At 34.0% G+C, this 124,152-nt stretch overlaps 6 protein-coding genes and 1 long non-coding RNA gene across 7 annotated transcripts; 4 read left to right on the top strand and 3 right to left on the bottom strand.

The window, feature by feature from the left end:
- The first annotated feature begins 19,020 nt into the window (after positions 1-19,020).
- On the top strand, positions 19,021-21,159 carry LOC135132083 (actin-5C). Its single transcript, XM_064060014.1, has 2 exons — positions 19,021-19,129; positions 19,902-21,159. The coding sequence occupies exon 2, from the start codon at positions 19,916-19,918 to the stop codon at positions 21,044-21,046; it is 1,131 nt and encodes a 376-aa protein (XP_063916084.1). The 5' UTR covers positions 19,021-19,129; positions 19,902-19,915; the 3' UTR covers positions 21,047-21,159.
- LOC135132084 (actin-3-like) lies at positions 21,153-22,535 on the top strand. Its single transcript, XM_064060015.1, has one exon. It carries the CDS (start codon positions 21,477-21,479, stop codon positions 22,509-22,511), a length of 1,035 nt encoding a protein of 344 aa, XP_063916085.1. The 5' UTR covers positions 21,153-21,476; the 3' UTR covers positions 22,512-22,535.
- LOC135132085 (cytosolic Fe-S cluster assembly factor Nubp2 homolog) lies at positions 22,503-23,520 on the bottom strand. Its single transcript, XM_064060016.1, has 4 exons — positions 23,332-23,520; positions 23,199-23,287; positions 22,970-23,151; positions 22,503-22,921 (listed from the first exon to the last, which is right to left on the bottom strand). Exons 1-4 carry the CDS (start codon positions 23,440-23,442, stop codon positions 22,536-22,538), a joined length of 768 nt encoding a protein of 255 aa, XP_063916086.1. The 5' UTR covers positions 23,443-23,520; the 3' UTR covers positions 22,503-22,535.
- Positions 23,521-23,589: 69 nt separating this feature from the next.
- LOC135132082 (intraflagellar transport protein 56) lies at positions 23,590-26,055 on the top strand. Its single transcript, XM_064060013.1, has 6 exons — positions 23,590-23,939; positions 23,985-24,125; positions 24,172-24,699; positions 24,756-25,082; positions 25,133-25,301; positions 25,546-26,055. The coding sequence occupies exons 1-6, from the start codon at positions 23,937-23,939 to the stop codon at positions 26,037-26,039; spliced, it is 1,662 nt and encodes a 553-aa protein (XP_063916083.1). The 5' UTR covers positions 23,590-23,936; the 3' UTR covers positions 26,040-26,055.
- A 10,147-nt stretch (positions 26,056-36,202) lies between these two features.
- LOC135131969 (suppressor of cytokine signaling 2-like) lies at positions 36,203-48,187 on the bottom strand. Its single transcript, XM_064059851.1, has 2 exons — positions 47,915-48,187; positions 36,203-37,657 (listed from the first exon to the last, which is right to left on the bottom strand). Exon 2 carries the CDS (start codon positions 37,630-37,632, stop codon positions 36,871-36,873), a length of 762 nt encoding a protein of 253 aa, XP_063915921.1. The 5' UTR covers positions 37,633-37,657; positions 47,915-48,187; the 3' UTR covers positions 36,203-36,870.
- A 65,123-nt stretch (positions 48,188-113,310) lies between these two features.
- LOC135131838 (death-associated protein kinase dapk-1-like) lies at positions 113,311-115,020 on the top strand. Its single transcript, XM_064059687.1, has 5 exons — positions 113,311-113,331; positions 113,380-113,766; positions 113,815-114,433; positions 114,480-114,713; positions 114,763-115,020. Exons 1-5 carry the CDS (start codon positions 113,311-113,313, stop codon positions 114,864-114,866), a joined length of 1,365 nt encoding a protein of 454 aa, XP_063915757.1. The 3' UTR covers positions 114,867-115,020.
- An 8,238-nt stretch (positions 115,021-123,258) lies between these two features.
- LOC135132943 (uncharacterized) lies at positions 123,259-124,134 on the bottom strand. The gene is made up of 4 exons (XR_010281115.1): positions 123,975-124,134; positions 123,745-123,926; positions 123,465-123,698; positions 123,259-123,415 (listed from the first exon to the last, which is right to left on the bottom strand). It is a non-coding gene; the product is annotated as an uncharacterized LOC135132943 (long non-coding RNA).
- Positions 124,135-124,152: the final 18 nt, after the last annotated feature.

Raw genomic sequence — 124,152 nt, forward strand, 5'->3', positions numbered from 1 at the left:
GGGCACGGAAAAATTAGACAAGAAAAATGTAAAGAAAAAAGAAAAAACCTCAAAAACCCACCCTGAAAAAAAGGGGAAGACAATAAAAAAAGCAACAAGAAAAATTAAAAAGAACTACAAAATTGAAAGGCGGCAAAAAATGCAATATTAAAAAGGAGGAAAAAAGGCAAAAAACAGGGAAAAAAGTCAAAAAAGGCGCCAAAAAACAATAAAAATAGTCAAGCAAAAATTCACAAAAAACCGTCCACAAAATGCAAGAAAAAAAACACCAACAAAAAAAGGACGAAAAAATGAAAATAATGTGATACAACAAAGAACAAAAACGGACAAAAACTCGACAAAAAAAGTTAAGAAATAGGTGCAAAAAACAATGAAAAAAGGAGATAAGAGCAAAAAAGATCCCCACAAAATCGGCCACGAAAATGTGACAAAAAAAGGGAAAAAATGCCAAAAAAGGGGACAAAAAACTACAAGAAAAAAGACGAAAAAAAAGCGACAAAAGAAACGAAATAAGGTACAACAAAATCCGATAAAAGAGCGAAAAAAGCCGCAAAAAAGCAACAAAGGACAAAGATGACAAAAAAAAGAGAAAATAAAGACCTAAAAAACGACAAAAAAGGTGAAAATAAATGCTAAAAAAGACTGAAAAGCAAAAAAAAGAACAAAGAATCAGTCCACAAAAAAATTATTACAACAAAAATGCAACAGAAAAAAATGGACAAAAAAGGCCACATAAAAGGGGCACTAAAAAGGGGACAAAATGGGGGAAAAAAGTGGCATAAAAGGCAAAAAATCGTCCTAGAAAAAGATGACAAAAAACGACGTGAAGGAGAGACAAATGGAGATATAAATAGGGGCAAAATAGGCACAGAAAATGTTCACAAGAGACGATAAAAAAGTGGCCGAGAGTTTCAGACATTAACTGTCTAATAATAATCAACACAGACAGATGGAAACGGGGCACCTATTTTTTCATAGCCTAGGAGCCATGAAACGCCGAGAAAACATGAAAGTATCCGATCGCCGGATGAACTTTATTATAATAGATAAGTAATTGTATATAAAATAAGTAAGGAAAGTCCTAGCTTAACCACAGGAAGTAAATTTTGCAATATATTTTCAAACAAACGGGGGGACAGACTTTTTCATGTCCTAAACCTCCGTTTCAACAAGTTTTTATTTTCTCGATCAGATAAAACCGCGCTCCATCACTACAAGTGGAATATCTGCCACAGCACACTTAACATTAAGTGGCAGTCTGAATTCCGAAAAACCACCTTGAACGATAAAAAATAATTGCCACGAAACAATAAATCCGCTCAAAAAATTAATGCCATTCCCAAGACTACCGGTTTTGTGTAACCAAAAACCCATTTAGCGAAGCCTACTTTCCTCCCACACCACACCAACCGAAAAATGTCATCGTTATCGCGACGAATTCCCCGCATTTCTGTACCATTACGCCTCAAACCCATCACCCAGAAAATCCTTACGTAACCCGAACCCGAAATGTGGGTGCCAATTTTTCGGAAAACGAATGGTGTCATTTCCGCCTCGCCACCAACAAACAACTCGAGTGCAATCACACCATCGAAAAGTTCAATCCTTTCTCTATTTCCATTTCCCAAGTGATAAGAATCGCTCAAAGTGGAACGCGATCCGAAAGCTGAAGATCAAGCGAGAACAATGCATGGTCGCTTCGTTTATGTAATTTGGGAGAAAGCGCCTGAGGCGCTGGATTTGGGAAAATTTTCGGCACACTTCGGAAGTGGATGTGTTGGTCAGACATCGGTTAGATACGGGCGAAAACGGCTATTTTTAACCAAGGTTTGTTATCTTTTCCGGTCGGTGGACGCGATAAGGGAACCATGGGGAAAAACGCACTCGAGTTCCCGAAACTTTGGGTTTATCAGAAGCACCGTGTGACAAATCAAAAATCTATTTCTCCTCAATGAACCGGAATTACTCATCGTTTCCATTGCTCACGGTCTGAATTCCTTCCTTCTCCCACGTTACTATCATATTTACAATCACACTCAGCTCTGCCGGGAATCTAATTACCGAAACAGACGTGAATCACCAAGAAGCAGAAAAGCCCTAGGGTGGACACGTCAGGACTGAGTCATTCCCGCAAGGATTGGGGTAGGACCTTTAATAGCAGGCGGTGCACTTAATATGCAAGCGTGCACTTCATTATCGTAATGAGTCACCTGATAAGCTGGAATGTCACGCTGCGGAATTATAAACTTGAAGAGATTCGGCCGGACCTTGACAGATGTGATGTTCACGGTCGACGTAAACAAAATAAATATTCGCGGATTAGAGAGTTGGCTGTTTACGCTGCGGAGTAAGGCTGAGGCGAGGGTCGAGCGTGCCGACATGACGAATAGAAATTTTGCGAAGGGCTGTTGGAATAAATGAAAGCGAGAGAGTTTCTGGTGGATTTCTTGCTGGAGTGTGTCGTGGTGTAGTGTTTACGGTTTAATTAATGACTGCGAAAATGAGGGTCTTCGATGTGTCGGTGCAGCGTAGCCTTGGGCTGGATCGACCGTGAAACCGTGTAAAAACCTTGTGTTAAAAACTAGAGTCACGTATAAAACATACTCCAAAGAAAACTAAGCGTCATTTCAGATAAGGATACCAGATTTTTTTTACATCAACACGATTAACATTTGTAAATAATTTTCGATATACTTTGAAACTCGAATTTTGTGAAAATCAACATATCGAAAATTTAGATTTTGAAACTACGTTCGCGAAATAAAAAGATTTTTTTTTCAAAATTTTGTATGTTTGAGGACTAAAAAATAAAAATTAAATTGAACTATATTTACACGAAATACAGTTAAATTACCAACAATTTTTAAAACCTTCGATGTTTTTTCAAACCTTTTGTATCAGGGTGGTCTCGAAAATGGTCAACAAATTCAATATTTGAGATTTTTGAAAAGTTGGACAAAAATCTTCAAAGAATTTTGGAACAAGTTAGACATTTTTTTGTCTCGAAAATTGTCACTATTTCTCAAAGGATTTTGAAAAAAATTGTAGAATTTTCGTCAAAAATCTTAAAAAATTCTTGAATACATATCTCGACGAGCTGATTACCGAAGTCCCGGACCAAGTTTTTGAACAATAATTCGCTTTGATAATAAAAATTTTTGGTCTCATTTTATTTATTTATCCATTAATGAATTCTGAAAATATTTTCTGAATTTTCGAAAAACTGCAGCCAAAATAACTTCTACAAGTTGAAATCTACAGGAAAAGGTCTTCGGGTAATTTTCGAAGGGAACTAGAAAAACGGCCAAAAAATTCAATTTCAAATTTCAAAATTATTGAAGAATTGAGATTTTTGAAAAGTTGTGTGAAAATCTTCAAAAAATTCTGGTATATAAATCTCAACGAGCCGCTGCGAAAAATATAAGAATTTAAAAAAAAATCATTATATAGATTCAAAAATATTTTTTATCTTTCTAGAAAACATAAAGGACCAAGATGTTCGAAAAATTAGGTTTGATAATGAGATTTTGTCTGGAAAAATAACATTTATCATTTCATCGATTCTAAAAAATTTTGAAAAATTGCCTAAAAATCTTCAAAAAATTCTGTGATATGTATAGAATATTCATGATTCCGGACCAAGGTTTTCGAACAATTCGATTTGATGATGAAATTTTGTTTCGAAAATTATTGTCATTTATCAGTTAATTGATTTTATTTTTTTTTTGAGTTTTCGAAAAACAGTCGAACATAACTTCTATAGCCAAAAATCCACAGGAAAAGGTCCTTGGATAATTTTCAATGGGACTCGAAAACCGATCAAAAAATTCAAATTCAAATTTCAAAAATATTCAAAAGATAAGATTTTTGAAAAATTGACTAAAAATTTTCAAAAAATTTATGTAGATATCGACGAACCGAATCCTGAACCAAGACTCTCGAATAATTTTTTGACCTGAAAATTTTCATTTTCTACAGTCGAAATCTACAGGAAAAAGTCTTTAAGTAATTTTCGAAAGGGACTGGAAAAACTCAAAAAAATTCAAATTCAAATTTCAAAATACGTATTGAAAAATTGAGATTTTTGAAAACTTTCCCCAAAATCTTCAAGAAATTCTGGGATATAGATCTCGACGAGCTAATTCGAAAAAACATAATTTTAATAATTCCGAATCAAGGTTTTCGAATAACTTTTCGCCCTGAAAGTTTTCATTTTCCATTTTGATTTAATTAAAAAAAAAAAATTTGAATTTTAAGAGAAATGAAGCCGCAAATAACTTCTAAAAGTCAAAAAAAGTCTTTGGGTATTTTTCGCAGGGTGCTGAAAAACGGTCCAAAAATTAAATCAAGGGGATACTGAAAAATTGAGATTTTCGAAAAATTGACTAACAATATAAAAAAAATCCTGGGATATAAATCTTGACTAGCTAATTCGATAAACATCCTTTCAAAGATATTTAAAAAAATCGGCTTGGTAATGAGATTTTTTTTGTCTCAAAAATTGTCCTTTTTCATGTTAGTGCTTCTGAAAAAAAAATGAAATTTTCGCTAAAAGTGTTCAAAAAATTCTGAGATATAGATCTAGATGAGGTGATTCCAAAAACATAAAATATTAATGGTCCCGGACAAAATTTTTCCAAAAATTGGGTTCAATAATCAAATTTTTGTATTCAAAATTGTCATTTATCAATTAATCGATTTTGAAAAATGTTTTTGAATTCTCGAAGAAATGCAGCCGAAAATAACTTCTACAGTCGAAATCTATAGGAAAAAGTCTTTGACTAATTTTCGAAAGGGACTGGAAAAACTCAAAAAATTCAAATTCAAATTTCAAAATATTGAAAAATTGAGTTTTTTGAAAACTTTCCCCAAAATCTTCAAAAAATTCTGGGATATAACTAGATCTCGACGAGCTAATTCGAAAAAACATAATTTTAATAATTCCGAATCAAGGTTTTCGAATAATTTTTCGCCTTGAAAGTTTTCATTTTCCATTTTGATTAAATTAAAAAAAAAAATTAATTTTAGGAGAAATGAAGCCGTAAATAACTTCTAAAAGTCGAAAAAAGTCTTTGGGTATTTTTCGCAGGGTGCTTGAAAAACGGACAAAAAATTAAATCAAGGGGATACTGAAAAATTGAGATTTTCGAAAAATTGACTAACAATATAAAAAAAAATCCTGGGATATAAATCTTGACTAGCTAATTCGATAAACATCCTTGCAAAGATGTTTAAAAAAATCGGCTTGGTAATGAGAATTTTTTTTGTCTCCAAAATTGTCAATATTTATCAATTAAAGGATTTTGAAAAAATTGTTAGAATTTTCGAAGAAATGAAGACGAAAATATCTTTGACAAGTTGCCATCTACAAGAAAATGTTTTTGGTTAATTTTCGAACGGTATTGAAAAATTGTAATTTTTGGAAAGTAATCAAAAAAATCTTCAAAAAATTCTTGAATACATATCTCGACGAGCTGATTACTGAAGTCCCGGACCAAGTCATTTATCCATTGATGAATTCTGAAAATATTTACTGAATTTTCGAAAAACTGCAGCCAAAATAACTTCTACAAGTTGAAATCTACAGGAAAAGGTCTTTGGGTAATTTTCGAAGGGAACTAGAAAAACGGCCAAAAAATTCAATTTCAAATTTCAAAATTATTGAAAAATTGTGATTTTTGAAAAGTTGTGTGAAAATCTTCAAAAAATTCTGGTATATAAATCTCAACGAACCGCTGCGAAAAATATAAGAATTAAAAAAAAAATCATTATACAGATTCAAAAACATTCTTTTGAATTTTCGTAGGAACAAGTTGAGATCTTCAAAAAATGTCTTTCGAAAAAAAAATTTAAATCTTTATCGGGTATCGAAAAATTGAGATTTTTTAAAGTTACCTAGAAAACATAAAGGACCAAGATGTTCGAAAAATTGGGTTTGATAATGAGATTTTGTCTGGAAAAACGACATTTCTCATTTCATCGATTCTAAAAAATTTTGAAAAATTGCCTAAAAATCTACAAAAAATTCTGTGATATGTATAGAATATTAATGATTCCGGACCAAGGTTTTCGAACAATTCGATTTGATGATGAAATTTTGTTTCGGAAATTATTGTCATTTATCAGTTAATTGATTTTTTTTTTTTTTTTGAGTTTTCGAAAAACAGTCGAACATAACTTCTATAGCCAAAAATCCACAGGAAAAGGTCCTTGGATAATTTTCAATGGGACTCGAAAACCGATAAAAAATTCAAATTCAAATTTCAAAAATATTTAAAAGATTAGATTTCTGAAAAATTGTCTAAAAATCTTCAAAAAATTTATGTAGATATCGACGAGCTAATTCGAAAAACATAATATTAATAATCCTGAACCAAGGCTCTCGAATAATTTTTTGACCTGAAAATTTTCATTTTCTACAGTCGAAATCTACAGGAAAAAGTCTTTAAGTAATTTTCGAAAGGGACTGGAAAGACTCAAAAAATTCAAATTCAAATTTCAAAATATTGAAAAATTGAGATTTTTGAAAACTTTCCCCAAAATCTTCAAGAAATTCTGGAATATAGATCTCGACGAACTAATTCGAAAAAACATAATTTTAATAATTCCGAAAGGTTTTCGAATAATTTTTTGCCCTGAAAGTTTTTATTTTTCATTTTGATTAAATTAAAAAAAAAAATAATTTTAGGAGAATAATAATAATAATAATAATAATAATAATAGGACTTTATTAAATAATAATAGGCGAAGTCTAGCCATAGGCTATTCCACTTAACCTTAGATTTACAAGAAAATAAAACTAACCAAACAGTTTGTACAAAAAAACGGATTAAATATCTAGACAGGAGTCAGCTAGGTAATGATCAAATTAAACAAATTAAACTAATTAAATCTAAATTAAATAATCCATAATTAGAAACTAAATTTATACAAATAATAATAATAATAATAACAAAAAATTAAGAATGAAGCCGCAAATAACTTCTAAAAGTCAAAAAAAGTCTTTGTGTATTTTTCGCAGGGTGCTTGAAAAACGGACAAAAAATTAAATCAAGGGGATACTGAAAAATTGAGATTTTCGAAAAATTGCCTAACAATATAAAAAAAATCCTGGGATATAAATCTTGAGTAGGTAATTCGATAAACATCCTTTGAAAGATATTTAAAAAAATCGGCTTGGTAATGAGATTTTTTTTTCTCAAAAATTGTCCTTTTTCATTTTATTGATTCTGAAAAAAAATATGAAATTTTCGCTAAAAGTGTTCAAAAAATTCTGAGATATAGATCTAGATGAAGTGATTCCAAAAACATAAAATATTAATGGTCCCGGACAAAATTTTTCCAAAAATTGGGTTCAATATTCAAATTTTTGTATTCAAAATTGTCATTTATCAATTCATCGATTTTGAAAAATGTTTTTGAATTCTCGAAGAAATGCAGCCGAAAATAACTTCTACAGTCGAAATCTATAGGAAAAAGTCTTTGGCTAATTTTCGAAAGGGACTGGAAAAACTCAAAAAATTCAAATTCAAATTTCAAAATATTGAAAAATTGAGATTTTTGAAAACTTTTCCCAAAATCTTCAAAAAATTCTGGGATATAACTAGATCTCGACGAGCTAATTCAAAAAAACATAATTTTAATAATTCCGAATCAAGGTTTTCGAATAATTTTTCGCCTTGAAAGTTTTCATTTTCCATTTTGATTAAATTAAAAAAAAAATTAATTTTAGGAGAAATGAAGCCGTAAATAACTTCTAAAAGTCGAAAAAAGTCTTTGGGTATTTTTCGCAGGGTGCTTGAAAAACGGACAAAAAGTTAAATCAAGGGGATACTGAAAAATTGAGATTTTCGAAAAATTGACTAACAATATAAAAAAAATCCTGGGATATAAATCTTGAGTAGGTAATTCGATAAACATCCTTGCAAAGATATTTAAAAAAATCGGCTTGGTAATGAAATTTTTTTTGTCTCAAAAATTGTCCTTTTTCATTTTATTGATTCTGAAAAAAATATATGAAATTTTCGCTAAAAGTGTTCAAAAAATTCTGAGATATAGATCTAGATGAGGTGATTCCAAAAACATAAAATATTAATGGTCCCGGACAAAATTTTTCCAAAAATTGGGTTCAATAATCAAATTTTTGTATTCAAATTTGTCATGTATCAATTAATCGATTTTGAAAAATGTTTTTGAATTCCCGAAGAAATGCAGCCGAAAATAACTTCTACAGTCGAAATCTATAGGAAAAAGTCTTTGACTAATTTTCGAAAGGGACTGGAAAAACTCAAAAAATTCAAATTCAAATTTCAAAATATATAAAAATTGAGATTTTTGAAAACTTTCCCCAAAATCTTCAAAAAATTCTGGAATATAATTAGATCTCGACGAGCTAATTCGAAAAAACATAATTTTAATAATTCCGAATCAAGGTTTTCGAATAATTTTTCACCCTGAAAGTTTTCATTTTCCATTTTGATTAAATTAAAAAAAAAAATTTTGAATTTTAGGAGAAATGAAGCCGTAAATAACTTCTAAAAGTCGAAAAAAGTCTTTGGGTATTTTTCGCAGGGTGCTTGAAAAACGGTCAAAAAATTAAACCAAGGGGGTACTGAAAAATTGAGATTTTTGAAAAATTGCCTAACAATATAAAAAAATCCTGGGATATAAATCTTGACTAGCTAATTCGATAAACATCCGGGCAAAGATATTTAAAAAAATCGGCTTGGTAATGAAATTTTTTTTGTCTCAAAAATTGTCCTTTTTCATTTTATTGATTCTGAAAAAAAAAAATGAAATGTTCGCTAAAAGTGTTCAAAAAATTCTGAGATATAGATCTAGATGAGGTGATTCCAAAAACATAAAATATTAATGGTCCCGGACAAAATTTTTCCAAAAATTGGGTTCAATAATCAAATGTTTGTATCCAAAATTGTCATTTATCAATTTATCGATTTTGAAAATGTTGTTGAATTCTCGAAGAAATGCAGCCGAAAATAACTTCTACAGTCGAAATCTATAGGAAAAAGTCTTTGGATAATTTTCGAAAGGGACTGGAAAAACTCAAAAAATTCAAATTCAAATTTCAAAATATTGAAAAATTGAGATTTTTGAAAACTTTCCCCAAAATCTTCAAAAAATTCTGGGATATAACTAGATCTCGACGAGCTAATTCGAAAAAACATAATTTTAATAATTCCGAATCAAGGTTTTCGAATAATTTTTCGCCCTGAAAGTTTTCATTTTCCATTTTGATTAAATTAAAAAAAAAAAATTTGAATTTTAGGAGAAATGAAACCGCAAATAACTTCTAAAAGTCGAAAAAAATCTTTGGGTATTTTTCGAAGGGTGCTTGAAAAACGGTAAAAAAATTAAACCCAGGGGGATACTGAAAAGTTGAGATTTTCGAAAAATTGCCTAACAATATAAAAAAAATCCTGGGATATAAATCTTGACTAGCTAATTCGATAAACATCCTTGCAAAGATATTTAAAAAAATCGGCTTGGTAATGAGATTTTTTTTGTCTCAAAAATTGTACTTTTTCATTTTATTGATTCTGAAAAAAAATGAAATTTTCGCTAAAAGTGTTCAAAAAATTCTGACATAGATGTAGATGAAGTGATTCCAAAAACATAAAATATTAATGGTCCCGGTCAAAATTTTTCCAAAAATTGGTTTCAATAATCAAATTTTTGTATTCAAAATTGTCATTTATCAATTAATCGATTTTGAAAAATGTTTTTGAATTCTCGAAGAAATGCAGCCGAAAATAACTTCTACAGTCGAAATCTATAGGAAAAAGTCTTTGGCTAATTTTCGAAAGGGACTGGAAAAACTCAAAAAATTCAAATTCAAATTTCAAAATTATTGAAAAATTGAGATTTCTGAAATCTTCAAAAAATTCTGGGATATACAGGGTCGTCAAAATTGATTGAGAGAGTTGGTACCCCCTGTTTTTGTCGTGAAGTTTGTCAACCTTATGACAGATTTTTTTAAGGTTATATGGCAATGAATTCAGTGGCGTGACAAAAATTAGAAACTTCAAATCTGACAACTAATGTTTTTACCAAAAAAAAAGTGGAAAAAAGACGCCACTGAGTTTTGAAATTTGAAACTTGAAACTTCAAATCTGACAGCTAATATTTTTATACAACTTAATAAACCAAATTATTCAAGTTCAGGTTTACCAACTCTCTCAATCAATTTTGATGACTCTGTATATCTCGACGAGCTAATTCGAAAAAACATAATTTTAATAATTCCGAATCAAGGTTTTCGAATATTTTTTTTTCCTAAAAATTTTCATTTTCCATTTTGATTTTGAAAAAATGTCTTGAATTTTTATAAAAAAGAAGCCGCAAAAGACTTCTAGAAGTCCAAGTCTACAAGAAAATTTCTTTGGGTAATTTTCGAATAGTGCTTGAAAAACGGCCCAAAAATTAAACCGAGGGAATTCTGAAACATTGACATTTTCGAAAAATTCCCTAAAAATGTAAAAAAAATTCTGGGATATAAATCTTGACGAACTAATTCAATAAACCTCCGGACCAAGATGGTCGAAAAATTCAGTTTGATAATGAGATTTTTTTTGTCTCAAAAATTGTTCTTTTTCATTTTCTCGATTTTGAAAAAAATTTGGAATTTTCGCTAAAATCTTAAAAAAATTCTCGGATTTTGAAAAATGTTTTTGAACTCTCGAAGAAATGCAACCGAAAATAACTTCTATAAGTCGAAATCAACAGGAAAAAGTCTTTGAGTAATTTTCGAATGTGATTGGAAATACTGTCAAAAAATTCAAATTCAAATTTCAAAATTATTGAAAAATTTACATTTTTTAAAAGTTGCCTAAAAATCTTCAAAAAATTCTAGGATATAGATCTCGACGAACTAATTCTAAAAACATAATATTAATCCCGAACCAAGGTTTTCGAATAATTGTTTGTCCTGAAAATTTTCATTTTCCATTTTATTGATTTTGAAAAAAGTTTTTGAATTTTTGGAGAAATGAAGCGGCAAATAACTTCTAGAAGTCGAAATCTACAAGACAATGTCTTTGAGTAATGTTCGAAGGATGCTTAAAAAACGGTAAAAAAATTAAACCGAGGGGGTTTGGAAAAATTGAGATTTTCGAAAAGTTGCCTAGAAATGTTCAAAAAGTTCTGGGATATAAATCTCGACGAGCTAATTCAATAAACATCCGGATAAAGATATTCGGAAAATTCGGCTTGGTAAGGAGATTTTTTTATTAAAAATTGTCCGTTTTCATTTTGTCGTTTCTCAAAAAAATTTTGGAATTTTCGCTAAAAATCTTCAAAAAATTATGAGATATAGATCTAGATGAGCTGATTCGAAAAGCATAATATTATTAATCCCAAACCACGGTTTCTAATCACTTTCTGTCTTGAAAATTTTCATTTTCCATTTTAATTTTGAAAAACTTTTTCGGATTTTTGGAGAAATGAGGCCGCAAATAACTTCTACAAGTCGAAATCTAAAAGAAAATGTCTTTGGGTTATTTTCGAAGGGTGCTTGAAAAACGGTCAAAAGTTATACTTTCGAAAAATTCATTTTTCATTTTGTCGATTCTGAAAAAAATGTTGACCATCTTTGGAAATGCGTTTGAAAACTCAAAATCATGACAATTTTTTTGACACTTTTCGAAACTCCAAAAATATAGTAAAAATGCAGATTTTGTTAACTACATAAAGTATCAAACAATCTGGAAATTTCGAAACACAGATCACTTTTCTTATGAGATTACGTCAGCTGTTTTCCGAACAAGTTGGAATTTTTAGATAACTCTCGGATTTTTTGATGAAAACACTAGTTTGTATTGGTGAAAACATAGTTACTATATATTCTGCGAACTGGATAAGCTCTTTATGATTAATCGATAACATAAATCGCTTTATCTATTTTTTTTAACTCAATTTTAGCAATTCTAAAAATATATACCACATTTATTTCCAAATTTCGAGCAAAACCGTAACTCACGACGCCGACGTCATAATGTCTCCTTAAATTTAGGTATAATTCTTTGACAAAACTTCGTCTATGTTTTCCATTATGTATTTTATTTACGCATAAAATGACGTCAGTACCGAGTTATGGAGAAAATGCTCTTGAAACAATTTGCTTGTTCTATCGTACGATAATGAATCACAGACATTAATACAACTGTTATTATTATTTTAAAATTCCTGAGATAACGACGCCGATAAAAACCAATTTTTCGACCATTCATTTCCAACTTGTTCAAACCCAGCTACAAAATACACCCCAAAGCATAAAGAAACAGTGATTCCATGAATGCTCAGCGAAACAGTTCAGACACAAAGTGGAACCGATAAAGACATGAAAGGAGGGTTTCACTCTGAATCATCCCTTTTGTGAACACAGACTTGTTTGCCTTTCCATTCCACCCCACAATAATAACACTCCATCCACGACCCATTCATCAATAACACTCCCAACCCAACACGAATCAATTTTTATTCCGCTTTAAAACGACCCATAAACTCCCAAAATCATGTATCATTGCATACAATTCCGATTTCATAAACATAATTGCTAATTATAAGAGAAAAGTACGGTTACTCATCCGAAATTAATGACGGGCTTAAAGTAAGTATAACGGAAATACGCATCCACTTTGAATGATGCAATCCGAATTTTATCGCCCGAGGAGTGTCCAGAGTAAAGAATTTTCCGTTGTAGCACTCCCGAAAAATAAAAATATTTGCCCAGATAAACTACGTCAACAATCGAGTGGAGTTCCTCAAGGAGCGCACTATTCGTCGTTTTCGCCAACGACTTCCCTTGTTCATTAGAGATAATTTCCGAAAGGGACGCCATCCCGCCCGCGATGGTCGCTCACACCCATGAGCGAGATGGGCGGCCGTGCGAGCGAGAAAGCCAGCGGCACGAAATTTTGGCCTTATATGGAAATATCTATGCGCTCGGAGACCATGTGGCGATATGGGTGGTGTCTGCATAGGAATTAGCTTTATCTGGAGAAGACTATCATTGTTATTCGTTCCGGCGATGACGGGCCGTTTATCTTTCGTCGTAAACATCCGACGACGATTTTTCCAGGGCCGGATGGTGCGTTCGAACGGACGCTAGACGTCTGGACGCTGATCAATACCCGGGTCTAAATTTAAAGCGTGTCTAGCGTGCGTCTGCATTGTGGGTTCAAAGTACGCTTCGAGAGATTAGTGAAAGTTTGGTTGGTTGGTTTGTGGGTTAGCGGTGGGCCGCGGCCCTTTCCAATAGTGTGGGCCGGAAAAAAATAATAATAAGAGTACGAAGCAAGTAGTCGGTTCGATAGTTGCTATTTTTGTAACGTCAACATAAACTAGCCAAAATCTAGTATCGTGTGAGGTCACAGCTATCGCTTTAAAGTCTACTTAACTCGGTGCTTTATTTTTACAACTTTGTTGACCATGTGCGTCAATTAATTCGTGGCTGTTAAAACTAACAACAATGACTAAGAGTAGATAAGTGTTGTCAAGGCATTTTCCTAGTGACTAAAATTCGGAAAAGAGCGGTGTTTACAATTGTTTAAAAACTGAATAAGGAATTAAATATGGGTTTTTCGTTACATAATCACTAGATACCACGATCTATTAGCTACAGGAAGGAAACTCATCTGGAAATTTCCCGAAACGACAATAAAAACAGCAAAAATGCGTCACTGTTTTCCCCTATGAAACTATGAAACGCGAATCACTATCACTATTATTTCGAGGAAAGTGATAACTGATTTTATCTCCGTTTTGTGACAATCACGACAACCACTCAAAATTATGCTGCATAACACTCCAGTTACAATAATAGGCATTTCGTAACCTGAAAACCGATATCTGACTGATTGATCAGTCATTGTGATCGTAATTATGTAAAAATACTCGAGTTCCAATTAAAAGTATCTGAAAAATTCGCTTTCTGGCGTTTTTCTGGCAATTAAGCCGACATTCCTCATTACTCCACTTTGCCATAAAACTTTCATACTTTCCACAAAACATCGCACACTTTTCCGCGGCTGTTTTTCGCGGTGAAAATCGGCGAAATCCGGCTTTCGCTTTTCTTTGCGACGCTAAAAACAAGCATCTTACAAGCGGAAAAAGGGTTGTTGGATATGTGAACGAGGCGATGTTAGCGTTTGTGTAATAGAAACTAGGTTTATCAACAAATTGAACGACATTAAAATGGCGCCGAAAATTCCTGAGATTTTAAATTATTGTGTACTAATACAATAATCTCACGTTGATGTGATAATTAAAAAAAATATACTGAGTGTGTCATGCTCCTATAACATGTGATAGTAGGGGAAAGGTGCCTAAAATGATCCCCCTAAGGGAGAAATTCTTTAAAAAATACAAATTATTATTATTCATGTAAAACTGTAGCATTATTTGTAAGAACATTGATTTATCTAGGTAACAGTATAAGCCAATTGGTGATTCGATAATTATAAAAAAAGTTATTAACGTTTTTCCAGGACCTTACAAAAGGATCATTTTAGGCATCCCCATACGTAAAATGATCCCCCGGCATGGGGCTAATGATCCCTTTGAATTTTGACCATAAGGGGACAGCATCAACAAGAAAAATTAAATCATGACGTAACTGATAAATGTTTTATTTCAAAAATTAACAAAAAAATAAATTCTTAAAAAAAAAATAAACAAAAAAAGTTTGAAAAGCACCGAAAATACGGGGTGTATAATTTCTGGAAGAGTTTGAGACAATACTTTAGTCATCAGTACGTGCTAAGATAAGACTAATTTTGCCAAATGGGATACCCTCCAAGAAAAGAGAGGGCGGGTGGGCGGGCCTACTACCTGCTAAGATAAAACTGAATTTAGCAAATGATATACCCTCTAAGCAAAGAGAGGGTGGGTGGGTGGGGCTAATACTTGCTAATATAAAACTGATTTTGGCAAATGAGATACCCTTTAAGAAAAGTGACGGCGGGTGACTGGGATTAGTACCTCTTAAGACTGAGAATTTCCCAAAAATAGAACACGAAAATCCCTAAAATTCTTTTAAATTATTTAAATTTCCCCGTCTTAAGAGGTACTAGCTCCACCCACTCTCCCTCTCCTCTCTTAGAGGGTATTTCATTTGCGAAAATCAGTTTTATTTTAGCAGGTAGTAGATGGGTGGGGCTAGTAACTGCTAAGATAAAACTGGTATTGGCAAATGGTATTCCCTCGAAGATCGAAAAATTGAACTGAAAACTCAAAAAACCTCAAAGTTTAAAAATTGAAAAGTTAAAAATATCGAAATGTTGAAAAATTGAAAAATCTAAAGTTTAAAAAACGAAAAATTGAAAATCGAAAACGTAAAAAGTCGAAAAATCGAAAAGTTGAAATGCAAAAAAATCCCGAAACTGAAATATCGAAAAATTGAAAAATAGAAGAAAAATTAAAGAATCAAAAAACTGAAAAATCACAAAATTGAACGATATATCCAAATATTGGGAAATTCAAAAATTCAAAAATTGGGAATGGAAAAGTCAAAAATGCAAAGTCGAAAAATCGCAAACTTAAAAACCCGAAAAATTGAATAATCCAAAACTTGAATAACTGAAGAACTGAAAAATCGAAACTTTGGGAAGTCGAGAAATGGGAAAATCAAAAATTAGATTAATTGAGAAATTGGAAAACTGAAAATTGAGAAACGTCAAAATTTCAAAAATTAAAAAATATGGAAGAACTGAAAAATCTAAAAGTCTAAAATTTAAAACACTGGAAAATTAAAATATCCTAAAATTGAAAAATGAGGAATCGAATCATCAAAAATCAAAAAAATAAAAATTCGAAAATCTAAAATTTAAAAATCGAAAAACTGAAAAATCCAATAATTTAAAAATCGAAACATGGAAAACTTGAAAAACCGAAAAGCAAAAAATCGAAAAGCGACAAATCGAAAAATTAAAAGATCGAGAAATCGAGGGGTCCAAAAGTCAAGAAGTCGAAAAATTGAAAAATTGAGAAGTTGGAAAATCGAAAAGTTAAAGAATCAAATTACTGAAAAATCCCAAAACTGAAAGAAATATCAAAAAATGGAGAAATTAATAAATTGGAAAATTGAGAAATCGAAAAACCAAAAAAGCAAAGTCTAAAAAATCGGAGAATTGAAGACCTGAAAAATCGGAAGTTCGAGAAGTTGAGAAATAGAAAAATCAAAAATAATTAATTGGGAAATCGGAAGATGGAAAACTTAGCAACGTCAAAATTTGAAAAATCTCGCAGAATTGAAAAATCGAGAAATCCAAACATTAAAAAATCAAAATAAAAATTCTAAAATCTGAAATTAAAAAATCGAAGAACTGAAAAATCGACAATTCGAATCCAGAATTTAAAAATTGAAAAATCGTATAACTGAAAAATTGAAAAGCTCAAAACTAAAAAATCGAAAAACCGAGAAATCCGAAAATCGAAACATTGAAAAATTCAAAAAGTGAGACATCGAGAAATCGAAAAATCGGAGAGAAAAATTGAAAAATTGATAAATCGACAAATCAAAAAATTGTAAAATCGAAAAATTTTAAGAACGAAAAATTGGAAAAATCGAAAATTTAAAACTTCGGAAAATTGAAAAATTGAAATATCGAAAACTCGAAAAATTGAAAAATCTAAAGTTTAACGAAAAATTGAAGATCCAAAAAGTAAAAAATCCAGGTGTCCAAAAATCGAAAAGTCGAAAATCGAGATTTTAAAAAATCGAAAAATTGAAAAATCAGAAAACCTGAAAAATCGAAAAATTAAAGAATTAAAAAAAAATTTAGGAAGTCGAGAAACAGGTAAATAAAAAAAAAGATTAGTTCAGAAATCGGAAAAGCAAGTACTAGCCCCGTCCACCCGCCCTTTACTTTTTTAGAGGGTGTCATTTGACAAAATCAGTTTTATCTTAGCAAGTACTCACCCCGCCCACCCACCTTCTATTTTCTTAGAGAGTATGTATATCATTTGCCAAAATCACTCTTACCTTTGCAAGTACTAGCCCCGCCCACCCATCCTCTATTTTTTTAGAGGGTGTCATTTCTTAAAATCGGTCTTATCTTATTAAATACTTACTCGGTAAAAAGATCATAACTAACCTACGACTGAAATGTATCTAATTCTGTCAAAACAACTACCACCGCTATAAGACCTTTCAAATGGAAGTAACTTTTAAAATATATCTTACCTTAGATCAGAAGTGCTTATTTTACATATTTTGGCACAAAACTGTGCAGAAAACACAGAACGCCATCAAACTTTCAGGAGGTACTAATTACAGAGGGCTTAATCAAATGACAGTTATGTTTGGTAGATGGAGCCACAAATTTTCTTACAATTGATGGGGATCATTTGACCTGAGGGGATCATTTTAGGCACTTTTCCCCTACACTTTGGTGTGAAAAATTTGTGACGTTTAAAACTGTATATATATATATTTTTAATCTCCAAATTAGACACCCGGTATGATGAATATGATTAACAACTGTGTCTTTTCATTTTCTTCTAATAAATGAACAAAAATTGGAACAGTGGTCAAACTGAAAATCGTCAAAAACCGAGTAAGGTTTTGTCAAGTTGGACATTCTGATTCTAAATCTGCAATCAGTTGTTTTTTGGCACGTCACTTAATCAACGTGACAGACATGACTTAAGTAACTTTGTTTAAGTATATTATACACTTCACAACGATAATAATTTCCATGATTTGCAAATATTCGAATCAGTTGAAAGCGATAACAATTTATTTGTGTAAATACCTCATTTTATTGATTTCCTGATCATAAATATTTTGAAAAACTGTATGTGCTTGAAAAAATTTAAAAGTAATTATTAATTTGCAGTATTTTGTCAAAATTGTGCCATTTTGGTTGCACCCCCATGAAACGGAAAATCTTGACTATGGGTTTCAATGAATCCGGAATACGACTCCTGTTGTTGGTCTGGAACAAAAAATGGGAAAGTCAGTGTTCATTTTACCTTAGTTTGGACCCTTTGTGTGTTCAAAATAAATCATCCATGTCTTTGTTCTTGCACCTCTGGGTTTAGCAAAATATTCAATGAATGCGCCACCCCCGGCTTGTGGCGGCCGCGACCCCGTCCGTGCCCTTCACCGCCGCCATCAATGGGCCCATCCTAACTGTACCAGCACCCGCCGCCGCCCCAGGTCCATCACCCCCATGACATAAGCGTTCAAGGTCGGCGATCGAGGCCACAGCCCGCTACGATGAATCGGAACGCCGGCCGGCTACACCATCTCGAGTTAGGTTAGGCCAAAGCTCTCCGCCAATCAGCGCTCAGCGTACGCTTTATGCCCATATATGGTAACAACGTCGTGAATGAGCCTGGTGGGGCGGGCGAGTCCATTCCGAGGGGGGTCGTCGCCGTCTCCAACGACCGTATCAACAAACCCCCTTCAACTGTTTCGATTTTGACGTTTCGAGCCCCGAAGTCGCCCCTGTCTCGCCCTCTGCCGCCGCCCCATCGCCTCGCCGCGCCGCTTTCCCCCAGAGAAAATTCGAATTTCCACCCGGACTCACCCCGGCCGGAGCCACTTGTCGTGCGCCGGCTTCCTCGAAATCGCAACCGGCATTTGTTGCTCGAACGTTGTGCCTGTGTGACGTGTTCGCTACGGTAAGTGACATTTTCCCAATTTTTCTGCTTTTTGCGAGGGGATCGCGCCTCCACCTGCGGATTCGGCTATTTTTGCCCCCGCAGGTGGTTGTTTGGCTTTAAAAATAGCTGACGTTTGGAGCGCTGCCAACTTCGGCGCGGCACCTTAGCCACCGCCGGGATCCCACTGTCGGCACGCCGGGCCATTTATCACAATTTATCGTTTTGAGCGTTATTGTGGCGAATTGTGTCACGATGATGCCCCCGCGGGGGCAGGGGGGACCGGTGCAATGCTATTCCTTATATGGTAATGTTTGGCAGCGATTGGCTCGCGCCGCCACTGTAATCCTGCGCGTAGAACCTGGGAGGGGCTGCTGCGAGCTTCGTATATAGCCGGAGAAATTTTACTATTTCACACAGTTCGAGCTGGTTTGTGATATTGTGTGCAGGCGTCGACGGCGTTACTGTGCTTAGATTTATTTTATTAGAATTAAATAACCCCAATGTAAGTTGAAAGTAGTTTGTACTTTGTGGAATTACAGTGCGATCTCGGGGTGTGGCCGTGAAACGTGAACTTGGAAAACTTTCAATCGAAACCGGTTTCGACTTCAACCCTTTTCGTGCATTTATTCGTTAATTTTTTTGAATTTTTTGTCGAGTGGTTCGTTGGAAATTTTTGAATTTTTTTCATCCGGTTGGTAACGGTTCAGTAAACGTCAACCGCCAGGAGGTTACAACGAGTGCCTTTTTTTTGTCTCGAATTGAGTGAATTTAAACCGAATTGTCGACGCGAAGCGTAAGAAACCAATTTTTTTCGATTCGAACGCTTTTTCTGGCGGAGTCGTTGAAAGGGCAGAAAATGGGTGTGCCACCCCCACCACCTGCCGGCGGCGGTTAAAGTTCGTTCAAGTTTCAAACTGAAATACCAATTGAAGTTCGTAAGTTTTTCGTACTTAAAGCAATAAAAACCGACCGCGTTTTTACGTATCTAATATACAGTGTGTTTTTTGAAAAAACTGAGAATTGTGTAGTAGTTGAAATTTGAACATGATTAATTTAAATTTTCGTCATTAGAGCCTCCGCTGCGCTCCATTGTGTGTAAATTTCATAACAGTTCGTTCACACAGCCTCCCGGCATAAATATGCATCGCGCGTCGCCGCATTCATACCGGTTCCATCTCCGGCGTCCGCCCTAACGGAGTCCATTGTATGCCACCGGTTCATCCATTTCCATTCATTATCCGCATCAATCGAGCTCACCGTCTCTCTCTTTGCAGTACTACTAATCAACATGTGTGACGAAGAAGTAGCCGCTTTGGTCGTCGACAACGGCTCCGGCATGTGCAAGGCCGGTTTCGCCGGAGACGACGCCCCCCGCGCCGTGTTCCCATCCATCGTCGGCCGCCCCCGCCACCAGGGCGTCATGGTCGGCATGGGCCAGAAGGACTCGTACGTCGGCGACGAGGCCCAAAGCAAAAGAGGTATCCTCACCTTGAAATACCCCATCGAGCACGGCATCGTGACGAACTGGGACGACATGGAGAAGATCTGGCATCACACCTTCTACAACGAGCTGCGTGTCGCCCCCGAGGAACACCCCGTCCTCCTGACTGAAGCCCCCCTCAATCCCAAAGCTAACCGCGAGAAGATGACCCAAATCATGTTCGAGACGTTCAACACCCCCGCGATGTACGTCGCCATCCAAGCAGTATTGTCGCTGTACGCCTCCGGTCGTACCACCGGTATCGTCCTGGATTCCGGGGACGGCGTGTCGCACACCGTGCCCATCTACGAAGGGTACGCTCTCCCGCACGCCATCCTCCGTCTGGACTTGGCCGGTCGCGACTTGACCGACTACCTCATGAAGATCCTGACCGAGAGAGGCTACTCGTTCACGACCACCGCCGAGAGGGAAATCGTCCGCGACATCAAAGAGAAGCTCTGCTACGTGGCGTTGGACTTCGAGCAGGAGATGGCCACGGCGGCCAGCTCCAGCTCGCTGGAGAAGAGCTACGAGCTTCCCGACGGGCAGGTCATCACCATCGGAAACGAGAGGTTCCGTTGCCCGGAGGCGCTCTTCCAGCCGTCGTTCTTGGGTATGGAAGCGTGCGGCATCCACGAGACCACCTACAACTCGATCATGAAGTGCGACGTGGACATCCGTAAGGACCTGTACGCCAACACGGTGCTGTCGGGCGGTACCACGATGTACCCCGGCATCGCCGACCGCATGCAGAAGGAAATCACGGCTCTGGCGCCTTCCACGATGAAGATCAAGATCATCGCGCCCCCAGAAAGGAAGTACTCCGTCTGGATCGGAGGCTCCATCCTAGCTTCACTCTCTACATTCCAACAGATGTGGATCTCCAAACAAGAGTACGACGAATCTGGACCATCCATCGTCCACAGGAAATGCTTCTAATCATTCACATCTGCAACATTCCAATATTAGTCCAGTTCAGTTTCTTTGTATATTGTAAAGCGATAGAAGCCGTTCGGACGGCTAAGGAACTGCCATGTTTTGTATGTTAACAACCACTATGGTTTCGCGTAACATATGCACTAGGCCAAAGTATTACAATCTTTTTTTATAATTTATTCCCTGTGCAGATTGAAGACTATTATTATTATGATGTACGTTATTATTACTTTAGGCTAACACTTATGGGATAATAAAATAGTTAAAAATTTGTAAAATATCTTTGTCCTTTTATTTATAATTTATTCAGTTTTCTACAATAAAACGAAAATACCAACGCATGTTTCAATCGGAAGTCCCAGGTGATTAGACGACCGCAGACCGAACGGAAAAACCCGCCACCTAGCAACAAAGTTTCACGAATTCAGTTTCCATGGATACCACGCGACGTGCGGTTGTTTTTGACGTGGGGTCCTCCTCGACGAGGGTGGGTCTCTCGTCCGACCAAACCCCCACAATCTTCCCGACTCTTGTCACCAAGTCAGACGGCCAAGTCCGCGTAGGAGGTCCAGGTGAAACAATCCGGGTCCAAGACATGATGATTGCGAACTTCGACCACGTGACAAAAATTTGGGAACATGGGTTCGAGCTACTAAAAGTGGACCCGAAAGAGCACCCCGTGTTCCTAAACAAACCCAGCTATCCTTCCCCCACCGCCCAAACCGAGAAAATGGCGCAGATCATGTTTGAGGAGTTTGGTGTCCCAGCCTTGCATCTGAATTACCCGGCGGTGATGGCCCTGCATGGGCATGGGTCCGATTGTGGCTTGGTGGTGGATTCTGGGTTCAGCGAAACCCAGTTCTATCCCGTGTACCAAGGACACATTCTAAAGTGGCCCGTTACAAGAGGACTACAAGTAGCCGGGGATTACCTAACCTCTTTATTGTTGGACGTTTTACAAAAAAAGGGGGCCTGCACGTACACGACCGCGGAACAAATTAAAGAAAAGTCCTTCTACGTGTCTGGTGATCCAGAAAATGAAAAACCGACTCCCGAAACTTGTGTTCTGGAAGATGCCAACGTTACTCTACTGGAAGAAAAATTTAAAATACCGGAGGAACTGTACACGTCTAGACTTGAGTACTGCGGTATTCACGAGTATGTTTTGAAGACTTTGTATAAGTGTGACCCCGAATTGAGGCCAACCCTATTCAAAAATATCGTTCTTACTGGGGGTAACTCGCAAATGCCGGGTTTCGCCCCACGTTTGGAAAAGGAACTCATTAAATCCCTCCCTTATTACAAAACTTTGCACAACGAACGCCCTAGAATCACAGTATCAGCACCTAATGTAGCCTGGATTGGTGGAACCAAGCTGGCCTCCCTTCCCACTTTTCTGGACACGTGTATGACCATGGCGGACTACGACGAGTACGGACCGACGCTAGTCAATACCAAATTTTTCTAATAAAATATACAAAGTTTTAATCCACTATGTACATGTTATTTTTTCTGCTATTTCATTAAAAGTTTTTGCAGACGGCGACTCCGGCAGTTCTTTGACGCACGCTTTCCCTAATAAAGCCCCCACTCGAGGGTCGATTGGCAGGACCCCCAGAAACGGCACTTCCGCCAAGTTTGCTAGAGCTTCGCCCCCACCTTTACTGAATATGTTTGTACATTCAGTGCACGAAGGACACACAAAGCCGCTCATATTTTCCACAATACCCAGAATCGGGATTTTCGTTCGTTTACAAAACGTGACTTCTTTGCGGACGTCTTCTATCGACACTTGTTGCGGGGTTGTCACCAAAATAGCGCCGTCACACTTCACCCCTTTCAAAGATTCCATAACACTGATGTGCTCATCGGACGTCCCTGCGTTTACAATGACAATCAATTTTGCTACCTAAAGCGCGACTTTACCTGGTGGCGTGTCTATTAAAAGATAGTCCAACTCCCCCCAGGACACATCCGTCAAAAACTGCTTCACCATGGCGGTTTTTTTCGGGCCGCGCCACACCACCGCGTCGTTGCGGCTATTCAACAAAAACCCGATCGACATAACCGCTAATTTTTGCTCCTGGTCCGTATAAACCGGCACCCATCTGAAAACGACAGTCATAACCTAGAAATTGGCGGACAATTTACAAACCCTTCGTCGGACTGGTGTACCCCTTTGTCTTCCAGTTGCAGTAAATAGGGGATGCTGGGGCCACATAAATCGATATCGAGCAGCCCCACCTACAAATTCGCTTTAGTTTGTAAATTTCGAAGAGAAACCTAACCTTAAAATTTTTTTCTTTCAAAGTCAGAGCCAACTGCGTGCTGACGGTCGACTTGCCGACGCCCCCTTTGCCCGAAAGGACCAAAATTACGTGCTTTACGTTCTCCAACATGTTCGAATTTGGATAAAATCACATTGGGACAAATTGCGGTTTTCGATGATTCGTATTTTTCGATCGGTTTAGGGTTTTTTGGGTCGTGAGGTTTGACATTTTCGGCGATGATTTATTAAAAAAGTCTTATTATGGAGTCACAGGTCATTAAAATTGCCTCAATTGATACGAATTTGATTATAATCTGATTTGTTTTTTTTTTAATCCAGTTTTTATTCAAAGTGTGTCTTATTTTCTGGTTGTTTTTGCGTTTGTAGTGGCAACGATTGACGTTTGTGCAATGTCAATATTTATGTTTTGTTTGGATTTGCGGTTCGATTTTTGTACAAAAAACACTCATTGGGCCCCCTTGTGACCCGAAGTAACATGTTTTGCAGCCAAAGAGCGCATTTCGTGCGAATACATGCGGTGGCGGTTTCAACTGTCATATCTGGTCACCATGGCAACCCTCATCGTGGTATACAAACAATCCAAGAGCACCAGTTTCTGCAGTCATGGTACTTTCCAACTCTACTATTTCCATAATTACCACCTTGTTGTAGATTCTCAGCAGGGTGAAGCCCGCAATCAGTGCTACCAATGACTCGGCAGCTTCAGTTGGGGACGCCGGCTCCGACAACGCCCCCAAGTTCGAAGACTACTTGAAAAAACGGGATTACACAGGAGCCATGACCCTCCTAGAGGTATCAGACGCCTTTGCCGTAACTTTGACCCATTTTGCTCTTCTAGTTCATGCAAATGCAAGAACCTGACATGAACATTGATTTATGGATGAGTTACTGCGCCTTCCATCAAGGCAACTACAAAAAAGCGCTATCAATCTATGAAATGCTAAAAAACAAACCTGAAGTGGACAACGTCGTCGTAAATTTAGCCTGTTGCTATTTTTATTTAGGGATGTATGAAGAATCAAAAGATTTGTTACAAAAAGCGCCCAATAGTGGTCTCAAAACCAGACTTAATTTTCATTTATCGCACAAATTGAGAGACGAGGGGGCTCTGATGGAGCACCACGAGCAACTGCAAGACGTGCTTGAAGACCAGCTGAGTTTGGCCGCGATTCATTATTTGAGGGCTCATTACCAAGAAGCGATCGACATTTATAAGAGATTGTTGCTCCAAAATCGAAATAATCTTGCGCTGAACGTCTACGTAGCTCTGTGTTACTATAAACTGGACTACTACGACGTGTCTCAGGAGGTTCTCACGCTTTATTTAAACCAGTATCCGGACTCGGTGATTGCTACTAATTTAAAAGTAATTTTATATAAATATAAAAAAAAAATGTAATTCAATTGACATAATTTCGACAGGCCTGCAACCACTTTCGACTGTACAAGGGTTCAGTCGCCGAAAACGAGCTCCGCTCCATCGTCGAACAAAGCGCCAACGTCGGTTTCGGCTATGACCTAGTTAAACACAATTTAGTCGTTTTTCGGGATGGTGAAGGCGCCATGCAAGTTTTCCCGTCTCTGGTGGACGTCATCCCCGAAGCTCGACTAAATCTGGTCATTCATTACCTGCGAAACGACGATATAAAGGAAGCTTACGATTTATTGCAAGATCTGCAACCAGCAGTACCCCAGGAGTACATTCTCAAGGGGGTCGTGAATGCCGCCTTAGGCCAAGAACTCAACTCTGTAATTATTTAAAAATCGTACTCTTGTTACACACTAATTTGGAATTCCAGCCTGATCATATTAAGACAGCTGAAGAATGCTTCCAACTGGTGGGAAGTTCGGCTAGTGAATGCGACACCATAGACGGGAGACAGTGCATGGCGGCATTTTTTTTCCTAGCGGGACAATTTGAAGAGGTCTTGGTGTATTTGTCGTCAATCAAGAGTTTTCTCCACTCAGGTACGTGGCGTCAGTTTCAAGCACTGTGGGTAAACGGCACATCGCCTGAAGTGTTATGCACACACACCAGTAAATGAATGTATTTAACGGTATTAAAACCGGATATTAGATAACCTTAATTACGCACAAATACAGCAAACCAATTAACATGATTAACTGTCATTGTTTTCCCGAGCATGCAGAAAATGATTAATTACACCACTTACCCATAATAACTGTTTTCCCCTTGACGCTACAATTTCAGACGACACCTTCAACTTCAACTTCGCTCAAGCGAAAACCGCGTCCAACCAGTTCAAGGAAGCCGAAGAAATTTTTCTTCTCATCCAGAACGCGAAGATCAAAGAGAGCCCGATTTACATCTCGAACCTGGCGCGCTGCTACGTCATGAACGGGAAGCCGGAGCTGGCCTGGGAGTTGTACTTGAAGATGGAGAGCAGCGCCGAGAGTTTCAATTTGTTGCTTTTAATCGCGAACGACTGCTACAAGATGGGGCAGTTCTGGTACGCGGCGAAGGCCTTCGACATGTTGGATCGGTTGGACCCCAATCCCGAGTTCTGGGAGGGCAAGCGGGGGGCCATCGCGGGGGTGTTCCAAGGGGTGGTGGCGCAGAAGTTCCCGGTGGACATGCTGGGGGATGTGCTGCAGCTGCTGAGGAGCAGCACGTCGACGCAGGCCGACCAGATGGCGAAGGTGATCAGGCAGTGGGTGAAGGAGACGAGGGTGGCGGGGTCGTAAATAAAGAGTGTTTGGAGGAGAGTGTTTTATTTGGGGGTTGAGACCTGTTTGTCCAGGGGGTGGTTGCAGGTAGGTACAGAGATGTAGCGTATTTCTCAGGATGTAAGTGATTCCGTTTACCGAACAGATGGAGTTAAGGTGCGTGATTTTTTAAAATTAAGACACATTTAGATTCAGATGTGAACGCCGCCCCTTTTCTCTGGACCAATGAAATGATTTATGTAGGTGGAGCTTGTGCGAGTAGGAGGAGCATCGGTAATATTGCTTTTTAAATCTGATTCTGACGTTTGGTTGCTTATTTAACACCAGATTAATAGGGTCTAGATACATACCTTGTTTACAATTTATCTATTTTTTTCACCAACAATTTAAGAAATTTATCTAAAATTTTAATAAGATAATGTTGTCATTAAGTGACAATATTACGAGTGATCATTAGAATCAAGAGGGGGGTGGGTGGGCGGGGCTATTACCTTCTTATAAGATTTTGTAAAAAAAAGCTGAATTTAGCTCCACCCACCTCTTTTTTCAATTTCACTAACTTATTTAACTTATTGTAAATGAGAATTGAATTCTGATTCGACAAGCGATACAATCTATTAAAATTTAAAAGAAAGTCAAAAGTGGCCCCGCCCACCCACCCCTATTCCGTTGTGATCACTCATTTTATTGGCTCCAAGACGTAAATTAGATTTTATAATGACAAATAATATGTAGAATCTAGGATTACATTTTTTTTTAGATAAAATTTTATTTTTTTACTAAATTTTACTTTTCATTCGAGAGACGACTTTGCCGCCAGTGTTTACATTGACATAATTAAAAATCATGAAGTAGACCCATTCAGGTAAAGTTGTATACGCCGCCCCTTTTCCGTCCACCAATGAAATGATTTATGTAGGTGGAGCTTGTGTGAGTGGGAGGCCCATTGGTAATATCCCTTTTAAATCTCATTCTCACGTCTAATGTGATGATTTAATATCAGCATAATATTTTCTCGTCAACGATTTAAGAGATTTTTTTTAGAGTGGTCGTTGGACTAAAGAGAGGGCGGGTGGGCGGGGCTATCGCCTTCTTATAAGACTTTGTAAAAAAAAGGCAAACTTAACTCCACCCACATCCCTTCTTTATTTCACTAACTTACTTTACTTACTGTAAAATGAGAATTGAATTCTGATTTGACGAGCGGTACAATTTAATGAGATTTGAGAGAAAGTCAAAAGTGGCCCCGCCCACCCACCCTTAGTCCGTTATGATCACTCATTTTATTGATTCGAAGATGGAAATTGGATATTATATTGACAAACAATGGAATCTAGAATTACATGTTTTTTATATAAAATTTTATTTTTTACTAGATTTTAATTTTAATTGGAAAAACGACTGCCGTCAGAGTTTACACTTCAATAATAGAAAAGTAATGTAAAATGAACTTTGTGAGGTACATTTATAAACCCCTCCCCTTTTCTCTGGACCAATGAAATGATTTATTGAGGTGGAGCTTCACCAAGTGGGAGGAGCATCGGTAATACTGCTTTTTATAACTGATTGTCACGTCTGGTATGCGTAATTCAGACCAGTTTAATTCGTTTTATATCTCTTTTTTTAACAATCTATATATTTTCTCACCAACAGTTTAATAAATTTGCTTAAGATTGTAATAACAAAATAATGTAATTAATTAACAATATCGAGTGATCGTTAGAAGCAAGAGGGGGTGGGTGGGCGGGTTGTTGCTTAGTTATAGGACTAGAAAAAAGTAAACCAAGTTCCACCCACCTCTTTTTCCATTTCACTGGCTCATTTTATTTACTATAAAATAGGAATTGAATTCTAATTTGACAAGATCTAAAACAAAGTCAAAAGTGCCTCCGCCCACCCACCCCTATTGCGTTGGGACTCATTTTATTTGTTCGAAGACGGAAGTTGGAAGAATCTAGAATTACACTTTTTTTTATAAAATTTATTTTTTTACTAGATTTTAATTTTCATTCGAAAAACGAGTGCCTTCAGAGTTTACACTTAAATAATAGAAAAGTAATGTGAGTTAACATTGTGAGGTACATTCGTAAACTCCGCCTTTTTTCTCCGGACCAATGAAATGATTTATTAAGGTGGAGCTTGTCCAAGTGGGAGGAGCATCGATAATATTGCTTTTTAAATCTGATTCTGAAGTCTGGTATGCTTATTTAACACCAGATTAATGGGCTCTAGATACATACTTTGTTTACAATTTATCTATTTATTTCACCAACAATTTAAGAAATTTGTCTGAAATACTTATAAGATAATGTTGCCATTAAATGACAATATTAAAAGTGGTCACTAAAATAAAGAGGGGGTGGGTGGGCGGGGCTATTGCCTTCTTTTTAGACTTTGTTAAAAAAAACTAAACTTAGCCCCACCCATTTCTTTTTTCAATTCCACTGATGTACTTAACTTATTGTAAATGAGATGTAATTCTGATTTGACAAGCGATACAATCTATTAAAATTTAAAAGAAAGTCAAAAGTGACGTAAATTAGATTTTATAATGACAAATAATAGAATCCAGGATTACATTTTTTTTTATATCAATTTTATTTTTTACTAAATTTTACTTTTCATTCGAGAGACGACTTTGCCGCCTGTATTTACATTGACATAATGAAAAATCATGAAGTAGACCCATTCAGGTAAAGTTGTATACGCCGCCCCTTTTCCGTGGACCAATGAAATGATTTATGCCCATTGGTAATATCCCTTTTAAATCTCATTCTCATGTCTAATATGATGATTTAATATCAGCATAATATTTTATCGCCAACGATTTAAGAGATTCTTTTTAGAGTGGTCGTTGGACTAAAGAGAGGGCGAGTGGGCGGGGCTATCGCCTTCTTATAAGACTTTGTAAAAAAACGGCAAACTTAGCTCCACCCACATCTCTTCTTTATTTCACTAACTTACTTTACTTACTGTAAAATGAGAATTGAATTCTGATTTGACGAGCGGTACAATCTATTCAGATTTGAGAGAAAGTCAAAAGTGGCCCCGCTCACCCACTCCTAATAAGTGGGAGGAGCATCGATAATATTGCTATTTAAAACTGATTCTCACATCTGGTATGCGTATTTAGCACCAGCTTAATTCTTTTTGTATATCTTTTTTAACAATTCGTCTATTTTCTCACCTACAGTTAATCAAATTTGCTTAAGATTGTAATAAGAAAATAATTCTATTATTAATTAACAATATTAAGAGTGATCACTAGAATCAACACAGGGTGGGTGGGCGGGTTTATTGCTTGTTGATAAGACTGTACAAACAACTAAATTTAGCTCCACCCATCTCTTTTTCTATTTCACTGGCTTAATTTATTTATATTTAATTGGGAATTGAATTTTAATTTGACAAGATTTAAAACAAAGCAAAAAGTGGCCCCGCCCACCCACCCCTTATCCATTGTGATAACTCATTTTACTGGTTCGAAGACGGGAGTTGGATTTTATATTGAGAAATAACAGAATCTAGAATCACATTTTTTTAATAAAATTTTATTTTTTACTAGATTTTAATTTTTATTCGAAAAACGACTGCCGTCAGAGTTTACACTTAAATAATAGAAAAGTAATGTAAAGTTAACTTTGTGAAGTGCATTTATAAATCCCGCCCCTCTTCTCTGGACCAATGAAATGATTTATTAAGGTGGAGCTTCACCAAGTGGGAGGAGCATCGGTCATACTGCTTTTTAAAACTGATTCTCACGTCTGGGTATGCGTATTTAACCCTAGCTTAATTCTTTCTATATCCCTTTTTTAACAATCTGTCTATTTTCTCACCAACGGTTTAAGAAATTGGCTTAAGATTGCAATAAAAAATAATGTTATTAATTAACAATATTAAGAGTGATGATTACAATCAAGACAGGGTGGGTGGGCGGGGTTATTGCTTGTTGATAAAACCGTAGAAACAACTAAATTTAGCTCCACCCATCTCTTTTTCCATTTCACTGGCGTAATTTATTTACATTTAATTGGGAATTGAATTTTAATTTGACAAGATTTAAAACAAAGTAAAAAGTGGCCCCGCCCACCCACCCCTATTCCGTTTTGATCACTCATTTTATTGGTTCGAAGACGGAAATTGGATTTTATATTGACAAATAATAGTTGGAATGTAGAATTACATAAAATTTTATTTTTTACTAGATTTTAATTTTTATTCAAAAAACGACTACCGTCAGAGTTTACAGTTAAATAGTAAAAAGTAATGTAAAGTTAACATTGTGAGGTACATTACTAAACCCTGCTTCTTTTCTCCGGACAAATGATTCAAAATGTCAAAAGTGCCAAAATCCGTCTTATCTTAACAAATACTAGCCCCGCCCTCCCACCCACTACTTTCTTACAAAATATCTCATTTGCCAAAATCAATCTAATCTTAGCAAATACTAGCCCCGCCCACCCACCCTCTTCTTATTCTAGCGACTAATTTTATTTCTGTTCAGTTTAAGACCATTCATTTTATTCACATCGAATAAAATCAATCTCTGAAAAGGAGGCAGGGTGGGTGGGCGGGGCTAATCATGTCCTTCTGTCGAGAGGTAGTGGAAACTAATAGACTCTTGGATGTGAAAAAAAAAAAAAAATAGCCAAACATAATTTTTACTTCCCGAGCGTAAGCAAAGGAAGTATTGTAATCGAGTCCGTCGGCCGACTCTCTACTTTTACGTTTTCTCGATCTTTCATGACCCCTAGAAGACGAAGAAATAGGTCTCCCATTTCCGTCTGTCTGTCCGTCTGTCCGTCTGTCCGTCTGTCCGTCTGTCCGTCTGTCCGTCCGTCTGTCCGTCTGTCCGTCTGTCCGTCCGTCTGTCCGTCTGTCCGTCTGTCCGTCTGTTGTCCCGGATTTTTATTAGACAGATAATCTCCGAAAGTACTCGACCGATTGTTATGAAATTTTGTACTTATATTAAGAATATCATGTAGATGGTAAAACGCTAACCAAAATTTGTCTAATCATCCCCACCACTAATGCGATGACGTCACTTCAAAATTGTACATAGTAAATGGGTTTTCAATTGTATAAAATAACATAGTCCTACACATGTAGTTTACAACTCTGAATCGACTTTTCACCCGAAACGTCCAGATTTTTGGAAAAAAAATCAAAATTATAAAACATTTTGAAATTTAATTTTTAATCTGCTAACCAGAATGCTTTGAAATGTTGCAGATGTTTTAAGGCTATAAAGAGCATCATAAATCTTTAGTCAAAAAATATTTGCTTATCCCCTCCAAAAACTTGATGACGTCAGCTCAAAAGTTTGTGGAATAAATCATATCTAAAATGTACAAAATATGATGAGTCTGTACTTGTGATCTATCACTCCATTAATATTTTTTGGATTTGCATATACAGGGTGACTCAAAAAAATTAATGAATGCGTAAATATATTTTACTGATTTACTCAGAAACTACAAAACTGAATGCTTTGAAATCTTGCAGATGTTTTAAGGTTATAAAGAGCATAATAAATGTTTAGTCAAAATATATTTGCTTATCCCCTCCAAAAAATTGATGACGTCAGCTCGAAAGTTTGCCGAATAAATCCTATCTAAACTGTAAAAATATGATGAGTCTGTACTTGTAATTTATCACTCCATTCATATTTTTTGGATTTGCATATACAGGGTGACTCAAAAAAATTAATGAATGCGTAAATATATTTTATTGATTTAATCAGGAACTACAAAACCGAATGCTCTGAAATCTTGCAGATGTTTTAAGGTCATAAAGAGCATAATAAATGTTTAGTCAAAATATATTTGCTTATCCCCTCCTAAAACTTGATGACGTCAGCTCGAAAGTTTGCCGAATAAATCATATCTAAAATGTACAAAATATGATCAGTCTGTACTTGTGATCTATCACTCCATCCATATTTTTTGGATTTGCATATACAGGGTGATTCAAAAAAATTAATGAAAGCGTAAATTTATTTTACTGATTTACTCAGGAACTACAAAACCGAATGCTTTGAAATCTTGAAGATGTTTTAAGGTTATAAAGAGCATAATAAGTGTTTAGTCAAAATACATTTGCTTATCCCCTCCAAAAAATTGATGACGTCAGCTCAAAAGTTTGCCGAATAAATCCTATCTAAACTGTACAAAATATGATGAGTCTGTACTTGTAATTTATCACTCCATTCATATTTTTAGGATTTGCATATACAGGGTGACTCAAAAAAATTAATGAATGCGTAAATTAATTTTATTGATTTACTCAGGAACTATAAAACCGAATTCTTTGAAATCCACTGCGAAAAAAAAACATAATAGGCATTCAGTCGTCACGTTTCCGACAGCGAGGGAAGTACTGTCTAAACTCTTTAGACCAATTTTTTTATATTATACTATTTGCTACAAAATTTATTTTTTATTTCTTGCACCTGACCAGACTCTGGATAATTAACGAAAATAATCGAAAAATGATTGAAAATGTCAAAAGTGCCAAAATCCGTCTTATCTTAACAAATACTAGCCCCGCCCTCCCACCCACTACTTTCTTACAAAATATCTCATTTGCCAAAATCAATCTAATCTTAGCAAATACTAGCCCCGCCCCCCACCCTCTTCTTATTCTAGCGACTAATTTTATTTCTGTTCAGTTTAAGACCATTCATTTTATTCACATCGGATAAAATCAATCTCTGAAAAGGAGGCAGGGTGGGTGGGCGGGGCTAATCATGTTCTTCTGTCGAGAGGTAATGGAAACTAATAGACTCTTGGATGTGAAAAAAATTAAAAAAAAAAATAGCAAATCATAATTTTTTTATATTATACTATTTGCTACAAAATTTATTTTTTATTTCATGCACCTGACCAGGCTCTGGATAATTTACGAAAATAATCGAAAAATGATTGAAAATGGCAAAAGTGCCAAAATCTGTCTTATCGTATCAAATACTAGCCTCGCCCACCCACCCTCTTATTCTAACGACTAATTTTATTTCTGTTCAGTTTAAGACCATTCATTTTATCCACATTGGATTAAATCAGTCTCTGAAAAGGAGGCAGGGTGGGTGGGCGGGGCTAATTATGTTCATTTGTCGAGTGGGATTGGAAACTAATAGAATCTAGGATGTGAAAAAAATAATATGTAATAAAAAAAGCGCTAAACGTATTTTTTTATTATACAACTTACTATAAAATTTATTTATTATTTCATGCACCTGACCAGACTCCGGATAATTTTCGAAAATAGTTGAAAAATGTCAAAAGTGCCAAGTTTTTAGAGGATCTGTCATTTGCCAAAATCAGTCTTATCTTATCAAACACTAGCCCCACCCACCCTATTCTTATTCTAGCGACTAATTTTATTTCTGTTCAGTTTAAGACTATTCATTTTATTCACATCGAATAAAATCAATCTCTGAAAAGGAGGCAGGGTGGGTGGGCGGGGCTAATCATGTTCTTCTGTCGAGAGGTAATGGAAACTAATAGACTCTTGGATGTGAAAAAAATTAAAAAAAAAAATAGCAAATCATAATTTTTTTATATTATACTATTTGCTACAAAATTTATTTTTTATTTCATGCACCTGACCAGTCTCTGGATAATTTACGAAAATAATCGAAAAATGATTGAAAATGGCAAAAGTGCCAAAATCTGTCTTATCGTATCAAATACTAGCCCCGCCCACCCACCCTCTTATTCTAACGACTAATTTTATTTCTGTTCAGTTTAAGACCATTCATTTTATCCACATTGGATAAAATCAGTCTCTGAAAAGGAGGCAGGGTGGGTGGGCGGGGCTAATTATGTTCATTTGTCGAGTGGGATTGGAAACTAATAGAATCTAGGATGTGAAAAAAATTATATGTAATAAAAAATGCGCTAAACGTATTTTTTTTATTATACTATTTACTATAAAATTCATTTATTATTTCATGCACCTGACCAGACTCTGGACAATTTTCGAAAATCGAAATGATTTAAGGTGGAGCTTCACCAAGTGGGAAGAGCATCGGTAATAATGCTTTTTAAAACTGGTTTTCACGTCTGGTATGCGTATTTAACACCTGGTTAATTATTTCTATACATCTTTTTTAACAATTTGTCTATTTTCTCACCAACAGTTGAACAAATTTGCTTAAGATTGTAAGGAGAAAATAAATTTGTTATAATTAACAATATTAAGAGTGATCATTAGAATCAAGGGAGGGTGGGTGGGCGGGGTTATTGCTTGTTGATAAGACTGTAGAAACAACTAAATTTAGCTCCACCCATCTCTTTTTCCATTTTACTAGCTTATTTTATTTACTATAAAATGGGAACTGAATTCTAATTTGACAAGACTTAAAACAAAGTCAAAAGTGGACCCGCCCACCCACCCCTATTCCGTTGTGATAACTCATTTTACTGGCTCGAAGACGGGAGTTGGATTTTATATTGAGAAATAACAGAATCTAGAATCACATTTTTTTAATAAAATTTTATTTTTTACTAGATTTTAATTTTTATTCGAAAAACGACTGCCGTCAGAGTTTACACTTTAATAATAGAAAAGTAATGTAAAGTTAACTTTGTGAAGTGCATTTATAAACCCCGCCCCTCTTCTCTGGACCAATGAAATGATTTATTAAGGCGGAGCTTCACCAAGTGGGAGGAGCATCGGTCATACTGCTTTTTAAAACGGATTCTCACGTCTGGGTATGCGTATTTAACCCTAGCTTAATCCTTTCTATATACCTTTTTTAACAATCTGTCTATTTTCTCACCAACGGTTTAAGAAATTGGCTTAAGATTGCAATAAAAAATAATGTTAATAATTAACAATATTAAGAGTGATCATTAGAATTAAGAAGGGGTGGGTGGGCGGGGTTATTGCTTGCTTATAAGACTGTAGAAACAACTAAACTTAGCTCCACCCCTCTCTTTTTCCATTTCACTGACTTAATTTATTTACATTTAAATGGGAATTGAATTCTAATTGGACAAGATTTAAAACAAAATAAAAAGTGGCCCCGCCCACCCACCCCTATTCCGTTTTGATCACTCATTTTATTGGTTCGAAGACGGAAATTGGATTTTATATTGACAAATAATAGTTGGAATGTAGAATTACATAAAATTTTATTTTTTACTAGATTTTAATTTTTATTCAAAAAACGACTACCGTCAGAGTTTACGGTTAAATAGTAAAAAGTAATGTAAAGTTAACATTGTGAGGTACGTTACTAAACCCTGCTTCTTTTCTCCGGACCAATGAAATGATTTAAGGTGGAGCTTCACCAAGTGGAAGGAGCATCGGTAATAACGCTTTTTAAAACTGGTTTTCACGTCTGGTATGCGTATTTAACACCAGCTTAATTATTTCTATACATCTTTTTTAACAATTTGTCTATTTTCTCACCAACAGTTGAACAAATTTGCTTAAGATTGTAAGGAGAAAATAAATTTGTTATAATTAACAATATTAAGAGTGATCATTAGAATCAAGGGAGGGTGGGTGGGCGGGGTTATTGCTTGTTGATGAGACTGTAGAAACAACTAAATTTAGCTCCACCCGTCTCTTTTTCCATTTTACTAGCTTATTTTATTTACTATAAAATGGGAACTGAATTTTAATTTGACAAGACTTAAAACAAAGTCAAAAGTAGGCGGAACATCGGTAATACTGATTTTTAAAAATTATTCTCACGTCTGGTATGTGTATTTAACCCTAGGTTAATTCTTTCCATATACCTTTTTTAACAATTTGTCCATTTTCTCACCAACAGTTTAAAAAATTTGTTTAAAATTGCAACAAAAAATTATGTTATTAATTAACAATATTAAGAGTGATTATTGGAATTAAGAATGGGTGGGTGGGCGGGGTTATAGCTTGTTTATAAGGCTATAGAATTTCACTGGCTTATTTTATTTACTATAAAATGGGAATTGACTTAAAACAAAATCAAATGTGGCCCCGCCCACCCACCCCCATTCTGGAATTTGTATTTTGTAGCAGCATTTACATTGAAATAATTAAAAATTATCTAAAATTGTATTTAATGAGCCTTGGATGTGCGGCAACCCACAATACACGTCTAAAATTCACCCAGTTATGTTACGTATTGACATTTAGAGCAAACAGTTCTTCGTAGACTTGGTGCGGTGTGAAATAAAAACCACAAATTTAATAATAAATAATTTAATAATTTCCTAGAGAAATAAATACAATCTTTCAATTAACTAAAACACATACAAACACTCGAGTCATTCTTTTCATGTTTACATCAAAATATAAATACATTCAGAATTCAGAGTACAACGTTATCATCCTGCTTGTTAATCTCAAACTTGCATGTTAAAAAAACTAAAACAATGACTGCTTTGTTGTGTGACGCGAAACGATCAAGACTAGTTTCACTATTCTAAACGGATGATCGTCCAGGGTCGGCGTTAGGCCACCGATTGTTCATATATACGATTCGTCCGACCCCAGGTCTCGTACAAAACATATTTAGATTACAAAGAAAGTACAATAGAAATTGTGGATAATGTGACGATGCTTAGAGCTATAGGAAATAAATAGGATTACATATAGTTTTTTTTTGGCGCGGCTTGCCACTTTTCAGTTTTTTTTTTTTACAAAAATATATAACAAAATATTCTTATATAACAATTCCGCTACGCAGCCAATATGGCTTACACGCATCCGTCGAGTCGCTTCGATTAACAAACAGAACCTGCCAGTATCGATCAGAGATACTAATTAGTTACCCTATCTACGCGTTTAGAATACTTGAATGGTGTTCCCTGAACGTCGGTATGTAGAAGGTACCGACCAGTCTTTGGTGCCACTAGAGGGAGTACGGGTACTCCGTCAAGTACGCCGAGAGCGACGTCGGCAGTTCCAGCCTCACGATCCGCACTTTGGACGCGTCCCCCAGGTGCCTGTTGATGGCCAGCCGCGCCAGGTGCTTGAGCGAGGGCGGCCGCCCCGCCTTGCGCAGCGGCCGGTCCAGCAGCATCGAGCTCATGCACTTGCCCTGCGGGTCCACCCACACCTGCGCGTCCTTCTTCCGGCGCGCGTAGTGCTGCACCAGCTCCAGCACCCCGGGGAACAGCGGCATCGCGGCCTGCAGGTGCGGCTGCGCGTGCAGCCGGAAGCACCCGTTGGCGAACAACAGTCTGACGGACTTGGGGCCCCCGTCCGTCTGCACACTCAACGTGAACGTGTAGCGCGGGTCGGCCGAGTTACGCACCAGGAACGTCCCCACTTTAGTGTCTTTTAGCAGCTCGTCGCTGCGGTCGTGCGTGAGGGCCTCGTAGTACCAGCCGGATAGGTCCAGAGCCCTGACGGTGGCCGCGAGCCGAGCCAGCTCCGTCTCGGGGCCGGCAGCGGGCGGCGGCGGGGCAACAGCGAGCGGCGGCAGGACGAAGGCGAGCGGCTCGCTGGGCGACACCTGCGGGGACGGACATGGCGGCAGCGCGGCCATGATGCCGCCGCCGGACAGGGCCACGGACCTCCGGGAGGCGCAGCATGGCGGCACCGGGGCGCAGCACGTGAACTGGTGCTTGCAATTGGGGCATGCGGTGCTACAGCCTAACATTGCAGGCATATGCCATGCCCGGTCAGTCTTCGGTCTAAAACAACAAAAAAAAACGTCAGTTCATCGGAAAAACACCTTCAAATAATATCATACATATTTGGAAAATACCGCTCGGGCACCAATTTTTCAATTTCATACTTTATCAACAAGATTTCGTTCCCTCCACGGGCGATTAACTCCGGTCCAGAGTCATATCTCGTTACACTGGTACCTGGAGTGCCTTAATCCCTCGCTTTAACTCATAAGAGAATTTTTTTATAAACTCAACTTTTGCCATATTGAAAGGGGTTGTAGAAAAAAAAGTGGAGGATTTAAGTTGATTACTATAAACATTTACAATTTTACACATGTTTTAAGTTTCTTGTTGTCGAAATAAGTCTACACATATTTAGAAAAAAACAGCAAAATTTAAGCCCCGCCCACCCACCCATTTCAAATGTGATGATTTTTTTTATTCGTCGTCAGCCAAGAGGGTGGAGCTTAACTGCAAAATCGTTATTTCTTTACAAGAAATTAAAAATATGTTTTAAGTATCGAGTATATTTGAGTATAAGAAATAAATAAAGCCAAAGATTCAGATCCGCCCCTATCTCAATTCTCAATTGTGACGAATTTTTCATTCGTTGTCAAATCGAGGGGCGGGGCTTAATTGAAAGATCCATATTTATCTACACGAATTTATCATTTTGAGCAAGTTTTAAATTTCCGAAAATAAAAAATCATCACAATTGAGATGGGGTGGGCGGGGTTAATATTTTGCCTTTTTTTTCTAAATGTCCATAGTATTCTTTGAACACGTTACTCAAGAACATGTTTTTAATTTCTTTTGAAGAAATAAGTAATCTGCAGTTAATCTCCGCCCTCTTGGTTCACGGCCAATTAAAAATCATCACAATTGAGATAGGGCGGGTGGGTGGGCTTTCATTTTGCCTTTTCGTTTTAATATTTGTAGACTTCTTTTCACAACATGAAACTTAAAACATGTTACCTTGCAAAAATGTACCATTTTAACCATGTTTTAAGTTTCTTGTTGTGAAAAGATGGCTATGTATATTAAGAAAAAAAACGGGCAAAATATAAGCCCCACCCACCCACCCCGTCTCAATTGTGATAATTTTTATTTTATTCGTCGTAAGCCGAGGGGCGAAAGTGAAATGCAAAATCCTTATTTGTCTACAAGAATTAAAAAACATGTTGAGTACCGTGTTGTTCAAAGAATACTATGTATATTAAGAAAAAAACAAGCCAAAAATTAAGCCCCACCCATATACATTCAAAGTTCAATTGTGATTCGTTGTCAAATCGAGGGGCGGGGCTTAATTGAAAGGTCCATATATATCTACAAGACTTTACCATTTCAAGCAAGTTTTAAATTTCTGAGAATAAAAAAATCATCAAAATTGAGATGGGGTGGGTGGGCAGGGTTAATATTTTGCCTTTTTTTCTTAATATACATAGTATTCTTTGAACACGATACTCAAAAACATGATTTTAATTTCTCTTAAAGAAATAATTATTTTGCAGTTAAGCTTCACCTCCTTGATTCACGGCGAATAAAAAAAATCATCACAATTGAGATAGGGCGGGTGGGCGGGCTTATATTTTGCCTTTTTGTTTTAGTGTGTGTAGATTTCTTTTCACAACATGAAATTTAAAACATGTTTAAAATGGAAAATTTGTATAAGGAAATATGGATTTTGCAATTAAGCTCCGCCCCATTTGTTTGCAAAAATTTACTATTTTGGATATGTTTTAAGTTTCTTGTTGTCGAAATAAGTCTACACATATTAAGAAAAAAAAAAGGAAAATTTAAGCCCCGCCCACCCACCCATCTCAAATGTGACGATTTTTTTTATATTCGTCGTCAGCCAAGGGGGAGGAGCTTAACTGCAAAATTCGTATTTCTCATCGAGAAATTAAAAACATGTTCTTGGATATCGTATTGTTCAAGGCATACTATGTATATTAAGAAAAAATTAAAGCCAAATATGAAGCCCCACCCATACCTGGCCTGACCTAAATAATAATGAAGGTTTCATTGGTTGACAAACCTAGGAACGGAGTGTAATTGCAAAATCCATATTTCCTTATATATAAAAAAAATACCATTTTAAACGTGTTTTAAGTTTCTAAGAAAAAAGAAATCATCACAAATGAGATGGGGTGGGTGGGCGGGGTTTTTATTCTGCCTGTTTTTCTTAATCTACATGGTATTCTTTGAACAACACAATATTCAAAAACATAGTTTTAATTTCTTGTAAAGAAATAAGTATTTTGCAGTTAAGCTCCGTCCTCTTGGTTCACGGCGAATTAAAAAAATCATCACAATTGAGATGGGGTGGGTGGGCGGGGTTTATATTTTGGCATTTTTTCTTAATAACATAGTATTCTTTAAACAACACGATACTCAAAAACATGTTTTTAATTTCTCGTAGAGAAACAAGGATTTTGCAGTTAAGCTCCGCCCTCTTGGTTCACAGCGAATTAAAAAAATCATCACAATTGAGATAGGGCGGGTGGGCGGGCTGACATTTTGTCTTTTCGTTTTAATATGTGTAGACGTCTTTGCACAACATGAAACTTAAAACATGTTTAAAATGGAAAATTTGTATAAGGAAATATGGATTTGGTAATTCGGCTCCGCCCCATAATTGCAAAATTCATATTTCCTTGCAAAAATTTACCATTTTAGACATGTTTTATGTTTCTTGTTGTAGAAATAAGTGCACATATTAAGAAAAAAAAAGGCAAAATGTCAGCCCGCCCACCCGCCCTATCTCAATTGTGATGATTTTTTTTTATATTCGTCGTCAGTCAACGGGGAGGAGCTTACTGCAAAATTCGTATTTCTCAGCGAAAAATTAAAAACATGTTCTTGGGTATCGTATTGTTCAAAGCATACTATGTATATTAAGGAAAAATCAAAGCCAAATATTAAGCCCCACCCAGACCTGCCCTGATCTAAATAATAATGAAGGTTTCATTGGTTGGCAAACCTAGGGACGGAGTCTAATTGCAAAATCCATATTTCCTTACAAAAAAAGGCCATTGAATAAAAAAATCATCACAATTGAGATGGGGTGGGTGGGCGGGGTTTATATTTTGCCCTTTTTTCTTAATATACATGGTATTTTTTGAACAACACGATATCCAAAAACATGTTTTTAATTTTTTATAAAGAAATATGTGTTTTGCAGTTAAACTCCGCCCTCTTGGTTCACGGCAAATTAAAAAAATCATCACAAGACAGGGTGGGCTTACATTTTGCCTTTTCGTTTTAATATTTGTAGATTTATTTTCACAACATGAAACTTAAAACATGGTAATGGAAAATTTGTATAAGGAAACATGGATTTTGCAATTAGGCTCTGCCCCATAATTGCAAAATCCATATTTCCTTGCAAAAATGTACCATTTTAACCATGTTTTAAGTTTCTTGTTGTGAAAAGATGGCTATGTACATCAAGAAAAAAAGGCAAAATATAAGCCCCGCCCACCCACCCCATCTCAGTTGTGATGATTTTTATTTTATTCGTCGTAAGCCGAGGGGCGGAAGTGAATTGCAAAATCCTTATTTGTCTACAAGAATTAAAAAACATGTTCTTGAGTATCGTGTTGTTCAAAGAATACTATGTATATTAAGAAAAAAACAAGCCGAAAATTAAGCCCCACCCATATACATCCAAAGTTCAATTGTGATTCGTTGTCAGACCGAGGGGCGGAGCCTAATTGCAAAATCGATACTGTCCAACCAAAATTTACCATTTTAAATACGTTTTACCTTTCTTGTTATGAAAAAAAAAAATACGACATATTAAAAAAAACAGCAAAATGTAAGTCCTGGTAGTTATAATATAATTTGTTGATTTAAACGTCGAGAACTATCTTTAACAACGCGTAAGTACTGAGAGAAAACTACAGTGGGGAAAATGATGGCAGCTATTTAAAATATGAGGGTTTCGGTGAACAGGTCATTAAATGGCTAAACATTAGTGGACCTCATTATCTTTATCAAAATTGATTTCGTGGAATTAGTGCTGTCAACCAGAACAATGTCGGGATTTTCCTTCAAGTTGGCAGCACTGCAGACTACCGCAATTTGATTGGTTGAAAACCCAACGTCAGCGACAAGTTTATATACGACCTTTACGGTGTCGTATTAGTGAACGCCCGACCTGGATCAGAGTTGAAGTTCCCGCGCTCTGTTGTCGAGCACCATCTGCCTGTAAATAAACGGCGCGCTGAAGACAGAAAAGCTCAACACAGCATCTTAATTTGTTTTTTCCAGCGTCGACTGGGAGTAAACAGTTTCAGGAAGTGTTCGAATAACGTCGACGTATAAAAACTGGGTAAATCTACAGATGTTTAAATCATTAATACGTAATATGAATCAACACGTGTCTAATTTGCTCTAAATGCTGTTTACCGGAAAAAAGCCTTCAGTTAACACGTTTGTGCTAAACGGCTAACAATTAACAGATAACAGTGCATGAGCTACTCCGAATGCATTTTTTGCTTACTGTGGGAGATATCGAAAGTAAAAAAAGAAAATCTTATCGCATTCCTTAATTCTCACGCACAATTCTTGATAAAATATTTGCGCGATTTGTTATCAATTAAATTGCGTGACGTCACAAAAGCGCAATCCTGCGGACGAGTTCCGGGGCAAGTCATGCTCGTAAATAACACTGTTGGAATTAATTGAAGCCTTACCGTACGATTTTCACGTGTATCAAAAGCACAGCCGTAAATGTCAGCATCGCTAGAGGGCGTCACTCCTTTTATAGGTAGATCACGAAGATTACCTTCTATAAATAAGCGCCCTCAATTTGACATCTCGCTATAAAACTGTCTCGTTTGGCCTTTAAAAGGTCACCGTACACTTTCCCATCTTTGAACAACCCGAAAGTCGCCTCAATTAACAATAAATTAGTAGTTTTATAATGCCTTGACTGCGATTTTCCTAGAATCGCTGTGTCGCCAGCAACTCTAATTATCAACCATATCCTCTTGATTATTTCGTGGAAACTGAGATACCTGTTTCTTAAAAGTTTCGCAACGTAACGTAAATAATCTTGCTTGTTCAAGTCTCATTATCTAATCCGCCGCAATTTATTGTGAATTGTATTGTTGCGGTTAATGGGACAAGGAAAGCGGGGGGGCTGGGGAAGGCCACGACGACCAAACGGCCCAAAATCGACAAAACTGAAGCTTCTAAAACCCACTACAGTTCTCGAACTTTCTACTTTCAGGAAACGACGAATTCCGGGAACTCGGATTTTGGCGGACCCGAGTTGAAAGTACCCTCCGCGGGTGGTACCTTAACAAGTTTAGTACGACACACGTGCATCGCCAAGCTTATGCTAAGACGGTGCCAAGTACTTTGTAAGCTAATGTGAATTGTAAAGCGTCTCATGAATGCTTTAGTCGTGTGAATCTACCAATCCCGGAACAATGGCGGTACTTAAACCAAATCCCATTGATTCCAAGTTCACGCCAGCGTAAAACAAAGACATGTTCCACACGAATGCTGCATCCGGACGTCGAAAAAACCCATATACACCGTGAACCGGTACTCGAAATTCTTGCGGTCGAATAATCTCTCGAACTTTATCTAAAAAAGTGAATCAGGACCTAATAAAGATAAACAAACGCAAGTAGCTTTTCCGGCAACCCGTGAGTAATCCTCACGATTTTCCTTATCGCACGAAGGCTACCAACGATTCCCTAGGTGTGTGCGCTCCGTTAAATCGATAATTACAAATCGGCGATTCTTGATCGCACGTCTAAATTTAGAAACCCACTAACCTCCCATCACCTCTTCCCCAGAAAAGCCACCGCAAGCGCAAATTCGCACAGCAAACACCGGTGATCTCACGGCTTCACCTGTTGAATACCCCTGCACCAAACATAAATCTGCCCAGCCATTCGGACCATTTCCTGTGGATGGATTCGGCGGCATGGGCGAGTTCCCGGTAAGACGTCTGCAGGTGTGCGCTTTTTCGACCCATAGGTGCGACAGAGACGCAAGAGCAGATGCCTGCCGGTTCCCAGAAGTCTGATCGGACCGCGTTCGCGGAATATGCAACAAAGCTGTTGCCCAGAAACTTTGTTGCTCTCAAGAGGCTTTGTCTGAGGAAGGTCAAGCGCTCGCAGGATCCAATTTCGCGGAAGGTCGAGCGGGGAGGGGCGGCGACGAAAGTGCGGATGGCAACAAAAAATCGGGGCCCAAGAGTACCATTGTTTAGACGAATCAGGTACCTCGGACTACACATTACACGAAATCGTCAAAAAGGCAAATATAGGCCAAGGCCCGAGTCTGAATTTTGACGCACGTCGATTCTCGGTACCGAAGTACTACTTTGCAAACAATGCCGTCGCACAAATCCGGCGGTTTAGATTGTCGTAATGTGACGAAAATATCACTCAAATTGAGTTATAGGGGTATTTTGGAGCTTCTACCAATGTCAAAATTCAAGACAGGCGAGGAACAAAAAATGGGGCTCCCACTTTGGGTACTAAAAATAGCAGCAAACGTTTCGTTTTAACTTTGGTGGTACTCCACGACGCCCTCTTTCATTTGGTGTAAAAAATATTCATGCAGCGTAACCACAAAAAAAGTTACGTTCTAATAACCAAACTTGCACAATAAAATTAATTTTGGCGCAATGGCACACCCAACTTTGAAGTGCTATATTTTGCAAACTGAATATCGTACGAATTTGGTTTTCGCGTTGTTGTTTTCGTAAAATCGTCTACTCTAAGTCTCTCATTTACAGTTTCTTCGTTGGAAGTACACGAATCGGGCTATAGGGGATAGTTGCAGCTGACGCCGAAGTCAAAATTCAAGGCAAGCGAAAATGAAAAAATTGGGGCCCCCATTTGGGGTACTGCAAATAGCAGCAAACGTTTCGTTTTAACTCAAGGCGTACTCTACAATGTCCTCTTTCATTTAGTGTAAACATTTTTAACGTAGCTTAACCACAACCAAAGTTACGTTCCAATAAACAAACTGGCGACAAGATTAATTTTGACGCAGTTGCACACCCACTTTGACGCGCTGTATTTTGGAAACTAAGCATCGTAGGAATTTGGTTTGAGCGTCATTGTTTTGCTCAAATTGTCTACTTTGAATGGTGCTAAATAAGTTTTTGTGTCAGATGTACAGGAACGGAGTTAGAGTACAAAATTTGTTTCAAAAAGTCCGAATTTCCAAAAATTTGTTCGTAGGAGTTTGAGGGTCACGTCTATTGTGTCATTTTGAACAAATCGGTGTCTCTTGACTCACTTTCATATCCTCGTGTTTTTTTGTGGCCTTCAATTAAAAAAACACATATAAGCTGATACTTTAAAAGTACAGTGGAAACAAAGTTTATGCAACAGTCCTGATTACACCGTAATTGCTTCAGACCTATCACGCACATCTATATGGCCAACGCACAGTACAAAATACAGTCGAGATAATGGACCTCTGTGGGTGGGAGTGCTCTACGCGGAGGCCCAACGAATACAGATACGAGGCGTGGCAGGCATTAGCGACCAACCCTGCTTAGAGCGCCACCCGCACAACTCCATTCCTGCCACTATACTAAAAATTGGCATCTTTTGATTCGCGTTCGAGGCAAAATTAGCATTAAAATGTTTCGGACGCGCTAATTGATACTTTTAACTCGCGCGATTCCCGAAATCGCATTCTGTGTGTTTTACTCTTTATCGCCGCTTTTTTATTTTCCTCCAAGTCGTTGACCTTGCACCATCTGCACGCCAGAATCGACGTTTCCCATTTTCCGGAGAAAGCGAACTAGGATGGCGCGCACGAAAATAGCCATCGATTTCCCGTCTCTCGGATCAAACTTGTTGAACCAGCCCATGCTAATGGAGTTTTTTCGGCGGACGCCAAAATTTCCAAGTTTTTCAGCAAATTTCTTAGCGCAAATATTTGTCCGCGAACAAGTTGTTTATCGAAGCACCGACCTCGGCAATTTTGATTACCCCCGCCAAGGTTGCGCTGTTAAATAACAGAAACCGCAAATAGATCCGATTGTTGCTGCTTTCTAGGCTCTTTCTAATTAACAGTCTTAATTGTTGCAGCCTTGCAACGTGAAAATCACTTCGGAGGAACGATTATCCACGGCCGAGTTGATCATTCTCGGAACGAACCTGTTCCTTTCGACGGATAACCTCCGTCGCTTTCTACGCCCACTCGGAATCTCGCGCTTTCACGGGCGCTTTCCGCGCGGAAAACAGCGGTCCCGAAGCGGACCCTTGCGGGACGCCGATGAAGTCCGGACCCCGGAGAAGACGAATTTTTCCGTTGTTTCAAACCAATTACCGAGGAGAAAAACCCAAACTAATGTCCCAAGTCGGCTTTAACGAGCCTGAGTTCCACGGAACTATTTTCTACAACGATTATCCGGAAATACCTGCAACTGTGCATACTTTTGGCGTTACAAAAGCTTTTCCGACTGAATTGGACGCTTCCACGAAGCGATTCATTAGGCGGTTATCAGTGCGCGTTCCGACAACGGTGTTGTATTTCTGGTATTTGTAAAACATGAGTTTTATGGGGTTATTTTTGTAGTGCGGCTATTAAGCGATCTCAAATTATAAACAAAAAAGCAGGAACGAGACAAGAGCGGCCGCTCCTTATAAGCCAACAGCCATTTAAATTATCGTAAACATTGTTGATGGCGGTTTGATAGCGAGTGTCGATTTCCGAGTAGACTCAATTCGGGTTTATCAAAAACGGAACCTTGTGAAATACACGCAGCTGATACTGAGACACTTGAGATTTCGTGGTTTACAGCACCCTTCCCAGTTGTCATTCACCTGGCGAAAAAACACGGCTGAGATTGTTGTCGTTTTTGGGGTAATGCAGACCGTAGTTTGACGGGCCGTAGCTTGGAAACTACCCGTCGGAGGAGTTTGGTTTCAGACGCGTTAGACTTGCCAGGTTGTCTACTTCAAACGACGTCATGAGCATTTTTTTCGTAGGGTGCATGGAACTCGAGTTATAACGGGTCAAAGTGGGCTTGCAAAAAATTGTAATCGTGCGCATGCGTAGCCCCGAAAGACGGGTCTGTATTTCGGAAACTACTGATCCCTGGGGGATGATTGTGTGCTTGTTTTAAAGCTCCAAGTGTGTACTTTAAGTGGGTCTAGGGTGGATTTTTCTTCGATTTGAGGGAAATTCATTTTTTAGGGGAAAACGCAAATTTGGCACTTTTCGATAGGTCCCTAACTGCGAAAAGCGTTATCTCGGCTACCGTGCACGATAAAAATTTGGGGCAGCCTTCGTTGGAAAGACAATTTCGAGCAGAATGTGACCATGTACTAATATTTTAGTGCATTGTCGTTATTTTTAGTTCCGGACGTGGTAAAAGTGAGGATCGGGTCCGGTCGAAATTTCGTCGGTTCCGAGTACTATTTTGTAAACAATGGTTTTCCACTAAATGTTGGGTTTACGGTACCATAATGACGGAGTGAAACATCCGTCGGTTATTGTTGGGTAAACTTGACACGAAAATATGAATAAGTTTACCGTACTGTGTGTAGTAATAAAGAAGCAATTAGTCTTGTGATTCAAAAAAGCCGGAAGGAAGAGGCCGTTGAACCTCGCTTGTATAATTTTTCGGTCGTCGCGAGATGCTCCGGTGGTATTCGGCGCGAAAATTTCGCCTCTCGATGGAAGAATCTGCGCGGGTTTTCCCGATTCGTTCAGACGCCAATGGTATGAATGGGCCCGAGAATTTTTTAATCCGCGGGCCCGTTATGGAAATAACGCTCGACACAAAACATAATTAGCATTCATCCAGCACCGGCACGTCATGCATTATTCATGCGAAAAGAAATAGATTTGTAGCTTTTTATGTAACAATAAATGGTATGGAAAAGAAGTACTCGGAAGAGGATTTTTGAGTCCTGGGTCACATATTTCCCCAGAAGCCCATAAATAATTCAACCGCTGCAAGTACGTGGAAATTCAAATTTAGAGGTTTTCCCGAAAAGCGTACGTCGTGTTTACGGGCCTGGAAATAGCAGCACGCGATCGAGTGGGCGTCGATTTTTGTTTTTGGTAGTGGCTAGAATCACGTCCCATTCATTTGTTTTGGGGTTAAAAATAGAGCGCGATAAGCGCAAGAAAATCAAAACAGATAATGATTTCTCATTAACGAAGAGAATTTCAGGGTCATTTACACTGTGTCGTAACATGTGCGTTACGAATTCTGTCATTGTCCGCATCTAGAAGGCGTGCCCGGCGAGAATTCCTCCGGAAAAAACGGCTAATTACCTAATCTAATCCTTAAGGACACCATCAACATCGTGGGTAATCCATAAAGGCACTGGAGACACTTCCAACACTAGTCCGATAATCGCACCAAACACCACTCGTGCACATAATTTCATACAGCACACTGCGATTGTTCCAGTCTAGGCCAACTTCAGACTTTTGTTACAATTTTTAGGTTATGTTATTGATCAAGCACTACTGCTCTCTGCTACGGCTGCCGCCTGAATGCGAGATGTGTGCGAGCAAAGCGCCGACGACAGTGTCCGATCGACGTTCAGTTGTTACGACGTTTAAACAAGGACCAGCGGGGCCACGAGTGGACTAGAAAGAGACGGAGAGTGCGCAGCCTTCTGGGAATGATAAAACGTGTTTTCACTTCACGCTAACCAGGCTGCGAGTGGAGGGGGCCGGCTGGAGTATTTCAGGGAATCCTAGTTCGTAGAAGGTACGTATATATGTATATATTTAGCCGCGGGTTAGACCCACAACTCGCGTAAGCAGAGGTTCTAAAAATGTTGACACGAGAGAGATTTGGCAACGGCGGCGTGACGTCAGCGATGACACGTGGACGGTATTGAACGGACGCGACTCTACATCGCGGCGCGTCATGAAGAGAGTCAGACGTCAAACCTAATGTATGATCGCAGGGTGCGATGGAATTACGATAGACACATCATCAACATAAACCAAAAATAACATAGGTCCTAGTAATGACCCCTGCTTTTTATCTTGTCGAAGTTCTTCGACGCCAAACTTTCTCGCTTCGTTGTTTACATTGACGACACCCGGCTATTTACCTACAAGTTTATCAAAAAAGGCTTTCTTATCGTTTGATAAGTAACCACAGCTGAATTACCATAATGATCAATTACTTAGTCATTAAAAAAAACCGCATTGGCCTACACTACAACCTGTGGTCACTCGAAGCCCCTTCAACTCCGATTATTCCATTTTACTCTTTATGCGTACGTAACATTTCTTGCGTCAACAGAATGCGCATTCTACCCGGAATCAGAAGATATTAAATTGCGGTTTTAGTCGCTTCGCACACAATAAAGCAGCCGCAGAAATTTTTCCCCAACGAAATTCCACACTTTTCTGCGTTCCTTTGTTCGATATCACGTAGGTCGCGCCAACAGTAGCCGATTTTTACAGTAAGGCGGAGTTTCATCACGTTCGGGAGGCGTGGCTTGCCCCTGCGTATCCAAAGCCGTGTTTACGCGCTAAGACCCTCCTCTGCGTCCTCCGCGCTCCTATTTTAAGCCCTCCCGTCAACACCTTTGCGAAAAATGCGGCCGGCTTCCGACGTTATTAATAGAATTAATATTTCCAGAATTGAGTTGTTGGAGTAAAAATAAATCGCGAGGTGATGAAATCGTGATAAACGTGTTTAATAAATATTTATTATTGCACATCGAAAATTCTTAAAAGCGGTTTTGACGTGGAGGGGAGAAAAAACGCGTGAATTACTTATTTTCGAATTGATTTTATTTAATTCATTGCAACTATTATGTAGTTGAATAAATCCCCGCGGATTCTCGAGAAATATGAGACATCCTGTATAGCTCGGTCGAAAAAATCGTTTTATCAAAGCATGTTCTGACAAGCGGTAGGTTTGATAAAAATGTTAGTAGTAGTCGATAGTGACAATTTACGGGGAACTGCGTTATCGCAATTTAAGTATAGATAAGACGATAATTAAAATAGTGGGTTTTTTTAAGCTCGGACGAGAATAGAAGACTAAGTACGGATGCGCTAAGTAAATAGGTGTTTTTTTTAAAGCGGCTTGCGGAATTCGCGAAATCAGCTTCTGAGTAGTGGATTTACCAAGCGAGACGTAAAAATGAAAACAAGTGAGGCAGCGAAGAATGAAAACAATGGCTCTTAAAAGGCGAATTGTGTTCTTTCACAATGGACTTTCATTGCGCTCTACATGAAGAATAATAGAAACGGGTTATAAATATCTCGGATATTAATTAAAGGGGTTTGCGTGGTGCGTTCGAGAGAGGAAACTTGTGAAATGAGAGGATTCGAAGAGGGATTTCGTTATGAAATTGGATACCGAGAAGGATTTGTTCGAGTTAAAAGTGTGTGGGAAGGTGGTTTGGGGAAACGAGTTTTCATTATAGAAAGTGGGGGTTTTATTCATGGTACGAGATTACTAAACGAGATCTTCTGTCTTTTCCGATACTTGAAGCAAGGAAAGATTTTTTAAAAAGTTCAGAATTTGTTCGTTCATTGCCTAGGAGAAACTGATGACGTCATCAGAATATTGCTAAGTGTGAAATATTTTTTGCCATTTTTGTTTCCTGATAACCTCTACAAAGTAAAAACTTTTTTGACTTAAATTATTCAATTTTTCAATTTTTAATTTTTTCGTTTCTTCAGTTTTTCGATTTGCAGTTTTTGGGTTCGGTTTTTTATTTTCTTTATTTTTAGAATTTTTCGATTTTTCAATTCCGATTTTATAGTTTTTGGGTTTTTTTATTTCAATTTTTTGAATTTTTCGTTTCCTCAGTTTTTCGATTTTCCGATTTTTCAACTTTTGGATGTTGCAATTTTCCATTTGTAATTTAATTTTTCAATTTTTATCAATCAATGAATCAATTTATTGTGCTTAAATGTACACACATTTTACATCGTCAAACTATAAAGAGATAACAAGAATGTCATTTACAATGTTTATACTAGTTCGTTTCGGTTTTTTATCTTCGTCATTATTAATTACACTTTTCCGTTTCTTCAATTATTCGATTTTAAAATTTTTGAGTTTTCCGATTTTCCAACTTTTGGATGTTTCAATTTTTGGATTTTGGAATTTTCGATTTGCAATTTCAATTTTTAATTTTTCAAATTTTCGAATATTCAGTTTTTCACAATTTTCCGATTTGAAGTTTTTCGTTTCGGTTTCTCATTTTCTTTATTTTTCTTTTTATCGATGTGAAATTTTCAATTTTTTCATTTGAAATTTTTCGTTTCGGGTTTTTATTTTCTTTATTATCACAATTTTTCGTTTTTCAATTATTCGATTTGCACGTCCTCCAGTTTTCATTTTAAAATTTTCCGATTTTCCACCTTTTGGATGTTTCAATTTTTGGATTTTGCAATTTCACGAGTTTTGAATTTTTAAATTTTCAAATTTTCGAATATTCAATTTTTCACAATTTTACGATTTGGAGTTTTTCGTTTAGGTTTTGATTTTTCGATTTTCAATTATGTATTCAACTTTTCAAATTTAGATTTTTTAGTTTCTCGATTTTTCAATTTTTCGCTCCATCAGTTTTTGATTTGCAATTTTTTGTTTCGGCTTTGTATTTTCTTGACTCTACTTTTTTTCGTTTCGTCAATTTTTCTATTTTCACATTTTCCAGTTTGGATTTTCCAATTTTCGTTTAGCAGTTTCAGAAGTTTTCCATTTTTAATTTTCCAATTTTTAGATTATTCAGGTTTTCATTTTATAGTTTTTCGATTTGCAATTTTTCATTTAGGTTTTCCATTTTCTTTCTGTCACTGTAAAATTTTTCATGTTTTTCGTTTTGCAATTTTTCGGTTTTCAACTTTTCAACTGGATTTTTCAGTTCTTGATTTGTAATTTTTCTAAATGCAATTTTACGAATTTTCAAATTTTAACTTTTCAGTACTGAGTTCTTCAATTTTTCGATTTGTAATTTTTTGTTTCTTCAATTTTAGATTAATTAATTTTTGATTTTTATAGTTTTTCGATTTGCAGTTTTTCGTTTATTTTGTTTTCTTTATTTTTCTTTCTGTCAATGGAAATTTTTCAATTTTTCGATTTGCAGTTTTTGGGTTTTCAATTTTTCAACGTTCCTGCTTTAGATTTTTCAGTTTCTCAATTTTCAATTTTTAGATTTTTCAATTTTTCATTTCTTCAATTTTTTGATTTTCACACGTGCGAGTTTGCATTTTCAAATTTTCCAATTTTCCGATTTTTGGATGTTTCTATTTTTGGATTTTACAATTTTCACTAGCTTTCAATTTTTAATTTTTCACTTCTTAGATTGTTCAGTTTTTCATTTCTACAGTTTTCCGATTTGGAGTTTTTTATTTAAGTTATTCATTTTCTCTATTTTTCTTTCTGTTAATGTATAATTTTTTAGTTTTTCGATTTTTCAATTTTTCGATTTTCAATTTTTCGGTTTCAAATTTTTCAATTTCCGTTTCTTCAATTTTTGATTTGCAATTTGTCTAATTCCAATTTCAGAATTTTCAGTTTTAACTTTTCATTTTTGATTTCTTCAATTTTTGGATTTGTAATTTTTTGTTTCGGTTTTAATTTTCTTGATTTTGTAATAATTTTTTGTTTCTTCAATTTTTCTATTTTCGCGTCTTCAAGTTTTCATTTTAAAATCTCTCAGTTTTCCGATTTTCAAACTTTTGGATGTTTCTATTTTTGGATTTTCCAATTCTTGATTTACGGTTTCACGAATTTTCAATATCTAATTTTTCAATTTCTAGATTAATCAGTTTTTCATTTCTATTGTTTTTCGATTTACAATTTTTCGTTTGTGTTTTTCATTTTCTTTATTTTTCCTTCTGCCCATGTCAATTTTTTCACTTTTTGAATTTTTCAATTTTTCGATTTGCAATTTTTCGGTTTTCAATTTTTCAACTTTTTAACTTTAGATTTTTCAGTCCCTGAAATTTTCCATTTTTCGTTTCTTTAATTTTTCTATTTTCACGTCTTCGAGTTTTCGTTTTAAAATTTTTCAGTTTTCTGATCTGGATTTTCCAATTTTCGATTAGCAGTTTCACGAGTTTTCCATTTTTAATTTTTAAATTTCTCAATTTTTCACCAATTTTTAATTGTTCAGTTTTGATTTCTTCAATTTTTCGATTTGTAATTTTTTGTTTCGGTTTTTTGTTTTCTTGATTTTTACAATTTTTCGGTTCTTCAATTTTTCTATATACTGTTTATATCTTTGAGTTTTCATTTTAAAATTTTTCGGTTTTCCGATTTTGAAACTTTTGGATGTTTCTATTTTCAATTTTTATATTAATCAATTTTTTATTTCTACAGTTTTTTGTTTAGATTTTTCATTTTCTTCATTTTTCTGTCAAGGTCAAATTTTTCACTTTTTGGATTTTTCAATTTTTCGATTTGCATTTACATATTCAGTGTTCAATTTTTCTACTTTTTAACTTAAAATTTTTCAGTTCCTGAATTTTTCATATTTTCGTTTCTCCAATTTTTGATTTGCAATTTTTTCAATTTTAATTTCAAGAATTTTCCGTTTTTAATTTTTCAATTTTTCATTTCTTCAATTTTTCTATTTGTAATTTTTTGTGTCGGTTTTGTATTTTCTTGACTCTACAATTTTTCGTTTCTTTAATTTTCCTATTTTCACGTTTTCGAGTTTTCATTTTAAAATTTTTCAGTTTACGGATTTGGATTTTTCAATTTTCGATTTGCAATTTCACGAGTTTTCCATTTTTAATTTTCCAATTTTTAGATTATTCAATTTTTCATTTCTATGGTTCTTTGATTTGCAGGTTTTCGGTTGGGTCTTCAATTTTCTTTATTTTTCTTTCTGTCACTGTGAAATTTTTGGATTTTTCAGTTTTGATTTCTTCAATTTTTCGATTTGTTTTTTATTTTCTTGATTTTTACAATTTTTCGGTTCTCCAATTTTTCTTTTTACTGTTTATATCTTTGAATTTTATTTTATAATTTTTTGCAATTTTCCGATTTTCAAACTTTTGGATGTTTCTATTTTTGAATTTTTCAATTTTCGATTTGCAGTTTCACGAGTTTTCAATTTTTAATTTTTAATTTTTATATTAATCAATTTTTCATTACTACAGTTTTTCGTTTAGATTTTTCATTTTCTTTATTTTTCTTTCTGTCAATGTGAAATTTTTCAGATTTTGGGTTTTTCAATTTTACGGTTTTCAAAGTCTCAACTTTTCAGCTCTGGATTTTTCAGTTACTCAATTTTTTAATTTTTTATTGCTTCAGTTTTTGATTTGCAATTTTTCTAACTTCAATTTCACGAATTTTCAGTTTTTAATTTTTCAATTTTTCATTTCTTCAATTTTTCGATTTGCAATTTTTTGTTTCGATTTCTTATTTTATTGATGTTTACAATTTTTCGTTTCCCAGTTTTTCTAATTTCACATTTTTGAGTTTTCATTTTAAAATTTTTCAGTTTTCCAATTTTCGATTAGCAGTTTCACGAGTTTCCAATTTTTAATATTTCAATTTTAGATTATTCAATTTTTCATTTCTATAGTTTTTCGATTTTCATTTTTATGATTTCTCGTTTCTTCAATTTTTCTATTTTCACATCTTCGAATTGTCATTTTAAAATTTTTCAGTTTTTACGATTTTCAAACTTTTGGACGTTTCTATTTTTGGATTTTCCACTTTTCGATTTGCAGTTTCAGGAGTTTTCAATTTTTAGATTATTCAAATTTTATTTCTATAGTTTTTCGATTTGCAATTTTTCAGTTTTTCGTGTCTTCAGTTTTTGATTTGCATTTTTTCTAATGATCATTTTAAATATGTATCTAATATTATTTAATTATATTTAAAAAAAAATCACTTTTTCAATTTTACGATCTTAGAATTTTTCCATTTTTAAATTATTGAATTTTAAAACTTTTTTATTTATTCGATTTTTAAATTGTCAATTTAAAAATATTAATTGTCTTTCACTATTAATATTTTCCGACAATTTTGACGATTCCATAATTTTTCGATTTTACAATTTTTGGATTTTGCAATTTTTCGTATCTTCAGTTTTTCAATTTTTCAATTTTCTCCGATTTTTCACTTTTCCGATTTTTCAACCGACTAAAAAAAATCGAAAAATTGCAAAATTGCATAATCTAAAATTCAAAAATAAAAAAACGAGAAGGAATAAAATGAAACGAAAAATTCAAAAATCGAAAGATTAAACATTGAGAAACTTAAAAATCGAAAAATGTATTGTAAAATAGAAATAATTAAAATTAAGGAAATCGGAAAATTGGAAAATTCAAAAAACGCAAAATAGAAAAATTAGAAAATCGAGGAACTGAAAAATCAAAGATTGAAAATTTAAGAACTGAATAAATAAAAATATATAAAATTGGAAGAAACATTGACAAAATAAAGGAAATGAAAAAACGTTAATTTACACCTAAATGTGCTCGCTGCGCTCGCATTTTTAGTATTCCTTTTTAAAATAATGTGGTCTGGAGCTCTTAGAAATTTTGATTTTCGTAATTTCAAATTTTAAAACCTGTTTTCGATCATTAATTCCTTAGATCCGAATTTCCCGTTTGATTGTTATCTACATATTTTTATCGTAAATGTGTAATTTACACAACACACATTTTTTCGTAACAAAATAATTTCATACGATAGTATTAAATCTTGGACAAATATTTTACAAAAAATAGCGCTATACAAACACACTTTTATCCGTTCTTTCTGAAAGTCATTTAGCACATTTGGGAAACAATGTCAACTAAAGCCGCATTTAAGTTTCTCCGTAATCGTTGCAGGATGTGAATTTCACACCGATTTTATCGAAAGTCTGGCTTCTGCTCAAAAACTTTGACTTTTCAAACCTAAATATTTGGCATTTAACGAAATTTTAAATTTTGCGTTATTTTTAGTTTGTCAATATTTACACACTAAAAAACGCATGTTTCCCTAATCAAAAATTAAATAAATGTCGAAAATTGATATAGTTTGATTAAACTCGAAACGGGATCAGTACCGACTTTGACACTTTTATTAATATCCAAGTGACTAATCTCCAAACTGTTGCTATCAAAATAATGTACTCATTGATAGCATCTCTGCTTGATTGGAAGATAAATTTCTGCGATATCTCGGTTTAATAATGTCATTGTTCACGATCTTTCATGAATAAACACTCTCATTATTACACAGTGTTTTACCCAGAACACCACATTCCTTCCATTTCTGGAATCTCAGCGATAAATTACGCATCTGTCGAGATTACAATAACAGCTCTTATTAAATATCGTTTGTTTGATTTTGATGTAATTCTAATAATAGTCGTTCCACTGTTGATCTTATCACCGATTTTCCAGCAAAAATTACACTAAAACTTCCATTTTATCTCCAACCCAGCATCCGCCTAATTGCACAATTTCCCATCACAAATCATCACGATCCAATCAGATTCTATGACGCAACTGTTGTCAAGAGCCCGAAAACTATCATCATGCAGATCGCCGATAACGTCGATCGCGGATAATTGATTCGTTCTGCGAACCATCAGCCATCCTCCATGGTCCGGCGGTTTTATGGGTCGGGGATGATGGGACTTCCCAGAAGCCGGCGACCGTTTGAGGTGCGCTGGCGGCAGCCGCTAGAGGGCGTTGCTCTGTCAACATTTTGACAAGCGCTGTTTAGCCGGCCCAAAATGGGCATCGCAGGCGACTTTCTTTTTCTCATGGTCCGTTTTACCGGGAACCGTCTCCGATAGGGAGTATTATTAGAAAACGCGCTTCGGCGAACGGCTTTCCTCCGATTGTTTGTTGGCGTTTCGGGCATTTTGGGGTATTTTTGGCGGCAGGTAGCAGGGATTAATTATTCGTGATTGCGTCCGATGGCTTCTGGGAACGTTCGTTTAATTATGGGTTAAAACCGAGTCATCGGACGGTTTTCTTTTCACGACTTTCAACACTTTAAGTGGAAACATTTACGTTATCATTGTTCGAAAGATAATGACAATAATGAGTGGTTCCGGGAAGAGCGGTTAATGCTGAACGGGTTGCTGAAGTGGACGCCGATTTTCACGGAAGGGGGCTTATCGGCGATAGGAGGTGGCGCCGATTGGTTTTTGAATTTTTTTTTGGGGGGGTTTCGTAAGTGACGTTGGCCGTGGCGGAGTCGTTCCACGAAGAGCGTGTGGTGCGCAATAAATTGATAAAGCAAGCGAGGCAATACGGAGAAAATAGGAAAAGCAAATAAATAAAATTTGACGATAAAGGAAAAGTAAACAACTGAAAACGTCGGATTTATAAATGGAATTGTAGTGAAGGAGAAAAATGAGTCATCCGCCCTAGTCTTGATCTACCATATGTTAGAAATAGAAATGATTATTATTACACGTAAATCTTATTTAAATTATTGAAGTAAATAGCTAAGTAGCAGAAAAACATTACCTAACTATATATCGAGGTTAAAAAGCAAAGATGAAATCATTATCTACATTTCGGTCAATATTTACACAGAATAAGGAAATACTTATTTAGATTTACAGATTTTCTAAATCTACAAATTATTTCCAAGATTCTTTCAAGATGGTGCTAAGCCAATTACAATTGTTTCAGAATTACGAATTTGTGCTTATTTTTGCTCTATAGGCAATAATAGACAAGAACCCTTTTTTTGATTAAATTTTTAAATAGCTCAAATCAAATCCGTCTATATCTATCAATATCCGTTTGTATCATTCTATGTACTTGTAAATCCATCTCTATCCTACTATATTCATCTATATCCGTCTATGTTCATCCTCCCAATATCCGTCCATATATTCCTGTATCTATCTAAATCCTTCCATATACTTCTATACCCGTCTATATCCTTCTATATCCATCTATAGATTTGTATATCTTTCCATTTCCGTCACAGAGGCAATTCTAAAGCAAACCAATAAAAATTTAAAGTTTGTTAAAAAATAAAAGGCTCTCGTTACTATGGAAATTTTGCCATTTAACACTCTTTGTCTTTTTATTCCGGTCTATATCGTCCCATATCCATCTATATATTTTTATGCCCGTGTATGTCCTTCTATATTCTTCTAGTTCGGTCCGGAGAAACGTTTATCTTATTGGAAAATTTCTCAGAATCATGAATCTGTACTTCTATAGAAATTGAAGGATGTCTATATCTTATCGGAATTTTTTTAGAATCACGAATATGTGCTTCAATTTGCTTCTGTATCCGGCTATAGTATCTTTCTATGTATATCCATTTAGATATCTCTGTATCCGTATACACCCTGCTGTATCCGTCTATATCTTTCTATTTCGGTCTATAATCTTCTATATCCGTCTATATATATTTATATCTGTGCATTTCCCTCCATATATTTTTTTTATTCAATGTGAAAATTTTCGATTGTAGACTTTTCAATTTTTCGATTTGCAGTTTTTTAGTTTTCAATTTTTCGATTTTTCAACTTTTGTTTTTTTTAATATGTGATTTCGTCAATTTTGGATTTTTCAGTTTCGTGATTTTTAAATTTTTCATTTCTTCAATTTTCGATTTGCAAATTTCAATTTTTCAATTTTTAATTTTTATTTGTTCAAATTTTCGATGTGCAATGTTTTCAGTTTTCATTTTCTTGTTTCTTCAATTGTTCGATTCAAATTTCTCGAGTTTTCAATTTTTGGATTTTCCAATTATTCGAATTAAAATTTCTCGAGTTTTCAGTTTTCAATTTTTCAAATTTTCGATTTTTTAATTTTTCACTGCTTTAAATTTTCATCAAATTTTTCGTTTCGATATTTTATTTTTTCTAATTTTCGATGTTTACATGTTCCAATTTTATAATTTTTTGTTTCTTCAATTTTTCAATTTTCCAACTTTTGGGTATTTCAGTCGTTAGTTTTTGAAATTTTTCGATTGGCAGTTCCACGAATTTTCAATTTATAATTTTTCGATTTACGATTTTTCAGTTTTTCACTTTTTTGCTTTCTTCAATTTTTAGTTTTTTGCGATTTTTTAAATTGAAGTTTCTCGAGTTTTCAGTTTTCAATTTTTCAATTTTTCGATTCTTAAATTTTCCATTTCTTGAAATTCTCGATTGGGAATTTTCAGTTTCGGAATTTTATTTTCTGTTTCTATCAAATTTTTCGTTTCGATATTTTATTTTTTCTAATTTTCGATGTTTGCATGTTCCAATTTATAATTTTTTGTTTTTTCAATTTCAATTTTTCCATTTTTCGTTTCTTCAATTATTCGATTCGAAATTTTTCCATTTTTCATTTTTCTTATTTCGTAAATTATTCGATTCGAAAATTCTCGACTTTTTAATAGTAATTTTTTTAATTTTTGGACTTTCCAATTTTTCGACTTAAAATTTTCGATTTGTAATTTTCAGTTTCGGAATTTTGTTTCCTTTGTTTTTTCAACTTCAATTTTTCAATTTTTTTTTACTGCAATTTTTCAATTTGCAAATTTCAACTTTTCGTTTTTCTTGTTTCTTCCATTTCACGAGTTTTCGTTTTTTAATTTTTCAGTTTTGGTTTCTTAAATTTTTCAGTTTTCGTTTTTTCAATTTTCGATTTGCGATTTTTCAATTTTTCATTTTTTTGTTTCTTCAATTTCAATTATGCAATTTTTTCGGGTTTTCAGTTTTTAATTTTTCAAATTTTCATTTTTTTAATTTTCCACTTTATATTTTCATGGAATTTTTCGTTTCGATATTTTATTTTCTATATTTTTCGATGTTTCAATATTCCGACTTTATAATTTTTTGTTTTTTCAATTTGAATTTTTCCAGTTTTTGTTTCTTCAGTTTTTCGATTTGCCATTTTTTCAATTTTTCATTTTTCTTGTTTCTTCAATTTTTCGATTCAAAATTGCTGGAGTTTTCAATTTTAATTTTTTCAATTTTTTGATTTTCCAGTTTATCAAATCAAAAATTTTTAAGTTTTCAATTTCTAATTTTTTAATTCTTATTTCTTCAAATATTCGATTTGCAATTTTCAGTTTCGGAATTTCATTTCCTTCGTTTTTTCAATTTTTAAATTTTGCATATTTTTCGGATTAAAATTTCTCAAGTTTTCAGTTTTTCATTTTTCAAATTTTCGATTTTTTAATTTTTAATTTTTTTAAATTTTCATCGAATTTTTCGTTTCCATATTTTATTTTCATCATTTTTTGATGTTTCAATGTTCGGATTTTATAATTTTTTGTTTTTTCAATTTAAAATTTTCCATTTTTCGTTTCTTAAATTTCGTGTCCAATTTTTTCTTTCTTTAATTTTTCGATATTTCGATTTGCAGTTTTAGCAGTTTTCAATTTTTAATTTTCGATTTTCAATTTTTCGTTTCGGTTTTTTTATTTTTCAGTTTTTTGGTTTTTCAAATGTTCTCATTATATATTTTTTCAATTGTTGAATTTTTTTTGATTCTAGATTTTTCAGTTTCGTGGACTTTAAATTTTTCATTTCTTCAATTTTTAGTTCTTGCAATTTTTTAAACTGAAATTTTTCGAGTTTTCAATTTTTAATTTTTCAAATTTTCGATTCTTTAATTTTACATTTTTTTAAATTTGCATCGAATTTTTGGTGTCGATATTTTATTTTCTTTATCTTTCGATTTTATAATTTTTTGTTTTTCGTTTCTTCAATTTTGCGATTTTTTTTGTTTGTTCAATTTTACGATATGCAACTCTACATTTTTAAATTTTTTAGATTTTCGATTTTCCAACTTTTTATGTTTCAATTCCCAGAGTTTGCAATTTTTCGTTTTGCAGTTTCACGAGTTTCCAATTTTTAATTTTTCAATTTGCAATTTTTTGTTTGGGTTTTTTTCTTTATTTTTCAATTTTTCGCTTTTCAGATGTTCTCATTTTATAATTTTTCTTTTATTCAATGTGAAATTTTTTTTTCAGTTTCTCGGTTTTCAATTTTTCAACTTTGGATTTTTTAATATTAATTTTTTTCAGTTTTAGATGTTTCAGTTTCGTAATTTTCAAGTTGTTCGTTTCTTCAATTTTTAGTTTCTACAATTTTTTAAACTGAAATTTCAATTTTTCAAATTTTCGATTCCTTAATTTTTCATTTCTTTATTTTTTCATCGAATTTTTAGTTTCGATATTTTACTTTCTTCATTTTTCGATGTTCCGATTTTATAATTTTTTGTTTTTTCAATTACAATTTTTCCATTTTTCGTTTCTTAAATTTCGTGTCCAATTTTTTCTTTCTTTCAGTTTCAGCACTTTCAATTTTTTCGATTTTCAATTTTTCGTTTCGGTTTTTTTATTTTTCAGTTTGTTGGTTTTTCAAATGTTCTGATTTTTTATATATTTTTTATACAATGTGAAAATATTCAATTGTTGAATTTTCAATTTTTGGATTTTTCAACTTTTGGATTTTTAATATTTCATTTTTTCAATTTTAGATTTTTCAGTTTCGTGATTTTTAAATTTTTCATTTCTTCAATTTTTCGATTTGCAAATTTCAATTACTCATTTTTTCTTGATTCTTCAATTTCACGAAATACAACTCTTCGAGTTTTTTCGTTTCTTCAGTTTTTAGTTTTTGCAATTTTTTAAACTGAAATTTCTGGAGTTTTCGATTTTTAATTTTCCAAATTTTCGATTCTTTAATTTTTTTGCACCGAATTGTTGGTATCGATATTTTATTTTCTTTATTTTTCGATTTTATAATTTTTTGTTTTCCAATTTTTCGTTTCTTCAATTTTGCGAGTTTTCATTTTTTTGTTTGTTCAATTTTACGATATGCAACTCTACATTTTTAAACTTTTTAGATTTTCGATTTTCTAACTTTTTATGTTTCAATTTTCAGATGTTGCAATTTTTCTTTTTGCAGTTTCACGAGTTTCCGGTTTTTAATTTTTCAATTTGCAATTTTTCGGCTTTTCAAATGTTCTCATTCTATAATTTTTATTTTATTCAATGTGAAATTTTTCAATTTTTGGATTTTTCAGTTTTTTGGTTTGCGATTTTTCGATTTTTCACTCTGTTGCTTTCTTAATTTTTAGTTTCTACAATTTTTTAAACTGAAATTTCTCGAGTTTCCAAATTTTTAATTTTTCAAATGTTCGATTCTTTAATTTTTCATTTCTTTAAATTTTCATCGAATTTTTAGTTTCGATATTTTATTTTGTTTATTTCGATTTTTCGGTGTTTCGATTTTATAATTTTTTTGTTCTTCTAATTTTCCGATTTTTCATTTTTTTTTTGTTTGTTCAATTTTGCGATATTATGGAACTCTTCATTTTTAAATTTATCAACTTTTTTGTTTCAATTTCTAAATTTTTCAATTTTCGAAAACTAAACCGCAAAAAGAATTCAAAGCTCCGATAATTCTTTAAAAGCAAAAAGTAAAGGTAAACATTTCAGATGACAAAGTTTTCAAATTTTTAAAACTGGCACCCAAAAATACAAATACACGATTTTTAACACCCGAAATCTCTGAATATTATTAAAATCTTCTAATAAATTCCAATTCTCTTAAAATCTTCAATTAGTATATACATTTTTATCAACTCAGTCACGCCTCCAGTCCGCAGAAAATCGAATTAAAGCACCCGTTCAAGGATTTGAAATTTGTCATGTTCTTAATAAAAAAGCCAACGTCACTTTACTTTTAAAGCATTCAAGTGTCAATTACCAACAATTATTTCTAAATAAAAAAAAGTTAAAATTAAATCAATTCACACACCTCTTAGTCACCGTGTTTGAAGTACGACAAAGCCTGATAAAAATAACCACGATTGATTCCATCTGTCGATGCCATCATTATTAATTGAGAGCTTCTCCGAATCCCATGTCATCGACTCTTCCCCGAATCCCACAGCACCCCCATTCACCCCACGCGCCAAATTTAAACTTTCACCCCGCATTCACTTACTCATCCTCGCTCGCGCGACTCCTTTCCGCGAAACCTTCTTCATTGTTTCAATAAAACCAATTCTTCGACGTAAACCTCGATGACAATGAGTAATCTTTAATTCTCCAAACAGTTATTATGTGTGCGTTTTTTTAATGTGTCACGACGCTGTTTACGACCGTTAGCCGCCTTATTTAGCACCTACCAAGAAAAATCAGCCATCGATCGGCCCAAAATCCCTTCCAGGAACACCCATTGACCACCGCTTCCGAGAAGCGCAAAATATAGCTTCGACCATCCAAATCAATCCGACATGAAATATGCATACGCGTTCCAGGGAATCACTCTATTTATGTACATTTATAAAGTTTCAATGTCGACTCGGATACACTGGGCGACCGACACAAAGACTAAGAGAAATTTCGATTGTCGTAGCAACTCTTGGTCACAAAAAACGCGTCGAGCAGTGTCGGCGCCGATCTCTCCGTGGGGCGGCCGAATTTAGCCCCGGATCGATCCGGTTATTAATACCGTGATTCCGGGAAGGAATCCGATTTGCTTTTGTTTTATTATTACGGGCCACACCTCCCGAATTCCCGAAAGCCGAGCCGCCGATGGTGTCCCTAACCTTACACCGAAGCGTGACGTAGCAGATCAATGATCAAATGCTAATATGGATCCGCTAATTGATCGGTGACGTCGTGCCTCTGCATTTTTATGTTGTTTGGGTGCCAGTGATGTCACTAAGTGCGAATAAAAAGTGAAATTGGAAACAACGCGGATCCGGGGCTGGTGGGCGAAGCCTGAGGATGTTTTTCAAATTTACCGAAATTTTGTCGCGTCAAGTTTAAACCAATTACGGTGTGATCGCGTCACGACGGGAAAAAATCCACGAGATTAAGGACGCAATTAAGCGAGTTTTTTCAAGATAATCAATTACTTGGTTTGTAATTGACTAAAAATAGTTTTCTGGAAAAGGATTTTCCAGCATGTTTCTCCGTGTTTGTTTGGAAGTTTTGTTTTGATGATTAATTCATTTTACTTTTTAATTATTTACATACTACAAGTTCTTGCTACGAACTGTTGATCAATTACGGTCGTTTATTTTCTATCACGTAACATTATCGGGAAAAATTTGAATGGCTTTTAGAAAATGAATGACGACGGTTCAGTTCGGGTAATTACGCTAAGTAGAAGCTACTTATCGGTAATTTAAAAACTGAAACTGCTTAACAACAATGGCCGCCTAGGTACATTAACTTCTTTAATTCGGCTTTGTGTTCATCTGTTTGTGACGCCATTGTTTTTGTCGTGACGTTAATATTTATGAAAGAATCACAAAAACGTTGATGAAATTTTACGACTAAAAAATTCACAAAAAGTATGACCCACAAAAAAGCAGTCATATTTCCTAAATAATTAAAAACGAATTCTGATATAATCAATCACTGATAACAACCGATAAAATAAACGCATGATTTTTTCAATAAATATCGAATGACTGCATTCCCGAATAATCCTGTTTAAAGAAGTCATAAAAGTTGGCTCTCTGGAAGCAGAATTCATCGAATAAGTTATGAATTATGGCTTCATTATTAGAATAGCGTAATATAGAGTCAGTTTATTATCGCAAGCTGACGTTTCGCTAATTTAAATCGTGGTTCTGCGATAATCCGCGATTGCAATCTCCAACTGATCCAATACAAATTTTTTAGTGATTCAAAACATACAGTATCAATGCTTACGCAAGTTGTGTGTAATTTTTATAACAACTCATAAGGTCAGCTTATCAAAATAAAATAGTTCTAGTTTATTTTACGCGTTGAAATAATTTCGGAGAATTATGTTGTCATTTTAGAAACAACTAGGTGCATTAAAATTAAATTAATACCAAACGTCACCTTGTCAAAGTAAAACAGTCATCAAAAATCTAGGAAATTTTTAATGAATATTAAATACGGCTCGCTTCGCTCGCCAACTCATGTTTAGTTGCATCTATGGCTTCATGTTCACAAAGCGAACAGTATAAACTGGGTTTATTTTCATAAGTTGACGTTTCATGAACTGGAAGCACAATAATGTTCAGTTTTACGGAATTCATGTCTTAGATTTTTTGAATATACTCAGTAGTCACCTTATCAAAGCAAAACAGTTGCACTTGGTTCAGCACCATCTTGAAAGAATCTCGGAAAGAATTATGACCTGACCTGATTCGATTTGTCTTAACTTGATATTTCCGACAAGATAAGCTCTGCTCGGACCGATATAGAAGAATATCGTATGATATAGAAGGATGTAGATGAATATAGCAGGTTATAGACGAATATAGAAGAACATAGATGGAGCTTATGGAAGGATATAGATGCATCTAGAAGAATATAAAAACATTTCGTGATCCTAAAAAAAATTCCCAAAGCTAAACGTCTCCCTAGACCGATATAAAAGGATAAAATATGATATAGAAGGATATAGACCGATATAGAAGGGTATAGAAGAAAATCGAAGTACAGATTCGTGATCCTAAAAAAAAATTCCGATAAGACAGATGTATCTCCTGTCCTATATAGGAGCACACAGACAGATATAGATGGAAATAGAAGAATGTGAAAATTGAAAAATTAAAAATTGAAAACTTGAAAAATTTCAATTTAAAAAATTGCAAAAACTAAAAATTGAAGAAAGCAAAAAAGTGAAAAATGAAAAATCGCAAATTAAAAAATTGAAGAAACGAAAAATTGAAAAATTAAAAATTCGTAGAGATGCATATCGCAAAATTAAAGGATCAAGAAAAAATGAAAAATTGATATTTGGAAATCGAAAAATTGAAAAAATGAATTATTAAAAAATCCAAATGTTGAAAAATCGAAAAATTGGAAACCAAAAAAAGCAAATCGAAAATTGAAAATTCAACAGCTGAAAAATTTCACATTGGATGAAAAAAATATATATATAATTAGAATATTTGAAACACCTAAAAATTGAAAAATAAACAAAAACGAAAAAAAAACTAATTTTGATTGAAGAAACGAAAACTGAAAAATTAAAAAACGAAAACTCCGAGCGTTGGATATCATGAAATGGAAGAAACAAGAAAAATGAAAAGTTGAAATTTGCAAATCGAAAAATTGAAAAATTGAAATTGGAAAAACAATGGAAATAAAATACCGAAAGTGAAAATTGTATATCGAAAATTTGAAGAAATAAAAATTTAAGAATTGAAAAGTTGGGAAATTTGAATCGAAAAATTGAAGAAACAAGAAAAATTCGCAAATCCAACAACTAAAGAAACGAAAAATGGAAAAATTGAAATTAAAAAACAAAAAATTCTAAAATCGCAAAATTATAAAAATGAAGAAAAATAAAATTCCGGAACTGAAAATTGCAAGTCAAGAATTTGAGGAAATGAAATATTGAAAAACTAAAAATTCAAAACCCGAGAAATTTTAATTTAAAAAATTCCAAAAATTAAAAATTGAAGAAAGGAAAAAAGTGAAAAATTGAAAAATTAAAAACGAAAACTCGTAGAGTTGCATATCGTGAAATCGAAGAAATCAAGAAGAAATGAAAAATTAAAATTTGCAAATTGAAAAATTGAAGAAATGTTTCACGAAATGGAAAAATCTAAAACTGAAAAACTGAAATATTAAAAAATCCATAAGTTGGAAAATCCAAAAATTCGAAAATTTAAAAATGAAGCGTGAAGAGTTGCATATCGACAATTTGAAGAAACAAAAAAAATGAAAAATCGAAAAATTGAAGAAAGGAAAAATTGAAGAAACAAAAAATTGGAAACACAAAAATTATCAAATCGGAACATTGAAACATCGAAAAATAGTGAAAATAAAATATCGAAACGAAAAATTCGACGAAAATTTAAAGCAGTGAAAAATTAAAAAATCGAAAATTTGAAAAATTGAAAACTGAAAACTCGAGAAATGTTAATTCCAAAATTTGGAAACACAGAAATTGAAAAACTTGAAACTGAAAACTCGAGGAATTTGAAACGAAAAATTGAAGAAACAAGAAAATGAAAATGGAAAAATTGCAAATCGAAAAATTGAAGAAACGAAAAATAGAAAAATTGAAATTGAAAAAACAAAAAATTATGAAGAAATGAAAAATTTAAGAATCGAAAAATTGAAGATACAAGAAAAATGAAAAAATAGCGTATCGAAAAATTCAAGAAAGAAAAATGAAAAATGAGAAAATAGCAAATCGATAAATTGAAGAAACAAAAAAATGAAAAATTTAAAAACGAAAACTCGAAGAATCGCATATCGTGAAGAAACAAGAAAATTGAAGAAACAAGGAAAATGAGAAACTGAAAAATTAGCAAATTGAAAAGCTGAAGAAAGGAAAAATGGAAAAATTGAAATTGAAAAAACAAAAAATTATAAATTCAGAACATTGAAAAATCGAAAAATTATAAAAATAAAGAAAAATAAAACTCCGAAACTGAAAATTGCAAATCAAGAATTTGAAGAAATAAAACAATTATGAATCGAAAAATTGAGAATTCGAGAAATTTCAATTTAAAAAATTGAAGAAATCAAAAAAGTGAAAAATTGAAAAATTAAAAACGAAAACTCGGAGTTGCATATCGTGAAATTGAAGAATCAAGAAAAACTGAAAAATTGAAATTTGCAAACTGAAAAATTGAAGAAATGAAAACTTCAAAAATTACGAAATTGAAAAATCTAAAACTGAAAAACTGAAATATTAAAAAATCCAAAAGCTGGAAAATCGAAAAATTAAAGAAAGGAAAAACTGAAGAAACAAAAAATTGGAAACACAAAAATTACAAAATAGAAACATTGAAACATCGAAAAATAAAGAAAATAAAATATTGCAACGAAAAATTCGATGAAAATTTAAGCACTGAAAAATAAAAAAAATCGAAAATTTGAAAAATTGAAAACTGAAAACTCGAGAAATTTTAATTCGAAAATTTGGAAACCCAGAAATTGAAAAAATTGCAATTAAAAACTCGAGGAATTTGAAACGTAAAATTGAAGAAACAAGAAAATGAAAATTGGAAAAATTGCAATTGAAAGAACAAAAAATGAAAAATTTAAAAATCACAAATCGAAAAATTGATGAAACGAGAAAAACGAAAAATGAAAAAATTATGAAGAAATGCAAAATTTAAAAATCGAAAAATTGAAATATTAAAACCTGAATCGAAAAATTGAAGAAACAAGAAAAATGAAAAAATAGCATATCGAAAAATTGAAGAAAGAAAAATGAAAAATGAAAAAATAGCAAATTGATAAATTGAAGAAACAAAAAAATGAAAAATTTAAAAATCAGCAAGTTGAAAAATCGAAGAAACGAAAACTGAAAAATTTTAAAACGAAAACTCGAAGAATTGCATATCGTGAAGAAATAAGAAAATTGAAGAAACAAGGAAAATGAAAAGTTGAAATTGGCAAATTGAAAAATTGAAGAAACGAAAAATTGAAAAAACAACGGAAATAAAATTTCGAAACTGAAAATTGCAAATCGAAAATTTGAAGAAATAAAAATTTAAGAAATAAAAAATTAGCAATTGAAAACGTGAAAAATTTCGAAAAGATTGGAAATCCAAAAATTGAAAAAATTAAAATTGAAGAGTCCAGAAATTTGAACCGAAAAAATGAAAAAATCACAAATTGAAAAATTGAAGAAACAAAAAATGGAAAAATTGAAACTGAAAAAACAAAAAATGATGAAGAAATGAAAAATTTAAGAATCGAAAAAATGAAAAATTGAAAAATCGCGATCATTTTTTCCAAGAATTTTGCAATTAGATTAGGTCAAGTCAAGTCAGGTTAGGTCTTAGTTTTGTCCGAATTTTTTTCAGGTGAACTCAAGTTAAGTCAGGTCATATCTCATTCCGAGATTTTTTTTGTCAGGTTAAGTCCGGTGAGGTGACGTCAAGTCCGAGATTTTTTCAGGTAATAAATCATTCCGAGATTTTTTCAAGTCAGGTCAAGTCATGCCACGTCCGGTTAAGTCAGGTCATAATTTTTTCAGGAATTTTTACGTTGGGTCGAATCAGGTCCGGTTACGCTGTCAGGTCATAATTCTTTCCGATTTTTTTTCAGGTGAGGTTCAATCATAATTCATAATTCTTTCCCAACTTATTCTTTTTGAGGCCAAGTCAAGTCAGGAACTTTTCCCAGATTTTTTTAAGTCAGGTCAAGTCAAATCATAATTCTTTCTGAAATTTTTTCAGGTGAGCTTAAGTCAGGTCAGATAATTTTTTACGAGATCAAATCAGGTCCGTGATTTTTTCAGGTTTGATCAAGTCAGATCGGGGTAAGTCAGGTCAGGTCAAGTTAAGTTAGATCAGGTCAAGACAGGTCACTTGAAGCATGCTGCTTTATTTTATAATTTTTCGTAAAAGCTGTACTTCAAGAGTGACAAAAGTTCTTTTTAAATAACATTAGACCAGTTATAAATTATAATAATGCAGAGATTTATATAATGAGCTTTTTGTTATTAAAAATAGATATTTATTATTTTGGGATATACATGTCAGGTTTTCTCGGTTTTTACCTTTTCCAAAATTATGAGAGCTCCGAGTTCTTTGGCAAATTTTCAACAGTAATGCATATATTTGAAGACTTCAGGTTTAAAGGTGACAATTGACATAAAATTTATTACACGCCAAACTTCGGATCCTTCAGCGGCCAGTTTTTAACAACCAGGTGATTAAAATCTACGTTAACAAAACATTTCAAGAAAATCATGTTTAAAAGAATTTAACTGGCGCTGAATTGAAAAAGTCGTCAAATCGTGCTATTTCTACATATAATGTTTTTTTTATGAACTAGGTATGAATGGAGTGATAATAATCTATAATCTCAGGAATTTATTTTTATGTTTTGTATAATTATGAATAATTATCCTCATAAATCTTGTGTTAAACAAACATCTTTTCATGAGGGTATTTTGTGGACAGCCATTAGCGTAATCTTTAAATCTGCTGGAATTCTTTGAAAAGATAATTTACAATGGACGCAAATATACACAGACAACTTTCACTTCGTTCCTTACGCATTTGTTTTTTTTTTCTTTATTTTGATAAAAAAAATAAAATTCCCCTTTTGTTAATAAATAAAAATCACCATTTGTAAGAATTCGTGAAAAGCAAGAAATAAATCGCACTCACATGAAAACCGCCACATTCCCAACCACTTCTTCCATCTACCACTCTTCTACATCCGTTTGTACGTAAAGTATAATAGCTACTGGTAAGTTATTCTCGATGTTGCGTCCGCCTACATCTATCTTTATCTACATATTTTTATTACAAATTTCGTAGAACATTATCTAATAACTCCATGCGCAACAACCACCACCAAATCGATGCCTTTTTACCCAAAACCCCCCATCAATCCCGAATTTCGCGACCAACTTTAATTAATGGAGCTTTTCCCCGAAATGCGAACAATTACTCTCAAAGCCGACTAGGTACACAATCAAAATTTAGATTTCCACACACACCCGAGCACGCAACAGGCGAAGACAAACACCTGCAAGATTTTTTAGGTGCAGCTGTTCCAGGTAATATTTGGTCCTCAAACACCATAACAAATATCAAATATGATCAAACGTGATAACGCTCTCTGTAACGCTCAGATTATCTTTGTTAAGTCAGATTTAATCGGAATTCGATACCTGGGTTCCGAGGAAAGTCGCCATAAATATGCGCTGTTTGCTTTCCGCAAAACGTGCATCGAATTTTTCCTGTCACTGTTCTTGAATCTTCTGCTATATAGGTTTAGAGCTATAAAATTATATCACTGCTACATCACATTTAATTAACATGTAGCATGCATATTTAATGGTGATAATTGGTAATAAAAACTAGGGCGTTTTGCATGACACGACTACTATTAAAATCACGTCGCCTGGTTGTTTTCGCTGTAATGTCAAACTTTTCAATTTCACGACGACCACGAGGTCGTAGGTCAAACCCGATTTTGTCCTCTATCAATGGAAAATTTTAGGTTCAATAAATCGAACCGAGCTAAACAAATAGCGTGGTTTTACTCCGTAATGACAATGACTAAGTTTTTCGTAATAGCCAACTACGATGCACCGAAATATAGTACGTGGAGTAGAATAGCTAGAGGCGTGACGTCACGCCTGCAGCGCCGTGACGTCACAGCGGCCCTCACGCGCCTGCTGCGATGCACCTTATCAACCGTGTGATAACGTGACGCAACGTTCATTCTCTATTTCTGTGCCGTGGTTCCGAGAAAGTTTCGCAAAAGCGAGAATGTTCTTACATTGTTTAAATAATTGTAGCCGTAACAAAAAGTGTCGCTATAAATCCTTGAATTGTGAATAAGCAAAAACAATAAATTTCAACAAATGCTTTGTTTCTGGTAGGAATGCGGCTCTTCGAAGTGTGCCAAGTAATTTTTTTTCGATTGGATTTAGACCGGGCTTTGAACGAGCGGTTCTTCGAATACACGTGTACACTGCGGCGGCAATTAATCAATATTTAAATAAAGCGGACACGTGTCGGGTGCCCAATTTGAGGCTAATTAAGGCGACGGATAATCGACGGAAAAATTGTTTTGTTGTGAGTGAGCTTTTCGTAGATTAAATGTGCATTTTGTTGTTGTTAATTTAAAGTAGCCTGTGAATAATGACGTAGTACAATCGCACGCAAATGTTTTGAGCCCATGGGCGGATCATTTTTGCCGGTCGTCACCGAAGGAGGCGGTCCAAAGCGTCCAAGGGCAGAACTTGTAGGTAGGCTCAAACTACAACGAAATTTACGTGTTGACCAAATTCTTACTTTGAATTAGTTTTAATTTTATAAACACCCTATCTAAAATGTTCAGAATATGATGAGTCTATACTTGTGATTTACCATTCCATTAATACTTTTTGGATTTGTTTATACATACAGGGTGACTCAAAAAAAAATGACTGAGTCAATTTATTTTATTGAAGAAATCAAGAATTGCAAAACTGAATACTTGGAAATCTTGTCAATTAGTTAGAAAAAAAAAACCTGTCCTGCTCTAATAACATCGAGAATATGTTCAAAATCACACTAATATTAGGTCTAATTGTGCCGACCATAGTTATAAAATTCACATTAAAGTAAGTCACGGATATTTTTTGAAGTGTACTACATTTCAAAAAGCAAAAAAAATGTTCAGTTTATAAACTTCTTAATTTTGGTTTAAAGTTTATCAATTATCATATTTGACGCTTTATTTTGAAATTTTGAAATGGAACGAAAGTCGAAGAATACTTTCAAAGCCACGATCAAAATGTATTTGCTTATCTTCGCCAAAAAATGCATGACGTCATCGTAAAATTTGATGTGATGAGTCTATACCTGTGATTTATCATTGCAGTAATATTTTTTAGATTTGCTTATACAGCCTGTCTCAAAAAAAGGTCACTTCGATTTTCGATTTTTCGTTTTATCGACCAACAGTTTCATCGAATTAGATTTTTCAGTTTCCATTTTTATATCAACTTTTCGATTTTATTACTTTCTAATTTTCTGGTTTTTCAAATTTGCGTTATTTTGATTTTTCGAGTTTTCAGTTTTTTCGTTTTTCGATTTTTTCATTTTTCGATGTTTCGATTTTTTAATTTGCCATTCTTTCAATTTTCGATTTTTCGTCTTTCCATTTTTAGATTTTTTGATTTTTCTGTTCGTCAGTTTTTAGACTTTGCAATTTTTTTGCGTTTTTCGATTATATTTTACTTTCCGATTTTTTGGATTTTTGAATTCTCGATTTTACGTTTTTAATTCTTCGATTTCCGATTTTTCAATTTTCCGGTTTTTTAATTATTCTATTCTCGATTTTTCGATTTTTCATTAATCATAAAATTTTTCGATTTTTCGGTTGTTTTATTTTTCGACCTTCGATTTTTCAACTTTCGATTATTCGATTTTCCATTTTCTGATTTTACGATTTTTCGATTTTCGTTTTTCCGCTTTTGTGGTTTTTCGATTTTTCTGTTTGTTTCAGTTTTTATGCTTCTGCAATTTGCAGCTTTTAGATTTCAATTTTGTTACTTTCCGATTTTCCACTTTTCGATTTTTTTTCGATCGTCGTTTTTTCGATTTTCATTTTTTCGATTTTTTGATTTTTTAATTTTTAGGCCTTGCAATTTTTTTACTTTTCGCTTTTTCGAGTATTTGTTTCATCGAATTTTCGAGTGTTCGATTTTCGATTTTCCACTTTTTCCATTTTCCGATTTTCGATTTTTCGATTTTCCTTGTTTAGATATTTTTCGATTTTTTTTATTTTTCGATTGTTCTGTTCGATTAGATTCATTGAATTTTCGATTTTCGGTTTTTCCATTTTTAGATTTTTGATTTTCCAGTTTTGTATTTTCAGATTTTCTGTTTTTCGCATATTTGATTTATCAAATTTTCGATTTTTCGATATTTGATTTTCGAATTTTCGATTGTTCAGTTTTTCATTTTTCAGCTTTTAGACTTCCATTTTTTTACTTTTCGATTTTCCAAATTTTCGAGTTTCAATTTTCAGATTTTTGATTTTTCGATTTTCTTTTTAAATCTTTGAATTTTTCGGTTTTGATTTTTCGAATTCTTGATTTTTAGTTTTTCCATTCTTCGGTTTTTAGACTTTTCTTTCTTTTAAATTTTTCGATATTCTATTTTCCGCTTTTCAGAATTTTCGATTTTCAGTTTTCAGACTTTCGATGATAGAAATAATAATAATAATAATTTTATTAATGCATATAAACATACAAGAATTTTTTATTTTTCAGTTTTATGATTTTTCGATTTTTAGAAAATTTGAGTAGTCGAATTCGATTTCTCAATTCATCGATTTTTCCATGTTCAATTTTTCAATTTAAATTTTGCGATTTTCATTTTGTCCGTTTTTAGAATTTTCGGTTTTTCAATTTTTCCATTCTCAACTGTTAGACTTCAATTTTGTTACTTTCCGATTTTTTGGTTTTCGATTTTCCAATTTTCAGAATTTCCAAGTTTCTTTATTCAGATTTTCGATTTTCCACATTTTCCATTTTCCGATTTTCGATTTTTCGATTTTCCATGTTTAGATATTTTTCGATTTTTTTTATTTTTCGATTGTTCTGTTCGTCAGTTTTGAGACTTTGCAATTTTTACTTTTCCACTTTTCTATTATTTTAGTTTCGGATTATTCGATTTTTGAATTTTCGTTTTTTTTTTAATTTTTCGATTTCCGATTTTTTAATTTTTCGATTTTTCGGTTTTTTAATTTGTCGATTCTCGATATTCCGATTTTCGATTTTTCGATTTTCCAATCTTCGATTTTTCAATTTTCAGTTTTCGATTTTTCTGTTCGTCAGTTTTTAGACTTTGCAATTTGTTTACTTTTTGATTTTTCGATTATTTTTTTCCAGTTTTTTGATTTTTGAATTGTTGACTTTTAGAGTTTTCAATATTATGAATTTTCGAATTTTCGGTTGTCCTATTTTTCGATTTTTGATTTTTCCATTTTTCAGTTTTTTGATTTTTCAATTCTCGGTTTTTCAATCTTGCAAATTTTCGATTTTTCAGATTTGTGAATTTCCATTTTTCCGATCGACCTACGTATTAGATTCATTGAATTTTCGATTTTCGGTTTTTCCATTTTTAGATTTTTGATTTTCCAGTTTTGTATTTTCAGATTTTCTGTTTTTCGCATATCTGATTTATCAAATTTTCGATTTTTCGATATTTGATTTTCGAATTTTCGATTGTTCAGTTTTCCATTTTTCAGCTTTTAGATTTCCATTTTTTTACTTTTCGATTTTCCAAATTTTCGAGTTTCAATTTTCAGATTTTTGATTTTTCGATTTTCTTTTTAAATCTTTGAATTTTTCGGTTTTGATTTTTCGAATTTTTGATTTTTAATTTTTCCATTCTTCGGTTTTTAGACTTCAATTTTCTTTCTTTTAAAATTTTCGATATTCTATTTTCCGCTTTTCAGAATTTTCGATTTTCAGTTTTCAGACTTTCGATGATTAGTATTTTGGATTTTTCAGTTTTATGATTTTTCGATTTTTAGAAAATTTGAGTAGTCGAATTTTCGATTTTTCAATTCATCGATTTTTCCATGTTCAATTTTTCAATTTAAATTTTGCGATTTTCAATTTGTCCATTGTCGATTTTTAGAATTTTCGGTTTTTCAATTTTTCCATTCTCAACTGTTAGGCTTCAATTTTGTTACTTTCCGATTTTTTGGTTTTCGATTTTCCAATTTTCAGAATTTCCAAGTTTCTTTATTCAGATTTTCGATTTTCCACTTTTTCGATTTTAGATTTTTCGAATTTTTGTTTTTCCAATTTTTTGCTTTTTCGATTTTTCTGTTCGTTTCAGTTTTTAGGCTTTGCAATTTTTTTTACTTTATATATTTTGATTATTTTAATTTCCGATTTTTTCAATTTTTGTTTTTGATTTTTTTAATTTTCAATCTTACAAATTTTTGACTTTTCGATTTTTTGGTTTTCCCGTTTTTCAATTCTCGATTTTTCGATTTTTGAGGTTTGTGAATTTCCACTTTTCGATGGACCTAGGTATTTGATTTCATTGAATTTTCGATTTTTTGATTTGCCATTTTTAGATTTTCGATTTTTACGATTTGTATTTTTCGATTTTCTGTTTTTTGCATTAGTGAATTTCAGTTTTTCCGATTTTTGATTTTGCGCATATTTGATTAATCAAATATTGTTGCTTACAAAAATTTCAAAACATCTACAATATTTCAAAGTATTCAGTTTTGCTATTCTTGATTTATTCAATAAAATAAATTGAATCCGTTATTAACTTTTTTGAGACACCCTGTATAACCAAATCTAAAAAATATTAATGCAGTGATAAATCACAAGTATAAAACTCATCATATTTTATACATTTAAGATAGGATTTATTCTGCAAAATTTTGAGGTGACGTCATAAATTTTTTAGAGGGGTAAGCAAATATATTTTAATTAAAAATGTATCATGTTTATCATGATTTTAAAACATCTGCAAGATTTCAAAGTATTCGATTTTGCAAATTCAAAATTAAATTGCAAAATATTGTTTTATAATTTTGATTTTTTTTCCAAAAATCTGGACGTTTCGGATAAAAACTCAACACGGAGTCATAAACTACATGTGTAGGACTATGTTACTGTATACAATTTAAAACCCATTTACTATGCATAAATTTGAAGTGACGTCATCACATTATTGGTGGGGATGATTAGACAAATTTAATAATTTTGCGACATTTATGAAAAAAATATCAGTTAACAAAAATGGCACGAAAGTGACCATTATTTTATGGGAACAACTACCTGCTAAATCTTCTCCGATAAATTCGGGAGAACTGGTGTGAGCCATAAATATTTCTTACCAAATGTATATATAACTACTGTCCGTCCCGTTATTGTCAATAAAATTTTATAGGGTAAAATGTGAATTTCGTTCTAGTTTGAGCCTACCTACAAATTCTGCCCTTGAAGGATTTGGACCGCCTTCTTCGGTGAGGGCAGGCAAAAACGATCCGCCCATAGGCTCAAAACATTTGCGTGCGATTGTACAACAAATGTTCATTTGTGTCTCAAATGTTGTCGTTTATCTCTTCCGCGATTTTATTATTCCGAGTAGTCGCATAAAATAAATTAATTCGTGATTATATTCCGCGTTTATTGCTTCCAACGATTTTAAAGCCTTCAAACAACAAAATAAACTACCTCGCCGCCCCCCGCCTACGTCATTGTGTGCAAAAACGGCACCGAAATCAGCACAATCGTCTGCTTATTACAGCAGTCTCATGCATAATGCAGGCGTCATTTCTTCCCGAGCAGGGCTGGCGTTCCACAAAGGCGACGCGTCAAAAATAGCCCGATTTCGCGGAATCCTCACAATCACACTAGCTGCGGCGTTGCCAGGTCGGGGGTTTTCGCGGCCCCGACCACGCCGAAAACTGCGAACGGTGTTTTGTCTGCAGTGGCGTAGCTAGCTTCCATGTTGTTTTAAGTTCTTCAATTTTTTTGTTATATCATTTTCCCGATTTTTTAATTTTCATTTTCTGGGTTTTATATCACAATTTTTCGTTTATTCAATTTTTCACATTTTCAATTTCTCGATTTTCCAAATTTCAATACATATTTAGATTTTACAATAATTTTCGTGTTTTCGACCGCAATTTTTCGATCTTTAAGTTTCTCAATTTTTAATCTTTCGATTTTTGAATTTTCCGTTTCTTCAATTTCTCAAGTTTTTAGATTTCTCGAAGCTTTCATTTTATACTTTTGCGTTTTTTCATTTTGAGTTTTCAATTTTCCAATTTTTCTGTTTTATAGCTTTTCCATTTTGTTTATTCGGAAAGTAGAAAATTTGAAAAATTGAAAAATCGGAAAATTAAAGAATTGGAAAAAATTGAAAAAACAAAAAATTGCAAAATCGATAAAACGGAAAATCGAATGGAATTTGTTTTTACGATTTTTTAACTTCGATTTTAAATTTTTTAATCTGTATTTCAATTTTTCGATTTTTGGAATTTTCTGTCTCTCATATCTAGGTTTATCGATTTTTTTAGTTTTTCGATTTTTCCGTTTATCTTTTTTTAAGTAAATATTTCAATTTTGAATTTTCCGATTTCGGCCTATTTCGATTTCTCGATCTTTGGAAATCTCAAGTTTTCGATTTCGATTTCTTGGTTTTTCGATTTCCAAAATTTTCGATTTTTCTAGTATATATTTTAAATTTTCGATTTTTTAAATTTTCCATTTTTCGCTTTTATAATCTTTGTTTCGATTTCCCGATTTTTATTTTTTAATGTGTTTCAATTTTTCCATTTTTGGAATTTTCGATTTCTCATATCTCAATTTTCTAATTTTAGAAATTTTTCGATTTCTCGATTTTTAAATTTTCGGCTGTCTCAATTTTTCAACATCGCAATTTTGGGAATTTTTCAATTTCTATATTTTTCAGATTTTCCATGTTTTCATTTTCCCGATTTTGTAATTTTTATTTTCTGGATTTTATATCACAATTTTTCGTTTATTCAATTTTTCACATTTTCAATTCCTCGATTTTCCAAATTTCAATACATATTTAGATTTTACAATAATTGTCGTGTTTTCGACCGCAATTTTTCGATCTTTAAGTTTCTCAATTTTTAATCTTTCGATTTTTGAATTTTCCGTTTCTTCAATTTCTCAAGTTTTTAGATTTCTCGAAGCTTTCATTTTATACTTTTGCGTTTTTCCATTTTGAGTTTTTAATTTCACAATTTTTCTGTTTTATAGCTTTTCCATTTTGTTTATTCGGAAAGTAGAAAATTCGAAAAATTGAAAAATCGATAAAACGGAAAATCGAATGGAATTTGTTTTTACGATTTTTTAACTTCGATTTTTTAAATTTTTTAATCTGTATTTCAATTTTTCGATTTTTGGAATTTTCTGTCTCTCATATCTAGGTTTATCGATTTTTTTAGTTTTTCGATTTTTCCGTTTATCTTTTCTTAAGTAAATATTTCAATTTTGAATTTTCCGATTTCGGCCTTTTTCGATTTCTCGATCTTTGGAAATTTCAAGTTTTCGATTTCGATTTCTTGGTTTTTCGATTTTCAAAATTTTCGATTTTTCTAGTATATATTTTAAATTTTCGATTTTTTAAATGTTCCATTTTTCGCTTTTATAATCTTTGTTTCGATTTCCCGATTTTTATTTTTTAATGTGTTTCAATTTTTCCATTTTTGGAATTTTCGATTTCTCTCATATCTCAATTTTCCAATTTAAAAAAAAATTTCGATTTCTCGATTTTTAAATTTTCGGCTGTCTCAATTTTTCAACATCGCAATTTTGGGAATTTTTCAATTTCTATATTTTTCAGATTTTCCATATTTTCATTTTCCCGATTTTGTAATTTTTATTTTTTGGATTTTATATCACAATTTTTCGTTTATTCAATTTTTCACATTTTCAATTCCTCGATTTTCCAAATTTCAATACATATTTAGATTTTACAATAATTTTCGTGTTTTCGACCGCAAGTTTTCGATCTTTAAGTTTCTCAATTTTTAATCTTTCGATTTTTGAATTTTCCGTTTCTTCAATTTCTCAAGTTTTTAGATTTCTCGAAGCTTTCATTTTATACTTTTGCGTTTTTTCATTTTGAGTTTTCAATTTTACAATTTTTCTGTTTTATAGCTTTTCCATTTTGTTTATTCGGAAAGTAGAAAATTCGAAAAATTGAAAAATCGATAAAACGGAAAATCGAATGGAATTTGTTTTTACGACTTTTTTCACTTCGATTTTTTAAATTTTTTAATCTGTATTTCAATTTTTCGATTTTTGGAATTTTCTGTCTCTCATATCTAGGTTTATCGATTTTTATAGTTTTTCGATTTTTCCGTTTATCTTTTTTTTAAGTAAATATTTCAATTTTGAATTTTCCGATTTCGGCCTATTTCGATTTCTCGATCTTTGGAAATCTCAAGTTTTCGATTTCGATTTCTTGGTTTTTCGATTTTCAAAATTTTCGTTTCTTTAAATTTTCCATTTTTCGCTTTTATAATCTTTGTTTCGATTTCCCGATTTTTATTTTTTAATGTGTTTCAATTTTTCCATTTTTGGAATTTTCGATTTCTCATATCTCAATTTTCCAATTTTAAAAATTTTTCGATTTCTCGATTTTTAAATTTTCGGCTATCTCAATTTTCCAACATTGCAATTTTGGGAATTTTTCAATTTCTATATTTTTCAGATTTTCGATATTTTCATTTTCCCGATTTTGTAATTTTCAGTTCCTTGATTTTATATCACAATTTTTCATTTTTCCATTACCTTTATTTTTTCAATGTTTCTTTGGATTTTATAATTTTTTATTTATTCAATTTTTTACATTTTCAATCTTTGATTTTTTAAGTTCTTGTTTTCCAATTTTTTTATTTTCCGAAGCTTTCAATTTGTACTTTTTCAGTTTTACAATTTTTCTATTTTATAATTTTTCGATTTTGTTTATTCGAAAATTTAAAAACTCGAAAAATTGAAAAATTGAAACAATGAAAAACTAAAAACCGAGAAATTAAAAATCTAAAAAAAATTAATGGAGCGTAGAATGGGAAAGAAGAAAAACCATTCCAATTGAAAAATTGGAAAATTGTAAAATCGAAAAATTATAGAATCTTGAAAATTGTAAAGTCCAAAAACTGTGACATTCAAACACCGAAAAATTGAAAAATTCCAAAAACGAAAAACTGAAAAAGTGAACAACTTTAAAAATTATAATTATTAGGAGTGTTACATAATTAAAATGAAAACTGGAAAAACTGCAAATGAAAAATTAAAGAAACGGGAAATTGAAAGCCGAAAATTGAAAAAATAAAGAAAATTAAAAACCCACACGGAAAATTGCAAATAGAAAAATTGACGAAGTTAAAAACTGAAAACTCGTGAAATTTGCAAACTCTAAAATCTGAAACATCCAAAAGTTGGAAAATCAAAAACTGAAAAATCGAGAAATCGAAAATTTTCAAAACTGAAAAGTTCTAAATATCTAAAATTTAAAAAATAGAAAAATTACAATAACGAAAAATTTAACATTAAAAAAAACACAAAATTAAAAAGTCGAAAAATCGAGAAATTGGGAAATGGAAAAATGAAAATTTAGAAAAACCAAAGATTGAAAAGCATAAAAAAAATTAAAATCCGGAAATGGGAACGTAAAAAAAATAAAATCGAAAAATTGAAAAATTTTAAATTTAAAAATTCGAAAACTTGAAAAACCGAAAAACTGAAGAAATGAAAAACTAAAAAATCGACAAATTGAAAAACCTCAAAACTGAAAAGTCGAAAAATTGAAAACCCCAAAAATCGATTTCCGGTAAGTCGAAAAATCAAAATTTAAAAAGTTGAAAAATGAAAATATCAAAAAACTGAAAAATATAGGCATTCTCAAAATTGAAATGTTGAAAAACTGAGAAATCGAAAACTTGAAAAATCCAGAAATCGAAAAAAAGAACGAAAAGTAAAAACAGTTTAAAATCGAAAAAACGAAAAATCGAGATGTAAGAAATCGAAAATTCCAAAATCGAAAAATTGGAATTCACGTTAAAAATGCTAAAATCGGGAGATCGAAGCATAACAAAACATAGAATCGAAAAATGGAGAATTTTAAAAATCTAAAAACTTGAAGAAATAAAAAATTGAAAAATGGAAAAGCCGAGAAATCGAAATTAAAAAATTGAGGCATCAAAAGATCCGAGAAATGGAGAAATCGAAATAGCCCGAAATCGAAAAACCGGAAAATTTAAAACTGAAATATATATTTAAACGTAAAAAAAAACGATAAATCAAAATATTCAAAATTCGAAAAATCAGAAATTTTAAAAATCGGAACATCGAAAAATCGAAATATCAAAAAAGGAAACATTTTAAATTAAAAAATTGGAGATATTGAAAAATCCCAAAATTGGAGCAACGAAAACTTCAAAAATCGATAAATTGGAAAGAGGAAAAGTCAAAAAATCAAAGAATTGATTAATAGAGAAATTGAAAAATGTAAAAATGAAAATTTAAAAAAGGCAAAAATTGAAAAATTGTAAAACTCAAATATCGAAAAATTAAGTCAACTAAAAATCGAGAAATCAAGAAGTCGAAAAATTGTAATTCAATTTTGTTTCATTTATCCGCAAAAATTTCGCTGTCGAAGATAAAAATTCAACACGGATTCATAAACCATACGTACACTGTTACTTTTTTTTAATTTATATAACATTTATTTGACAAAACTGTAGAACTGAAGAAACGGCAAATAGAAACATTGAAAAACTAAAAATCGAGAAAAAATTAATGAATCAAAGAACGAATTAAATCGAAAAATGTAAAGTCCAAAAACTAGCATTTAAAGATCGAAAAATTGAAAAATTCCTAAAACGAAAAATTGAAAAAGCGAACAACTCTAATAAAAATTATAATTATTATTACATATGTAAAATGAAAACTAGAAAACCTGCAAATCAAAAATTGAAGAAACGAAAAATTGAAAACAAAAAAAATTGAAAAATCCAAAAACTAAAAAATTTCTATGGTATGTGCTATTTACGCCACTGTTTGTCTGATTTTCCGACTTATCGATTTTTTTTAATTTTGAAATTCGGAATAAAGTTTATATTGCCCACACTTGTACGAACCTCGGGAGTATTATCTACGCCACTGGTTTTGCGAAATTTATAAAATTTTCTAATGTTAACAACTGAAAGGAAGCGTTAAAGGTTATCTCATTTATTAATCCCCGAATGAATGCATCTCAGGCTGCATAGTTTGGACATCCAACAGTATTTCAAGATGACGTCACCAGTAGTCTGGAGAGGATGATTCACGATTGGTTTGGTACTTTCAGACGACATAACTTTCCCACAAAAAAAAAAAATGAATTGTGAATCTTGTTTTTTTTGGTTGACGAAGCTCTGAAACGTGTAGAAAACTTGAAATCTGACCTTCGTAATATTCGTCATAGCTTTGGTCGAAATAACTGCATCCGATCCAAGCTCCGGCGATTATAAATCGGCTTCAGAACCTATAAACCGGCGTTCGATTCCCAAGAAAACCAAAACCAGTCTTTCGAACATACCTCGTCAATTTTTTAAATCCCCCCTCCGCAACGGTACTAATTATTTCTTCATTTCCCGACCTCGCTCCTTTATAAATATGCACACTTTCGAGAACTACAAATAATAAACCGAAAGCCGAATAATAAGCAGAAACATAAACAAACCGAGTAAAAATACGCAGGCAATTTTAAAATTAAAATATTATCACCATCGAAAGTTATAATTGCAGCGCCGATCCCAGGAACTGCTAATGATGTAAAACTTTCTGTAAATAACTCGAAAGCTAGATAATAGCTCCCGAGGTTTAACTCTTTCACGGAATCGTGTAATAATCGTAACGACTATAATTACAATCCTTATCTTATCGACTTTACACCAGTTGCTGGCACGCAGGGCAGCCGCCTGAAAATTCAGCCGGGGCCCCACTTGTTGCGCCCCTGGCACGCCATCCCGGCGAAATTAGACCACGAAATCGGTTCTCGGAAGCTAGCGACGGTGGAAGCGCACCTGGTGCTAGAGCAGGTAAAATGCGATTCGGGGAATCTGTGACACGGAAGTCAGAGGCGGAGACGGCGAGGGGGCGCGGCGCGGTGCTTCGATTTTCGATGCGGCGGAGGCGGCGTTGCCGCGCTTCCCGACGCGAACCAGACTTATCTGTTAACATTTTGTATTGCAAAAAAATTAAAACAAAATTAGTCAACTGAACTTGAAAACATGCACCCACTTGCAAAAATGACACAAGATTTTCTTTCTGCACGTGTTGTGGTGAATTTTTTTAAATTTATAAAAATTGTGATTTTTCAATGCACTAAATTAATTAACTAATTCTGGAAAAAAGGTTGCAGTTATCAAAGAAGCGAAGCCGGAAGTGAGTTCTAGAGCTCGAAATCTACAAAAAAATGTATTTGGTTAAGTTTCGAAAATGTCAAAATTTGGCCGAAATTTTAAGAAGGGAAGGTCTTTTTTTATTTTTTTCACATCCTAGATTCTATTAGTTTCCACTCCCACTCGAAACAAGAACATAATTAGCCCCGCCCACCCACCCTGTCTCCTTTTCATTGATGGATTTTATTCAATCTGAATAAAATTAATGCTCATATACTGAAAAAGAAATAAAATTAGCCGTTAGAATGAGAAGAAGGCGGGTGGGCGGGGCTAGTGCTTGCTACGACAACACTTATTTTGGCAAATAACATACATTGCAAGAAAATAGTGGGCGGGTGGGTGGGGCTAGCATTTGATAAGATAGAACTGATTTTGGCAATTTTGACATTTTCGTTCAGTTTTCAACTATTTTCGAAAATAATCCAGTCTGGTCAGGTCTTTTTTTATTTTTTTCACATCCTAGGTTCTATTAGTTTCCACTCCCACTCGAAACAAGAACATAATTAGCCCCGCCCACCCACCCTGTCTCCTTTTCATTGATGGATTTTATTCAATCTGAATAAAATTAATGATCATATACTGAAAAGAAATAAAATTAGCCGTTAGAATGAGAAGAAGGCGGGTGGGCGGGGCTAGTGCTTGCTACGACAACACTTATTTTGGCAAATAACATACATTGCAAGAAAATAGTGGGCGGGTGGGTGGGGCTAGCATTTGATAAGATAGAACTGATTTTGGCAATTTTGACGTTTTCGTTCAGTTTTCAACTATTTTCGAAAATAATCCAGTCTGGTCAGGTCTTTTTTTATTTTTTTCACATCCTAGGTTCTATTAGTTTCCACTCCCACTCGAAACAAGAACATAATTAGCCCCGCCCACCCACCCTGTCTCCTTTTCATTGATGGATTTTATTCAATCTGAATAAAATTAATGATTATATACTGAAAAGAAATAAAATTAGCCGTTAGAATGAGAAGAAGGCGGGTGGGCGGGGCTAGTGCTTGCTACGACAACACTTATTTTGGCAAATGACATACATTGCAAGAAAATAGTGGGCGGGTGGGTGGGGCTAGCATTTGATAAGATAGAACTGATTTTGGCAATTTTGACATTTTCGTTCAGTTTTCAACTATTTTCGAAAATAATCCAGTCTGGTCAAGTCATTTTTTATTTTTCTCACATCCTAGATTCTATTAGTTTCCACTCCCACTCGGGACCATTGGAAAAATTTCACTTTTAAAAAAGTTGTCAAAAAATTGTGAAAAAATTCAGGGATGCAGATCTCGACACGCTAATTCCAAAAATATATCATGTTGATAGTCATGGAGCAATATTTTCGAAAAAATCGATACGAAACCCGAATTTTTGAAGATTTTTAAAAATTTCGATATTTCAACGGTCGATTCCGGAATAACGGTTGCAGTTATCAAAGAAACGGAGCCGGAAATGAGTTCTAGAGCTCGAAATCTACAAGAAAATGTATTTAGTTAAGTTTCGAAAATGTCAAAATTTGGCAGAAATTTGAAGAAGGGGGGACCATTGGAAAAATTTCACTTTTAAAAAAGTTGTCTAAAAATTGTGAAAAAATTCAGGGACGTAGATCTCGACATGCTGATTCCAAAAATATAGCATGTTGATGGTCACGGAGCAACATTTTCGAAAAAATCACTACAAAATGCGAATTTTTGAAGATTTCTGGAAATTTCGATATTTCAACGGTCGATTCCGAAAAAACGGTTGCAGTTATCAAAGAAACGAAGCCGGAAATGAGTTCCAGAGCTCAAAATCTACAAGAAAATGTATTTAGTTAAGTTTCGAAAATGTTAAAATTTGGCCGAAATTTGAAGAAGGGGGGACCATTGGAAAAATTTCACTTTTACAAAGGTTGTCTAAAAATTGTGAAAAAATTCAGGGACGTAGATCTCGACATGCTGATTCCAAAAATATAGCATGAAGAAGGGGGGACCATTGGAAAAATTTCACTTTTAAAAAACTTGTCTAAAAATTGTGAAAACATTCAGGGACGTAGATCTCGTTTTTTGCCTTTTTGTTTTAATATGTGTAGACTTCTTTTCACAACATGAAACTTAAAACATTAGTACGCTCCGCCCCATAATTGCAAAATCCATATTTCCCCATAAAAATGTACCATTTTAACCATGTTCTAAGTTTCTTGTTGTGAAAAAACGGCTACTATTAAGAAAAAAAAGGCAAAATATAAACCCCGCCCACCCACCCTATCTCAATTCTGATGATTTTTTATTGGCCGTGAGCCGAGGGCCGGAGCTTAATTAAATCCTTATTGTTCTACGAGAAATTACCCTGTGAAATATGTACTTAAGTGCTCGTGTCGAAGAAAACTAAATGTATTAATTAAAAAAGAAAAACAAAAGAGAAGCCCCGCCCATCCGTCTCGATCTCAATCGTGATGAATTTTTCATTTGTTGTCAGACCAGGGGGCGGAGCGTAATTGCAAAATCGATATTTTCCTACACAAATTTACCACTTTAAAGATGACTACACATATTAATATTATATATAAAAAAATGGTTGAAAGTTATTTCGACAGAACTTTCCTAGCCCGTAAAGTACAGTCAAACAAATACAACTTAGAAAAATTATTATCAACTTTAACATTGAGCATTCTTTTTTTTTCATGTTTGTAGTCAGTTTTTGTATATATATTTTTTTTGATATCGTCATTAACATGTAGCAAGGGCACATTTATTAATTTACCATCAATAGAGTCCTTAGAGTTTTGGCACCCTTGGAAATCCTCGAAATTTTTGAAATTTAGAGAAGACTTTGAACTTTCACAGTATTTTTGAAATTTCCAGAAGTTCCAGATTTTCTAAATGTTATAATGATATCAGTCTTCGGATATGCCAGAATTCAATATTTTCCTCAGTTTTCAAGATTTCTAGGTCTTCCAGATTTTTCACACTTTCTAGATTTTTCCAGATTTTGTAAAATTAATAGACCCCAAGAGTCTTTAAATCTTTGAAATTTTTGGAATGTCTGGAATCTTTAGAATCTTTGAGATGTATAAGACAATAATTAGGATTTATAAAAATTAAATAGAGTATTCTTCAGATTTTTACGATTTTTACGGTTTTTAGATTTTTAGGATTTTCGTTTAGTTTAATCTTTCGAATCTTCAAAATTTGTGTCATGTTCAAAGTTCATGTATTTTTTACAAATTTAGAATCTTTATGTCTTTATAATTCGCAAATTCTAGTGTATGAAAACATTTGGAAACTTTGGAATTTTTCATTAGTTGTCACACCAATGGCCAAAATCCATGTTTACGTACAAAAATTTACCATTTTAAACATTTTTCAAGTTTCCTATTGTGAAAAGATGGCTAAGTATACTAAGAAAAAAGAAAGGCAAAATATAAGCCCCGCCCAACCGCCCTATCGGAATTGTGATGATTTTTTCATTCGTTGACAGACCGAGGGGCGGAGGATATTCGCAAAGTCTATATTTTGTTTTTTTCTATATTTTTTCAATTATTCGATTATTCAGTGTTTCGATTCTTAGATGTGTAATTGAAAAATCAAAAATATAAAATGGAACATGAAAATTCTAAATGTGGAAAGCGAAATCTTGAATATTTAAACAAAAAACTGAAAAATCGGAAGATTAAAAATTGAGAAAAGAAAACCAGAAAAATGAAAAATTTTGATATGGAAAAATTGCGAAACCAAAAATTGCAAATCAGAAAATTGAAAAATCTGGAAGTCGAGAAACTGAAAAATTGAAAAAATGTAAGTTGAAGGAACGAAAAATTGTGAAACCGACATCCCCACTTAACTTAATGCAAATTTCAACCCATTTTCGACAATTTTCAAAATTTAACTAAATATTGCTTAAGGAAATGTCGCAATTTTTTTGATTTCAAAAATTTCGAATTTCTCACTGAAGTTTTCGAAAATATCACTCCGTGACCATAAACACGCTATATTTTGGACTCAGCACGTGAAGGTCTATAACCCTGATTTTTCAGGAGTAGTTTGCAGCAATCAAGCAATCCGAAATGTAAAAAAACGTCAAATCGTAATATTTCCAATATCTTGTGATTCACAGTGTGAAATTGGATCTATTCGTTGTCTGAGGTTTGATTGAAGTTTGTTTTGAAAAAGTTGTCTAAAAATTCTCAAAAATATAGCATGTTTATGTTTATCGCTTAACATTTTCAAAATGCTTAAAAATTCCAAAAATTTCGAAATTTTAACCGCCGATTCTGGAAAATCGGTTGGAGTTATCAAAGAAACGAAGCCGGAAATGAGTTCTAGAGCTCAAAATCTACAAGAAAATGTATTTAGTTAAGTTTCGAAAATGTCAAAATTTGGCCGAAATTTGAAGAAGGGGGGACCATTGGAAAAATTTCACTTTTAAAAAAGTTGTCTAAAAATTGTGTAAAAATTCAGGGACGTAGATCTCGACATGCTGACTCCAAAAATATAGCATGTTGATGGTCACGGAGCAACATTTTCGAAAAAATCACTACAAAATGCGAATTTTTGAAGATATCTGAAAATTTCGATATTTCGACAGTCGATTCCGAAAAAACGGTTGCAGTTATCAAAGAAACGAAGCCGGAAATGAGTTCTAGAGCTCAAAATCTATTTAGTTAAGTTTCGAAAATGTCAAAATTTGGCCAAAATTTGAAGAAGGGGGGACCATTGAAAAAATTTCACTTTAAAAAGTTGTCTAAAAATTGCGAAAAAATTCAGGGACGTAGATCTCGACACGCCGATTCCAAAAATATAGCATGTTGATGGTCACGGAGCAACATTTTCGAAAAAATCACTACAAAATGCGAATTTTTGAAGATTTCTGAAAATTTCGATATTTCAACGGTCGATTCCGGAAAAACGGTTGCAGTTATCAAAGAAACGAAGCCAGAAACGAGTTCTACAGCTCGAAATCCACAAGAAAATGTCTTTAGTTAAGTTTCGAAAAAGTCAAAATGTGGCCGAAATTTGAAGAAGGGTGGACCATTGGAAAAATTTCACTTTTAAAAAAGTTGTCTAAAAATGATGAAAAAATTCAGGGACGTAGATCTCGACACGCTGATTCCAGAAATATAGCATGTTGATGGTCACGGAGAAACATTTTCGAAAAAATCGGTACGAAATGCGAATTTTTGAGGATTTCTAAAAATTTCGAAATTTCGAAAACCTGATGACGCCATCTGAAAAAATTGTAACGCAGCAGAACAGAAACTGACTATTATAAATTGTTCATCCTCCTCATGACGCTCATGACGTCATTTCGTCCCGCGTCCATCAAATGATAAATGCGACACGCCGTCGCTGCCGTCACAACAAAACTTTGGCACCGTCTCCCTTTGTACCTATTTGGAGCAGTCACGAAGCGTCCTGTTTGCGTAAAATCTACGCAAAGCCGGGTTACGAGAACTCCCCAGACAATGAAGTTGGTCGCGAATGTGCGCCGTTGCCACGTCTCGCACCATTACTTTCTCTTGCGTCTTGGCGTGACTTTAGCCACATTGCGGTACATGCAAACTGGCAAAATTTAGTTTAGTGGGTCATTTCTTGGGAACCGGCGATTCGAGGAAAGCGTTCTGAATTGATTCGTTTTTGTAAAGTTGGAGGCTATTTATGGCTCGAATGCAGCAACCTGTCGACGGAGGTCTAGCTGGGTTGGGAGTCAAAATGCGTTTTTTACCCCCGGATAATTGACTTCCTGGTAGTCGGTCTTGAGCGTTCGTGCTTGAAGGTATTAGAGATAATAAACGCAAGACTGAGGAGTGGATTAGTTTTCGTGGAAGTGGAAATGGTTGGGAGGGTAAGGGTGCTGGGACAGCGGATGACATGGGGCTTGCATTTGGTATATGGTCCAACTTTTCTAAGAAGGATGAGGGTACTATATTTGACGAATCGCTTTGACGTCGACTCAAATTTATCGATTTACCCAGAAATTTGATGAGGTCGCCTCAAAAAAAATTGTTACATAAGCATTTATTAAAATAATGTGTTTTCCCTCAGAAGAAAATAAACATGCAACACAGCAGGCTATTTCAGGACGCTCTAATGTTTTTATTAGTGTTATGGACAACAAAATTAATGTAAACTTTACCAAAAAGTTCCATAACGAAACCAATTTTTTTCTGATATAGATTACTTTGACTAGAAATCTTCTTGGAAAAAATACAACCCAATCAATAATTTATTATCGTAGAATAGGATTTTTGCACGAAATTCCTTTCGGCGCTAATTTTAAATTTAAATTTAGTATCGAAGTGAACACTTCGAGCACAAATATAAAAGTGATCGTTTACTTGTTTGAGATATTTTCGGCAAACTTTACTCGTCTCTATTATAAGATTTCGTAGAATTGGAAATCGTTTTGGTTCTTGTCTATAATTTCTAACTGAAACTCTAGACACTAATATTCGCAGTCTATCTCCACAAGTGCTGCATCAGAAAAATCAAAATTGGTCTAGAGTTGTTTAAACAGAACTTTTTTCGCACCTGAATTACACTCAAACAAATCTAGTTTCTTGGATAAATTTTAGAATTTGATTTTTAGAAATTAATTTCTTTTTTGTTACAAATCCGCCAAAAAGGTAAAGAAAACGGAAAAAAGGGACGAAGACAAATACTAGAAAATAGCAACAAAAAAGGGCCACAAAAAATCAAAAAATTAAAATGAAATTTTTTCATTTATCGATCTTTCTATGTATCGATCATTCAGTCTTTCGAATTTGGGATTTTTTGAGTTTTCAATTTGCTATTTTTCCTATTTCGGTCTTTCTGTATTTTAATCATTCAATCATTTTATCTTTCGATATTTCTGTTTTCCGACTCAATTTTTTATTTTTAAAAAGTCAGATTTTTTGTTCAATGTTTTTCCATTTTTTAATGATTCTATATTTCTATAATTCAGGCATTCGATCTTCGTTCTTTTGATTTTTGGATTATTAGATGTTTCAATTTTTAGATTTTCGGATTTTTCGATTTTTCAACCCCTCAAACCCTCAAACTTTCAAAGTTTCAAACTCTCAAACCCTCAAATCGTCAAATATTCAAACCTTTAAACGTTTAAACCTTCAAACCCTTTTTTCGCGGCGATTTATAATTCCGAAAAGTAGATTTTTGATCGAAGCGACAAACGCACTAAAAGTTCACCTACCTTGTTCTGTTCAGCTTGCCGGGTTAAAAGTCTGCACAATTAGGAATCACGTGTCCAATTTCGCCCCAACACTGCACGAATGACGTCACACAAGATGGCACCTGCTTTCACCTAACGCCACCTTCGAGATGTTACCTCTACGAGGGTTTCTGGGCAACAAGGCTAATCCTTTATACAGTGTTACCAACCTTCGTAATGTCGAATTCCCTACATGGACGATAAAAAATCCCTTTTCAGCCTCAAAATTCTCTTTTGCATATAGGTACCTACCTATTACTACCATTACAAATTGATACGATTTCTCTCGGATCAAGAAAACACTTAATCTACTAATTTCCTCCCCAAAAACAACGCTCCTTTCTTTTTAACTTCTTTTAAAATAATAATATAGTAAACAAACATTATAATTTCAAAATTGACAAGACAAGGTAACAAAAATATAGTTCTATAATTACAGTACAAATAAAAGACAAAAATCTAGCCTTTTCATCAGTGTTTAAATGAATACATTGCAACATTATGTAACTGCATGGCCTTGTGTTATTGGATACTTAACAACATCTAGTTCTGTTGCTTCTAAAAAGCTCCTAAAAACAGCAACAGCGTTTAAAGAACTCTCCCCAATCCTGTTTCTTCTTTTGGTCTTGTCAATGACAAGTTGACCTACGTTTTACATTTAGTACATTTTGTCTACTCTTGACTCAACACACAACCAAGACCTACCAAACTATGTTGCTCTTTTCTAAGCTGAAAAAATTATGATTTATCAATTTTCACATTTTCTTTGCTGCGTTGTCAGCCTACTTAAGAATGTTTCTAAAAATTCCCCAAAATTGCCGACTTTTGTCAAAAAATTCCCTTTTTCCCTTTCTTATCCTAAAATTCCCTTAAAAGGGAAAATTCCCTGCAGTTGGCAACACTGCCTTTATACTGGCTTTTTTGGCTTGGTACTATGCCGCCCCTAACGGGAAGGGACCCCAAAACATTTGTCAGCATTCCGCGCGAAAAACAAACAAATTCAAAACAAAATACTAAACACACTTCGAACCGGAACAAAGTTTCAATTTTTGATTTTTCAGTTTAAAATTTTTCCATTATTTCCATATTAAGTGAAATTTCGAAAATTTTGTTGAAAATTGGTGGAAAATTGGGGTTCTTTTGCATATTTTTGAAAATTTCAAAGGACGATTCTGGGAAAATGATTGGAGTTATCGAAGAAATGAAAGCGGATATGACTTCTGCGGCCGGAAATCTGCAAGAAAATGTATTAAGTGAAATTTCGAAAATTTTGTTGAAAATTGGTGGAAAATTGGGGTTATTTTGCATATGTTTGAATATTTCAAAGGACGATTCTGGGAAAACCATTGGAGTTATCGAAGAAATGAAAACGGATATGATTTCTGCGGCCGGAAATCTGCAAGAAAATGTATTAAGTGAAATTTCGAAAATTTTGTTTAAAATTGGTGGAAAATTGTGGTTATTTTGCATATTTTTGAATATTTCAAAGCACGATTCTGGGAAAACCATTGGAGTTATCGCAGAAATAAAAGCGGATATGACTTCTGCGGCCCGAAAACTACACGAAAATGTATTAAGTGAAATTTAGAAAATTTTGTTGAAAATTGGTGGAAAATTGGGGTTATTTTGCATATTTTTGAATGTTTCAAAGTACGATTCTGGGAAAACCATTGGAGTTATCGAAGAAATGAAAACCGATATGACTTCTGCGGCCCGAAATCTACAAGAAAATGTATTAAGTGAAATTTCGAAAATTTTGTTGAAAATTGGTGGAAAATTGAGGTTATTTTGCATATTTATGAATATTTCAAATAACGATTCTGGGAAAACCATTGGAGTTATCGAAGAAATGAAAACGGATATGATTTCTGCGGCCCGAAAACTACAAGAAAATGTATTAAGTGAAATTTCGAAAATTTTGTTGAAAATTGGTGGAAAATTGGGGTTATTTTGCATATTTTTTAATATTTCTAAAGACGATTCTGGGAAAATCATTGGACTTATCGAAGAAATGAAAGCGGATATGCCTTCTGCGGCCGGAAATCTGCAAGAAAATGTATTAAGTGAAATTTCGAAAATTTTGTTGAAAATTATTGAAAAATTGGGTTTTTTTGCATATTTTTGAATATTTCAAAAACGATTCTGGGAAAACCATTGGACTTATCGAAGAAATGAAAGCGGATATGATTTCTGCGGCTCGAAATCTACAAGAAAATGTATTAAGTGAAATTTGGAAAATTTTGTTGAAAATTGGTGGAAAATTGGGGTTATTTTGCATATTTTTGAATATTTCAAAGGACGATTCTGGGAAAACCATTGGACTTATCAAAGAAATGAAAGGGGATATGACTTCTGCGACCCGAAAACTACAAGAAAATGTATTAAGTGAAATTTCGAAAATTTTGTTGAAAATTGGTGGAAAATTGGGGTTATCTTGCATATTTTTGAATATTTCAAAGGACGATTCTGGGAAAACCATTGGAGTTATCGAAGAAATGAAAGCGGATATGATTTCTGCGGCTCGAAATGTACAAGAAAATGTATTAAGTGAAATTTCGAAAATTTTGTTGAAAATTGGTGGAAAATTGGGGTTATTTTGCATATTTTTGGATATTTCAAAGGACGATTCTGGGAAAACCATTGGACTTATCGAAGAAATGAAAGCGGATATGACTTTTGCGGCCCGATAACTACAAGAAAATGTATTAAGTGAAATTTCGAAAATTTTGTTGAAAATTGGTGGAAATTGGGGGTTATTTTGCATATTCTTGAATATTTCAAAGGACGATTCTGGGAAAACCATTGGACTTATCGAAGAAATGAAAACGGATATGACCTCTGCGGCCCGAAATCTACAAGAAAATGCATTGAGTAAAATTTCGAAAATTTTGTTGAAAATTTGTGGGAAATTGGGGTTATTTTGCATATTTTGGAATATTTCAAAGGACGATTCTGGGAAAACCATTGGACTTATCGAAGAAATGAAAGCGGATATGACTTCTGCGGCCGGAAATCTGCAAGAAAATGTATTAAGTGAAATTTCGAAAATTTTGTTGAAAATTGGTGGAAAATTGGGGTTATTTTGCATATTTTTGAATATTTCAAAGGACGATTCTGGGAAAATCATTGGGGTTATCGAAGAAATGAAAGCGGATATGACTTCTGTGGCCCCAAATCAACAAGAAAATGTATTAAGTGAAATTTCGAAAATTTTGTTGAAAATTGGTGGAAAATGGGGGTTATTTTGCATATTTTTGAATATTTCAAAGGACGATTCTGGGAAAACCATTGGAGTTATCGAAGAAATGACAACGGATATGACTTCTGCGGCCCGAAATCTACAAGAGAATGTATTAAGTGAAATTTCTAAATTTTTGTTAAAAACTGGTGGAAAATTGTGGTTATTTTTCATATTTTTCGTCCTTTTTCGTCCTTTCCGTATTTTTGTATTTTTCGTCCTTTTTCGTCTTTTTTCGTCCTTTTTCGTCTTTTTCGTCCTTGTCGTATTTTTCGTCCTCTTCGTCGTCTTCGTCCTTTTCCGTCCTTTTCGTCTTTTTTCGTCCTTTTTGTATTTTTCGTTCTTTTCGTAAAACGTAAACGAAAAAGGACGAAACGGTCGAAAAAGGACGAAAAGGACGAAAAAGGACGGAAAGGACGAAAAAGGACGGAAAGGTCGGAAAGGACGAAAAGACCAAAAAGGACGGAAAGAACGAAAAAGGACGAAAAATACGAAAAGGACGAAAAAGGGCGAAAAGGACGAAAAATACGAGAAGAACGAAAAAAGGCGAAAAGGACGAAAAGGACGAAAAAGGACGGAAAAGAACGAAAAGGACGGAAAAGGAAGACAAGGACCGAAAAATACGAAAAGGACGAAAAAAGAGGAAAAAGGTCGAAAAGGACGAATAGGACGAAAAAGGACAATCGATAATTCGCTCTTTCTATAAGTCGATAGTTCCATCTTTCGATCATTCGATCTTTGGATCTTTCTGTTTTTCGACTTTTGGATTTTTAGATTTTTCAATTTAAAATTATACCATTTTTAATCATTCGATTTTGCCAGTTTTTGATTTTTGGATTTTTCGTTTTTAGACGTTGCTATTGACATATTTCCATTTTCAAACTTTCGATCTTTCGATTTTTTTTTCAATTTTTTCGTAAAACGTAAACGAAAAAGGACGAAAAGGACGAAAAAGAACGAAAGAGGACGAATAAGGACGAAAGGGTCGAAAAAGGACGAAACAGAACGAAAAATACGGGAACGACGTAAAGGACGAAAAAGGACGGAAAGGACGAAAAAGGACGAAAAGGACGAAAAAGGACGGAAAGGTCGGAAAGGACGAAAAGACGAAAAAGGACGGAAAGAACGAAAAAGGACGAAAAGTACGAAAAGGACGAAAAAGGGCGAAAAGGACGAAAAATACGAGAAGGACTAAAAAGGGCGAAGAGGACGAAAAGGACGAAAAAGGATGGACAGGATGAAAATGGACAAAAAGGGACAAAAAGGACGAAAAAGAACGAAAAGGACGGAAAAGGAAGACAAGGACAGAAAAATTCGAAAAGGATGAAAAAGGACGAAAAAGGTCGAAAAGGACGAATAGGACGAAAAAGGACAATCGATAATTCGCTCTTTCTATAAGTCGATAGTTCCATCTTTCGATCATTCGATCTTTGGATCTTTCTGTTTTTCGACTTTTGGATTTTTAGATTTCTCAATTAAAAATTATACCATTTTTAATCAATCGATTTTGCCAGTTTTTGATTTTTGGGTTTTTCGTTTTTAGACGTTTCTATTGACATATTTCCATTTTCAAACTTTCGATTTTTCGATTTTTTTTCAATTTTAGATTTTTCCATTTTTCGATATTCGGTCATTCGGTCTTTATATTTCAACAGTTCGATCATTCCATTTTTCAGTGGCTCGAAATTTCGATTATTCTGTCTTTTGATATTCAGATTTTTCGATTTTTCAATTTTTTAATTTTTTCGAAATTTTTTATTTCTTTTTGATTGTTAAGTTTTTTTTACTATTTTTTAGATTTTCGTATTTTTCAATTTTTCAGTTTGATAATTTTTCAAGCTTGGATCTTTCGACCCTTCGATTGATCGATTTTTCGACAATTTGATCCTTGAATCTTCTGATCTTCCGATTTTTGGTTTTTCGAATATTTACGTTCTTCATTTTTGTAATTTTAGATTTTTCAAATGAATATTTATACTTTTCCATTTTTCAATATTTCGATCTTTCGATCTTTTTGTTTTCCGATTTTTGGATTTTCAAATTCTTCGATTTTGCGATTTTTGAATTTTTTAATTTTTCGACTTAAAATTTTTCCATTTTTCGGTCATTCGATCTTTCGATTTTGAGATCTTTCTATATTTCGATTATTCTATTATTTGGTATTTCGATCTTTTAATTTTCGAATTTTTCTATTTCTCGATATAATATTCTTCCTATTTTTGATTTTTTTAATTGGATATTAAAGTAAATACTATTTTAAGCTTTCAAGAAAACACAAAAAAGGTGATAAATTATAAATACACTGATAACCGTATTTCACGACTTTTGCAGAAGATTTACCCAGCAAAATTTCAAAATGACGTCATCAAGTTTCTGGAATGGGAAAGCAAAAAATTTTGATTAGCCGTTGACTCGTTGACTGTGTGAAAACTGTCTCGCGCCCCCCATCCGCCGCCACTGCGCCGCCGGCGTCAACATTTTTGCAAATGCGGGTCAGTGTCCACGCCCACGCACGCCACTGGTTCGCCGCATTTTTAGAATCCCGTCTAAATATACCTCTCTAATTACGCTTTTGAAGAATTACTCTAAAATCCACGACTCCTCCCCCCCAGGTGCCGCCCCGCCGCCGCCGCCTATGCAAGCGCAACAAAATCATAATCCCCGTCTAAAATTACTCCCGCCGCTTATAGAATACCTGGAACCGTAGAAATACTCTGCATATATTGATCAAGTTTACGGCGAAACGATCAAAACAAATGACCGTTATTTATGTACTTTTCGCCGGGAAAGCATCTCGTGGCGCGAGTAATTTTAGGTAATTGGGACTAATTCCAGTTTCCTTGAGGTCTATAATAGAATTTCTGTGCCATGGGATATAAATAATAAACAACGCCACAAATTGCTTTGGTGGAAATCTACGATCTACCCCCATTGACGCCCGAAACAAACGAGCGACGATTTTAGTTTACGTGGAAGGTGCAAGAATTATCGGTACCGGGAAGTCGAGCAGCGCTGCGGGGGTCGTTACCCCGTGGAAGTGGTGATTACTTAATGAATTAGGGGATTGAATGGGTGCTGGAATCGAGTGTTTGTCTGGGGGCCTTCCCAGAAGGTTGGGTCGGGTTTATGGTCTTTCTTTGAGACAAATTTTATGGGGTATTAGCAAGGATGGGTTGGGTGTCTGTTGTCTGGGCCTAAGCTGAAGATAAATGGTTGGTTTTTGTTGTTTTCGAAGAAAAAGATATTCATGTTGTTTTCGAAGCAAAAGATATTCATGGAAGGACAGTGGCAAACAGGTGGATTTTAGCGTTGTAAATCGATGTATTCAAGGAAGTGTCTGCAATGTTTAAACACATCCGAGAAGCCCGAATGCGTTTGAATGTTTGGAAGCCTGATCTATCCGAAGTTTATTATGGTCTGCGGTATTTGATATTCATATTTCGGTTTCTTGTTACTATGAGTTAGAGTTGACTCTTTGTGGTTCCTTTTTTGTACACTTTATAAATATGTATATTGTTTATTTATTTCGCGTGAGGTTTGCGTAATATTTTTGCGAAATTTAAAAATGGTGACTGTTATTATTAAACTGTATATATTAAGATATAAATAACGCAAAAGACGTTAAGAAATTGTCAAAAAAAAGTTGAAGTACAAGTTTTAGGAATATAAATGGCAAGAAACGTTAAAAAATTATTTCAGAATGGATACAATAAAGGAAAGAATGAGAATGTTACATTTAAAAATTGTTTAAAATACATTTTTTATCTAAAATTGTTTTTGATATAACTGCAAAGATGGAAAAGTATTCTGGAAAATATAAAAATCTAAAAGTCGAAACATCGAATTATCGAAATATCGAAAAATGAAAAAACAATTTAAATATCTGAAAATCGAATATTGAGTGATAGATAGATAGATCGAAAAACGAGGAAAATGGAAAGACAAAAAAAAACCAATACAAGATGGAAAAATATTGAATGAAAAATCTACAAATCCAAAAACTGAAAGGTCGAGAAATTGAATATTTAATAGAAAATTCCAAAAATCGAAAGATAGAAAGATCCATAGATTGGATAGATCGAATTATCGAAATCTAGGAAGATCGAATGAACGAAATATGGAAAGATCGAATAATCGAAATAGCAATATCAAAAGATCGAAAAATGGAAAAATATTCAATGGAAAAATTTAAAAATCAAAAAATGAAGAATTCAAAAATTTGAAAATCCAAAAGTCGGAAAACAAAATGATCAAAAGATCGAAAGATGGAATGAACGAAATGTAGGATGTGAACATCAAAAGACCGGAAAATGGAAAAATATTCAATTGAAAAATCTAAAAATACAAAAATGACAAACTTAAAAATTCGAAATACCAAAAATCGGAAGATCAGATGATTCAAAGATCGAATCGTTGAAAAATCGAATTATCGAAGCATCGAAAGATCCAAACTTGAAAAATTATCAAATTGAAAAATCGAAAAATCCGAAAACCGAAAAATTAACGGTCCAGTGATCCAAGACTGGAATGATCGAATTATCGAATTATCGAAATATCTGAAGATCGAAATATATAAAAAACAGAAGTTCGAAAAATGAAAAATTTTAAAATGTAAAATCGAAAGAACGAATGATCGAAAAATATTCGATTGAAAAATATAAAAATCCGAAAATGAAAAACTTAAAAATTCGAAAATCCAAAAAACGGAATGTTAGAAAATTCAAAGATCGAATCATCGAAAAATCCAAACATGAAAGTTATCAAATTAAAGAATCGAAAATCGGATTATCTAAAAATCGAAAGATCGAAAGATTCAAAGATCGAAAAAAAATAGCAAATTGAAAAATCAAAAAATCCAAAATTCGGAAGATGAATGAATGATCGATATACTTATACAGAAAGATCGATAGATGAAAAAACTTAGCAATTAGGAAGAAATAAAAAATTTCGAAAAGGCATTAAAAAATTGAAAAATCGAAAAATCAAAAAACCGAATGATCGAAATATCGAGCCACTGAAAAATGGAATGATCGAACTGTTGAAACATAAAGACCGAATGATCAAAATATAGGAAGATCGAAAAATCTAAAAATGGAAAAATCAAAAATTGAAAAAGAAAAATCGAAAAATCCAAAGTTCGAAAATGGGAATATGTTTTAAAACGAAAAATGAAAATCGAAAAATTCAAAACTTTGCAAAATCGAAAATGGAAAAATTTTAAATTGAAAAATCGAAAATTGAAAGTGTTTAAAGTTTAAAACCTAGAGGCCTGAAGTTTGATAGCTTGAAAGTTGTAAACTTGAAAGTTGTAAGTTTGAGAGAATGAAAGTTCTAAAGTTTGAAAGCTCTAAAACTCGAAAGTTTGTAGGTTTGACGGTTTGAAGGTTTAAAGGTTCGTAGGTTGGAATATTTGAGGATTTGAGGGTTTGAGGGTTTGTGAGTTGGAGAGTCTGGAAGTTTTGAAAGTCTGAAACCTCGAAAGCTTGGAAGTTCGAAAGTTCGAAAACTTGAAAGCTTGAAACCTTGAAAGTTTGAAGGTTTGAAGATTGGAGGATTTAAGGCTATGAAGGTTTGAAAGTTTGAAGGTTTAAGAGTTTGAAGGTTTGACAGTTTGAGGGTTTGAGAGTTTGAATGTTTGCAGGTTTGAAGATTTGAGGATTTAAGGATTTCAAGGTTTGAGGGTTTGGGAGTTTAGGGATTTGAAAGTTTGAAAATTTGAACGGTCGAAAAGTACAAATAAAAATAAAACAATAAATATGAAAAAACAATAAATACAAAAGAAACAATACAATAAAAAATCTAAAAGCGAATAATCGAAATGTCGAAACATCAAAGGATCGGGAAATCGAAAAATAGAAGATTACATTGAAAATTATGAAAAAGAGAACTCGAAAAATCGTCAAATCTAGGAATCGAGAAATAACAAAAAAGAAAAATCTAAAACTAAAAATGGAAAATCTAAAAATTCAAAACTTGCAAAATCAAATGATCAAAAAATGGAAACATTTTAAATTGAAAATCTATTCAAAGTTTAAAAGCTGAAGGCCCCTCAAGTTTGATAGCTTGAAAGTTGTAAGTTTGAGAGTTTGAAAGTTCGAAAGTTCGAAGCTCGAAAATTCGAAAGTTTGTAGGTTTGACGGTTTGAAGGTTTGAGCATTTGAGGGTTTGAGAGTTTTTTTTTTTTGGTTGAGTTGAGTTGAGTTTGAAAGTTTGAAAGTTTGAATGTTTGAAGGTTTGAAAGTTTGAGGGTTTAAGAGTTTGAGGGTTGAGGGTTTGAGAGTTCGAATGTTCGAAAGCTCGAAAACTTGAAAGCTTGAAAGCTTGAAGGTTTGAAGATCTGAGAATTTAAGGGTTTGAAGGTTTGAAAATTTGAGGGTTTGGGAATTTGAGAATTTGAAAGTTTGAGAGTTTGAAAACTTGGTAGGTCGAAAGGTACAAATAAAAAAAATAAATAAAAAAAAAAACAATAAATTAAAAAATCTAAAAGCGAATGATCGAAATGTCGAAACATCAAAGGATCGGGAAATCTAAAAATAGAAGATTACATTGAAATTATGAAAAAGAGAACTCGAAAAATCGTAAAATCTAGGAATCGAGAAATAACAAAAAAGAAAAATCTAAAACTAAAAATGGAAAATCTAAAAATTCAAAACTTGCAAAATCAAATGATCAAAAAATGGAAACATTTTAAATTGAAAGTCTGTTGAAAGTTTAAAAGCTGAAGGCCTCAAGTTTGATAGCTTGAAAGTTGTAAGTTTGAGAGTTTGAAAGTTCGTAAGTTCGAAAGCTCTAAAACTCGAAAGTTTGTAGGTTTGGGCGTTTGAGGGTTTGAGGGTTTGAGAGTTGGAGAGTTGGAGAGTTTGAAAGTTTGATAGTTTGGAAGCTCGAAAGCTCAAAAGCTCGAAAGTTCGAACACTTGAAAGTTTGAATGTTTGAAGGTTTGAAAGTTTGAGGGTTTGAGAGTTTGAGAATTTGAGAGTTTGAAGGTTTGAATATTTGAATGTTTGAAGGTTTGAAAGTTTGAGGGTTTAAGAGTTTGAGGGTTGGGGGTTTGAGAGTTGGAGAGTTTGAAAGTTTGAGGGTTTAAGAGTTTGAGGGTTGAGGGTTTGAGAGTTGGAGAGTTGGAGAGTTTGAAAGTTTGAAAGTTTGAAAGTTTGGAAGCTCGAAAGCTCAAAAGCTCGAAAGTTCGAAAACTTGAAAGTTTGAATGTTTGAAGGTTTGAAAGTTTGATGGTTTGAGAATTTGAGAGTTTGAAGGTTTGAATATTTGAATGTTTGAAGGTTTGAGGGTTTAAGATTTTGAGGGTTGAGGGTTTGAGACTTCGAATGTTCGAAAGCTCGAAAACTTGAAAGCTTGAAAGCTTGAAGGTTTGAAGATCTGGGAATTTAAGGGCTTGAAGGTTTGAAAATTTGAGAATTTGAAAGTTTGAAAGTTTGAAAATTTTGATAGGTGGAAAGGTACAAATAAAAAAAAATAAATAAAAAAAACAATAAATTAAAAAATCTAAAAGCGAATGATCGAAGTGTCGAAAGATCAAAGGATCGGCAAATCGAAAAATAGAAGATTAAATTGAAAATTATGAAAATGTAGAACTCGAAAAATCGTAAAATCTAGGAATCGAGAAATAAACAAAAATGTAAAACCCAAAAATCCAAAACTTGTAAAATCAAATGGTCAAAAAAAGGAAAAAATTTAAATTGAAAAATCGACAATAGAAAATCTGTTGAAAGTTTAAAAGCTGAAGGCCTGAAGTTTGATAACTTGAAAGCTTGAAAGTTCGAAAATTCGAAAGCTTGAAAGCTCAAATGTTCGAAAGCTCGAAAACTCGAAAGTTTGTAGGATTGAAGGTTTGAATATTTGAGAATTTGAGGGTTTGAAGATTTGAGGGTTTGAGAGTTTGAAAGTTTGAAAGCTCGAAAGCTCGAAAGCTCGAAAGTTCGAAAGCTTGAAAGCATGAAGGTTTGAAAATTTCTGGATTTAAGGGTTTGAAGGTTTCATTGAAAGTTTGAAAGTTTTGAAGGTTCGAGAGTTTGAGAATTTGAAAGATCGAAAAGTGCAAATAAAAAAAGCAATAAATTAAAAAATCTGAAACCGAATAATAATATCGAAACGTCGAAAGATCAAAGGATCGGCAAATCGAAAAATAGAAGTTTAAATTGAAAATTATGAAAATCCAGAAACTAAAAAATGGAAAATTATAATGTCAAAAAATTGTAAATTGAAAATTTGAAAAAATGAAAATTGGTAATATGTATCGAGAAAGTAAAAAATTCAGAAGTTGAAAAATCGAAAAATTTAAAATTAATAAATGAACACACGAAAAATTGCGAACGAAAAACAATTGAAAAATGAAAAAAATTAAAAACTCAAAAATTAAAAGTGGGAAACTGAAAAATGAAAAAATTATAAAATAAAAAAGGACAAATCGAAAAAGCGAAAACACAAAAATTGAAAAATCAAAATAAAAATCGAAAAACTGAAAAAAACAAATTAAAATATCTGGAAATTAAAAAACAGACAAAATAATCGAAAAATTGAAAAATCGTAAGTTGCAAAATAAGAAAATGAAAACTCGAAAACTTAAAAATCCAGAAACTAAAAAATGGAAAATTATAATGTCAAAAAATTGTAAATTGAAAATTTGAAAAAATGAAAATTGGAAATATGTATCGAGAAAGTAAAAACTTCAAAAGTTGAAAAATCGAAAAATTTAAAATCAGTAAATGAACACACGAAAAATTGCGAACGAAAATCTGAATAATTGAAAAATGAAAAAATTAAAAACTCAAAAATTAAAAGTGGGAAACTGAAAAATGAAAAAATTATAAAATAAAAAAGGGCAAATCGAAAAAGCCATAACATGAAAATTTGAAAATGGAAGAAATTAAAAAAATTCAAAAGTTAGAAAAATCGAAAAATTGAATAAACCATAAATTAAAATATCTGATATCTGAAATCTAGGAATCGAGAAATAAACAAAAATGTAAAACCAAAAATGGGAAACCCAAAAATCCAAAACTTGCAAAATCAAATGGTCAAAAAAAGGAAAAATTTTAAATTGAAAAATCGACAATTGAAAATCTGTTGAAAGTGTAAAAGCTGAAGGCCTGAAGTTTGGTAGCTTGAAAGTTGTAAGTTTGAAAGCTTGAAAGTTCGAAAATTAGAAAGCTTCAAAGCTCAAACGTTCGAAAGCTCGAAAACTCGAAAGTTTGTAGGATTGAAGGTTTGAATATTTGAGAATTTGAGGGTTTGAGAGTTTGAAGGTTTGAAAATTTGGGGATTTAAGGGTTTGAAGGTTTGATTGAAGGTTTGAAAGTTTTAAGGGTTCGGGAGTTTGAGAATTTGAAATGTCGAAAAGTACAAATAAAAAATGCAATAAATTAAAAAATCTGAAACCGAATGATCGAAATTTCGAAAGATCAAAGGATCGGCAAATCGAAAAATACAAAATTAAATTGAAAAGTCTGAAAATAGAGAACTCGATAAATCGTAAAATCTATGAATCGAGAAACAAAGAAAGAAAATGTAAAACCAATTATAGAAAAATACTAAAATGAAAAATAAAAAAATTGAAAAATAGAAAAATCGAAAACCTGAATGCAAGAAAAACTTAAAAAGTTATAATATATTATATAAAACAAAAAGTAGTCTACATAAACAGCGAATAAGTTATTTACGTCACGTAAGTCGCATAAAAGCATTATTACCATATAAAGCATTAGCCTAGTTCTATAAGTAACACAACTACGATAATTCTGATAATAATACATAACCTTAGCATAAATTTTATTCACTATAGTTTCAAGAAAAATTCAATGGGTGTGGTGAAGTGCGGTAAAAAATATTTTTTAAAGCGGTGTAAAAACTTATTTTATTTAGTTTCAATTTATTTTTCCTCGTTGTTTCCTTTATTATAGTTGAAAGTCGATCTCCGAATATGTTTCGTCTATAAACATTCAGAACTGAGGAACGCGCTTTAATTCGTCAAAATTACTTGCGCAGGTGTCTAAGAATTATTGTGTAAAACGATTTATTTCATGGTTACTCAGCGAATTTCGCTGAAATTAAACTGAGAACAAAGAATGAATAAAATTGTATTTTAGGAAACGAGTAAAAATAAGTAGAGTCTTTTTAGAAGAGAACTAAAAACCTACTTTACTTTTTGACAAAACAGAACAGAGACGTATTGAAAAAATAGCACACCTTGTTTACTTGACAGAAATCAGCCCGGAAACCACCGTCACACGTGTGGGTTTGCCCCGTAGGAGGCAACCAAGTCTCGAAAAACTCCCAGACCCATAATAGGCATCCCGAAAAACGCACCAGCAACTCAAACAAGTCATTCCGGAAACAGTGCAAAATTCATTCATGTCGTCCCGAGTGTGGGAGCAATTTTTCGAATTGATTCCCAGAAAAGCTTGTCAGACCAGACAGCACGTAAAAATAGCTCTAATTGACACGGCTTTTCGTCAACCAGTGTGATGACGCCTTAATTCCGCGTTACGACAGACTGTGCGTCTGCTGATGTGTCATATGCAAACTAGACCGCAAACTCCATCGAATTACGGTCATACAACCAGGGGCAAACCTTCCGGGAAGCGGGTTTGTGTGGCGATTCCCCTCTGCTCACCCGAACCGAGTTACAGGGTAGCGATATCTTCACCCATACGAACGCTGTTGAGTGCCCGTGCACCTCGCTGACTCACTCCACCACCAAACTCATTTGCGTCGGCATGAGTTCATCAAAACAATAAAAACCGCAATGAATCGCCGCTTTCAGCGTAATTTGCACTATCGCATTGACATAACGCTGCTTTTTTCCGTCTTGAGCGCTCCGAGAATCCGCCATGGCCGCCATCATGCACGGCCTTCTCGGTACTCGGCAATAATCCTCTCTGTTTGATTTATTTCTGTTCGAGGGAGCATCTCTGAAAAAAGGCCATTATCGGAACGCCGATTTGCATGCGAAAGCATGTGTGGTATTTATTCAGCGACCGGTCGACCGCCTCGCTGCTGGAAAAATCCGCATGATTGATGGGACTGGCGCTCGCTTCCCCGAACGCGCGGCAGATGGGAATCGCCACACGCGCCCTACGACAGGCGTCACGTGATCGCGGCCCGAGGCGCAGCCGTGATTAACGACGTTCGGGGAATATGGAAACGCGACTTTTTGCCCGCCGGAAGCCAACTGCGATCGAGATTATTGTTTTCGCGGCGCTCTTCGCAGAAACGCTCATTTGTTTTTGTGCGACGGATTAATTTATTGTGGGTATCGAACCCAGCTCCAGATATGCTTCATCGCTTGACCTTTGAAGCGACGACGCCGGAAATGCTGGCTGCAGTTTCGCGAAATTGCGACCCCGCTTCCTTTCCAGGTTTCTGGTGCGGGTTCAGTGATTCCGGAAATTATCGGCCATCGCGTGACCAGGGCCGGGCTGGGGGAGAATCGCGAATCCGCGGGTCAGAAGCTTTTGCGAGCGTGCTGCGTGAATATTCATGGGTTCGGGGAAGGCCGATTTGAATGAGAATATCGAAAACGGTGAAATGGTGCAGGTCGTAAATTTGGGGCGTGCGGTGATGGAGAGTTTGAGGATTATTCGCAGGATGGAGGTCGGTGTAAAGTTAATTGGCGAGGAGAGTTCGGAGAAGGAATTTGAGCGTCTCGGGTTACGGAGGAGATTGGAATCTCGGAGCTAATAAATGGGTATGAAAGAGGAGGAAGTCGCGAGTGGTTCGCAGAAATTGAGGTTGGAGAGGCTGGGAAGATGATGGAGTGAATGAATTAGTTAATTGTGGTGAAAAAATGGGTGCGAGGAAGTTGCGATGACGCTTTCTGGGAAAGATAGAGATTAATTGTGGTGATAAAAATTGTAGTAGAGAAATCTTAACAAAGAAAAATTTTATTTTTTAAATGGGTGGATCATTGGTACCAGGAAGGTCTCCAAAACTAACAAAAAAGTGTGCATTTTCTTAGACGGTCTCGACTACATTAAACATTTATAGAAATTTTGACTTTCAAACAAAGAAACAATCTCCAAGGTTTATTCAAATTTTTCCAAAAATAAAAAAAGACATATCGAAGAAATGAGGCCGGAAATTCACATTTAAATGTATTTAGTTAAATTTCGAAAATCGCCGAAAAATCAACGAGAAATTGAGAAATCTAAAATTTGAAAAATTGAAAGATTGAAAAATTGAAAAAAATCGAAACTCAAATATCGAATATTTGATAAACTGTCAAATCGAAAAGTCGAAAAATTGAAAAAATTAAAATCCCAAAACTGAGACATCAAAAAATGAGAAATCGTAGAACTGAAACATCGAGAAATTGAAAAATCGAAAAATGAAAAATTGTAAAACTGAGATATCGGAAAATTAAAATGGTGAAAACTTAAACAAATATGAAAACCTAAAAGTCGAAAAATGTTAAAAATCGAAACACCGAGATGTTTCGTAATAGAACATTTGAAAAAGTGAAATTTTAAAACATCGTATAGTCAAACATCGAAAAACGTGAAATTAAAAAAAAAATCGAAAAACGTGATATTAAAAAAAATCGAAAAATTTAAAATTTGAAAACGAAAAACCATGAAATCAAAGAAATCGAGAAATCGAAAAAATTTAAAATATGAAAAATTGTAAATTAAAGTGTAGAAAAATTGAAGGATTGAAAAATTAAAAAATACTAGAACTCAAATATCGAATATTTGGTAAATCGATAATTCGGAAAACCGAAAAATTGAAGAAATAAAAAATCCCAAAACTGAGAAATGAGAAATCGAAGAATTGAAACATCAAGAAATTGAAAAGTTGAAAAATTGGAAATTCGAAAAATCGAAAATTAAAAAATTGGCAAATTAGAAAATCAAAAATCTGAAAAATCGAAAAATTAAAGAACTGAATAAATAGTAAAACTGAAAAATCGAAAATTGAAAAAGTGAAAAACGGAAAAGTCCAAAAAAACGAAAAATCGAAAGTCGACGAAAATCGAACATTTGGAAACGCTCAAAATTGAAAAATCAAAAATTGAAATATCGTCAAACTGAAATTTTGAAAATTAAGAAATCGAAAAATAAAAAATTAAGAAATTGAAAACTGAAAATTCAAAAAATTAAAAAAATCAAAAAACTGAAAAATCTTAAACCACAAATACATCGAAAATCGAGAAAATCCAAATCTTGGAAAGACTAAAAATAAAATAATTGAAAAACCGAAAAACTGAAGAATGCGAAAATTGAAAATAATCAAGAAATCCAGAAATCGAGAAATGGGAAAATTTAAAAATCAAAAATTGAAAAAGTGACAAATTGGAAGATCAAAAATCTGAGAAATCGTAAAATTGAAGAAAGTAGCAATTGAAAAATCAAATAATAATTAAAAATTAAAAAAATATCGGAAATTGAAAAATCGAAAATATAATAAAAATGAGAATTTGAAAAACTGAGGAATGGTAAAACTGAAAAATTAAAAATTGGAAAATTGGAAAACTAAAAAGTCGAAATGACGAGAAATCGAAATATTGAAAATCGAGGAAAATCGAATATTTGAAACGCTAAGAATTGAAAAATTGAATGATCGAAAAATTGAAGATTAAAACTGAGAGATCGGAAAATTGAGAAATCGAACATTTGAAAAATCGATAAATTGAAAACCGAAAATTCGAAAAACTAAAAAAAAACAACAAAATTGAAAAAAAATTCTCAAATTTAAATGGTGAAAACTTGAAAAACTGAAAAACCTAAAACACATAAAATGCCAAAACTCAAACACCGAAATGTTTAGCAATGGAAAATTAAAAAAATCGAAAAATTGAAATTTTAAAAAATTATGCAATCGTATAGTTCGAAAATCGAAAAACGAAAAACCGAAAAATCAACGAGAAATCGAGAAATCGAAAATCGAATTTTTGATAAAACGATATATCAAGAAGGTGAAAAATTGAAAAACTGAAAAATCCCAAAACTGAGACATCAAAAAATGAGAAATCGAAGAATTTGAAAAGTCGAAAAACTGAAAAATCAAAAAATCGAAAATTTAAACACTGACAAATCGGAATCTCAAAAATCTGAAAAATCAATAAATTGAAGAATGGAGAAAATGAAAAATCAAGTAATGAAAAATTGAGAAATCGAAGAATTGAAGATCGGTAAAACTGAAAAATTAAAAATGTCGAAAAAACAAGAAATCGAAAAGTCGAAAAATCGAAATATCGAAAATCGAAGAAAGTCGAATGTGTTTGGAAACGCTAAAAATTGAAAAATTAAATAATTGGAAAGTTGAAGATTAGAAAAATTGAAAAATCGAAAAATTATAACTTGAGAAATCGAATATTAGAAAAATCGAGAAATTGAAAATCAAAAATTCGAAAAACTAAAAAACTGACAAAATTGAAAAAAACAGAATTGAAAAAATTTCCCAAATTAAAATGGTGAAAACTTGGTGAAACATCAAAAATTGAAATATCGTCAAACTGAAATTTTAAAAATTTGGAAATCGAAAAATAAAAAATTAAGAAATTGAAAACTGAAAATTCAAAAAATTAAAAAACCAAAAAACTGAAAAATCCTAAAACACAAATACATCGAAAATCAAGAAAATCGAAATCTTGGGAAAACTAAAAATAAAATAATTGAAAAACCGAAAAAGTGAAGAATGGGAAAATTGAAAATAATCAAGAAATCCAGAAATCGAGAAATGGGAAAATCGAAAAATCAGAAATTGAAAAAGTGACAAATTGGAAAATAAAAAATCTGAGAAATCGAGAAAGTAGCAATTGAAAAATCAAATAATTAAAAATTAGAAACTGTAATATCGCAAATTGAAAAATCGAAAATATAAGAAAATTGAGAAATTGAAAAACTGAGGAATGGTAAAACTGAAAAATAAAAATTGGAAAATTGGAAAACTGAAAGGTCGAAAAGACAAGAAATCGAAATATTGAAAATCGAGGAAAATCAAATACATATTTGGAACGCTAAGAATTGAAAAATTGAATGATCGAAAAATTGAAGATTAAGAAAAATTGAAAATCAAAAATTCGAAAAACTAAAAAACCGACAAAATTGAAAAAAACAGAATTGAAAAAATTTCCCAAATTAAAATGATGAAAACTTGAAAAATCGAAAAATTTTAAAAATTGAAATTTAAAAAATTAAAAAATCGTATATGTAGTTCAAAAATCAAAAAATGTGAACATAAAAAAATCGAAAAATTGAAAAGGCAAATCAAAAATCTAAATATTAAAAAAATTTAAGAATGGAAAAATTGAAATATCAAATATAATGAAGAATTGTAAAACTGAGTTTTCGGAAATTTGAGAAATCGAAAATATAAAAATATTGAGAAATTGAAAAACTGAAGAACGGTAAAAGTGAAAAATCAAAAATTGGAAAATTGGAAAATTGAGAAGTCGAAAAAATGAGAAATCGAAATATTGAAAATCGAGCAAAATCGAATATTTGGAAACGCTAAAAATTGAAAAATCTAAAATTTGAAAAATTGTAAATTAAAATGTAAAAAAATTGAACGATTGAAAAATTGAAAAATATCAGAACTGAAATTTCGAATTTTTGATAAATTGATAAATCAAAAAGTCGAAAAATTGAAAAAATGAAAAATCCCAAAACAGACATCAAAAAATGAGAAATCGAAGAATTAAAACATCGAGAACTTGAAAAGACGAAAAACCGAAAATTTAAAAACTGACAAATTAGAAAAACAATCTGAAAAATCGAAAAATTGACTAATGGAAGAATTGAAAAATCGAATAATGAAAAATTCTAAAATTGAGATATCGGAAAATTGAGAAATCGAAAATATAAAAAAATTGAAAAATTGAAATACTAAAGAATGGTAAAAATGAAAAATCAAAAATTGAAAAATTGGAAAACTGAAAATCGAAAAAACGAGAAATCGGAATATTGAAAATCGAGGAAAATCGAATAACACGCTAAAAATTGAAAAATTTGATAATTGAAAAATTGAAGATTAGAAAAATTTAAAAATCAAAATTGAAATTGAAAATCGAAAATTCGAAAAACTGAAAAATCGAAAAATCAAAATATCGGAAAATTAAACAAAAACAATTGAAATAATTTAGCAAATTAAAATTGTGAAAACTTGAAAAATCGAAAAACCTAAAAGTCAAAAAATTTTAAAAATCGACACATTGAGATGTTTGGCAATGGAAAATTTGAAAAATTGAAATTTTATAAAATTTAAAAATCGGAAAGTCAAAAATCATAAAACGTGAACTTAAAAAAAATCGAAAAATTGAAAAACCGAAAAATCAACGAGAAATCGAGAAATTGAAAAATCTAAAATTTTAAAAATTGAAAATTAATATGTAGAAAAATTGAAGGATTGAAATTGAAAAATATCAGAACTCAAATATCGAATCTTTGATAAATCGATAAATCGAAAAATCGAAAATTTAAAAATTGTAAAATTGGAAAGTCGAAAAAACGAGAAATCGTAAAGTCAGAATGTCGAAAATCGAATACATATTTGGAAACGCTAAAAACTGAAATATTGAACCATCGAAAAATTGAAGATTAGAAAAATGGCAATTCGAAAAATTAAAAAATTAAAAAATTGCAAAACCGAAAAAATGAAGAATGGAAACATTGAAAATAATCGAGAAATCGACAAATGGAAAAGTCGAAAAATCGAGAAAAATTGAAAATTTGAAAACATCGAAAGTCGAAAATTCAAAAAATCGGAAAAACGAGAAATCGTGAAATCGAGAGATCGAAATATCAAAAAGTCGAGAAATCGAGATTTGGGAAAAACGAAAAATCGAGAATTCAGGAAATCTAAAAGTCGAAATGTCGAAAACTCGAGAATTCAAAACGCCGAAAATTCAAAATTTGAAAAAATCCTAAAACAAAAATTAAGAAAAGGTGTACATAGTGGAAAATTTCATTTTTTAAAAGTCGTCAAAAAATTTTCAAAAAAATCAGGGTTATGGGTCGTGGTATGCTGATTCCGAAAATGTAGTGTTCAATGTAAGAAAGAAAAACTTTATTTTTGTTTAATAAAATTAAGGTTTATTTCTTGAAGTTTGTTTTTATCAATGTATGAAGTTGTTATACAATTCCGAACAAATTCCGGTTTCCAGAAGGTTCCGTCTGCCCCGTACTACTAGAATAATCAGCCAATTAAGGTTACCATTTAACCATTTGTTGTCTATTTGTTAAGAACCTGCGGCCTTGTTCTGAAATATTTAAAAGTCATTTCCAGGAAATAAAAAAAAACATTAAAACACGAACACCTTTATCGCAATTTACGATTCTTGGAACAAAAAAAATGTTAATTATTTCACGTGTCGAACAATTATTTTATAGGAAAAGTAATAAACTTGCATAAATATAACAAAATGACCACAATTATTAGTCCTTTTTTCCACACCTATTGATTCTAATAATTACAATTTAGTTTAATTAAAGCAAACGTGGCGTCACAATCCCGAAACTAATTAAACAAGCACAAATTAATTCCCGTCACACACATCACATTTTTTCTCTAAATTTTTTCACCACTTAGTAATAATTAATCCACCACAGGCCACTAACCTTAATAGCATCTACAGTCCATATGCGGCTCGCACCGAACGGACCTTGAACCTCTAACACCGCAGGTTTTGATTATAATAGTGATTTATTAACGCAATTATTAACAGACGACATTACGGCAAAATGCAGGAGCATTCCACAACAAAACGCATCGAAAAAGCTGACTCATGCAGATTTTTTTATTTTAGTACATCGTTGTTTTTTTTTAAAGAAAAAATCGTGTACGCATTATCAAACAGATAAAGCCGGCGCTTACAACCCGATAATAATTATTTACTGCGACGAGCATAAATTACGATAACCTCGTCGAAGTGTTGCAAACTTTCCCAGAATCACACCCTCGTTGACGTTTAGCTCATTGATAACGCTCCATTCCATTTAAAAACCGTGAATGGACCATATGTGCGATAAAGCGGATTACGCAAATTATCGGCCGATTTGAATCCGCGCGCGAGACCGGCGGCACGTGACCGCGTCACGTGACGCCGCTCCGTTCGAAATTCGCGCCCCTCCAATTGTGTAAATGCGTAATTTGTGATTCACGGAAGCATATAATTGCGTTGTGTTGGTTTTGTTCGAAACAACAATAAAACAGTGAATGGAGAGAAAAACGCGGAGGAGGGGATTCATTTAAACATGCCATAATTGCGTACGCCCAATTAACCATCTGCAAATTTCGCCATCTTTGTTGGAGTACCGAGAAGCGACTTTCACCGGCTTCCTCAATCCCGTCAATTAGCTTTTAACGAGAAAGGCAGTAATTCGACGTTGCAGCAAACACGTAATTGTGGCTTTGCAGTGGGAGGGTTTTTGAATGGCGGCGCATTTTTTCAGGAATTGTGTAACGAAATTACGACGTCACTTCCGCGTGAGGAAGTGCCGGGCGGAGGACTTCGTGCTTCGCTAAAAGCGACGTGTTTATTTTGGAGGAGTGCATCAACAAACTAATTTCATTCATTAATTCGGAGAAGCTACTAATTTTAGAGGCGCCGACGGAATTATTAGAAATAGTTCCGACAAAGTGGGCTTGAATGAGGAATTTGAGCCGCGATCACTAGACATGCGGGCACACGGGACCCAATTTTGACTGTGCGAGTCTCGAAAGAGACTGAAAAATGGTCTAGGGTTATTATATTCCCCTATAACCACACCCATTCCCGCTTCCGAGAACGCCGATTATTCACCCCCCTGTATATTTTCGTAGTCCCATCGAGCGGCTTAATTGCCCAACAAACGCGACCATCGCTTTTCCCAAAACTCCAGCTGCACAAAGCCGAAGAGTTCCGCGAAGAGGCGCAGTGTCGTGGCACGGTTGAGGGGGTCAGAGGGAGGCGTTCCTGGAAGGACCATATGTCTGTGTATCGCACATATGCGCCCAAGAATAATACCATCATCTGCCGTGCTCCGGCGGTCAGGAGGCATTCAGCTCCCTCGGATCGGATTAACCTTGGATTCTTGGACGGGATAATAACCCTTGACGCAGAAAAACCATTCTCGGGGATATTAACGGGCGATGAGTTTGCACTATTTTAGGAACGGGCCAAATTGAAAGACGCTGATGATTGATGCTGGGCTGAGATGGCGCTGGGTGGATTTTAATTAAAACGCGGACGGGCGGAGTGGGATCGAGGTGATTGATTTGGCGGAGATTCTTCAGTAATTGAGATTTTTCGCAGGATTTTTTAACTGTTAAAAAGGATCTAGTTACAAGCCGAGGGTTTAAGGTACTAAGCTGAGCTAGAATTCTCAGGTCAAGAAAACTATTTTCCTATTTACCACCACTTTTTGTGGCCTTCTCCTCATTCATTGACTTTGGTTTTGTTTTCTCTGGAAAATTCGCCGTCCATTCAGGTCCAACAAGTGTGTTTCTGGCTCAATTTTCTCTTAGTGCGTCAACCCGCGGATTTGCCTTCATGTATGGTACTTATTTTACGAGAAGATTTAGAAGTGATGATGTTTTGTAGCGGAATATGGCCAAATCCTGTTGGTCGCTACCCACGTGGACATGACCCGCGCTGTGAAGACTCAAAACGGCGAATGGATATGTCCCGACGCCCAAAAAACCCTCGAAACCGTGAAAAAGCTACTCCCCCACGTACCTAATTTGATGTCGAGCGTCGTCATAATGGATACCAATGTACCTGCTTCTTACGCTTTCAAGCAGCTCAAATCGACCATGTCGGAACTGAAACAAGAGTGCCTCCAGGTACTTGTACCTTGCGTCCATCTCTCTGTTTCAGTGTTTCTTCAGTAACTGAGATTTTTCGCAGGATTTTTTAACTGTTAAAAAAGGATCGTACAATTTAGTTACAAGCCGAGTGTTTAAGGTACTAAGCTGATGCGTGTTCGTTTCAATGTCCACAGAGAGATGTAGATGGCACTGTTAGATGCTAGAGTGCTTTCGTTTTCAGAGTAAATCCGTCGTAATGTCAGTTTCTTGTAGCAAACCGTGGGAAGTTGGACGGGGCTTTTGGAAGCTACGTTGTCTTGGTTGGGTCCTCTTCAGCGGGACTACGAACAGTTTCCGGTTTTGTCGCGATCGACTTTCTCCGAGTTGTTACGGAGCCAAGTTAACATCCTCTCTTTGGAGCACCACATTCAGCTGCAGCAGCTGCACCATATGGGAGAGGTATTCTGCATCCAAGATTTAGTTGTGATATCTGTGTCTTGGTTAGGCTTGCAGCTTCTAGGCGAGCTTTTCTCTGTTGATTTCTTCCTGCATGCCAGAGTGACGGGAGTGTATACGACGGACGATTTCCAAGCCAGTTTCAATCAGTGTGACGCTTTAGGGGCCTTAGATTTACTGGAAGCTTTGGATGTTTGCGTTCAGGTGAGACAGTTTCACTCGGAGGTACCACGTTAAAACGAGTGTCTTCAGTGTGACATCGACGGCGAGATCGAATACGAATTTCCGATTTACAACCACACAGAAACGATAGAAGGGTTGTGGGATCCCGAAGACCCGAGGTACTCGACCCAAGGGGCACAGTACGGTGGCATAAGATTATACACCCCACCGGGAACGTACCATTTGTTCAAATCGATTTTCCCGCATATCCAAGTCGAGTTGCGTCGAGCGACTTTAGCGAACTATAGTAACAATGACAGCGATACCGATCTGTATCAGTGGCACTTGGGGTCGAAGTTGTGCAACTCGGAGTTAGAGAGTCTGATCACTCTCGAAGAAGACGAAGTGGCTTTACAATATATCGAAATAAAAATAAGGGGACCAAATCATACGTCGCAATATTGTTTTTATTTTTTGGAACAAATCATGCAAACTGTTAATCAAGCACTGTTGAGGGTTTGTCCAGGGTTGTTGGTGGAGAAGCACATTTTGAGTCCGTTCGAACTCAAGAATCACTCGGGAGCTCCGTTTTGCTACCAACCGGACGTTATCACCGCTGCTATGTTGGAAGCGGAGTCGACTCTTGACATAGCTCTGTACAATCCAAACATCGACGGTCAAGAAACGATTGTCCAGATGATCATGTTCGGTGAGTGTTGGGTGCGACGTGGCGATTAGTCACAGTTTTTTCCTAGATGAGATGGAGTTGGCTGGAAATATCCACTGGGGTTGCGCTTTACGAATCCAAGATCTTTCGTCTTTCGTCAAACTCAAACTCAGCTGTTTACTGGACCCTCCGGAACCTCACGGACGCGATTGGTGTCTTCTAGCCCTCCGATTGGGTCTCTGCCAAGACAAAATAGCAGCTCTGGACTCCCAACATTCCAGCCACACCATGCGTCTACTCACAACCGCCGATTGTTCTATAGGTAATAGTAGTACCTTTTTAGTTTAGACAGTCACTTAACTCTTTTGCAGGTGCTCTTATAACCAGTTTGCATGAGCTAGACCGACTCGATGCAGCAGAAGTCGTCCTCCGTTCCGCACCCATATTTAAAATCATAGAGCATGTCAGTGTTTAGACATTAGACATTTTTTAGAACTATTCTAAAGCTCAAGTCCCGATTCTTTGATTCTTGAATTTTTAAAAAGTCCAATCAAAAAATTTCTATTAGTTAGATGCTTCTACCGTCCTTTTTCTATCCACTAACCCTTTCTTTAGATTAACACACAGCGAAATAGACAAGATTTTAGTTAACTTAATCTGCTATTACAGGGTTTATTTCGGTATTAAGGAGAGATTGTGATATTCATGCTCAGTTGTGGAAAATATTTTATTGTAATGTTTTAAATAAATGTCAAAGTTAGTCTGCTTTTTATTCACACGTTGGTCTCCCTCAAATTCCAGAAACGTTCCTGCCGGTAAAGTACTCCTTCGCCATGTTGTACGCCTTAAACATTCTTCTACTCTTTGCCAGAGTCGAATACCGTGGACCCCAATCAGCTGCCGGTTTGAAAACTGGTAAGTTCTTCCCCGAAACGACCAAGACCAAGTAGACAAAAAAATAGAACACAACAGCCACAAGAATAAACCAAAGAAAAAAAATTTCGAGACTACGCATCCACGGAAATTTAACTTCGACCTTGTGTGTGTAGAAGTTGTACACGTTGTAGATTAGCAGTAACCCTAGAAGGAAAGGGTTAAGAATGTAGAGAGCGTTCGAGTAAGCCGAAAATCGTATTCCGATCATGAAGTGAACATCGTCTCTGAATTTTCGCAACCCGTAGAATCATGCCACTGCCACCAAATTAAAAGTGTTTAGAATAAGGAAAATGAATTGGTTCATGATTTTGTCGATGGTTTTCACCACAAAGTACCCGATTCTAATAATAATTTTTGGCTTTATTTTTTTCTTCCTTAATATACGTAGTATTGTTTGAAGAACACCATACTCAAAACATGTTTTTAATTTCTCCTACAGAAATAAGGATTTTGCAGTTAAATTCTGTCCCCTTGGCTGACGACGAATAAAAAAAATCATCACAATTGAGATAGGGTGGGTGGGCGGTCTACATTTTGCCTTTGTTTCTTAATATGTGTAGACTTATTTCGACAACAAGAAACTTAAAACATGTCTGATTTTGGCTAATGAGATACCATCTAAGAAAAGAGAGGATGGGTGGGGTTAGTATCTGCTAAGGTAAAACTGACTTTGGTAAATGGCATACGCTCTAAGAAAAGAGAAAGTATGTGGGCGGGGCTACTACTTGCTAAGATAAGGCTAATTTTGGCAAATGACATATCCTCTAAGTAGTAGGTACCTGCTAAAATAAAACCAGTTTTATCTTAGCAGGTACTAGCCCCACCCACCCGCCCTCTCTTTTCTTAAAGGGTATCTCATTTGCCAAAATCACTCTAATCTTGGCAGCTACTAGCCCCGCCCACCCACCCTCTCTTGTCTTAGAAGGTTTGTCATCTGCCATAATTAGTTTTATCTTAGCAAGTACTAGCCCCGCCCACCCGCCTTCTCTTCTTTTAGAGGGTATGTCATTTCCCAAAATCAGTCTTATCTTCACAGCTTAGCTGGTAGAATAACGGGGATTTCGTCCCCGTACGTAACGTACTGAAGGGTTAATCCGCCATTTTCCAGACATCCGGTATATAGGTACCATATGATCGAAAAAAAAACTTGTCAAGTGTGCTCTGATACAGAGTTTAATACGAAAATGACAGGAACAGCAAATGCAAATTTTGTCGATCATATGGTATGTATGATTATGAAGCTTGGAATGAAAAATTTCAGAATGAATCTAATTCTCTAGTTTTAAAAGAATTAAAAATCAAAACGTCATTATTCAAATAAAAAAAAAGTCAAATCGAAATTCAAAAAATAAACTGAGTTTGATAAGCCGAATTTTTATTGAGACGATTAAAACCAAAAAAGTTGAAAACTATATGGTGTTAGACTGAAAAATTACCCATTGATAACAAATGATTGTAACTTTTATGTCAGGTTGGCAACATTTCTAAAATTTTATGCTGGCCTAGCGAGTCAGTAGTTACCATCTTCTCATTGTTCTCTTTGTGGTTACAATTATTAGTTCAAAATGTCTTACATTGTAATTTCTTGAAGAGTAATAATAAGAATTTTGCACTTAAATTTCGCTCATTTGGCTCTCGACGATAAAAAAAATCATCACAATTGAGACAGGGCGGGTGGGTGGGGCCTAAATTTTGTATTTTTTTTAATATTATACGTAGTCGTGTTTTCAGAACAAGAAACTTAAAACGAACGAAAAAGTCGTCACAATTGAGAATTGAGATAGAAGCGGGTATGGGTGGGGCCTAATTTTTGACTTTATTTTTATCTTAGTATACATAGTATTGTTTGAACACGATACTCAAAAACATGTTTTTAATTTCTCGTACAAAAAAGGATGTTGCAGTTAAATTCCGCCCCCTTGGCTCACGACGAATAAAAAATAATCATCACAATTGAGATAGGGTGGGTGGGCGGGGCTACATTTTGCTTTTGTTTCTTAATATGTGTGGACTTATTTCGACAACAAGAAACTTAAAACATACCTAAAATGGTAAATTTTTGTAGTAATCAACTTAAATCCTCCACTTTTCTTCTACAACCCCTTTAAATACGGCAAAAGTTGACCATGAAAGTTACTATCAACGCCTACTTAGCAACGGAGTTATAAATCACAATTTTCAGCTCTAAAAGCAACGTCAGCGGGAACTTCAATGTCAACAGTACGTTTATAAATCCCACTGTTAACGTCATCAAAAAAAGATGTTCATGAAATAGTTTCAAATCTGACAAAAATCTACGAATCTACTGAATCTACTGAAGCGCCAAGATTTCCAGATTCATGACAACGAATGAAAAATTCATTACGATTAACATCGAGACGGATGGGTGGAGCTTCTCTTTTGGTTTTCTTTTTTAATGAATACATTTAGTTTTCTTTGTTATAATACGGTTACTTAAGAACACATTTGATATAGCAATTTGTCGTAAAAAAATAAAAATAAGTTCCGTCCCTCGGCTTACGATGAATAAAAAAATAGTCAGAATTGAGATATTTTTTTTTTCTTAATATACATAGCTATCTTTTCAAAACAAGCCTATTTGCAAAATCGATATTTGTTGTGAAGAGAAGTCTACACATATTAAAACAACAAGGCAAAATCTAAGCCCGCCCACCCACCCGATCTCTAATGTGATGATTTTTTTTATTCGCCCTGAATCAAGAAGACGAAGCTTAACTGCAAAATACTCATTTCTTTACAAGAAATTAAAAACATGTTTTTGAGTATTGTGTTGTTCAAAAAATACTACGTATATTAAGACAAAAAAGGCAAAATATAAACCCCGCTCACCCACCCCATCTTAATTGTAGTGATTTTTTTCCTAGAAACTTACATCACGTTTAGAATGGTAAATTTTGCAAGGAAATACGGATTTTGCAATTAAGCTCCGCCTTTTTGGCTCCCGACGAATTGAAAAAAAATCATCACAATTGAGATAGGGCGGGTGGGCGGGGCTACATATTGCGTTTTGTTTTTCTTAATATGTGTAGACTTATTTCGGCAACAAAAAACTTAAAACATGTCTAAAATGGTCCACTTTCCTTCTACAACCTTTTTAAATATGACAAAAATTCAACATCAACGTTATGATCAACGATGACTGCAACTGGAACTGGAACTCTCCCTCAAATTCCGGAAATATTCTTGTCTGTGAAGATACTCCTTCTCCACGTTGTATGCCTTAAATATTCTTCAATTCTTAGCGAAAGTAGACCCCTTGAAGCATCCCACTGCGACCAAATTAAAAGTGTTTAGAACAATGAAAATGAGCTCGTTCATGATTTTGTCGAAGTACCCGATTTTAGCGGAGAAAAAATTCCTCCGCTGTAGAACAGTAAACAGAAAAGGAAAACGCAAATGTTGTCATGTTTTTTTAGCTACCATTTACGTATCCCATGTCTCGCCTGTCGTTAATTATTCGAATTTACAAGTCACCTAAAAAAAGTTAATATTAAGAGAGATCTCTGCGGAATTACCAAAACACGTAAGCGTGCGTATAACAATGTGTAAGTTAAATAAAACAGTGTATTTAAGTCGTGACGTATTACAACAGGATATAGCTTTGACATTCATAGTTTTTGTTTTTTCACTTAATTGGGTTTGTTTATACATTGTTTAGACACATTTTGATAAAATTTTTGTGGACGAGACGAATTATGTGGAACGTCACAATGACAATAACTACACAGTTGATGCACATTGGATGTTGCAATGCAATTTCCTGGAAACAAATTTCAAATGGTCGTGCTATTATTCGGCCCAGTAACTTTCCCACGTACATATACATTCATACGTTGAAATATAAGTGAAAACACTCATCCCACTTTGCTAGAAATGCAAATACCTATTATTTTTAGCATTTAGAAAATCGCGTATTTATCGTTTCCTAACGAAACCACAGAATTTGGCCAAAACCCAGCTTGGTGCAAAACACTTCCTCGAAACGTTCCGCACCACCAGATGGCACAATCACCCGTTTATTTATCCTATCAGTTTCAACTGCAGTGACGCAGCGCCTCCTCGAAAACCTTCTCACAACAATCAACAAACAAAGAAATTAAAATTCTTTTATCTCGCGACGACTCCAACCGTCTCAATTTCCTTTTTAAAATAAAGCGTCGAGACTTCCTCTCGGCTCGAACGGCGCTTTTCCGAGAAGCCTTCCGCGCATTTTACATGCGAATCGTGAAATATTTCAGGTCAACTACTTCTAAACATTTACCTACCGTGTGTTTGTTTAACCTCGCGTTCCGAGCGTTGTTCACGCGAATCCCACATCACGTGTGCGTAGAGCTTTACTTGAAAGTGTTCCCGCTTAATTGATTCCTGGGAATAATGCGCCTTGCTGGAGGCAGTTGCGTAAACAAACGCTCGTTTATGCATTGCTTTTTTCATGGGATTCGAGGAGCCCGGAGTCACACTCCGACGACTACCCGGAAAAGGAAGGTTCCGGTGTGCTGGCTGGGTCTGGGAAATGGGAAAGGCACCTGTTGGTGGAATGCGAGATTGCGTTTCGTAGAAAAGAGGAAAAGAAATGCGGTTTTAGATCGAAGTGCAATCGAGGTTGAATTGTGCCGATGCGCTCGACTTGGCTTTCAAACGACGATTCTGCTCGCAAGGGTTCGAACCATGTTTGCTCCGAGATGCGTACTCGAATAATTCAAGAGGTTTAAAATGCTGATTTTTAACCAGTGATGTCCTTTGGGAAACGCTACTACATAAAGAAACTAAAGTGGGACTTATACACTTGCTGTTGACGTTGAAATTCCAGTTGCAGTCATTGTTGATCATAACGTTGATGTTCAATTTTTGTCATATTTGAAAGGGTTGTAGAAGGAAAGTGGACCATTTTAGACATGTTTTAAGTTTCTTGTTGCCGAAATAAGTCTACACAAATTAAGAACAAAAAGGCAAAATGTATCCGTATTTCATTACAAAATTTACCATTCTAAACGTGATGTAAGTTTCTAGGAAAAAAAATCACCACAATTAAGATACATAGTATTCCTTGAACAACACGGTACTTAAAAACATGTTTTTAATTTCATGTTGAGAAATAAAGGATTTTGCAGTTAAGCTTCGCCCTCTTGATTCACGGTGAATAAAAAAATCATCATAATTGAGACAGGGTGGGTGGGTGGGGCAACATTTTGCCTTTTTGTTTTAATATGTGTAGATTTCTTTTCACAACAAATATCGATTTTGCAAATAGGCTTGTTTTGAAAAGATAGCTATATATATTAAGAAAAAAAAAACCGCCCACCCGCCCTATCTCAATTCTGACTATTTTTTTATTCATCGTAAGCCGAGGGACCATAGAAATAATATTATCCTTTATTAGATCAATGCGAGGGACGGAACTTATTTTTATTTTTCTACGACAAATTACTATATCAAATGTGTTCTTAAGTAACCGTATTATAACAAAGAAAACTAAATCTATTCATTAAAAAAGAAAATCAAAAGAGAAGCTCCACCCATCCGTCTCGATGTTAATCGTAATGAATTTTTCATTCGTTGTCATGAATCTGGAAATCTTGGCGCTTCAGTCGTAAAATTTCCAAAATTTTTCTTCTGCAGAAAATTCATCGTAGATTTTTGTCAGATTTGAAACTATTTCATGAACATCTTTTTTGATGACGTTAACAGTGGGATTTATAAACGTACTGTTGACATTGAAGTTCCCGCTGACGTTGCTTTTAGAGCTGAAAATTGTGATTTATAACTCCGTTGCTAAGTAGGCGTTGATAGTAACTTTCATGGTCAACTTTTGCCGTATTTAAAGGGGTTGTAGAAGAAAATTGGAGGATTTAAGTTGATTACTGCAAAAATTTTCCATTTTATACATGTTTTAAGTTTCTTGTTGTCGAAATAAGTCCACACATATTAAGAAACAAAAGCAAAATGTAGCCCCGCCCACCCACCCTATCTCAATTATGATGATTATTTTTTATTCGTCGTGAGCCAAGGGGGCGGAATTTAACTGCAACATCCTTTTTTGTACCAGAAATTAAAAACATGTTTTTGAGTATCGTGTTGTTCAAACAATACTATGTATACTAAGAAAAAAATAAAGTCAAAAATTAGGCCCCACCCATACCCGCTCCTATCTCAATTCTCAATTGTGACGAATTTTTCGTTCGTTTTAAGTTTCTTGTTCTGAAAACACGACTACGTATAATATTAAAAAAAAATACAAAATTTAGGCCCCACCCACCCGCCCTGTCTCAATTGTTATGATTTTTTTTATCGTCGAGAGGCAAATGAGCGAAATTTAAGTGCAAAATTCTTATTATTACTTTTCAAGAAATTACAATGTAAGACATTTTGAACTAATAATTGTAACCACAAAGAGAACAATGAGAAGATGGTAACTACTGACTCGCTAGGCCAGCATAAAATTTTAGAAATGTTGCCAACCTGACATAAAAGTTACAATCATTTGTTATCAATGGGTAATTTTTCAGTCTAAAACCATATAGTTTTCAATTTTTTTGGTTTTAATCGTCTCAATAAAAATTCGGCTTGTCAAAATCAGTTTATTTTTTGAATTTCGATTTGACTTTTTTTTTAATTTGAATAATGACGTTTTGATTTTTAATTCTTTTAAAACTAGAGAATTAGATTAATTCTGAAATTTTCCGTTTCAAACTTCATAATCATAACATACCATATGTTCGACAAAATTTGCATTTGCTGTTTCTGTCATTTTCGTATTAAACTCTGTATCAGAGCACACTTGACAAGTTTTTTTTTCGATCATATGGTACCTATATACCGGATGTCTGGAAAATGGCGGATTAACCCTTCAGTACGTTACGTACGGGGCCGAAATCCCCGTTATTCTACCAGCTAAGCTGTGAAGATAAAACTAATTATGATAGATGACAAACCTTCTAAGAAAAGAGAGGGTGGGTGGGCGGGGCCAGTAGCTGCCAAGATTAGAGTGATTTTGGCAAATGAGATACCCTTTAAAAAAAGAGAGGGCGGGTGGGTGGGGCTAGTACCTGCTAAGATAAAACTGATTTTAAAACACAAATTAAAAACATGTTTTTGAGTATGGTGTTCTTCAAACAATACTATGTATACTAAGAAAAAATAAAGCCAAAAATTATTATTAGAATCGGGTGCTTTGTGGTCAAAACCATCGACAAAATCATGAACGAGTTCATTTTCATTATTCTAAACACTTTTAATTTGGTCGCAGTGGCATGATTCTACGGGTTACGAAAATTCAGAGACGATGTTCACTTCATGATCGGAATACGATTTTCGGCTTACACGAACGCTCTCTACATTCTTAACCCTTTGCTTCTAGGGTCACTACTAATCTACAACGTGTACAACTTCTACACACACAAGGTCGAAGTTAAATTTCCGTGGATGCGTAGTCTCGAAATTTTTTTTCTTTGGTTTATTCTTGTGGCTGTTGTGTTTTATTTTTTTGTCTACTTGGTCTTGGTCGTTTTGGGGAAGAACTTGCCAGTTTTCAAACCGGCAGCTGATTGGGGTCCACGATATTCGACTCTCGCCAAGAGTAGAAGAATGTTTAAGGCGTACAACATGGCGAAGGAGTATCTCTACCGGCAGGAACGGTTCCGGCATTTGAGGGAGACCAACGTGTGAAAAAAAAGCGGACTAACTTTGACATTTATTTAAAATATTACAATAAAATATTTTCCACAACTGAGCATGAATATCACAATCTCTCCTTAATACTGAAATGAACCCTGTAATAGCAGATTAAGTTAACTAAAATCTTGTCTATTTCGTTGTGTGTTAATCTAAAGAAAGGGTTAGTGGATAGAAAAAGGACGGTAGAAGCATCTAACTAATAGAAATTTTTTGATTGGACTTTTTAAAAATTCAAGTATCAAAGAACCGGGACTTGAGCTTTAGAATAGTTCTAAAAAATGTCTAATGTCTAAACACTGACATGCTCTATGATTTTAAATATGGGTGCGGAACGGAGGACGACTTCTGCTGCATCGAGTCGGTCTAGCTCATGCAAACTGGTTATAAGAGCACCTGCGAAAGAGTTAAGTGACTGTCTAAACTAAAAAGGTACTACTATTACCTATAGAACAATCGGCGGTTGTGAGTAGTCGCATGGTGTGGCTGGAATGTTGGGAGTCCAGAGCTGCTATTTTGTCTTGGCAGAGACCCAATCGGAGGGCTAGAAGACACCAATCGCGTCCGTGAGGTTCCGGAGGGTCCAGTAACCCGCAGAGTTTGAGTTTGACGGGAAACGAAAGATCTTGGATTCGTAAACCGCAACCCTAGTGGATATTTACAGCCAACTCCATCTCATCTAGGAAAAAACTCTGACTAATCGCCACATCGCACCCAACACTCACCGAACATGATCATCTAGACGATCGTTTCTTGACCGTCGATGTATGGGTTGTACAGAGCTATGTCAAGAGTCGACGGATTCAAAATGTGCTTCTCCACCAACAACCCTGGACAAACCGTCAACAGTGCTTGATTAACAGTTTTATCAGTTTCAGTTTTGAGAAGCTTCTTTTGCATGAAAACACTGAAACAAACGGTTAAAAAAAATCTTAACACTAAACTCGGAACAGACCCAGAATAGCCCCATTTTACGATCAATCTGGAAATCTTCCAAAAGGCGCCTCAGTTGTAAAATTTCCAAAATTTGATAGATTTTTGACAGATTTGAAACTATTTCATGAACATCTTTTTTTGATGACGTTAGCAGTGGGATTTATAAACGTACCTACTGTTGACGTTGAAGTTCCCGC

The sequence above is a fragment of the Zophobas morio genome, unplaced genomic scaffold (genome assembly GCF_036711695.1).
Source record: "Zophobas morio isolate AGI-343-1 ecotype UQ-CSIRO unplaced genomic scaffold, CSIRO_AGI_Zmor_V1 ptg000021l, whole genome shotgun sequence".
Taxonomy (NCBI): Eukaryota; Metazoa; Arthropoda; class Insecta; order Coleoptera; family Tenebrionidae; genus Zophobas; species Zophobas morio.

Coding starts and splice junctions, on each gene's coding strand:
- LOC135132083 (XM_064060014.1), top strand. CDS start 19,916: ATGTGTGACGAAGAAGTAGCCGCTTTGGTCGTCGACAACGGCTCCGGC.
- LOC135131838 (XM_064059687.1), top strand. CDS start 113,311: ATGGCACTGTTAGATGCTAGA. Junction 113,332..113,379: donor TGGCACTGTTAGATGCTAGA/GTGCTTTCGTTT, acceptor AGTTTCTTGTAG/CAAACCGTGGGAAGTTGGAC. Junction 114,434..114,479: donor TGTCCAGATGATCATGTTCG/GTGAGTGTTGGG, acceptor GTTTTTTCCTAG/ATGAGATGGAGTTGGCTGGA.
- LOC135132085 (XM_064060016.1), bottom strand. CDS start 23,442: ATGTTGGAGAACGTAAAGCACGTAATTTTGGTCCTTTCGGGCAAAGGG. Junction 23,152..23,198: donor GTACACCAGTCCGACGAAGG/GTTTGTAAATTG, acceptor TGTCGTTTTCAG/ATGGGTGCCGGTTTATACGG. Junction 22,922..22,969: donor TTTAATAGACACGCCACCAG/GTAAAGTCGCGC, acceptor TTGTAAACGCAG/GGACGTCCGATGAGCACATC.
- LOC135132084 (XM_064060015.1), top strand. CDS start 21,477: ATGGATACCACGCGACGTGCGGTTGTTTTTGACGTGGGGTCCTCCTCG.
- LOC135131969 (XM_064059851.1), bottom strand. CDS start 37,632: ATGCCTGCAATGTTAGGCTGTAGCACCGCATGCCCCAATTGCAAGCAC.
- LOC135132082 (XM_064060013.1), top strand. Junction 24,126..24,171: donor GAGCCATGACCCTCCTAGAG/GTATCAGACGCC, acceptor TTGCTCTTCTAG/TTCATGCAAATGCAAGAACC. Junction 25,083..25,132: donor TAGGCCAAGAACTCAACTCT/GTAATTATTTAA, acceptor TTGGAATTCCAG/CCTGATCATATTAAGACAGC.